Source organism: Haemaphysalis longicornis, unplaced genomic scaffold (assembly GCF_048455015.1).
Source record: "Haemaphysalis longicornis isolate Haplotype H1 unplaced genomic scaffold, Haemaphysalis longicornis Haplotype H1 scaffold_8, whole genome shotgun sequence".
Taxonomy (NCBI): domain Eukaryota; kingdom Metazoa; phylum Arthropoda; class Arachnida; order Ixodida; family Ixodidae; genus Haemaphysalis; species Haemaphysalis longicornis.
The window spans coordinates 53,838,948-53,968,973 of NW_027526445.1; the positions used below are offsets into that span (position 1 = coordinate 53,838,948).

General features: G+C 48.1%; 2 protein-coding genes and 1 pseudogene across 2 annotated transcripts; 1 reads left to right on the forward strand and 2 right to left on the reverse strand.

The window, feature by feature from the left end:
• Positions 1–69,583: 69,583 nt before the first annotated feature.
• On the reverse strand, positions 69,584–69,727 carry LOC144150386 (U1 spliceosomal RNA; annotated as a pseudogene).
• A 1,538-nt stretch (positions 69,728–71,265) lies between these two features.
• Mrpl4 (mitochondrial ribosomal protein L4) lies at positions 71,266–96,575 on the forward strand. The gene is made up of 10 exons (XM_077682031.1): positions 71,266–71,407; positions 71,588–71,684; positions 72,082–72,253; positions 75,047–75,098; positions 80,082–80,199; positions 83,502–83,608; positions 85,177–85,227; positions 86,439–86,497; positions 91,572–91,645; positions 96,368–96,575. Exons 1-10 carry the CDS (start codon positions 71,360–71,362, stop codon positions 96,514–96,516), a joined length of 927 nt encoding a protein of 308 aa, XP_077538157.1. The 5' UTR covers positions 71,266–71,359; the 3' UTR covers positions 96,517–96,575.
• A 4,885-nt stretch (positions 96,576–101,460) lies between these two features.
• LOC144148969 (uncharacterized) lies at positions 101,461–117,697 on the reverse strand. Its single transcript, XM_077680487.1, has 8 exons — positions 117,385–117,697; positions 117,196–117,287; positions 112,783–113,090; positions 110,200–110,258; positions 109,398–109,501; positions 106,924–106,978; positions 102,627–102,805; positions 101,461–101,913 (listed from the first exon to the last, which is right to left on the reverse strand). The coding sequence occupies exons 1-8, from the start codon at positions 117,524–117,526 to the stop codon at positions 101,854–101,856; spliced, it is 999 nt and encodes a 332-aa protein (XP_077536613.1). The 5' UTR covers positions 117,527–117,697; the 3' UTR covers positions 101,461–101,853.
• Between the last annotated feature and the right edge of the window lie 12,329 nt (positions 117,698–130,026).

A 130,026-nucleotide genomic window follows, 5' to 3' on the forward strand; every position in this document is an offset into this window, starting at 1 on the left:
GAACGACGTCATGCTTCACTGGCTTTGTCCAGTCTGGAGGGGCAGTCAGCCAAGGAAACTCGTTCAGCAATTCCCGGTACGGAGAAGGCAGGTCACAAAGAAGCGTAAATGCGAACGGATGGACTGGAGACGATTTGCCGATGACAGAAAGGCCGGTTTTGGCGTCCAGGATTCTTTTTCGGGCCATGTCAACCAGGAGGCCGAAGTGCGAAAGGAAATCGGCTCCTAGAATGGCGTGACTCACGTTGGCCACGAGGAAAATCCAGCGAAACGCACGGCGTAGGCCGATGTTTACCATCAGGGATTTTTTTCGGTACACGGGAATGCTGGACTTGTTAATAGCTTGGAGATGGCACAGTGGTGCTTGAGTGCGGTCACAGGAATTAGCGGGGAGCACACTCACTTCAGCACCAGTGTCAACTAGGAAACGTTGACCACTGGTTGCATCTGTGATGTAGAAGAGGCGACTGTCGCTGGCTTGGGAATCGGTCGCCGCCGCTAACGATCCCCCGTCCCGTTTCCCGGCCAGCCGCAAGGACGGGTGCAACGTCGCGCCGCTGCACTGAAGCGGCGATGGTACCAGCACAATGAATCAGGGGGCTGAGGTGGCTGGCGCGTTGTGCCTTCCTGGCGAAATACTTGCGGAGACGGGGTACGGCGAGAAGGGCAAAACCGGCGAGCTCGAGGGTTGCGAGGCGGCGGCGAGCTGTAACCAGCCGAGGCGACAAGCTCCTCCAAGTTTTGCATGCGCTCTCGGAGAGCGGCGAGGTCGTCGGATAGCGTTGAGGGCAAAGAAGTAGCAGGCGCCGCCACGGTGGTATGGTCGGAAGATTGAGCGGATGCCACCGTGGACAAAGGCGGATGCAACGTGGCGACTTCCATTATCTTGTCAGCATGCGCGGCCAACGCGGATAAGGGAAGGTCAGAAGCAGTCGCGAGGATCATCTGCACAGAAGAGGGGAGCCGTCGCAGAAAAAGTTCCTTCAACAAACGGGAGTCCGTGGCAGAAGGTGCGTCGCCGAGCAGGGTTTGCAGTTCGTGAAGGAGCTGCGAAGGTCGACGGTCACCCAACTCCTCTGCAGAAAGCAGCCCCTGGAAACGCTGCCGTTCCGAAGGGCTCGTGCGGCTCAAGATGGCAGCCTTCAACGTGCCGTAAGGGTTCGTGGTAGGCGGGTTGGCAAGGATGTCACGAACCTCGACCGCGATCTCAATAGGCAGTGACTGTAGTAGATAGTTGAAGCGGGTCTCTTGCGACGTGATGTGACTCACTCGGAAGCTTGCCTCGGCTTGAAGGAACCACACGTCGGGGTGCTTAGCGCTGAAGGGGGGCAAACGGCAAGCGACGGCGGAGATGCCAGGTGAAGAGGCAGCGGAGGACACAGAAGGACCGCTGGCGTCGCGGGGAGGGTCCATTCTGAGTACGTGGCTCCGCTGCAACGTCCGGGTCACCAATGTCGCGACGGCGACAGAGAGAAGCGAAGACACACGTCTGCACGCTACAGCGCCGTGGACCCAAACTGGGGTCCCCGCTTTATTCCACGCTCGTGCCCAGCGCGCACCGCAAGCGCGTGGTCAGCACTCGCCACTCGTGGCTCAGCCCCAGCGTCATCGTTCCTGGAGCGTGCCCGTTTGCGGCAGCAAACGACGCAAGCTGCTGGGGCGCCGCCACAATATAAAACACTGCTTTAACAGGTGACGTGCCCTTTGAAACCTGAGAAATTCTATTGCACACTCCAATCTAAAGTAGAGTAAATGGTGAATCTCATGTTTTGGAACGGCTCGCTTCCTTCGTCAAGGCCGACTGAGGACACGTGCAGCTAGCGGCATATTCTACTTCGTGAGTGCGGTCGTCTTCTCACAAAGCTATTCGCTAGGAAGCGCGGACCGGGCGTATATACAGACGGTAGGTAGCGATTAAGGATTTGTAGAATTCGCTGAATGTTCCACTAATCAAATAGAAGCCTCTTCCTCCAGATGGTCTCATTCTCGAGGATGGCCGTTCCGGCGGAGTCAATTATGAGGTGGGATGCCTGGCAGTGCTCGGCAATGGTGCTAAGCTCCCTGTTTTGTGGCCCGCGTACAGCGGGACCCAAGCCACCCCGAGAAGGGAACTGTGTTGGTTCCGAAAAGCCGTGTTTTTCCTTTATTGTATCTTGGTTGGAGTGCGAAAATATACTTTTTATTTCTGACTCCCCGACCAGACACACATCTGCCATATTGTTACCTTCAAGTCTGACACCTGCTTTGGCCTATAGCATATTCGCCACGCATTGAATAGCGGTTGGCACGTGAAGGCACCACAAAGTGTGCCAAAAAATCTTCCTTGACGCCCTGCGCATTCTCCTCCAGAATGAGGTAAACGCAACGACCCGTCTGTCCAACTTAGAACTCTCCACAGGTCAGGAGGATTTCATACAACTCCTGTCACGTAGCCCACAAAGCGTTTTGTACGCTTTTGTGGTATTTTTTCTTGGGTACGTTGCCCCCATTTATGCGAACCCATAGCCGAGACAACTCCTTTCGAAGGGCCTAGCAGAGCTCTTTTGCTCACACCACGAAGCCTTCTTTTACTATTGAATTGTCTTCTGGCCTCCCTCAAACTGTCTTGAAGGTGGAAGCCGAAACGCTTTTCCGAAAAATTCAAACGCTGCAAGAAGAGGCGTTCAGGGCGTGAGCGAAAGGGCTCGCGGCCAGGCCTAGTGTTGTGGCTCACATCTTGAAAGAAGTTTTAAATAGGTACAACATGGCCGTCGCATAGGGCCTTTGAAGCGTGTTGGCGATAAGCCCGTTAAAAATGAAAGCCCCTATTTTAAGAGAACCAAGGTTAAAACTCGCGGCTTTCCCCGAGTGACCTGAATCAAAGCGCAGATTTGAAACTGCTAAGCTAGTGTCTGAATGGCGCAGTAGGATAGACGTCTGCTACATGACGCGACCAAATCAGGTTTGATTCCTACCACTGGAAGCATTTTTTTCGTTCCTAAAAACGTTTCACGTTTCGTTATCGTCATTATCATCATAAACCCTCCCATTGTGTAAACTTGACTTTCCAACAGCGCGTTTTCGCGTTCAGCATCACCAGTGGGGCACAGAGAGCTTCGCTTTAATTATTCTCCCGAACTTGGACAATTCCCACTAGCGACCATTTCGTCCTCTAGGCACCATGAAGTGCTGTCCGATGTATACGGCAAGCCGTTTACACGTTCTCTGTATCTCTCTCTCTCTCTCTCTCTCTCTCTCCCTCGCATGCCTGCAGCTTCAGAAGCTGAAGCTTCATAGGGGCCTGCAAGTACACCATCGCGGGGAACCTGCGCAAGCTGCAGCCGCTGAAAATCGCCTGGTCTTCCGCTCTTTCAAGTTCAGCAGCGCCGCAATCAGGACACCGAAATCGCCACCGCTGCTGGAGACGCTCTTAGTAGCCGCTGGAGTGATGATCGTGACGGCATCGTTGTACCATCGTGACTTGTGCAATTAGGCGCTGGTGTTCGAGTTCGGTTTCAGGAGCTGGGCTTTTTCAAACCGGCTTTTTTTCAACGGTTGTGTCCTCAGGCCCCGTCCCTTCCAGGCAGGGGTAGTGCACTGCTACCGTTGCTTTCGCCGTGGCCACATGAGCTCTTCATGCCCGTGCCCAACACCGGATCCCAATCAGGTCGAAACTACTCCACCTCAACAGCCAAAGTTTAAGTGTGGTCTTTGTCGCTCTGACGACCATGAGATCACAGATAAAGGCTGCCCCACCAAGAGCAAGGCCACGCGTGCGAAGCGCCGTGCATGGCGTGCTCGTTCCCAGCCAGACCCAACCTCAACGTTCAACCGTTTCGACTGTTTGGCGGAAGAGGATGAGGATGCAGTGGAGGAGGAGGAAGCTACGGAGCCTCCCTCGCAGCCAACATATCGAGACGCTGTTCGTGGTTTGCGCCGTCGCCTGAAAGCTGTTTTTGAGACGCCCTTGTCTCCTGCGGAGGATGAGCTTGTGGCCGTAGACCAACAGCTGGCTTTGCTGCAAGTTGAACTGAAGAAACTCAACACGCGAAGGTCTCAATTAACACGCCGGCGGCCGAACTTGCATCAATCCGCTGGAGATCCACCACGTCCACCTCGTGCATTCTCCAAGGCTCATCAGCACGCCCCGTCTACGACTGACCTTCCCTCACAGCCTGCCCCCTCTACTCTGACCCACAAGGAGCTCCTCCAGTTTGTGGTGCACCAGCTACAGACACTGGTTTCCGTGCTCGCCGCCCAACTTCGCTAACCAGTCCGCTACCATGCCTGAATCACATCAATATGTCGTTCAGTGGAACTGTCGGGGTCTCTCTACAAAAATTGGAGAAATCCGTGAAAGGCTACGTCTGGGGAAACTTCATGCCTGGGCTTTCTTGCTTCAGGAGACGAACTCCCTCCCCCGCTTGCCTCAATTTACGGCGTATGCTGAGCCGTCCATTCCTGATCGGCGGTGCAGCTCAAGTTCTACTCCTCCGGGCAAGGCGGCCGTTTATGTCCTATCTCGGTTTCCTCAAAACCCCATCCCTCTAAACTCGTGGTGTACAGACTGGCAGGAAGTGGTGGCGGTAAAAGTGCAGCTCCCGCGTTGTGCGGTAATACTGGTGTCGTGCTACGTGCGCCCTTATAGTGGTCGTGCTCCCCGCTTGCGGCTAGGTTGGCTTACCCGACTACGGCGAGCTAACCCTGGGTGTCCCATTCTTGTGGCGGGGGACTTCAATGCTCCGCACTGCGACTGGGGATATCCGTCTTCAAGTGAGCGTGGTCGAGTGGTTTTGGAGCACTTCACCGATGCCAGCTTTACACTTTTGAATGACATTACTAGCCCAACACGCCGGTGTACCCACGTACGGATGCCCCCCTATTCACCTGACTTGTCGTGGTGGCTGGGTGCACAAACGGTATCCTGGCAACGTGAAGCTGACTGCTGGGGCAGCGACCATCACCCCATTCGCCTGGGCCTTATTCCAGAGTCGACGGGTCGCCTTCGTCGCCGTTGCACAGTGGTGAACTGGGACACCTTCCGTTCCACACTGAATGCATCCTTCTCGGAGCCCATCCCGGATCCCACCGCTCTTTTTCGGCGTGTCCTCATGGACTCCTCTCAACATACGTGGGTGGAGGAGTCCCGCCCAAAGCCTGATCTTCAGCTCCTGCAGCTTTGGGCTCAGCGCAAGCAAGCTGAATTAATTTCCGCACGGGATCCTTCGTCCCTACCAGCCAGGCTTCAGTATCAGCGCCTTACCGCTGCTGCCAGGCGGCACGAAAAAAGACTGTCGAGGCAGCGCTGGCTTGAGTGGTGCGCCTCTCTAGGCCCATCTTCCTCAACGGCGTCTGTCTGGCGCACGTTTCGCGCAATGGAATCGGGCAGTCGGCCTCCAGATGCAGCTGCCAGCGCTTGTATTGCGTCAAACAAGGACCCGGCACAATTCGCCCCCGACGTTGCTCGGGCCTTGTTTCCTGCATTTGACGTTGTGCCAGTTGCCATGCCGTCTCCGTTCCCCCTGCCTAACGGTGTTGGATTACGGCCTACTCATGAAGCCGTTTTGGGAATCCAGGCACCGTTCACATTTGCTGAATTCCTGGCAGCGATCGATCACGCTAAACAGCGGACTGCTCCGGGTCCCGACGGCATAACTTACGAGGTGTACAAGAACATCGACTACCCAGCCCTCGTGCCGCTTTTGGAATCGGTTAATCAGGTGTGGCTCTCCGGTCAACTACCTGACTCTTGGCTTCGGGCGGATATTGTTCCCATTCCAAAGCCCGGGAAACCACCACATGTACATCGGAACTTGCGCCCCATCGCCCTGACATCGACGCTGTGCAAGTTGTTAGAGCGAATGCTTGCAACACGGCTTCAGTGGTGGCTTGATACCTTTCAATGGTATCACCCGGCGCAAATTGGATTCAGGCCCTATCTCGGTACTGAGGATGGGTTGGAATACCTCTCATCTATGGTTTTAGTTGGAGGCCGATCACGCCGTGTGAGATCTGTGCTCGCCATGGACATATGCAAGGCGTATGACAATGTTAGTCACGCTGCCATCCTACAAGTTCTACATGGCCTCCACCTTCCAGACAAAGTCTGCGATTTCGTCCGATACTTCCTTCAACACCGTTCTTTTTCCATCCGCATCAACGGAGCAAGTTTCGGTCCCTTTACACCAGTCCGAGGCGTACCACAAGGGTCTGTTTTGTCTCCGCTTCTTTTCAACATCGTCATGTTGCCGCTAGCTTGGCACCTTGCTTCAATCCGAGATCTATATTTCCTCATGTACGCGGATGACATTACGGTGTGGTCAGTGCATCCAGACCTGTCACGACAAGCTGAGTGTCTCCAGCAAGCACTAACAGACTGCCAGAGATGGTGCGAGTATGCGGGCCTCTCTCTCTCGCAAGAGAAAACTGCTTTACTTCCCGTGGCCAACGCTTGGGGCCGCCGCCTCCTTGCAGTGTCTCCCGTTTCACTGCAACTGAATGGGAACGACATACCCGTGGTTGACCGTCTTCGGGTCCTAGGACTAGAAATATCGGCATCAGGGTCAGCAGCTCAGTGGCTCCGATCTGCTCGGCAGAAAGCCGGACAGATGCTCCACCTCGTTCGCCGCATCGCTCAGAAGTCTGGCGGGGCCTGCTGGACTGTTGCCCGTCTCCTAGTGCGCGCCGTACTACAGCCACGGCTTGTGTATCAGGCCCAGTTCCAGCACATGACGCAAGCGGACTGGGCTCGGCTTGAGGCCATCAAATGGGCCGCCATGCGCACCATTACTGGCCTCCCTCGCATAACACCAATCCCGCCGCTACAAGCCGAAGCCCAGCTAAACACCCTAGATGAGCTCATCCATCAGCGTCGTTCCGCTCGCCTGCTAAAGCGTGGATATGTACCGGAGGCAGCGGCTCTCGCTGCGTATATGGGCCACGTTCCTGATACGATGCCAGCCTTTTCTGCGGCTAGACCGCCCTGGCTCTACCATCAGGTGACGGACAACAAGCCTCTGGCAAGGCTACATGTCCGAACCTCTGGCCTTCATCAAGCTCCGGATGCAGCCCTCCTTCATGTCCGTCACTGGGCGCCTGCGACGCGGACACGAGTCATACAGGCTTTCGTAGACGCCGGGGCACATGACGGCCTCGTAACCACAGCCTTGGCTTGTCCCTCTCACCCAACCTTAAACCAGTGCTGCGCCTACGAGACCCTCCGACCTCTCCCAAGCCTGTTGGCAGAACTTACTGCAATTCGGGATGGTCTCCAAGCGCTCTCATCGACTGTAACTACCGGTGTGAAACTGGAAATTTACACGGACTCAACGACGGCGATACGTGATCTACGTCGCGTTGCGCGTAGCACCAGCATGTCGGCACGTATTCACGCGATCCTGGACACATACCCATGCCCTGTGCGTGTATTGTGGGTTCGCCGGGACATGCTTCCTGCCCACATAGCGGTGGATCGCGCCTGTCGCCGTATAGACCTACAAAGGCCGCTGCCACTTCTTCCGGTGTCCACCCGAGAAGAACTGCTGGTGGAAAAGGAGAACCTCCGCCGCGCCACGCGTGCTTTACTTCCACCGCGTGGAACCGACCTCCCCAGTGGGCTCGCTCGCTGGGAGGAGGTCCTGCTGCGGAGGCTTCGAGTTGGGGTGGCATTATCCCCAGCAGTGACCCACGCTTGGCCTGCCCGCTATCACGCACCGTTTGCGGACACCTGTCCCTTTTGTACGGTCCCTGCGTCTGAAGCCGACACGAGCCACCTTCTATGGACCTGCCCTGCCCTTCAAACCTCTCGCCTGCAACACCTCCGGGGCACAGGGCTCCATCCTGGGAGACCCCCTGATCTACAGCGGTGGATATGGGGGCCTCAGTACCGGTCTCTGTTGACGTTTCTGCGTGAAACCAATGTAATGTTGTATATATGACTGTTATGCCGTAAGGCAAACTCTCGCAAAAAAAAAAAAAAGGAGCTGGGATGTTGGTGGCTCAGTGACCTTACTTTTTTCATCTTTTCTGGGAAGACATTTGCGTAATACTTTCTTGGGGCTTATTTAACGCCCAAAATACATGTATTTAATTGTTATCGCAGTTGGCGTGTTCACACATTGCTGCAAAAGGATTTCGGAATTCAGGTGTTATCCAGGTAGCAAGAATGGGTTAATAATGTTGCGACTACACGACTGGTAGCCATGCGGTATATTCGAGAAGTTGCCATTTGTATTGAACATGTTTTTACTAGAGGTGCCTTTACCCGTACTGAATCTATCTGAAATATTTCCTGGTGTGGGGATCACGCGTATGCGGGAATTTCGAGCAAAAATTTGAGAGCTCAAACTCGCTTGTCAGTAGGGAGCCCTAACTAGGCACCCCTCTACATACAACACGAGAACTATTATCACCTGTCGGCAAAGGCTATTTAAAGCCGAAAGTTATGGCTTTCGGCTTTATAAGCAAATGGCCATGAAAACAAAATGCAAGTGGTGGGCATTCTATCTTTAATCTTTTCCATTAACATTTAGGAATAGAACAGAATAACGCGTCGTCGTTACTCCCACTGCTCTCGCACAGCACTGAACTGTCCTGCCGTGAGACCCTGCCCACAACGGGTTCGAGAGCGAGCCACGACTCTCGCCGCGTGTGTACGTTGTCAGTCACTTCACAGGGAAGCAATACCTTCCATAGTACAGGGGTTTATTACGCGCATAACCACGATACAAACGCTACACTGCACTACGCAACTAGCCCCTGGGGTATACACCCGTCAGCGAGTGCCCAGCCCGTAGTCGGGCAGCAGTTAGGGACCGCCGGCGTTGGCCGGCCGCAACGCTCACTGACGTAGGGGAAGGGGGCTCTCTGTGGCCGCTACACATTTCAAGCCACTGGACTCTACCGGGCGGCATCGGCGCACGTCCGCTGACCTTAGACAGCGCAACCGTTACAGCGCGGACGCTGGGGCAACCCACCAAGGAGTGGAATATGCCCACGGAGACTCGCCCGGCATCCTAGATAAACGCACTGACGCAAATCAAGGCATACGCAAATTGACACGTTGGGTGCCGTGACCCACGGAAGTGGGATACAACGACAAATGCAGGAAACGGCCAAAAGTGGCCCAAAGGCACTTACGTACCGTGCGATCGCTGCGCGTCCCAAGGGCGGTCTCCCTGGGAGTCTCCTGCGCGCATCCCCCGCCGCCTCGTAGGGAGAGGAGGGAGGCGCACGAGGATCGCCCTCGCCCCACCAATGAGGATGACGTCACAAGCGCCTCCTCGCCCCGATTGGGGCTCTGCCTCCACAATGTTTGGTTCAATCAAAATTGCCGACAGATAACAATGACACCAACTTTTATCAAACTCTCCAAACAAACAGTGGAGATAGAAAACAGATGAAGCAGGGGCGACATCTTAGCCACTTTTTCGGTTGTTTCTCTATGACGTCAAAATATTTTGTTTGTACGGTAAACGGTGCTCTGTGTTTTTAGTTGTGGCCCACATTACGTCACTCCAGCCCACGTTACGTTAGTGTTGAGCAAAATGTGAGTTTTTTTATGATTTTTTGCGTTTTTTATGGTTTTTACGTTTTTAATGATTTTGTGCGTTTTTCGCTTCAAAAATTTCCTTATAATTACGATACCCCCTGTCCGTAATGTACATCCTCATTCAATGCAAGGCACTTGACGCTACACGACGCAAACACTTCAGAGAACTCTACAGAGAACATGTTCCTCTAGATCCGTCACACTCTTTAGGAGACGATGCCATGTTTTCTGTTCAGCGCACCTTTAAGTTTCCGTCAGAAGTTCACTTCTTACAGATCATCTCATACCACCCATAGTTTTACCCGTGGTCCTATACACTAGCCACCGTATTTATCTTTTAGCCACTCTTGGTCTTCACCCTGCCGCTGTACACCAGCCGCACTCATAGTCTTAATTTGAGTTTATTTGTGATCTCTCTAACCAATTTTAGTTGCCCCCTATTCATCAAAACATTTTTTTGGTGCTCTAGGCTCTAGTTGGCGTTGCGGCATTAACATTCAAACATCATCATCTCGATAATCCCTAATGCGAAATTTGAGCACAGCGCGAAGTTCAGCCTTTAAGGGGACGGTGCATAGCTGCTGCGTCTCAAGAAGCGACTACGTCTCCAGCGATCGCACGCTCGACGGCACGCGCTACTCGGGCTATATCTCTCAACGCGCCGCCGCCGCCGAGCATGTCTCGTGCGGCACCGACATGATGCCCTCCGCCGTCACTTTCGCCGTACTTTCCCCCTCGGCTTGCTGCTCGCTCAATCTTGACTTTCTCTTTTGTCCCCTCCGTTCGCTCGTTTGCAACGAGGCCGACGGCGACGCACGACGTGAAACCACAGGAGCGGGCGCTTCGCTATAAAAAACGTATTGCGAAGCTGGAATGGAGTTTAGTAAATTGCCAAAGCCTACTTACTTCAAGTCGAACGGAGTTGCATTTTTATGGTCCTTTCAAAGGCCAACTGCACTCAAATTTCACCTCGGCTAATTCACTTAGAACATGAAGTACGTACAATCAAACCAACTTGGATATGATTGCTAGACGTGGGAAGTGCGTTATTAATTAGAAACGTTTAAAGTACCTCCGCCGCAGGCGACGGCACCCCTGGCAGCGGATAGCGCCAACAGCCATGAAGTGTTAGTGACATTGCGGCCAGCACGGAGCTTTCTCCTACGGCGAACCAGACGAACCGGTCGAGTACGGCTGGGTGCGCTTCTCCTAGGGCTGCGGTGAACTGGAGCGTTGCGCGCATACGTTGTATTCGTTGAAAACTTTAGCGGTCAATTTCTTCGCTTGGCAACGCTGGAAACGGCCACAGACATGGCCGATGCGTCACGGACACGGCGCGGCTTGGGCCACTGCGACCGCACGCCGAAAAAAAAAAACATCGGCTTGCGTCATCTGCTCCGTTCGAATCCGATTCTGAACGGTGGCTTTAACAGAGATGTTATTAGAACTCGAGGCAATACTTTGCGTTCGGTAGAGTTTGTAACGTGAAACACCGTCATGTGTTTCACAGTCGTGTTTAGCACATACAAGTACCGCCATCCCGCGGAGCCCGACGTAACGAGTGACGGCGCACTCGCACGGTTGCATGGAGGAAAAGAGGGGTGCTTCATCTGCGGGCCATGCGCACAACGTCGCTTAGCAACAGACGCTTGGCCACAGATATGGCGGCGCACTCTCAATGGTTGCCTGCATGCATTCCACGCCATTGAATACCGGCTATACGTTTTCCCCGGCTGACCGCCCGTGTTCCGCCTCACGCTCGTCGGTTTGGGAAGATAGTACGTCACTTCAGCGTGGCCGTAATAGCCACGCTCTTCTAAATTTCCCTTCCAAAATCTCCGTATTTTGGTGGTCGTTTGCGCCGCGCATTTCACCTGTCATATTTTGTACCTTTCAGTCTTTTTAGGCAGACTATACGGAAATAGCGTACTCGATAGGTTTAAATAGTGAGCTGTCAGCGGCTGTTGCTCAAAATATTGCGCTGCTGCTGCTGCTGTTGTCAGGCATAGAAAATGGCGGCGTTTGTAACGAGTAAAGACAAATTTGAGTATGTAAAGGAATCAAACCCTGCACCCGAGCCGAGTACTGTACCGGCACACTATATCAGCAAGCTGCCGGCGGCGGATCCCGGCAAAGCTAATGAGATGGATAACGAATGGCATGAAGTGTTAGATTAAATTTGGCAGTGAAATTTTAATGACATTCCACGGGAATGGCACTCCGTGATTGAGTTTGGTGAACACATTACCGCAAGCTTTGAAACGTAACAAAGAGACCCGTCAGCAACGACCCGTCACTAAGAGCTCTGTATCTAAAAGACTTAAGTAAATCCCTAGCCTTCTCTCTAAAATTTCTTTATAACGCAAGCGAAGAAAAACACCACCTTCGGAAATCTCCTCCGTGTTTGCTGCTATTTAGATATACTGATTTTCCACGTCTTGGTTAAGCTTTTGATGTCAACTGAAGTCACCTGCAACAGTGATGCACATTCTTAAACGAACAAATGTCGATTGGTTTTGTTTTGAAAACTCGTAAAAGGGACAAAAGAATTACTAACGCATTCACATCATTATCTCACAAGCATATCATCATCAACTGACATTGGTTTCACGGTTAGACTCGCATGGCCAAACAGAATTCTACTTAAAGCTAATTTCATTTGCTTTAAAGGACAATAAATTCGCTGTGTGATTGGGGTAAAGTCTTATCGCGTGACATGTGAACGTGAGCGCACGTGAGTAGAATAAGGGCGCCCCATCCACGAACAACTGGGCACTCGGCGGCTGCCTGGGCCAAGGCGGCTGATTAACGCCCACCACTCCGCGTTCAATAAAGTATCGGTCTTTCTGATTTCCCGTGCTGTTGCTGTTGCTGTGACTCTTTTTGGATCTTTCTTATGGCTCCAGTCCACGCGGCCTCAAGTGTCGCCAGTCTGCCTGTCCAAGTCACTCGCTCTGAAAGACGAAAAACGAAAGCGAAAAGCACGCAAACAATACGTAGCAGTAAACAGGTACGTGATAAGGTTTGCCAAGGAAGCCATATTTTCGCTTTCAAACCGCATGAACCTACTAGAGTGCAGCGAACATCTACCAAATATTTTACAGAACCGACAAACCGTAAGCTTTTATACTTTATGAAACATTAGTAACACCTAAATTTGAACATGCATCATCGATCTGGGATCCTCAAAATATTTAACTAGTTGACGGCATCGAGGCGATACAGAATCGTTCCGCTTATTTTACCTTGTCGATCTTTCTTCGTACATCCAGCGCTACCAAAATGAAAGCTAATCTTCACTTACCCGCTCTTAGCGATGTAAAATTTCTTGCCTTTGCATTCTTTATAAGATTTTTATTGTATTCCCTCCCTCAGCAACATTCCCTTGCAGCGCTCATCGTACATATTGACACGACTGGTACGGAGTTATGAAGTGATGTTATTGAAGGCAGACACCAAGTTCTTCTGCCTTCTCCCCTTCTCCTAGATGCGCCATAGCATGGCACTTGTCTTGCCAGGGCAAAATTGGCCAGTGGAACTGGCAGCTCACCGTGACAATTTCCTTCGGGGCAGAAGAAGCAACTCGAGCGAGTCACAGGCTACGAGTGTAGCACGGCTTAGGGCGAGCAACAGGAATTACTTGCGTTTTGCGGGAGCGGTGATCAAAGCTCGTTGCTTTTACTGTTGCGTGATTCACGTCACTTATCTGACTAACTCCTATGAATGGGCTAGATTACGTAGCCGAGAACAGCTGGTAGAGACCACGCTTCCACGCCGTAGTCCCCAGCCCCACAAAGTCGCCGGGAGCGCATACAACTGGTCGGTGGCGTCTGTAGTAACGTGTCTTGGCATGAGTTTGGGATGAGAACAAACGCTGGTGGGCGAGTTGGCGAGACTCTTCTCTTCGACAGAGAGTTGCAGCAATAAACGTATCGTCATGATTCGAAAAACGCAGCGTGGTGTCGAGAAAAATGTGAGGGGCACGTGAATACAGCAGAAATAATGGCGAATAGAATAGAATAGTATAGAATAGAATAGAATAGAATAAAATAGAAAAGAACAATGTTTCACATCATTTGCATGATGCAGGAGACCTGCTGAAAAAGCTGAAAGAAGTCAGCTTGACAAGGCCGCAGGCCCCCTTCATGGGCATGATACATAAAATTTTTGATTGCATGATATATAAAATTTTCATACATGGGCATGATACATAAAATTGCCATGACACACACTCAACAATAAAACAGCATTTTTTTCGAAACAGAAGAAAAAATACGGAAGATCACTGTACACATAGTGTTAGACACGCTTCCAAAAATAATCATTATGAGATTTCTTTTATTACATATCTGCTGCTGTTACCGCGCGAACCCAAAATTACCATATTGACAAGCATAAAACAAATTATTTATTACAATGAACAAATTAACACCTCTAATAGCCAAAAGTGATGAATTAGCCAATAACAAATTGAAAGATAGGCGAGAAAATGCATGTACTGCATTTTGAACTGGTCTCTTAATGCCATAAAACTGATGTTTTGAAGCTTGGCGTTTCTAGCATCTAAACTGTTTAATATCCAAGGTAGGCTGTTTTTTAACATTGCCGTATCCAGTAGTTTTGTGTTTGGTTATGTTATTGACGTACTTGATAAATGGTAGCACCGCACCCCCTTTTTTGTGAGAGCAGGCTACTTACATGGCGAGCATATTCGTCAACGTACGTTTTGTGCATTCGGTGAGACCGTTAGTGTAAGGGTGCTAGAGTTTACTGTGTCGGCACTTAGATCAACAAAGCCGGACCCGTTCTTCAACAATGTCAGCAGTGAATTGTCGTCCTCGGTCCGTAATAATCACGCGAGGAGGGCCGCGACACAATATGATTGAGTGCAGAAAGAACCGCGCAACATCATTGGCTGTTGCTGAAGGGAGAGCCGCCGTTTCAACATATCTGGTCAAGTAGTCGACACAGACTATGAGCCAGCGCTGGTTAGTCGATATATTAGGAATACGACCAAGCATGGCAATGCCAACTTCCTCAAACGGTACGCTAGGAACTTTCTCCGATTGTGGAAGGCCGGGCGAAGAAATTGTCGGATGTTTGCGGCGTTCGCAGTGCTGGGCGCTGGAGACATACTTCTGGGTCTCTTCCCATTCTTTCAGAAAATACAAACGTTGGCGAAGCCCGTAGAGAGAACGGGTGAATCCAAGGTGGCCTGACGTGACGTCGTCATGCATTGCGAAGCTTCCACGGCACATTGCGCCCAGGAAGATCTGAAGATCTCTCAAAGTCCGCGGTTTCTTCAAGTCGCGGAAAGCGGCAATCTTTTGCGGTTCCGGTCGTATTCCATGATTGCCCACAAGAAAGCGGAGCACGGAAGTTTGCCACTCCTCAAAGTCACACTTTTTTTAATTTAGAATAAGGTCAGCTTCTTTAATGCGGTTAAGCACTGTGTCGGGACGCTTGCTGTGCTCTTTGAATATCCTGCCATAGATAATCACGTCGTCTGAGCAACACATGCAAATGTCTTACTTCAAGCCGCGCACGACAGTGTCCATGGAGCGCTAAAACGTGGCTGGAGCATTACATAATCCGAACGGCATAACATTCAATTCAAACAGGCCACCTGGGGTTACAAAAGCTGTCCTCTCTCTGGCGTCGTGATGATCTGCCATAGCGAGACTGCCGGTTGAATGAGCAGACAAATGACGCAGAGTGGAGGCATTCGACAGCATCAACTGTTTGTGGGAAGGGATAAACGTCCTCCTTGGTGACAGCGTTGAGCTTGCGGTAAACGACGCGCAATCTCCGGGATTTGCGTTTTTTTCTCACCAGGGGATGATGGACTCCCAATAGCTGATGGACTCCTGAACTACAGCTTTCTCAAGCAGTCCCTGACTCTTCTAGTTGATTATTGCTCGCTCAGCGGGCGACACCCGGTAAGGCTTCTTGCGGATGGGCGTTGCGTGACCTGTGTCAATATTGTGGGACACTGTAGATTGGGGTGGAGCTGAGGACAGCTCTTCGTGCGCAAAGTCGAACTCAAGTGTACGCCGAGCAAGAAATTCTAGAAAGGCATGCCCCTCTGATGACTGGAGGAACTTTTTAATTTTGCTTAAGACCTGGGTACAACAGTCCCGTTTGATTTTGCTCGTCCTCGAAGACATGGAAATGGCCCCAGTTGGTATGGTAAAATGCCAAGCATGCCGCGCGAGCTTCACACCGCAGGAAAGGAGCCCTGATTCCGCCGAGGCGTTGGCAGTCCAAACGTGGGCGCAACCATATTATCCTTGTGAACTTGCGTATTATTAACCAAAGCATGCGGCAGTGTAGAGCTCGGGTTCAATTAAAACGTCGCTCCCGCACGTTGTTAAACCAGAAGACGTCACTGCAACGAATGCAGCTGACATAGCAAGCAAGTGTTTGTCCGTTGTAATGCAAAAGACACCGGTGAAAATGTGGTCACAACCATCCAAAGAACTAGGCAAGTCGAGTAGGCGCCAAGAGACGGGTGAAACGGGCTCGGCAGAAGCGATGGTGGCGACAACGAGTTGGAAACGGGTAGTAGTACTCTCGGACTTTCAGGCAGCTTCAAGGGCCCAGAAGGGAAGCCCCGCAGCAGCCGCGCTGCCTATCCTTGCGAATACCGAGGACACACAATAAATGTACCTCGTCTGGACACTGAGAGAAGATAGTCTCGGGGGGGGGGGGGGGGGAGTGCGCTGGTGAACGTTGTGCTGTGAGAACATGCTTTCCAGGCAAATTCGCCAGGCGACGGCTTCCTGATTACAATCTCCAGAAGATAGGATGACATCACCGCAGTTTCCAACTTTGAAGTAGCATATATCCGTCTCCGTCCGCAAACTGAGCTGACAAGACGGGCGTCTGCTCAGGCGATTGCAAACAACCGCCTACCCAAATGGTACCCTAATACATGAGGTACATCCAGCAAACAACGACTTCAGAGAAGTACTGTTCTCCCAATACTTTGTAGTTCATGGTTTGTGAGCTCGACGGCACTGACGTACCATGTTATTCAAGTCAACCAAAGAGCAGACCAACACCTATCTGACCCACGACAACACTGAAGAAACCCATGGCTGCTGAACAAAGCTAGGCTTATCGCCAGGTCCCATGGCATGCAGGAGTAAGCTTGCCACCCTACCGCGACGAGAAGGAAGTCGTATGCTCCCCGCAATAAACATTATTACTATCACTACCATACGTACCGCTTAGCGTATGCGTCCCTGACTCTCAGCGAAGAGAAGCTGCTGGGCTGTTGGTGCTGCCAAATACTGCACACACTGGTTGACGCGCAAAGAGCAATGACCGCACTCAAGCTTAGCATCATGCGAATAATGCCCTCAACACGACGTCGAACGCGGGTAACAAATAGGAACACACATACTAATGTAACTTCGCAGACTAACAGTACCATGCCTTATATAAGATACCAAGAATTACACAGCTCAGAAAATAGATAATGAGTAATTCACTGGGGTCTTACAGCAACCGGCATAAGTAGTCAGCTGTGTATGTCCTTGTTAGCCGGTACAGTAAGCGGCGCTGGCAGTAACAAAAGGATTTTGTCCATACAGCATGTGCACGCTGTGCATCCCCTTTGTGGCTCGAAATAAAGACAGCAGCGCGACTGGCCCCTTTTGTTATAAAGAAAAGCCTGTTGGATAGTCACATCCGGGAGACGGCTGTTGGTGCCATTAGGTTGCCTCAACAGCTTACGGTATACTGTCCCATGCAAGTTTTAAGCGCAAACTCGCGGATATATAGCTTTCCCTTATTTATAGTGCTCTACCGGCCTCAAAAAGAGACGTGTATAGGAGCGGGAGGGGTGCTGAGGATTGCTGTTTCTTTTTTTTTTACTTCAGCCTCTAGATGGTTAGATTCGTGTTCGGTATTCTATTTTCAGATTAACGTCAGTGGCATGGACACCACGGCACGGAAATCGGTCTCAGAAGCAGAGTCGGAAAAAGCCCCTTGAGATCAGGAGGAACTCAAAGTCTTTCAAGTGCAGGACCGCTTCTAAAGAATAAGCCAGTAAAAAAGTAATCTAAATTTGTTCCCTGAACCAAAAAAATGCATGTCGTTAAAGGAGCCATGAAGAGAAAACACAAGTTTGGTTCATTCGAAAGATTGCCTCGTTAGAACCATAACGACACCACTTATAACGCAAACTTCGCTCAAATAAGCTACATAATTAGGAAAAACGGGAATGGTCATGCGACCCACCAGCTCATTTCCCGCAACAGAACCTATGCCGTCACATGGGCTAAGCTCTGCGATTGGCGGAGGCCGGCAAGAGCAAACGCATGTTAGGCAGGGCTTACAGCTTGCATAGCGAGCTAAATGCCCGTGAAACATACTGCACATTCTTTTTATGACAAAGAACGGTGGAGTAAACGGTTGAAGGTCCGAACGAACTCGCAAGCGTGTGCGCCAATGCGTACGAAACCAGCGCGCCGGCCGAGCTCGACATCTCGCCGTCGCGCAGACGAATTTTCGGGTTCGAGGCTCTTCGGGGCCAACGAACCGTTCCAGCACGCACAGCCGCGACCTTGCTTCGTATCGTAATCCCTTCACAGGAGGTTGGCCGTCATATCGCCAACCAGCAAAGGTAAAAATAGAAACGAGGGGAGTAAGGAACAGCAAGAAGCGACGAGATAGTGCCAGTCGTCGCGTAAGTTTCGAATGGTGTTGGTTTGCTGCTGTCGTTACGAGCTCGTTTCCAGTTTACAACCACTGAAAACTTCAGTTTGTTCAGTTACGGCAGGGACCCTTACGTTAGCTCACTCCTGGAACATGCTGGCGCTCGTTGCCGACTTCGTCAAATCGCTCTGACCTTGGGGAAAAAATGCCGTAAACACCGCGCATTGACGCTCGTATCTTTCTGGTCGAAGCAGAGAGCTCGCGCGAACGGCTTTCCATACACGACACCGGCCAACTGGCATAAGTGATACTGCTACTGAAATTGAACTATTATTAACCGTAATCAAAATACGGCACATACGTACCAGTCTATATTCGTCCGTCGCGACGGGGCTGACGAGGCAGCGGTGCCGACGGCTGGGCGTTCGTCTGTTGTGGCTATCGCGGAATGGTCGCTTTCCCGTCCACCGCGTATCCCACAACTCTTGCCGCTCGTGCACTTAGAAGCATTGAGCGTTATTGTGGTGTGAGGTTGTTAAATGCAAGCCCGAGCTCCTCGGCGAGAGTTTTGTTCTCCGGATCAGGCGATTCCATGACTAGGGCTGCGGGTGCACTAGGTTTTACTAGTATTTTTAAAATGGCCGCCGTCTCGATCGACTCCCGCGTGTGGGTGCTATATGGAGTCGACATACTAAGTATCTGTTTCATGGACCGGCTCTATGACGCCATTGTACACGTCACGGAATGTTCAATTTTAGCGGGAGATTTAAAATTTTGGCTTAAATTGCCTTATTTATCAGTGAATAAAGCATCATTTGCTTCCGGGAAAGCGCTTGGGGTACTATAAAACACCTAATCTTTCGAATAAAACAAACTTTTGTTTTCTCTTCATGGCTCCTTTAAGCTGCAGAGAAATATTCCCCAAATGCATCAGTTTTTCTTCTTTTGAAGTGTCGCACCCTTGAGGTTCTAAGAAAGGGTTTTCTTCATGCCTGAATTGTTGTCCGTGCAGCATGGTGGCGGACCAAGTGGCAGCTCTCAACTCAAGGCTTCCACCTCTCCCCCGACCACTAAATCGCAACATCAAAGTATGATACCGAATGGGGACGCAGTTCAGAGGAGGTAGACATGCGGCAAGTAACGACAGAACAAGAAGGCGCTGAGAGAAATGCTAGGGGGCAACGCACCTGGTGAGGATCAGATAACAGCAGACCTCTTGAAGGATGCCGGGCTAATTGTAACAGAAAAAGTGCCGAACTTGTACACGCAATTCCTAATGACCGAGGGTGTACCGGAATCATGGAAGGACGCCAACATCAACCTAATCAATAAGAAAGGGGATATGAAGCACTTTAAAAATTACAGTCTGGTCAGCTTGCTGTCAGTCGTCAGCAAGGTACCTACCAAAGTAATTGCGAACGGAAACTTTGGCCTTCTTAGATATCAGTCAACCTAATGAAGAAGCCGGGTTTCGTAAAGGGTATTCAACAGTGAACCATATTCACACGATCAATCAGGTTATAGAGAAATGCGTGGAGTATACTCAACCGGTATGTATAGCCTTCATAGATTGTGAGAAAGCATCTGACTCAGTCAGAACCTCAGCAGTCTTACCGGCATTGCGGAATCATGGTGTGGATGAGCATTACGTAATAACACTAGGGGATATCTACAATGGGTCCGTGGCTACCATCGTCCTCCATAAGGAGAGCAGTAAAATATCTATAAGGAAAGGCATCAGACAAGGAGACATAAAATCCTCAATCTTATTCACAGCATGTTTACAAGAGGGATTCAGAACATGGATTGGGAACAGGTGGTCATAAGGGTTAATGAAGAATACCTCAGGAACCTCAGATTTGGTGATGATGTTGCCTTGATAAGTACCTCGGGGGACGAATTGCAAAGCATGATTACCGCACTTGCCAAGCAGAGTAAAACCGCAGGCATAAAAATTAATATGAATAGTACGTAGTCATGCTCAATAGCCTCGCGAGAGCACAGCGGTTTCAGATAGGTGGGGAGGCAGCGGAAGGGTTAAGCTAACATAAATAATTAAGCCACGTAGTGACCCCCGTCCCAACCATGACGCAGAGATAATTAGAAGGGTAAAAATGGCGGGGAGTTCACTGGAAAATCATTCTCAAATAATGAATGGCAGCGTATTATTGTCCCTGAAGAGGAAAGTGTAAAATAGCAGCACATTACCTGTACTCACCTATGAGGCAGAAACTTTGAGGCTCTCTAAAAGGGTCTAAATTAATTTGAGTATGACTCAGTGCGCAATGGAACGGAAGATGATAGGTGCAACGTTAACGGACAAGAAGAAAGCGGAGTGAGTCAGGGAAGAAACGCATGTTAGGGACATATTAGTAAGAATTAAGGACAAATGAGCGTGAGAAGGAAATGTATAGAGACGGCACGATAACCGTTGGTCATTAAGGGCAACAATGTGCAGCCCTAGAGGAGCCAAGCGTGGTAGAGGGCGGCAGAAACTTAGGTTGGTAGATGAGATCAAGACGTAATCCGGGACAAATTGGACGCAATAGAACAGGGCTCGAATAATTGGAGATCTATGGGAGAGGCATTTGCCATGCAGTAGGCGTAGACAGGCTGGCGATGATGATGATGGCAAAAAGTTTGCGCCGCTTGCTCTTCTGGTGCAAGGCCAAAGAAACAGCAGAGCTGGCGGCCCCTCGACATTTGCAGCTCACACGGCCGGACATTTTCAGCTCACGCGTATTCCCAAACTTGCCGCGGAGAGTTCTTCATGGCTTGCAGGCCCAGATCCTTTTGCCCGATGCCTTCTAGATATCTCCCAAAGTGGACCGCGTTAGCACGCGCTGGAACCGGCGGCAACCGGCTTCGCTAACTCGGCGTCTGTGATCCGCAACGGTGGCTCAGTGGCTAAGGCGTTGAGGTGCTGAGCACGAGGTCACGGTTTCGATTCCCCGCCGCGGCGGCCGCTTTTATGATGGAGGCGAAAAGCAAAAAACGCCCGTGCGTACGAGCTTTCGACGCACGGTAAAGATCCCCAGGGGGTCAAAATTAATCCGGAGCCCTCCACTAAGGTGCGCCTCATCGCCAGCATTGCGTCGGCGCGTTAACCCCTACAATCAATCAATCAAATTTTTGCTATTGTTCCCGCTACCAAAGTCTTATGTCTAGCTCTATTTCAGCTATGATGGCACACTGCTTGGTTTAGGCTAACATTTACTTCCAGCAAGAAAAGCGTATGGTAGCCGATCAACAGTTCTTGACGAGATAAGGGCGAAGAAACCACCACCCGTTACAATTTTTGAGCCGCACCACAAATGCTGCGCTGAACTGATCTACATCGGGCACGTTGGAGAGTTGCATATTCGGTAAACCACACAGAACACAAGGCACAAGGGTGTTGTTAATTATCCGAAGAACGCAACCCCTTCTGTCCTTCGTTCTCAAGTGGTTCGTTGAGCGGTGCCAAAAGCATCCGGGGACTCGGAGCAGCTTGGGCCACCACTCGCCTGTTTAGAATCAAATTCAGCGCAATTTCGCCTGTCGAGTTCCTTCACTACAACCGCTACGACACTCGAAAAAAAAAAGATTTGGACGCGATCCGGCGCGGTGCGAAGACGTCAGGTTGTACAAAGTGGGAAAAAAATCCGCGGAGTACATCAAAGAATGCGCTTCGCGAAGAACCAAAAATTAAGTAAGGTGTCTTCATTCCTCCCACCGCTTTGTTGTCCGGGAGCGGCGCTTGGTACTTTTGCAGTACCGGGAAAACAACCAGTTCCAGTACGGTTCTTGGTACGTCGTGAGCGCACATGCCCTCACGCGCACGACGCGATTTCGAGCGCCTGTGACCCCATGATCGGGCCGGTTGACTACAGAGTGCCGTACGGGAACGTTTCTCCGCGGTGGTTTTTCTGTCTAAAGACAGCTATATTTCCCCCGGCAAGTTTGTGTCGAGAACTTCCTTTATAATGCTTCTTATCGGGAAGGATATGCACAGAACATTTGTTCAAATTTTCTAGTTACCGGGAGCACAAAAGACGAACCTAATTAAACAAAATATCCGATTAATCAACTTAGACAAAAAAGCGCCAAAAAAAAAACGATACGACAGGGAGTATAGACAAGCACTGAGCTGAACTGCCAACTGGCGCTGTTTTTTCTAAGTAGCATCATGCACCAACTAGCCCGTCTCAGTGCACTTGTTCAATCCGATGAATGTAGGCAATTCCTCGATAAATACGCAATTATTTCCGAACCGGAAACTTACCATCCTTCATTCCAACACTCTAAAACGCATTTTTTTGTTTCGGAGAAATATCCTGGCGCCAAACCAGAGCCGCACCAGTACTTCTACACCACAAGTTTCTACGGCTCCATCTCGCGAGATCGATTCTGGCCCTTGGCGTTGAGTGCTGTGGCTAATGTAACAAGCAGTGCGTTCAGACGTGCCGCGATATCGAGGGAGAGGGCGTTGCTATTACGATGTCGACGAAGATAAAGATAGTTCAGTTGCATGAAAAATGTCGCACTGCCGCAACTCACCATACTTGTTGTACAGGGGTAGGTGAATCAGTGAATGTGAATCGCACATTTTGATTGCTGTTCAATCAATTCCCATGGCCCCTCGAAAGTTAAGCTGCTGTGGAGTGCCAATAAGACGGCGCGCAAGAGAGGGCAGTTTATGAGTTCACAACGAAAAAAATGACACACTCTTCCCGTAGGGGAACCCTCAGTAGTATGCAAAGCAGCCATGGGGTTGATTCAAATGCCCATTAGTTTTCAGTTCGTCGTTTCCGTTAGGTTGAGGTACGTAGCTGCTGTTATATTTACAGTTTGGTTTCCATGGTAACTACAACACTTTTCACTTACGGAACTACGAAATGGGAAATTGTGTTAAGCCCATGGCTGTTTCGCATACTACTCAGGGTTCCCCTTCGGGAAGATGGTGTATTTTTTATTAGATGCGACGGGGCTATGTCCCTCCCTTGTCCTTGTTGCGCCGTCCACACCCCCACTGCGCATGCTCGGCTTGCTGAATGCCTGTTGGTGTCTTACCCTTTAATGGCTCCTGGAGCGACAGTATTACCGGTGTCTTCCTGGGGCCGGCCCGAGATGAGCCGAGCATGCGCAGTGGGGGTGTGGACGGCGCCACAACAAGGGAGAGACATGGCCCCGACCATGAGATCCTGGAGCGGCAGTGTTGCCCGTGTCTTCCTGGGCCGGCACGAGACGAGCACGCTTCCCCTTTACGGGCTCCTGGAGCGGCAGTGTGGCCGGGGTCTTCCTGAGCCGGTGAATGGACGGAAGACGGACGACGGAGGCGAGAGCAAGAGATGATTTGCATCTAAAAATCCGGAAACTGACGGCAAGTTAGCAAGGTGTATCACCTTAAAAATGAGCCGGTAAGTAGATAGCGGCAAGTAAATTGTGTGAAAGACTTGCATGGAGCTTCGCAGCTCTTTGACCAGCGGTCTCAACACCGTTCTGTTGTTTATGTGTCCTACGGGACCATGCTATTCCCCAGGACCATGCTCCGACCATGAGGTGCTGGAGCGACAGTCTTGCCGGTTTCTTCCTGGGCCGGCACGAGACGACCACACCTCCCCTTAATTGGCTCTTGGAGCAGCAGTGTTGCTGGTGTCTTCCTGGGCTGGTGGATGGACGGGCGACGGATGACGAACGACGGACGACGGAGCCGAAAGCAAGAGATGCTTTTTGCACCTAATAATCCGAAACATTGACTGCAAGTTACCAAGGTGTCTGACCATAAAAATGAGCCGGTAAGTAGATAACGTCGAGTAAATTGTGTGAAAGATTTGCATGGAGCTTCGCAGCTCTTTGACCAGCGGTATCAATACCGTTCTGTTGTTTATGTGTCCTATGGGACCATTCTCTGCCCCAGGACCACTGCCGTACGCAGGGAAAGGGGATACAAGGTAGCCGTGGCCTCCCTCCATATTGCAAAACTCTGCAGTTAAAGGGGGCAGGAAGGAATGAACAACACCTCAAAGTCTGCCGATCCCCAAACACATACAGAACATATTTTTTTACTGCCGCAAGGTATAATTCAAGGTCGCGAAGCCACGAAGTGTGCTCCCACAACGGTTACCAGCGGTTCTTCATTATCCCTTAATGAAAATAAAGTGCTAAAAAGCAATATTATGCATTTTATGTGTGCACCCAAGCAACCCAAGTGGTCTTTTTTTTCTTATTATCACTAGCTGCTAGCTCATCTTTCCGTTTTTTTCGTCTCTTTTTTGTTAAAGGAGTACTGACACCATTTGTCGGCGTTAATATTATTGCACAGTTCACTTCCTTTACTCAACAGAATTCCCTGTCTGAAATACAACACGGAGAACATACTTTAATTGGGTCTCAGTTATCGGGCCGACGGAACAGCACGCGGAGCGGCACTCAGCAAATGGACATCAGCGTGACATCATCCCGTGGTAGCCAAAAGAAGTGCGCGGACAGCGCTCGTCAAAAAATTGTGACGTTCCTTAACGCGCGTGGCCCCGTGAGCGGCGAGCGGGCGCGTGCGCATTCACAAACGGGTGCACGTAGCATAACAGCTGCTACAGGCATAACCACTGCACAGAAAGGCACTGTTGGCAAAAATAAAGTTCCACACCCGAAAAAGGAAGCGATAATAGACCTTATGCAAAAGTGCCGCCATCTACCGGAAGAAAAACGAAACGAGCACGCGACGCCATGTTGGGGGTGGCGGTCGCGGGATTACTTGGTACGGAGCGTGTGAGGGGCTTTCTCGGCTTGGTGATCCTTTTATATTAAGATTTAAGCACAGCAAAATGAGCGACGAGTGATGGCCCTTCCTCTGTTGCCCTCATTTTCGGGCGAATTCGTAAATACGCATTATGCATCGAAAAAGCAGTCAGGGATGCACCGGCAGGGAAGCTGTTGAAGGCTGTCACGTTTCTTCTACTTTTTTTTTGCTTTGAGAACGCAAGCATTGAAAGTACATCCGTGTTGTTCGCATCCTGCGGGTTTCTCAGGAGGTCATTCCTGAAACGCTTCGAGCCGATGCGGGCTGCCTTGAAGTTGAAATTGGGAGGGGGGTGGGCACTCCGCGATATAGCTATACGCTAGGATCCTCTGGGACGCAGAGGAAACATGCAAAAAAAACACTTCATAAAATAATTTGCATACCTGGCATTTTTTAACAGCGGAGCTGTTTTAGCCGGCCGTAATGGGTAACGCGTAACGCGTGTGGCGTGTAACGCGTTAAACATTGCCAATAAATTACCAATAAATTGCCGAGCGCTGGTGAGCGCGTGCCTCGCTGCGACCGCCGAGCATCCCCAGCACACGCGAAGGCATTACCAAAAACAAAAAAAAAACTGCGAAACAAAATGCCGAACGCTCGTGAGCACGTGCCTAGCGGCGACCGCTGAGCGTCTCCTGCTCGCGCCCTGGACAACAAAACTGGGTGCACACTGCCGCTGAGAAATTCATCTCGAAAATTTTGATCTTGGAAAAATAGGCTACGGTCCAACAGCAGATTGGCGAGCGGTAAATGACCAATACATGGGTTACTACGTACGTTACTTGCGCTACTCATGGGGCTACGTGGAGGTTGCAACTCTCGCGGATCCCTTAATTTCTGTAACGTTTGGCAAATGAAATAATGCGTAGTACTTCCATAAAAGCCTACCGAACGTCCAGAATAAAAAGATAAAATTCCCCCGCATTTCCCCGAGGGGGAGAATGTGAAAGTGCGAATGCACGGTTGTCGGCCCGCTTGCGGCGCTTGCGCTCGGCCCCCGCAGCCCACCGCCTCGCCGCCTTCTCTTCCATCTCTTCCATCGGGTTTGTAGTATCACGTGTACACCACGCAGTTATCAAGCCGCTATAACGCCGCTGAGTCGCCAACGCACGCCGCTGACGACGTAGTTTGAATGCGTTAAAGATATAAGGCGCGTTACTCACTGATGTCACCGTGGCGTCCGTGGCTTAGTCGGTAGCGCGTCGCGCTGCGGCCGCAAAGTCCTCGGATCGAAACCTGGCGCCGGATGCTCTTTCTTTTTTAAATATAGAGGAGCACTGCGGACGCCAACGCCGCCGCCGCCGCCACCGGCGGTGGATGGTTTGGGGTCGCTTATAAAGTGCATTCCACTTAAAAGAAAGCACGGGCGCGCAAAGCACGAACGGAAGACTCAATCCTCATCCCACACGATAAAGTACGAGCTGACCGATGCAGTGCGCCTTAACTACCAGCAGGCAGGAGTGCTCGGCGGCAAATACAGGACTAGAAAATAGCTCACTTTAAGACCTTCTTAGTCCTGCACATATTATTCGTTTCGGAGTATGCATGCGATCTAGCTATAATATTACGGCGCAAAGGATAGTCGACACCCGCAAGCGACTTCACGGAGGGCTCGAATCATGCTTCCGTTGAGAAATAAAAAAAAAAAAGATGTGTACGCAATTTCCGTGATCGTCCTAGCATCATCTTTGTTCAAAGCAAGTTACACGGCACTATTTAAGCATCTTGGACAACGATAAATGCCGACGTACGAGTCGCTAACCCCGGGCTACCATGTGTGCTGCGGTGTCCGGAGATCAGGGAATCCCCCAACATGGCGGAAGCGCACGCCGTTCCCGAAAGAGGGCGCCAGTTTTTGCATAACGTCTATATAGCCAGGAATTGTAATAGAAGTCGCCATCAGAATTTTTACTGAAAGCGATCATCGAATTTCCGCCGCAATAGTAGGCGTATCACCTTCAGGCAGCTCAGCCGTTCAACTCCGGTGGTGGCGCTGTCGAAACAACGCCCCCACCGGACTCCGCAGTGTTTTGACGTCCGCACAAAGCGGTGAGGTCATGCCGTGATTCTGTCATATGCGGTTTTCGGAATGACAGCGCGGGAATTTGGAACAAACGATTTTCAGGCCGTCCAATGTAATTAATTATCGCGCGCTGAAGTATTTAAAGTGCATTTTCAGGCTCGCCAGACTATTAAGCATAGATAAAAGCAATAAAAGTGGAAAATAAAATTTTCGTGACAGTACTCCTTTAAGCTTTCATTTTTATTCTCCTCTTCTTTTCATGTACTACTTTTGATCCGTTCCTTTCGGGGTCTGCTCCTTCACGCCCCCTAATGAAATCCTGCGCACGTGAATGGCCGCGAAAATCTTACTTCCAGAATTAAGGAAATTAATGAAAAAACATTCGGACTACCTCTAATCCTTCTTTGCCCATTGTCTCCGATAATCAGCTTACAAAAGCTTTATATGCAGCGTTTACGCCAGCGCCGAAATTAAATTTCGCCTCTAGGTGGTCATTCCAGTTAGAAATTCGTACGTGTTTTCTACCACTTGCCTTGTTCTCTGCAGCCGCCGTTTCTTCGCAACTCCAGCTGCTGATATCTTCGGAGAAGCCCACATCTCAAGAGTGCGTCAGAGATAACGAGGGTGCGGCCATGCTCGTCATGCTGTTCAATGTGCGTCTGTGCGAAACGCTCGTTATATCTAGTACCACAGAGGGCTACCAGAAGGTACACTCGGATACCCGTGCCACAAGTACACGAAAATCGACACTGTTTAAGGCCTTAAGATACGCAACGACAATAATTCGCCAGGCCTTGCTACACGAGAAAACGCAAAGGAAACAAATGTGTTAGGTGTGGTGACGATCCTGACTAAAAAAGAAAAGTTTACTTACACCTCAAAAGTTTTGAACGTAAAGAAAGAGGTCTCGCATGATGACTTTGTGAATAAAGCATTGTAAAACTACCGTTTTTTTGTGTGTGTTTTAGCCATTTTAAAAGTGATTTCAGCAGCTGCAGCTCTAAAGAAGTAAGACTAACACTTACACTTTGTGACTGTAGATGTTTATTGGCTGCAGAACTTCTTGGCAAATGTGAACATAAATCGCCTAATTTTGAAGTTCAGCTACGTTACCGTGTAAACACTGTGGTGCTGAGAGTTTTGTTGGTGTTATTTGGTGTTCATCGCATACGAGAGTAGGCAGATTTAAGGTGTTCGTGAAAGTGAATGAGATTTGCGGAACTCATTAAACCAAAAATGACGTTGTAGCGAATCGCTTTACATTTTTACGTGTAGCAGCCAATCAATGGCATTAAAACTTAATGACTTAAGCACTTAATGTCATTTTTGTGTACTTGTGGCATGGTTATTAGTCGCGTCCCGGATAACACCACATTATAAGCCGTTCTTCATTGGTATTCATTAAAAGACATCGTGAGCAGGCACTATTGGAGCTGAGACTAGTGCAAATCTTTAAAAAAGATAAAGATTTAGTCAGAAAGCAAAGTTCCCGTGGAATCTTACGCTGGTATTGAACATGCCCACGGGAGCCAGACATGTTTATCACGAGCGAAACATTGTCGTTAAAGGGGACTCACCGGTTAACATTCCTACAACTGTATGACCCTCGGGCCTAAAAGCTATCGTGCACCTAACCGCAAAGTATTGGCTATCCTTCGAGATGCTCCAAAACGCCTAGTTTGCTTATATCGGAAATAGGTAACTTCTGTACTGAAATAAATAAATAAAACTCTAGCTTGCTTGACAGCTAGCGCCATCGTATACATATTAAATTTCAATATTATATATTTCTATATCTATGGATTCTATTCTATATATTTCTATTCCTATTATATGATTATATATTTCTAAACGAAGCAAACTGGACAACTAGGAACATTTTCATGTATAGGTAAAATTTTTGTATCGGTACACGATGCTTTTTGTGCCAGTAGGTCATGAATTTGTAAATCCAACAGGAATGTGATCAGGTGAGTCCCGTGAAACACTTACTGGGCACGGTGAGACAACACTTTTAGCGTCAAAAAAGCTCAAATGATTATGTAAAAAGAAAAAGAGGTGGACTCATCATCATCATCGTCATCTCCACCATTATTAGACTATCTACGCCCAGTAGAGGGCAAATGCCCCTCCCCTAGATCTCCAATTAGGCCAGTCCCGCGCTAACTGCGACCAATTTATACCCGCAAACTTCATCTCATCTGCCTACCTAACTTTCGGCCTCCCCCTCCAGCGCTCGCCTTCAAAAGGTATGCACTGTGTTTCCCTTAATAACCAACGAATATCTTGCCTTCGCATTACATGCCCTACCCCCGCCCATTCCTTCTTAATTTCTACTGATATTCTACCCAGTTTTACTTAAGCATATTCGTAGTAGGGTACGATGCCTTGCAGTGAATGCAAACAATACCAATTTGTTGTTATCAGTTCACACATATTAACAAAAAAATTGCCATTCAGTTAACTACAGTACGAAATTTTCTGCGTAAACACCAAAAATTCGCAAATCCAACAAGCTTTTAAGTGCCGAGCACTTTAGGGGTCCTGCTTTTGCTTCGTAGCTCGTTCGCCGCCACGCTATCAGCTTCCGTACTCACGCGGCATATCGGCGTAGCGGTCCCAAACAGATTCTTCAAAAAGATGCTCGCTTTTTTCTCGATTCAGCCCTTGAGTCAAGAGTTAAGGGCATACTTGAACAAGTGGTTTGTTCAGTAATAACCGTACAAAACTCCTAACTTGCTGGCACTTGCCTTACACCTCTATTTAGCGTAAATAAAGCTTCGGGTACATTTGAGGCAAAATCTGTGCAACTAACCGGCAACCTCCGCGTCCGTTTAGTTAGGAACGCACGTTGGCTTTGTTTTTACGATAGTAAGGGGGAAAAAAGTGGCCCCGGAAGTCAAAAACCGATGCGCCGAGAACTGCGCAGTAAGGCTCCGGCACGTGCGAGAGAAGCACAAAAGAAAAAAAACAAAAAAAAACAAAACTCCCGCTCTTGCTGTACCACGCTGAGGGCGTCCTAGCACTGCGAAGGCTGGAAATTTGGATTGCATTGGACAAAACCTCTGAGCGGATAACGGCCCCACTGCTCCTCAGGAGGATTTATATATGCTCTGAACTTCCGACCGCTGTCACGTTGAGGGGGACTGCTTTAATTTTTTTTTCTGGGGAGTAACTGGGCTTTTAATTAAGGACTGCGTTGATTGCAAAGCTTTTCAAAACAGGTGTTACGTTGACGAAGGTGATATCGGCGAGCGGATACCCCTTTCATGTTGACGGCGAAGTACCTTTGAGGAATGCTTCATGCCAGAAATTTATATCACTGACTAAATTAACATTTGTTTATCGGCCCTTATGCGCTGTTCTCCGCTGTTCCCCCAGCCTGCGCAAGTGACTTTGTTGACTGCTGTTTTGCCGCCTGTGTATTGTTTGAGTTGTTAGGGGAGCACAAGCTTTCTCCAATAAACTTGTTTTCCTTGACGACAACTTCGTCGTCTTTGGCTTCGTGACAATATTCAAGACTTGCTGATTGTCCATGTGTTGCTGCAAAGATGTCAACAATGAGTACACGTCTATAGGCGCAATGACCACACACCCACGTTAGCCCCGTCATACACCAAGCGCGTGAATGCTATGGTGAAACAGATCACCCACTATAACTCGACAGAATACCGCTATCGTACTCTCTGCTGCTTAGACTCGATCGGATTAGATCAGATTAGGTTACCCACCCCAGCTTACCTTTGCCCGGGGCTTTGTCTCTTGCGTTTTCGGAGATCGTGTGGCCAGCTCACATTTTAAGAGCGGTTGGCCCGAACTGAAAGGATCGCACTTCTTAAATTCGTGCTGTATTGACACGTGCTCATTAAATCCCAACCAAATCCATTCGTGTTTTGAACGCATGATGACACTTGAGATTTTTAATGCGTTGGGTGCAGATTGGCACATGTCGTGAAAGCTATTTTAATTAAAACAATAAAAAAGATAACCGAGTGGTAACTGTTCATCTTCAAGCTGTGGCGAGTGTTCTGCGTTCTCACACGGAAAATCGAAGCTGTTCTTCCAAAGCACGAGCGAGCAGTGAAGAAAATTCCGGAGCTTTAGCAATCTTATCCGCATGCTTTAAATTTGGCCCTGCGCTATTCTTAAGGCACCATTGTGACTTGAGCTGTAATGTAAAGTGTTCTTAAGAGCCAAGCTCCGAAGTTTTTCCCTGTCACTGTTTGGTTTCTACTTGCATTTGGGCTCAAGGGTTTTTCTTCAGGAGATTAACCCTCGAGACTGTACTGTATTTTTAGCCCTATCTATTCTCCTGTGGTTGGCAAATTCACCAAGTTCTCATCTTGCGATACATTTGAGTTTTTGCTGATGTCGCCGGCGATAACAAGTTAGTCAGCAAGGTATTTGAATCCTAATGAAAAGAAGGAAAGTATTTCCGCTGCCAATTCCTTTTTAATTTTTTCAAAGAGGCTGTCAGCACTGCATTTGGTGGTCCTCAAATTTCTCCTTGTGATAAATTTTAGTACCGAGAAATTGTAATTTTCATGTATGTTTAGTTGCGCGGAAGCTAACTCGGCTGGCCCACGGCTACCGAACGGCACTGTTTAAATTTCAAATACCGGACCCAGCTACACATGGGTCTGTCCTTTACATCGTCTGGCCCACGGCTACCGAACGGCACTGTTTAAATTTCAAATACCGCACCCAGCTACACATGGGCTTTCTGCGTTGATTTCGGTACCACTTCCATGTCGATATTGAAAACAGGGATCTGTGACTCGGTGAAAGAAATTCACCCACTTGCGTGAACCCATTGTAGCCGTGAGGCCCTGAGAAACTGCCTGCTGCTGGATGTTTCTGAAACATGGGCTGACCTGCCAACGGTTGGAAAATTGCTCTTTCCCCACACTTCTGGTAGATTCACCTTTTGACCGACCACATAACCCTCATGTGACGCTTTTTGCCACATCGGCTCACATTGGAACGTAGTTATTTTGGAGGTCCCCTTTGTAGTGTGTAGTTTGAGCGAGCGTTGCAAGTTGCAACAGCGTCTTTAAGATACCTACCACATCGTGTTTGCTTCCAGAGCATCCAAGGCTTGACTGCTTTCTTAGGCATGCCCGAAAGGAATTCTGCTGGAGCTGCTGAACTCATATAATCTGACTAGAGAACTGAAATGCAATCATGACGTTAAGCTGTGGTGAAGAACCAGAGAGTATGACAATTTCTGGTTCAATAGGCCCATGACTAAACAACGTGTGGGCCAAGCTAGTTGATAATCCATGATAAGACTTTGAGAGCACCAAATATTTAAACAGTGGACGGGAAGGACAGATACATGCACTTTACACTGTCCTTTACATCCCCTGCCTAAATATTTCGAGCTTGAAACTCTGCCCATGACAAGGCCGTCACGAATTGAATCTTCGCGCAGCTGGCCGTAGTCACAACCCTGTGCCTGTGCCCGCAGGGTTGCCGCAAAATTTTTGACATATTCTCCATTCAGTTAGTCTTGGATGTTTAATTTCATGCGTTTATGTTTTGTAAAAAAAAGATCTGCTGCGGCCTTTAGACCCCCCGTCAAAATTCTCATCATCATCAGCAGAAGCAGCCGGCTCAGGTCCAATGCAAAGCGACGGCCTCTCCTACGTATCTCCCACAGACCTCTACCCGCGCCTGTCCTGCGCTACTCGACACCGCAGCTTACTCCGAAGTCTCGTATTTCATCTCTCCATCGTGTTATTGGCCTTCCACTTCTTGTATACCTATCTAATAATATCCGCTCGGTTACCCTAATGATCCACCGGTTGTCGGTTCGTCGGACTACATGACCAGCCAAAGCCCATTTCTTTTTCTTTATTTCAACTATGATATCGTCAACTCTAGTTTGTTCTCTTATCCAGGTAGCTCGTTTCTTGTCCCTGAGTTTTATTCCTAATATTATTCGTTCCATGGCCCGTTGATCCGACCTATGTTTGCTTTCTAGTTGTGTAGTAAGGCGCCAAGTTTCAGTTCCGTATGTCATTACCGGCAGTATGCACTCATTGTAGATTTTTCTTTTGAGTGACAGAGGTAGCTTACATATTATTTGGGAGTGCGTCCTGAGTGCTGCGCATCCGATACCTATTTTGCGCCGGATTTCTCTCCCGTATTTGGGGTAAGCACTAACCATCTGTCCGAGCTCGGTAGCTATAATATTTTACCTCTTCTAGAGTTTCGTTTCCCAAGATAAAGAAGACGTTCTTGCCATGCTTACTCCTCATTCCTTTAGCTTTCTTCGTATTTACTTTTAGCCCCAAGGCCGAGCTTTATAATTGTAGTTTCTCAAGCATTGTTTGCATGTGTTCTGCAGTTTCACTCAGCAAGAATATGTCGTCCGCAAACCTCAAATGGCTCACGTATTCCCCATTTATCCTCAATCCTCTGTTTTCAATTAAGCTTTTCAAGTACCCCCACCAGTCATGCTGTAAATTGTTTTGCAGACATGGTATCGCCCAGTCTCACTTCCTTTCGTATCGGAAATTTACCGCTTTTCTTGTGCACGGTTACCTTGGCCATGCATTCCTTGCATATGTCTTATTTAACGAATGTATACTATTCCCTGGTCTTTTAGTGCTTCTAAAATGGCTGCGGTGAGTACGGAATCAAACGTTTTGTCGTAATCTATAAATGCCATGTAAAGGGTTTTAGTGTCTTCGTCAGATTTTTCAATCACTTGGCTGACTACATGGAGGTGATCCATGGTTGAGTACCCTTTCCAAAACCCAGCCTGCTCTCTCAGTTTATGGAAATCCAGGGCAGTCACCTGTGCGGCTAAAGATAACTTTCGTAAACAGCGTGTAAACAACTGATAGTAAGTACGCTGATGGGTCTCTAATTCTTGAAGTCTTTGGGATCTCCCATTTCAATCAGAATAATGTTCTCGTTTTTCCAGGCTATGGGAAGTTTTTGAGTCTTCAAGCGCTCTGAAAATACTACAGCAGACATTTCCAGTACAATACCTCCTCCATTCTTCCAAAGACCTATGGTTATGCCGTCCTCATCTGCAGCTCTTCCAATGTCCTTGCCTTTCACTGCCTTTCCAACTTCGTCTTCAGTGGGACATCGCAAGTAGAGCTTCTACTCTTAATAGTTTCTTCTAGTCAAACGTTGCTGGTACACAACCTAGTGTAGAATCACTTTGCTACCTTAATTATATCGCTTAAGTTGTGCGTATTGTTTCCCCGATCCGCTTAGAGTGCATACGCTCTGCCTTTGCAGATGGCTTTCTCTTAGTTGCTTTTAATCTTCCCCCTTTTTGCAGCGTTTCCTCGATCACTGGCATGTTATATGCACGAATGTTTCTTGTTTTATTTCTGTTAATCAGTTCCGACAGCTCCGCCAATTCGATCCGATCTCCCGTACGTGAAACTTTCATGTCCTTACGTTTCGGAATTGGTACCTTCGTTTTCTTATGTAGTTTTGCAGTTTTTTTCTTTACACGTTGCTTCTCCCACAGCTTCTGCTGATTTACTGAGTGCCAATGTTAGGTTCCCATTTAGCCTACCTACACTAATTTCTTTCTGCTCGTTCAAAAGCAAACGCTTCTTTAAAGTCCTGCGATCTGGCTCAGACTGATTCCATGCGGGTCTACTTACTTTTCACGACTTTCGTTCTTTCTCTTCTCAGATTCACCCTTAGCTTGCATCTAACCGTTCTGTAATTGTGGCTCCAAATCTTACTTAGCAGCACCTCTACGTCTTCCACGATACCCGGGTGTCACTTTAAATGAAGACAATTTCGTTTTTGGTTGTACCAACGTAAAGTTTTCATGTAGATTTTCTATTCTTTCATTTGTAGAAGAATGTGTCATTAAGCTCAGGTTATTTCTCCAGTCAAATCTAACCAGTGTATCTCCTCGACTGTTGCGATTGTCGATTCCGAAGATTCCCATGGAACTTTCTCTCATCTGCTTCTTACCGACGTTTCCGTTAGTCTCCCATCACAATCGTGAACTGCGTTGTTGCCTTTCTCAATGCCGGCTTAACGTTCTCGCAGAAGCTATCTACGACTTCACCATGATGGCTAGTTGTTGGCGCATTAGCCTGTACTATCTTTACCCTGTATCGCTTGTTTAACTTGATTACAACAGCCGCGATTCTCTCGCTAATGCTGAAAAACTCCTCTACGTTTCCTGCTACGTCTCTGTGGATTAAGAACCCCACACCGTGTTCTTTCTTCGATTGGGGTGCGCTGTAGCACAGACTATTCCCGCTAGTGAGCTCCCTGAACCCTTGTTCTGCCCTTCTCACTTCGCTTAACTTATAACATCCCACTTAGTGTCAGACAGCTCCTGTAATAGTACAGCTAAGCTTCCCTCGCTAGACAGAGTGCGTGCGGTGAACGTTGCCAGGGTCAAGTTCCAAAAGTCAGTTAGTTCTGTTAGTTCCGAAATTCTGTCAGGTTTCAAATTCCGCTAGTCAGAAAAGATATTAAGACGTCTTCTGCCAGCGTGCAATAACACATACCAAAACGTCAACCTGACATTTTGAGCAGCTGCTGGACCCCGAAGCTGCGTAGCTCAGAAACCTTATCTTACGTTGGGACCCTTCTGAAGGAAGGAAGGAAGGAAGTAAACTTTATTTTCCTGAGCACCCTTAGTCCAGGGCGCCGTCTTGGGAAGTCGTGGTCATGGCTTCCTCCGCTCTGGACGTCAGCAGGAGCTGTGTCGCAGCGCTGGGGTCAGCCAGACTTGCCTCCCAGGATGCTAGAGTTGGATTCGGGATGGGAGTCAACGGCGGATGTCGATCACAGGCCCATATTGTGTGGAATATGTTTGGGTGACCTCCGCAGAACGAGCAAGTAGGGGTGCCGGGTAAATTTCGAAAGCGATGTGTGAGATGTTCAGTGGGTAATGTGTTTGTCTGAATCTGTTGGAGGAGGACGGACTGCCGCCTTGTGAGTGTACGATGGGGGGAGGGATGTACTTTGCGCTGCGCGCGAAAAGACTCGAGGTATTCGCGCGGGCTAAAATACGGCTGTGCATCACTTGAGGACGGCTGTGTACCACTTAAAGTTAATGAGAGCTGGTCAGGTGCCCGGTAAATAGTTGCTCGGGCGAGCGTATGTGCCCGCTCATTTCCTGCCAAACCCTCGTGCCCAGGAGTCCAAATAATGTGGAACGTGTACGGCTTGTAGTCGAGCGCGTCTTTGATGAGGCGGGCTGTGCGGTGGTGCAGATCATTTCTGATCAACTGTCTGCAGGCGGCTTGCGAATCGGTGACGATGATGATGGGTGTTTGCGGACAAACTATATGGGTGGTAGCGGCGTATATGGCTCGTGCAATAGATCGAGTTTCTAGGTCGTCTATATCATGTACATCTGGTTCAAGCGTGACTAGTTTGTAGTTGAGGGGTCCGACGACAGCCGTGATGCCTCCCTCATCTTCCCCAGGATGTGCGTCAACGTAGTAAACGTGCTTGACGGGGCCGAGGCGTTGCAGCGTTTTCGAGAGGACGTTGGTCCTGATGTGGCGCCGTTCAGCATGCCGGTCGGGGTCCATGTTCTTTGGCAGGGGAGCGATGGTGATGCGTGCTCGGTGTTCAAGGGAGAGGCATCTTTTTTCCTGCGATGCGGATGATGGTGGGTCCGCAGAGTAGCCAAGATCCTGCAGGATGGCCATGCCTTGGTCGGTGCTATGAAGTCGGTGGAACTGTCCTAGGCGCTGCGCACTTAGGAGCTCCTCCAGTGTGTTGGTGACTCCGGTGGCCTGGAGCGCTTGCGTCGATGTATATCGCGGCACTCCTAGTGCTTGTTTTAAGGCCTTCCTTCGAACTACATTTATGCGTTCGAGCTCCGTCTTCGTGGGATTTTGATATGGGAGGTGATACAATATACGGGAGTCGATGAGCGCTGCGCTGAGTCGCACAAGGTCGGCCTCTCGCATTCCCCTGTGCCGACTGCTATGCGGCGTAGCATATGTATCACCTGTGTCCCTTGATCTAGCAACTTCCGTATGGTCATAGTTGCTTTGGCATTACTCTGGACTGTGAGACCCAGAACCGTGATGTGAGAGCATTGGGGAATTGGTCTTCTGAAGGTGATATTGCACCAAGTGCCGTGGTACCGATGAACCAAGCACTCCCGTTATTGTTGGCACCCAAGAATGAGTCGTTGTCGATGTTCGCGGGCATGGTGTGGAGCCTATGTTCTCTGAACCAATGGGTAGGAGCATAGCTGCAGTTTAAGGACGAATGTCGTTTGGGTATGCCGTCTTTTAAGTGGATAGCCAGCACATACCGCTGCTGACGGTATGTTGAAAAAGATGTTATCCAAGCGTTATGCGCATGTCGTAAAGTGCATGGCACGAAGCGCGGCGCAGGACAGTTTTATTGTCTTCTATCCCTCACCGCGCATGTACCCGTGCGGGCGGAACCGAGTGTGCCATTGTTCTAGTTCGGGTAAGATCTTCGCTTCGACTCTCCAATACCCATCATCAAATTGAAATCTGGTGGGATTGACAGCAAAACCACCTTCTGACAGAAACCAACCCGTGCGATTGCTGGCGCTTGGTTAAGAAAACGGCGTTCACGTCACTGGTTTCACTTCTCAACAATTTGCCCACACTTCTGAGTCCGAACCAACACAATCTGCTAAAGCCACAGTCACATCGGAACACTGAAAAATTATCCAATAAACTGATGAATCTGCCTCAAGGAGCTCGATCATGTAACAATTACTATAAGTCATCTGTAAATTTTCCGGTGTATCCGTAGCGTTTACCGTAAGCAACCCAGGCGGCACAGAAAGTGTGCCCCAAGACCGGCCCGTCTATGGCCGCTTTCTGGCATGTCCGGCCAGCATCCAGGTTCTGGCAGCCACTGATCATGCGTTGAACGGCCAACATTCGGCAACCAGCGCTTCGGCATTTTTCCGTCCGCCCGTGTCCGGACGCACAACGGCAGCTAACCGGCTGCCAGATATTCAGTTCTCTTACGGCTGCCGATGTTGAGAAAGAGAACGGCCGAAGAACGGCCTCAGGGCATCCGCTTTTTCTTCGGGAAGCGGTAATCGGCCGAAGCACGGCAAGCGGCCGGCCACAGAATATGCGTATTCTTGCGGCAGTTGGTATTCGAAAGGAAACCGGCCGGAGCGCGGCTGCCGTGCATCCGTTATTTCAACGGTGAACCGCGCGTCCGGCGGACGTACGGCCCCAGAATATACGTTTTTCATTCGGTTAGCTGTCCTCGGCCGAATTAAGGCAAGCGAATGGCCACAGAATATTTGGCAACCGGTGTTCAAGAGGAGACCGGCCTACGTAAGGTATCTGGTTATACGTCATTTTTTCGGCAAACGGCATACAGCCGAACAACGGCTCGCGCCTGGGCGCCGAGAATTCATGCACAGACGTGTTTGGAAGGAGGCCGAGCGGTTTTTTACAATGGGGAGAAAAAGCCGTTAGGGAGACGAACGACGGGGACGCGTTTTTCATCCGCTCCGTGTTTCTACGTTTTAAATGAACGAACATCGTTTGTCAAACAGTAATGAGTGTTCTCGGTGAACGGGCAAGGTGCAAGGACCCACTGGACATTAGCAGGGAACCTTTGAGGCCATCGAAATGTCATTTATTGCCACAAGAAGACTGTGCCACACCGACGGGTGAGCTAAGCCTCGCGAGTCATCGCCGCTACCACGCCTCTGCCGCCGGCTTCGTCGACGCATCAGCTCTAGGCTATTCGCCCGCTCAAGAAATGGAGAGCATTGGAGACATCGACCCGCCAGAGATGTCCGATCCGAGATGGAGATGGTTCACCAAAATAACTGGCCTTCAAAGGCGTCGAGCAAGCGGCCACCACGCAGGAGCTAAACCGCCACCATGTCAAGGACTCCCCACCAAAAAAGGCAAGCGTGAGCAAAAGCGCAAGTTATTCTGCTTACAATTAAACTGCGACAAGCAATGTTGCACTATGTTGTTGGTGATAAACGTAGAAGAGACTCGCTCGTGCATTGGTAGGATCAACTTCATGCTCTGTACTATGTTACTTCAGGGGATTTTACGACTGCCTATTTAGAAAAAAAAATATTTTAAATTTACGATAACAACAGAGCCTTGTCACTGACGAAGCCTAGCTGTTAATTTAGTTCCGATGTTTGAAGGTGAGCTTAGCTACTCTTTGGATATGACTCATTTGGTTAAACATAATCGCCAGCATCCTAGCAAACACGGATTTTGTCAGGATTTTCTTGCTCAACGCAGATTGTTGAGTTCACCCACGATTTGGCTCTTGCAATAGATAAGCTTAAAGTGGTTGACTGTATATTCTTGGACTGCAAAAAAGCAAATGATGGTGTTCTATACCACCTTCTGCGTAGTACATTTCATCCTATGAACTGAATGAATCGGTTTTTGCATTGTTATTACTATTGGCCCTACAGCTTTGTTCAAAAGTACTGTGTAGTTTACCGGACTACAGCGAATGAACGTGATTCCGTATACCTGCAGCTTTATTCGAATTTAATAACATCCTGGTGTGCTGATTCAAAAACGTTTTCGGATGTTAAACAGTGTGTTAACGGCACCTTTACAAGAAAACCTTCATTCCAATTGGATACGTATACCGTAAATTATGCTGCTGTGACAACGGCCGAGGAATATAAATACCTAGGAGTTTATTTAGGGAGTGGTTAGAGGTTAAATAGGCAGGTTCACACCATAAAAGTTACGGCTGCATATGTTTTTGGCTTTCTGAGACGAAATTTTAGTGAACCTCCATCTAACTGAAAAGAACAACCGTATTTCACTCATGTGCGCTCAATCTTGGAGTACGCATGTGTTTTCGTGGATCCCTACACCAAAGAGCTCGTTGATACGCTCGAAAACATACAGAATATGTCAGTGCGATTCGTATTAGGTAATTGGCACGTTCAACTTAGCATGAACCCGCCGCGGAGGCTCAGTGGCTAAGGCGTTGCGCTGCTGAGCACGAGGTCGCGGGTTCGTTCCCCGGCCGCGGCGGCCGCTTTTCTGATGGAGGCGAAAAGCAAAAACGCCCGTGTGTACGAGATTTCGGCGCACGATAAAGATCCCCAGGTGGTCAAAATTAATCCGGAGCCCTCCACTACGGCGCGCCTCATCGCCTGCGTTGCGTCGGCGCGTTAAACCCCACAATCATCATCAACTTAGCATGAGAGAAAGTAAAAGTAAACAAAAATGGCAGGACGTGAAACATCACAGACGACTCCACAGGTTGAACTTTTTTCGTAATATCTATCACTCGAAAACTGTTGTAGAAGGGGACAAGTATGTCCAAGCGCCATACTACATATCGCAAAGTGGGACCGCTAGCTTAAAGCAAATTATTAACTTTCCTTTAAAGGTGACGCCTTGCGCGATTCATTTTATTTTACATCAATACTGCAGTGTAATTATCTTCCACATATGATTGCATTAACTGTTTATATTGACGATTTTCAGCGCGCTTTGTAGAATTATTTTGTTTTTTTGTCTCATATTTAATGCTTAGTGTTATGTATCTCCCTTCTGTAATGCATGCAAAGGCAAGCAGGCATCAAATAAATAAATAAATAAATAAATAAATAAATAAATAAATAAATAAATAAATAAATAAATAAATAAATAAATAAATAAATAAATAAACTTCCAGAGGCGCAAGTTTGCCTCCGACGGGTTGAGAACCCTACGCATTCAACCTTGACCAATAAAATATTTATTGCCCTATTCGTTGCAGTATGCAAGGTTTCCTGTATGCATGCTACCATTGCTATGTTATTGGTTTGAAACAAATTATGTAACTCTAATTTTACGCCTTTCCTTGCGTGAACACAAAGGGATACAACTGCAGCCACCTGAAGCAGGGCGTCATTCGCGACGCGTCTAGAATTTTTTGAACGTAGTATGACATTAGAAGAAAATTAAGCTCTTTTGGACTATTAAGTGGTGTGGACGTATACTCATGAAAACAACATTAAAATAGATTGAAAATGAAAGTACCTGTTCGCTCCTTCTTAGGATCAGCCCTGCGCAAGATCATCAGAAAAGTTGATCGAGTAGAAAATGTCTTTGCAAGAAAAATGGGCAAAAACCGGACATACTTTTTTGTGAAGGAGTTATATTAAATGCTTCTGAGTGTTTTGTTGAGAACCAAAACGCTTCGTAAAGGCATTCACGCCGATTTTATATACATCAAAATTGGTCAAGCAACTGTTATAAAAATAGTTTACGTAGTCATAGCATGAACGTGTTCCGGAATATTGCCCTAAAAGAAATTGGCTAAAAGCGGCGCAATTTAGCGCTCTGAAATTCAACCCACTAAAGTATGCGCCCTTCGTTGCCCCCCCCCCCCCTCCGCTTCCTCTTTCCCCGTTTATTACAGGTAAGCCGCCCCACAGAGGATATCAGGACCTGGACAATACATCTATTCAAGCTCTACAAAGAACTGAATATTTTCTGTGTTCGGCAGTAAATGAGGCACAGCAATTAAAGGAACGACAATTTGTGAGCACTGTTTAATAAAGGAATTTCGCTATCAACTGAGGCTGGTAATTAAGCAAGGCTGCGCTGAAAGCTTGACGGCTGGTGGTTGCGCGCGAGCTCACTTTGACGTGGCTGCATTGGACCCAAAATGCTGGGTTTGTGCTGCTTCTGCACTGCGGGAATGAGTCATCTGCTTGCGCGACATGCAGTGACCGGCCTCAGTACAGCTAGCGTACTGTGGCTGAACTCCAATGCCCGTAACACGGCCGTATTTCCGGTAGCTGTAGTCCGGCTGGAGTCCGACGACCGCATCTCGGCTGTCCTCCGGCGGACGTACTTCGGCCGTACACGGGTGGCTTTGGAATGGCCGGAGCCCTACGGCTGGAATCTGGCCGTATGACCGTAAGCCGGTCGACTGGCCGACGGACACTGGCCGTTGGACAGCCATGGGAGTACGGCCGTATACGGCCAAAAGGCCCACATTTGGACATGGGCCGAACATGGCTGCCGGAAAACGGCCGGACAGAAAGTCACCGGCCAAAGTACACCGGCCTGTTTTAGGCCGAACAGTCCTGTGCTACCTGGGAAGGGGGTATTTACATAACTTCTATTTGAATAACAATTCAGTGGAGTAATAAACCCGCATTTAAAATTCCAAGCACTGTATTCTTTTTAGTGGTTATTTTAAAGTTCTAAAAGGGGAATACTTAGTTTTCCCAAAAAACTAAGGCCGAGATTTGCCCGTCCGGCGTCCGGCGTCCGGCGTCTGTGCGCACGGCACAGCACCGTATAAAACGAAACGTCTGTGAACAAAAGGCACAAGGTTCACAAAAGGTTAACAAGAACGAATTAAAGGTACACAAAAGGTTAACAAGAACAAATTAAAGGTACACAAAAGGTTGGAGAGAAAGAGAGACGCACAGTACCGTGTAAATCCAAATATCTGTGGACAAAAGGTTCACCAAAGTAAACAAGAAAAAAGAAAAGGTTCATAAAAGGAGAGAGAGAGGGGGGGGGGAGAGAGAGGGAGACAGTGCTCCTGGAGAGCCGTGCTGCACATGTGCGAGGAGCATTGAGTTGGATTGGATTGAATAGGAGTTGGATTTTATTGGATTGGAAATCGTTTTAGCAGCAGCAAGCACTCTGACGGGTGATTTACGGTAACAACGATCCCCAGTGCATCGCCCACTCGTCATGATTCACTTCGTGGAGATGCGGGAATTCTTCCTGTCTTCCCTGCAGAAGCGGCACGAGTCGAACATGCTGCTAGAGCTGTTAATCAACGCAACGGGTCACATCACCTCGCGAGGCAACTTCAGCGAGATGATCATGCCACTGTCCAACTCTCTGCCGAACACGACGCTCGACTACTACGGTTACCTGGCCTCGCCGTCCTTCCCCCCTTGCACCAACAACATTCTGGTCGTGGTCTTCAGCAACCCCGTCGACGTCAGCGCGCAGCAGGCAAGCACGCTTTAACAACCCCCTCTATCTTTGCACCGCGCAGGCGAATCACACGAAACACTTATTGATTGGGGGGTTGGACGCGTGGAGGGCTTCGGAATAATTACCACCAACTTGGTATCATTAACCTTCGCCAAAATCTCCGCCCATGGCCGTTTTCGCTTTTTGTCTCCATCAGAAAAGCAGTCACTGCAGCAGGGATCAAACCCGTGTCGTCGGACTTAGCAGCACGAAGCATTGGCCACTGAGCCACCATGGCGGGCACATGGCAACCGCCCAGCCGAGTTTTAAGCTTTGCGCGCGCATAGCCTGGTGCGCTGTCGAGGTGAACACCCGCTGTTTCGTTCCAAGGCGTAGGAAAATAACAAAGGACAGGATAGCTTGCCGGAGGTCCCTCAGTAAGGTTTATGTATCAATGCTAATCAGTTACTAGTGGTGAGTGTGGGTTCCATCATGGAGCACAAACAAGGTGAAGGTATACGAAGACAAAGAAAGAACACGGGATGACCGCTGGATGTCAATTCTTTTATATGATTGGATAACACATGTACACATTTTTTGCAAATACGCACAACGCAAAAGGGAAAAGAGCTACAAATAGCCATCTCGCATACTCTACCCCACTACGTAAGTGCGTGAAAAACACACATAAAACAAACAAACGAAAGATGCGCACGACAAACACATGAAACAGAGTACCAAAGAAAGACCGCTCTGCGTCGTTCAGTTTAAAAGTGTTGGTCTGGCACTCCGTCGTTACCTTTTTTTACGTAAAGCACTGCTCTAACAGGTCACGTGCTGTTTGAAACCCGAGAAATCAAATTACACAATCCAATCAAAAGTATAATAAATGGAGAACCCGTTGTTTTGGAGCAGCTCACTTCCTTCCTCAAGGGCGACTGCGGACACGCGCAGCGGCATCTTCTAGTTCTTCAGTGCGGTCGGCCTCTCACAAAGCTATTCGCTACGAAGCGCGGACCGGGCATATATACAGGCAGGAAGTAGCGATTAAGGATTTGTGGAATTCGCTGAATCTTCAACTAATCAAATAGAAGCCTCCTCCGCCTGATGGTCCCATTCTCGGGGATGGCCATTCCGGAAGAGTCAATTATGAGGTGGAATGCCTGGATGTGCTCGGCGATGGCGCTACGCTATCTGTACTGTGGCCCGCGTACAGCGGTGCCCAAGTCACCCCGAGAAGGAAACTGTGTTGGTTCCGAGAAGCTGAGTTTGCCGTTTATTGTATCTTTGGTTGGAGTGTGAAAATATAGCATTTTTGCTGGCTCCCCGACCAGACACACATCTGTCGATTTGTTTTTTTCATGTGCGACACCTGCTTAGGTCTATAGCATATTTGCCCCGAATTGAATAGCGTTTGACACGTCAAGGCACCACAATGCACGGGCAAGTGTACCGAAAAATCTTCCTTGACGCTCTGCGCATTCTCCTCCAGAAATACGTAGACGCAACATCTCGCCTGTCTAACGTAGACCTCCCCACAGGTTAAGGGGACTTCATACACAACTCCTGTCACGTAGCCCACAAGGGGTTTTGTATGTTTTTTCGCTTTATCGGTACGTTGCCATCATTTATGTGGAGCCATAGCCGAGACAACGCCTTTGAGGAGGATGTCAGGCACAACCCTGGGCCCGCCAGAGCTCTTATGCTCACAACACGAAGCCTTCTTTCACTATAAAATTGTCTTCCGGCTACCCTCAAACTGTCCTGAGGGCGGCAGCCGAAACGCTTCCCAAAAAATCCACACGCTGCAAGAAGGAGCGTTCAGGGCGTGAACGAAAGGGCTGGCTGCCAGGCCTAGAGTAGTGGCTCTATAAGGAGCCACACATCTTGAAAGAAGTTGCATACGTGCAACATGGCCGTCGTGTAGGGCCTTTGAAGCGTGTCAGCTATAAGCCGGTTAAAAAACCAAAGCCCCTATTTTAAGAGAACCAAGGTTAAAACTCGCGGCTTTCCCCAAGCGACATGAATCAAAGTGCGGAACTGAAACTGCTTCGCCAGTGTCGGAAAGGCGTAAAAGGATAGACGCCTGCTCCATGACGCGACCAAATCAGGTTCGATTCCGACCACGGGAAGCGTTTTCTTCCTTTCCTAAGAAAATTTTTACCTTTTATTATCATCATTATCATCATAAACCCTCCCACTGTGTAAGCTTGGCTTTCCCACAGTGAGAGTTTGCGTTCAGCATCACCTGTGAGGCACCGAGAGCTTCGCTTTAAATATTCTCCCGAACTGAGACAATTCCCACTCACGACAATTTCGTCACCTAGACACCATGAAGTGCTGTCTGATGTATACCGCAAGCCGTTTACACGTTCTCTGTCTCTCTCTGTCTCTCCCTCTCGCATGCGTGCAGCTTCAGAAGCTGAGGAATAACTTGTACAGCTTCATAGGGGCCTGCAAGTATACCATCGCGGGAAACCTGCGCAAGCTGCAGCCGCTGGAAAATCGCCTGGTCTTCCGGTCGTTCAAGTTCAGCAGCCCCGCAATCAGGACACCGCAATCGCCACCGCTGCTGGAGACGCTCTTAGTAGCCGCTGGAGCGATGATCGTGACGGCATCGTTGCGCCGTGGTGACTTTTGCAATTAGGCGCTGGTGTTCGAGTTTGGTTTCAGTAGCTGGGATGTTGGTGGCTCAGTGACCTTACTTTTACAGTCTTCTCTGAGAAGACATTTGCGTAATAATTTCTTGGTGCTTATTTAACGCCCAAAATACGTGTATTTTGATTGTCATCGTAGTTTGCGTGTTCTCGCATTGCTGCAAAGGGATTTCGGAATTCAGCTGATATCGAGGTAGCAAGAATGGGTAATAATGTTGCGACTACACGACTGGTGACTGCGGTATTTTCGAGAAGCTGCAGCCTGTATTGAACGTTTTTTTACCAGAGGTGCCTTTACGAGTACTGAATAAAGGTTGCAGTTTGTATTGAACATGTTTTTATAAGAGGTGCCTTTACCAGTACTGAATTAAGTTGCAGTTTGTATTGAACATGTTTTTACAAGAGGTGCATTTACCAGTACTGAATTAATTGCAGTTTGTATTGAACATGTTTTTACAAGAGGTGCCTTTACCAGTACAGAATCTATCTGAAATATTTCCTTGTGTGGGGATCACGCGTATGCGGGAACTTCTAGCAAAAATTTGAGAGCTCAAACTCGCTTGTCAGTACGGGAGCCCTAACCATGCACCCCTCTGTATACAACACGAGAACTATTATAACCTGTCTGCAATCGCTTTTTACAGCCGAAAGTTATGGCCTTCGGCTTTATAACCAAATGGCCATGAAAACAAAATGCAAGTTGTGGGCATCCTATCCTTAATCTTTGCATTAACATTTAGGAATAGAATAGAATAACGCGTCGTCGTTACTCCCACTGCTCTCGCGCAGCGCTGAACTGTCCTGCCGTGAGACCCTGCCCACAACGGGTTCGAGAGCGAGCCATGACTCTCGCCGCGCGTGTATGTTGTCAGTCACTTCACAGGGAAGCAATACCTTCCGTAGTACAGGGGTTTATTACGCGCATAACCACGATACAAACGCTACACTGCACTACGCAACTAGCCCCTGGGGCATACACCCGTCAGCGAGTGCCCAGCCCGTAGTCGGGCAGCAGTTAGCGTCCGCCGGCGTTGGCCGTCCGCAACGCTCGCTGACATAGGTAGAAGGGGGCTCTGTGTGGCCGCTACACATTTCAAGCCACTTTACTCGACCGGGCGGCATCGGCGCTCGTCCGCTGATCTTAGACGGGGCAACCGTTACAGCGCGGACGCTGGGGCAACCCACCAAGGAGTGGAATATGCCAACGGAGACTCGCCGGACATCCTAGATAAACGCACTGACGCAAATCAAGGCATAGGCAAATCGACACGGTGGGTGCCGTGACCCACGGAAGTTGGATACAACGGCCAATGCAGAAAACGGCCAAAAGTGGCCGGAAGGCCTTTACGTACCGTGCAATTGATGCGCGTCCCAAGGGCGGTCTCCCGGGGAGTCTTCTGCGCGCATCCCCCGTCGCCGCGTAGGGAGAGGAGGGAGGCACGCGAGGATCGCCCTCACCCCACCAATGACGTCACAAGCGCCTCCTCGCCCCGATTGGTGCTTGGCCTCCACAAAGTTTGGTTCAATAAAAATTGTTGTCAGATAACAATGCCACCAACTTTTATAAAACTCTCCAAACAAATAGTGGAAATGGAAAACACATCAAGCAGGGGTGACACATCTTAGCCACTTTTTCGGCTTTTTCTATATGACGTCAAATAATATTTTTTTGCACGATAAACGGCGCTCACCTTAGCCACCGCCTTAAAACATGCATCACTGGGCGATTGTAGTGTGGCCTTTAGTTGCGTTTGATTGTATCGGTTGAGTGACAGCGTGAAGATAACAAATGTTGTGTTTTTAGTTCTGGCCCTTATTACGTCACTCCAGCCCACGTTAAGTTACTGTTGCGCAAAATTTGAGTTTTGCATGATTTTTTGCGTTTTTCGCTTTAAAAATTTCCTGACGATTACTATACTCCCTATCCGTGATGCACATGCTCATTCAATGCAAGGCACTCGACATTACACGACGCAAACACTCAGAGAACTCTACAGACAACATATTCCATTACATCCGTCATACTTTTTGGGAAACGATGCCATGTTTTCTGTTCAGCGCTCCATTAAGTTTCCGTCAGAAGTTCACTTCTTACAGCTCATCTCATACCACCCATAGTTTTACCCCTGGTCCTATACACTAGTCACCTTATTTATCTTTTAGCCACTCTTGGTCTTCACCCTGGCACTGTACACCAGCCGCACTCATAGTCTTTAATTGATTTTATTTGTGTTCCCTCTAACCAATTTTAGTTGCCACCTATTCATGAAAACACTTTTCTAGCGCTCTTTGCCCTAATTGGCCTTGCGCCATTAACATTCAAACATCATCATCAGGATACTCCCTAATGCAAAATTTGAGCGCAGCGCGAACTTCAGTCTGGTAACGGTGCGTAGATGCTGCGTCTCAAGAAGTGACTACGTCTCCAGAGATCGTACGCACAACGGCACGCGCTACTTGGCGTTATATATGACAACCGTATTTCTGATGAAGTAATGAACGGAGAAACCCCTGTCACAAATAAAAACGAAATAGCAAATGCCTTTAATTCTTACTTTTTGAGCGTTTTTTTTTAACCGCAAAACCAGAGTATCATGACGGTGCCAGGTCATTCAAAATTAATAAATGTATCCTTGGAAGGGATGACAGAACTATTATTGCGGTTAGACGTAAAAAAATCCACCGGCCCTGACGGTATCCCAGGTGTTTTTCTAAAGAGGTATGCGGAAATTCTAGCTAGATTTCTAGTAAAATTATTTGATGTTTCGATTAAAACTAGTACAGTTCCCGACGATTGGCTGCTAGCACGTGTAATTCCGGCATTTAAGAAAGGTAACAGATTATTAGTTAGCAATTATCGACCAATCTCCCTTACTTGTATTTGTTGCAAAATACTTGAACACATTATAGCGAAATATTTAAATACTTTTCTTGGACAAACTAATGCAATTCACAGCACACAACATGGCTTCCCACGGGGATTATCTACCACCACGCAATTATTAGCAACTGTTAACAAGTTGATTGATTGTGGGGGTTTAACGCGCCGACGCAACGCAGGCGATGAGGCGCGCCGTAGTGGAGGGCTCCGGATTAATTTTGACCACCTGGGGATCTTTAACGTGCGCCGAAATCTCGCACACACGGGCGTTTTTGCTTTTCGCCTCCATCAGAAAAGCGGCCGCCGCGGCCGGGAATCGAACCCGCGACCTCGTGCTCAGCAGCGCAACGCCTTAGCCACTGAGCCACCGCGGCGGGTAACTGTTAACAAGTTCTCCCAGGTCCTGGACAAGGCTGGACAGGTTGATGTCATCTTTATGGACTTTTCAAAGGCCTTTGACAAGGTCCCGAATATCAAGCTAATAGACAAAATGAAAGATATTGGAATTCCTCCGGAAATAATTAAATTGGTCATAGCATAATTAACGAACAGAAAACAGCACGTAGATATACACTGTTTCAGCTCTGGCTATTTGGAGGTGTTATCTGGAGTCCCGCAAGGGTCAGTTCTCTAGCCAATACTATTTAATATTAATATTAACAATTTAGTTCAAGCCATCCAACCTGGCGTGTCTGTTATTTGCCGACGATTGCATAATTTTTAATATCATAAATTCTATCTCTGACCAGCGTGCCTTGTGTGAGAACTTAAACTGCATAAAAGAATGGTGTACCAAGTGGGAAGTGGTAATTAATTTTGAGAAAACCGCATATTTATGTCAGAGTAACAAAATCCGCACATTCGAGTTTACTTATAATGTAGGCGGATTCACTACCAGGCAAGTAGAAGAATACAAGTTCATGGGCATAACGATTACATCGAAGCTTAGCTGGACAGCACATATTGATGGTGTATGTTCTGCTGCCCGGAGAAAGTTAGGCTTTATAAATATATAAATTGGGTCGTTCTCCTAGTTCAGTAAAACTTAGAGCCTATAAAGTCACAGCTCGTCCCTCTCTTGAATATGCGAGCATTGTGTGGGACCCCCATACAGCTGGTAATATCCAAAAAATAAAAAATACAACGATTAGCTGCTCGATTTTTATGCAATCGGTATAGACGTCGCGATTCGCCGTCATCCATGTTGCAAGATACGAACCTCCAACTTTTGGCCGACCGAAGGAAAATTGCATGGCTTAACTTTTTCCTCCTCTTATACTTTTCCAGATCAGGATTGCATGCGCCAGATTACATAACAAAGGACACAACCAGGGCTTCACGTCATAAACATAGTCTTAGCATTACACCTATTCTTGCACGTACTAACGTGTACAAGTATTCATTTTCCCCGAGAACAGTGTCTAATTGGAATGCTCTGCCCCATGATTCCCCTATGCTCGACTCGCCGAGATGAAATGGTATAACTTTTTTTTGTCGCTGAAGCCTGCTTCTTTGCCTGTATTTGTCCCTTGTTTTTCACGAATTTCTACTATAACGTGAATTTTGTTCTGCAGTGTATGTATACTGCAGCAGAAGTGTATGTATGCAGAAGAATTTTGAGCTCTATCGCCCTCTCCTGCATGGACCATACTTGGCCCGCAGTATGTGATAAATAAATAATAAATAAATAAAATCTCAACGCGTCGCCACCACCGAGCATGTCTCGCGCGGCATCGGCATTCTGCCCTCCCCCCCTCACTTGCGCCATACTTTCCTCCTCGGCTTGCTGCTCGCTCCATCTCGACTTGCTTTTTTGTCCCCTCGGTTCGCTTGTTTCCCACGAGGGCGGCACCGACGCACGTCGTGAAACCACAGGAGTGGGTGCTTCGCTATAAAAAAAGTATTTCGAAGCTGGAATGGAGTTTATTAAATTACCAAAGGCTACTTACTTCAAGTCGAATAAAGTTGCATTTTTTTCATGGTCCTTTTAAAAGCACACTGCACTCAAATTTCACCTCGGCCAATTTACTTGGAACATAAAGTATGTACAATCAAAGCAACTTGGATATGATTGGCAGAGGTGCGTTCTTAATTAGAAACGTTTAAAATAGATCCGTCGCAGGCGACGGCGCCCCTGGCAGCGGATAGCGCAAACCGCCATGAAGCGTAAGTGACATTGCGGCCAGCACTGAGCTTTCTCCTACGGCGACCCAGACGAACCGGTCGATTTCGGCGGGGTGCGCTTCTCCTAGGGCTGCGGTGAACTGAAGCGTTGCGCGTATCCGTTTTCCCCGGCTGTCCGGCCGGGTTCCGCGCCACGCTCGCAAGTTTGAAAAGATAGTACGTCACTTCAGCCTGGCCGTAATTGCCACGGTCTTCTAAATTTCACTTCCAGAATCTCCGATTATTGGTGGTCGTCTGCGCCGCGCGTTTCACCTGTCACATTTTGTACCTTTCAGTCTTTTTAGACAGACTATACGGAAATAGCGTTCTCGAGAGGTTGAAATTGTGAGCGCAGTTGACGTGTAAGCGCCTGTTGCTCAAAATACTTGCGCTGCTGATGCTGCTGTTGTCAGGTATAGAAAATGGCGGCGTTTCAAACGAGTAAAGACAAATTTTGAGTTTGTAAAGGCATCGAACCCTGCACCGGAGCCGAGTACTGTACCGGCACACTATATCAGCACGCTGCCGGCGGCGGATCCCGAGAAAGCTAATGAGATATAGAATGAAGGGCATGAAGTGTTAGATTATATTTGGCAGGGAAATTATTTTTAATGACATTCCACGTGAATGGCACTCCGTGATTGAGTTTGGTGAACACATTCCCATAAGCTTTGAAACATAACAAAGAGTTTCGACAGCAATGACCCATCACTAAGAGCGCTGTGTCTAAAAGACGTAACCAATTCCCTAGCTTTCTCTCTAAATGTTTTTTATAAAGCAAGCGAAGAAAAAGACCGCCTTCGGAAAGCTCCGCCGTGTTTACTGATATATGGTTATACTGATTTTCCCCTTCTTGTTTAACCTTGTAATGTCAACTTAAGTCACCTACAACAGTGATGCTCATTCTTAAAACAAAAAAAAATGTCGATTGTTTTTGTTTTGAAAACTCGTAAAAGGGACGAAAGCATTACTGACGCATTTGCATCATTAACTTTCAAATATATATCATCAACTGCACATTGCTTTCAAGGTTAGACTCGCACGGCCAAACAGAATTCCATTTAGAGCTAGTGTCATTTGCTCATTAAAAGACAATACATTCGCTGTGTGATCGGGGTATTATTATTTTTTTTGTGGGGTTTAACGCGCCGACGCAACACAGGCGATGAGGCGCGCTGTAGTGGAGGGCTCCGGATTAATTTTGACCACCTGGGGATCTTCATCGTGCGCCGAAATCTCGTACACACGGGCGTTTTTGCTTTTCGCCTCCATCAGAAAAGCGGCTGCCGCGGCCGGGAATCGAACCCGCGACCTCGTGCTCAGCAGCGAAACGCCTTAGCCACTGAGCCACCACGGTGATCGGGGTACTAGACTAGTGCCTATGGCGTTGACGTCTTATCGCGTGACATGTGAACGTGGCAGCACGTGAGTAGAACAAGGGCACCGCATCCACGGACAGCTTGGCACTGGGCAGTTGCCTGGGCCAAGGCGACTGATTCACGCCCACCATTCCGCGTTCAATAAAGTCTCCGTCTTTCTGATCTCCCGTGTTGTTGCTGTTGCTGCAACTTTTATTGGCTCTTAAGGCTCCAGTCCCTGTGGCCTCAAGTGTCGCCAGTCTGCCGGTCCAAGTCACTCGCTCCGAAAGAGGAAGATACGAAAGCGAAGAAAAGCACGCAAACAAGACGTAGCAGTAAACAGGTGCGTGATACGTTTTGCCAAGGAAGCCATATTTTCGCTTTCAAACCGCATGAACGGACTACCGTGCACAGGACATTTACCAAATATTTTACAGAATCGCGACTAACCTTAAGCTTTTATACTTTATGAAACATTAGTAACACCTAAATTTGTATATGCATCATCTATCTGGGATCCTCATAATATTTGACTAATTGACAAAATCGAGGCGATACAGAATCGTTCCGCTTATTTTACCTTGTCCATCTTTTTTCTACATCCAGCGCTACCACAATGAAAGCTAATCTTCACTTACCCGCTCTTTCCTTGCACCGTAAAATTCCTCGCCTTTGCTTTTTTTCTCAGATATTTTATTGTATTCCTCCCTCAGCAGCATTTCCTTGCAGCGCCCAGCGCCCATCCCTTGCAGCGCCCTTGCAGTGCGTATGTTGTTCTGTAAAAAAATGAATAAAACTTCAATCAATTAATCAATCAATACATATTGACACGACTGATACAGAGTTACGAAGTTATGTTATTTACACAATGAGGGCGATAAGAGGAAAGAGCCAGTCCGAGTCAGTCGGGCAGCTAGACACCAAGTTCGTCTACCTCCTCCCATTCCCGAGATGCGCCACAGCATGGCAGTTGTCCGCCAGGGCAAAATTGGCCAGTCGAACTTGCAGCTCACCGTGACAATTTCCTTCGATGCAGAAGAACCAACTCGAGCAAGCCACGGGCTACGAGTGTAGCACGGTTTAAGGCGGGCAACAGGAACCACTTGCGTTTTGCTGGAGCGGCGATCAAGGCTCGTTGCTTTTGTTGCAGCGTGATTCACGTCGCTTAGCTGACTAACTGCGATGAATGGGCCAGAGTACTTGGCCAAGAACGGCTGGTAGAGTCCACGCTTCGACACCGTAGTCCGGTCGGGGGCGTTTGTCGTAACGTGCCTTGGCACGAGTTTGGGATGAGAACAAACGCAGGCGGGCGAGTCGGCGAGACTGTTCTGTGCGACACAGAGGTGCAGCAATAGACGGATCCTCATGATCCGGAAAATGCAGCATGTTGTCGAGAAAACTGCGAGAGGCAGGTGCATACAGCAGAATGAACGACGAATATCCCGTAGTTTCGTGTTTGGTCATGTTATTGGCGTACGTGATAAATGGGAGCACAGCACCCCATTTTTTGGGATCGCAGGCTACAAGGCAAGCATATTCGTCAATGTACGGTCTGTGCATTCAGTCAGGCCGTTAGTGTGAGGGTGGTAGAGTGTACTGTGTCGGCATTTAGATCAACGAAGCCGGAGCAGTTCTTCAACAATGTCAGCAGTAAATTGTCGTCCTGGGTCCGTAATAATCACGCGAGGAGAGCCGTGAACGAATATGATGAAGTGCAGAAAGAACTGCGCTACGTCATTAGCTGTAGCTGAAGGGAGAGCCGCTGTTTCAACATACCTGGTCAAGTAGTCGACACAGACTATAACCCAGCGGAGGTTAGCCGATGTTTTAGGAAAAGGACCAAGCAAGTCAACGCCAACTTTCTCAAACGGTACGCTAGGAACTTTCACCGCTTGTTGAAGGCCGGGCGAAGAAATTGTCGGATATTTGCGGCGTTGGCAGTGCTGTCCGCTGGAGACATATTTCTGGGTCTCTTCCCCTTCTTTCGTAAAATAGAAACGTTGGCGAAGCCCGTAGAGAGAACGGGTGAATCCAAGGTGACCTGACGTGACGTCGTCATGCATTGCGGAGCTTCCAGGGCGCATTGTGCCCAGGAACCTCTGAAGATCTCTCAAAGTTCGCGGTTTCTTCAAGTCGCGGACAGCGGCAATCTTTTGCGGCTCTGGCCGTACTCCATCCTTGTCCACAAGAAAGCCGAGCACGAGAGTTTGCCGCTCCCCAAAGTCACACTTTTTTAAAGTTTAAGATAAGGCCACATTCTTGAATACGGTTAGGCACTATGTCGAGACGCTCGCTGTGCTCTTTGAATGTCCTGCTGTCGATAATCACGTCATCTAAGCAGCACATGCAAACGTCCCGTTTCAAGCCACGCAAGCCAGTGTCGATGAAGCGCTCAAACGTGGCTGGAGCATTACATAATCCGGATGGCATAACTTTCAATTCAAACAGGCAACCTGGGGTTACAAAAGCCGTCCTCCATCTGTCGTCATGATGATCTGCAATAGCGAGAGCGCAGGTTGATTGAGCAGAAGAATGGCGCAGAGTGGAGGCATTCGACAGCACCAACTATTTGTGGGAAGGGATAAACGTCCTTCTTGGTGACAGCGTTGAGCTTGTAAACGACGCACAGTCTCCGGGAATTATTTTTTTTTCTCACCAGGGGATGATGGACTACCAATAGCTGATGGACTCCCGAATTACAGCTTTCTGGAGCATTTCGTGGGTCTTCTGGTTGATTACTGCTCGCTCAGCGGGCGACACCCGTTAAGGCTTCTGACAGATCGGCGTTGCGTCACCTGTGTCAATATTGTGGGACAATGTAGACTGGGGTGGAGGTGAGGACAGCTCTTCGTGCGCAAAGTCGAACACAGCTGTATGCCGAGCAAGAAATTCTTGGAAGGCATGCCGCTCTTATGACTGGAGGGACTTTTTAATCATGCCTAAGAGATGGGTACAATATAGTCCCGCTCGACTTTGCTCGGCCTCGAAGACATGGAAATGGCCCCAACTGGTATTGTAAAATGCCCACCATGCCGCGCGATCTTCACACCGCAGGAAAGGAGCACTGGTTGCCGCCGATGCGTTGGCAGTCCAAACTTGGGCACAACTATTCTCCTCGTGAACCAAAGCATGGGGCACCAAAACATGCTTTTTTAGAGCAGTGTAGAGCTCAGGTTCGATTAAAACGTCGGTTCCGCACGTTGTTAAACCAGAAGACGTCACTGGAACGAATACAGCTGATATGGCAGGTAAGTGTTTGTCCGTTGTAACGCAAAAGACACCGCTGAAAATGTCGTCACAACCATCCAAAGAACTAGGCGAAACTCCATTCTAAAAATAAACCTCCCCAGTTCCACAGCCCACAGTTGCTCCACACTCCTGGAGAATATCTATGCCTAGATTACGTCATGCGTTGTTCGCTCTAGCATAGTTAATTCGGTCCGTAACATTCTCCCTCCAATCGAAACGGTCACTGCAAAAATTCTCCTGCAACACCGCGGAGTTAAACGGACAGACAACCTATTTTTGTCGAGTATATATTCTCTATCCCGAATGAAAGGGCATCACTTAAAGCACCTTGACGGGAAACGGTTTTGCTGATAACGCCCTAGAACTTTTTAAATAGAAATTTTTAGACCTACGAGCCGTATGTGTCCCTCCCAAAAATAATGCTGGCCACCACAACATAGAGTAGCTCGGCAACATACTTTTGTCTGTATGCGAATGAAAAACGATATTTAAAAACTTGTCCCCAGCTAAAAAAGTTTGAATCGCAGACTTTCCTGTTCCTTTATGTGCTTTTTTTTTAATGCAACCGTCTATTTTGCACGAATGCGCCATCTGTTGGGATAGACGACAGGTAGAATCTGGATTCACGTTGTGGAGGTGGGAAGTTCGATTCTACCCGGGCGGGACGCTTTTTTTTTTTTAAGCTGCCGTTGGCGTATTCGGAAACTGAAATCAAATATTTTGGCAGAACAAACGCCCCTGACTCAGGCAGAATCGTCAAAGCTCCTTCACGGCGTCTGTTTACTGAACGCTGCCGTTGATTCTGGGCATGGGGGCTCAGTTAGCCGCACTGAGAGCAACCCTGCGGCGGTGGGCGGCTTGTGTTTAAAGTTGTCAAAATAATGTTTAGAAATACATATACAATTTAACCTTGCACAAATACTTGTGTTAAAAGATTTTCAATACGTAAATAAACGTTTCAGCAGTTACCGTAGCTGCTAGGTTTGCAGGTCACGTGACAGGGACACATATTGTAGTGTCAATTTTCGACACTTAGAACCGCCACGCTTCCGATTTCAGGAAGTTTGCTGCCAAATTAAAATTATTTCCGCCAATTTATTTAGAAATTACTTGTGGTTACCGGGCTAAATTAAACGCTGGCTTTCACATGAGCTAGAGAACATATACGCGACGAAAATCGGTTGTCTGTCCCTTTAAGCACTGCGATCGCAAGAAAACAACTTTTGTAGCGTAAGCTACACTAGCCGAGGTTGAGCAGTTTCGAGTGGACCGTGAAGGGCCGTGCTGTGCAAGCGCGAGAAGCATTGGTTTGGATTGGATGGAATTTGAATTGGATCTGGATTGGATTGGATTAAATTAGATTGCATTGGATTGCATTACCCTAGCACGAGCAGTGGCTCTAGGCCGCCTCCTCTATATAGCACCTGTATATACTTTCTCAAATAGTCACAAGAAGCAATTATCAGTACTGCACAGGACTACGCTCCGAACAATAACTGGATTGCCGCGACATACCCGTATCGACGCCTTCGGAAAGGCGGCTCCTCTGCCTCGTATGGCAGCCCTGCTTTCTGAAACTGCCCTTCAGCACGAACAACGCCGACCTCTTACGTGTCAGGGAGCGGCGCTCGCTGCGAGGGATGTTGCCACCACCACTGAGTCAGGCACCGCCTGTCCCCTTGGAAAGGCCAATTCTGACATCGCCACATCACCTACCTGGCCTTTCCAAAGCAAGGATGTGTCGCCGCCAAAAATCCCTTCGTCGCATCCTGGACCAGAAGCTCCCAGATGAAATTGACATCTTTACCGATGCCAGCCTGGACCAACACCGTATGGGCCTCGCGTGGCATTGTCCAGCACGGCCCGATTTGGACGGTTCCATTACGAAACATATACTTTATCCGTCTCCCACTGATGCCGAACTGCGTGGCATTCTCCATTCACTGGACCGTCTTGCCTACAACGTCTCCGCTCCACTACCTGCCCGCATTCGTTCTTCGGCGACTCCAAAACTGCTATTGAGGAGTTCAACAAAGCTTTTTCTGACCATCCTACAGTCCACCAGATTCAAGCTATGGTCAACATACTCGCTAAGAACGGCACTAAAACTCGCCTGGCATGGATACCGGGACACATGAAGCAGGGAATGGCAACCAGACCGCGCACTCCGCGGTTATGGAGAGCCTCCTCGTAACCCCTCCGCTGGATGTCCAGTCCCTTGCTGCTGTCTCGCCCACCTCCTTTCGCCTGCAACTGGACCACGCTCGCCACGCGCGCCGATGCCGCCTAGCACCAAGCACTCCGCTTGGCTACCTACACGGTGTCCCACCTCTACCACGCCCAGCCGAAATTTTCATTAATAAGACTCTTGCAAATGCTGCTCTCACTCCTTACATCATAGCCAAATGGATTCACCCTGGGAAGTCACCACTCCCACGTTGTCCACACTGTTCAGCAACTTCTATCGTGGACCTAAACCATTTAATCTAGCACTGTGCTGCATTCTCAGACCATCTATATATTCTCGAACGTGCACTGTCAAATGGTTCTCCACCAGATAATCCCCAATACCATGACCCCCAATTCCTCGCCGCGCTAGGCACCTTTCCCTTGAGAGTGGTCTGGCTCGAGTAGTGTGAGCCGGGGCCTACAACCCACTCGGCCGCTCAAACTGGACAATAAGTGCCTCACTTGGAAGCTGCCTGCACGACCCTTGAGGATTCAAGAAATCTTATTCCTCCCTCCCTGATATTCCCATTTCCCCCCTCTGGCCAACCGGCCTTCCCTTCCCAATAAAGGACTTTACTACTACTACTACTCTTGGGTCCGTCTGGCAGGAGACCAAACTCGGGTGGAAGACTTTGCAGTCGACGGCTGGCTCTAGTTGAACTGGCTTGGCAGTTTCCAGAGGTCGTTGGGAGCATGAAGGGTGCGTACCCCGCACTTTACCAGATGTCACGAAGCCAATTACGACGCAGTTGTCTTGAAGGAAAAGAAGTTTACTGGAGCGAACTTGTGCTCCCCTAACAACTCAAGAATACACAGGCGGCGGAGCAGCAGTCAACAAAGTGACGTGTGCAGGCGAGTGTCGGTGATTCCAATTCCGCGGCGTCTGCTCTGCGGTCACTTATCTCTCGGCACTAGGGCTTTTCGAACAGTCGAATTGCGTCCAGAACACTGTAGATCAAAGAAGATTATTCTAGGCTGTTCACGTTAGTTCGTAACGCGCTCCCTATAAGAAGAGATAACACATGCGGCATAGAAAGAAAGAATGGAACACGCGCTTTCCTTGGCACACAGATAACACAGACCGGTAAAGCCAGGCGGTAAAAGCAAAGCATAAACAAACCCAATGTATGGTTCGCGGCAATATACATGAACAATCAAGAAAATGAGATTAAACGACTTTCATATCATTCCTCGGCAGTAACTGCACTGCAGCTCCAAAGGTTTTCTAGTGTGCCGCAGCACGTCAGAACAGTGTTGCTGTCTTCTTATCCTTTGGAGTTCCATGTGGCTGGGGAGGCAGAAATTTGACGTGGGATAGAAATAGAAATTTTGCCATTTGAATTTGTGAATGGTCACTTTTGTTGTTTCATCTACATGACCTTTACATTTCGTGATTGCTGAAACATTTCACCTGCTTCAGATGGAAATGAAACAGTTTTACTAATTTTAAGTCAATAAAATGCAGGTTTTAGATTTCGAACTGCCTCTTACAATCACGCTTGTTGGCACGACGCATCACACACACGCAAGCTACTGCAGCCATTTACCATTAAAAGTTTGTCAAATGCACCATTACATTAGTCTTCGCAAGGATCTAAGGGTGCAAAGCACAATGAAACATAACGGAGTAACAATAACAAGGATGACACTAGACACGGGAGTCGCAGTTCTCCGGTCATGCCCATCGGGTTTCATGCTGCCTGTAAAAACTGCTAACTGCACCTCTGAGTCTCTGCTTGCCGACAAGAGACTACAAGAAACTGGCAGAAAAGAAAAATCGAGGAAATTTTAATACTACTGTTACTACTAATACTAATCTAATGATTAACGAAAGCTAGGACGAAAGAGGGTTTGAAGCGTATTTGTAGCGAAGTTTTGATGTTTCCTGAATCCAAAGCGATCCAATCTAATCCAAAGTAAACACCGTTGCGAGCCGTTGCGCATTTGTTCAAATTTGCAAATGTTGCTGTGTTAGATGCTTAGGGTCCTATCTAATATTATGTTTGCTTACAAGCTACGCTGATGTCGAGCCCAGCCAAAAAACCAAGCATCCAGGAATTTTTAAATAAAAGAACACTCTATACGCCTCGAGCTTCGCGATCGCTGCGCCGCCTGCCGCTGTTTCTCCGCGGCGTTGACGGGATTTGCGCTGCGTGGCTGATAGGGGCTCGTGCACTGTTTTGGTTCTGTTTCGCTTCTTTTCGCCTTTCTGCGTCCTAAAAAAAACTTGTTATGGTGACGTCTTTAGGCAAAGAGTACGTTTAGGTCACTTAAAAAAAGTGAGACTAAGAAACAGCTGGCTGGCGCCGCATCTTTTCAAAGTGCTACGAGTTGTGCCGCGCCTCCGCCAGATGGCGCCACGGGTCCCACGACCGAGAGAAGACGCAGTGAAACATCCCCCTCGCGAGGGGCACGATCAAATGCAGAGCATTTCCGGGGGCGCACGACGTTAAGTAGTTTGCGTTACGTTAATGTTGTTGCACTTGGGGCAACTGCTGACGACAGAGCGCTCGTCAGCAGTAATTTGAACGAGTCAACGATATAAGGCGCGTTCGTAGCGTCCCATTCTGTGTCGGCTTTGTGGCGCAGTGGGTAGAGCACCATGTACATTGCGTTCCGCCCGCAGGGTCGAGGAATCGAAACCGGGCGCCGGATAGTATTTTTTTATATATAGTAGGGAGGGGTGCGGGCAACGACGGTGTGGACTACGGACGTCAACGCGGGTGACATCGTGAGTTACTGAAATGCTCTGCATTTAAAAGAGCTGCGTGGAAGTTCAAGACTGACTCCATTACCTATAGGCGGTATTCGTTGAAAAGTTTCGCGGTCAATTTCTTCGCTTGGCAACGCTGGTAACGGCCACAGACATGGCCGATGCGCCACATACACGGTATAGTGTACTAGAATTGGGCCAATTCTAGTACACTATATACACGGGGTGGCTTGGGCCACTGCGGCCGCACGCTGAATTAAAAAAAACACCGGCTTGCGTCATCTGCTCCGTTCCAATTCGATTCTAAACGGTTGCGTCAACAGAGATGTTATTAATAGCACTCACATTGAACTCGAGGCAATACTTTGCGTTCGCAGAGGTAGAGTTTGTAACGTGAAACAGTCATGTGTTTCACTGTCGTGCTTAGCATGGACAAGTACCACCATCCCGCGGAGCCCGACGTAACAAGTGAGGGCGCACTCGCACGGTTGCATCAGTTGCATGGAGGAGAAGAGGGGTGCCTGATCTGTGGGCCGTGCTCACAACGTCGCCTAGCGACAGAAGCTTAGCCACAGGTATGGTCCCTAGAAATTGTGCACATATTTCTAGGGACCATACCACAGGTATGGCGGTGCGCACTTGGTTGCCTGCATGCATTCCACGCCATTGAATACCGGCTATATTCAGAGCATATCGCGCAATTTGAGAAAGATTACAAACAAAATAAGTGAAAGGTTGTTTTTACTGCTCATGACAGATTGATAAGGCTCCTTAAGAGTAACTGCACTGTGAAGCCAGTCTTCGCAGCCCTTTAAACATAATGTACAACTACCCTAACAGTGCCCGATTATTTAAAACGGTCGTCAAATAGGTGAGGGGAAACGAGTGCGGAAAACAGACCATTCAAAGCGGCCCAGATCGCGTTGCCATTTGTTGCATAGTTTGCCGGAATTCTCTTTGCTGTGGAGGTTGTGTAGTCGCCAACATGCCCATCCACAAACGGCCGCAAAGTTGCGGCAGCTAGCCACATTTAGACTGCAGCACAGTCATTAGCACATACAAGGGCAGGCGATCACGCGAGATGAGTAAATTGAGCACATCACACACTGACATGCTACTCAGCGAAAAATGATAAAAGCGTAAATTATAACTCATAATGCCTGCGCTGTGCCACTCAACCATAACTAAAAAAACCATCAGTATCAGGACTGTCACTGGGCTATTGTACGTATTGACAAAACCTGAGACAGGGTTTCATCTAACACAAGCGAGGAATGAGTGATTTCGTTCCGGGTAACCCGGGACTGGTAATTGAGGCCTAGAACCAAGACCTAAGCTACGCTAAAAGCTTTAGTTAGTGACAGTATTGGCGGTGAGATGTTTGAGTGGCGCCCCCTGGCTCTGACGTCAGCTTAGGGACTCGCGCCGCTGTCATCCGCTACTCTAGAGCCGCTGTCGCCCGTTTCTGACGGGCACCAGTGCCTGCGCAATAAATCGCCCACTTTGATGCTTTAGTGCATCAAAACGCGTATTTCCAGTAATTCAGTTACTTTGACAGCGTATGACCCCTCTGAATAATTGCAGGCTGTATCTCGGACAAGTTTGCAACACACGAGGAGTGAGAGATATTTCTTCGGAGCATTGGGGAGATGATCGTGTGTTCACTAGGGTTCGAATGTCATTTGACTCAAATGGGGTTCGTCGAATGCCATTCAGAATCCGCCGTGCTACACTACAATTTCAATGGCACTTGAAAGCTTTAGCATTCGCTCGCCGTGCTGCATGGCGCTGCGGAATCGAGTTCTGTTTTTACGCAATAATGCAAAAATCAAATTTATCTGCACTCTTTCGTATTAAAATAATATGAAATCACCAATAACGTAAACGTTGACACGGTTTTTGCTTAATTCTGAATCCCAATCGAGGTTTTGTGTGCTATCTGGCCACACTGATTCGTTGCTTGCTCGCACTGGTGCTGAGAGTACATCTTGATATCAAGATTTAAGTGAACGAGAAGTAAACAAAGTCCCACAATTAAGATTATTTTGCTCGTTTTAAGTACGCCAGTAATGTATTTGTTATGCTGACTTGGAACGCTGTGCGCGAGAGTGCTAGAAATGGCATTTGAAATCCCAAATGTCTCCCTCGGTGCTCATTTGGCTCGAATGTCATTTGAGCCGAATGGCATTTCGAAACCTAGTGTAGCAGCACAACTTGGCATTTGAGTCAAATGGTATTTGAGTCAAATGACATTTGGTTCAAATGACATTCGGACGCTAGTGTAGCAGGAGTTAGTCAATTATAGCTTATTTGCGAGGTTCAGTGGTCAGAGCTCCTGACAAGTATTCAAATGGCGTAGGGTAGGCTTCCCTCAAATATTTTTGAGATGTTCTCGTGAAGACTAACAGTCTAAGGCTACGCACTGAGCACCGGGTCTGTATACGCGCATTGCACAGCATGAAATAAAACGGCTGTCTTCAATTTCTTTCGCTGTAGGCTTGTATCAGATTAATGTTTTTTTTCTGTGCCCAACGCATTAATGTTTCTGCACCGTCACAAACGTCTTAGGAGGTTCAGGGATGTTTGGGAGGCTCACAAAATTCGTGTGGGTATTTAATACCCCTGTCACACGGGCCCTTTCAATCGCAATTGAGTCGATCCGGATCAGGCGCTGCTACACGGCAGTTTCAACCGCGATCGAGCTCGATTCCGCTCGATCTCAGTTCTCAAGCGCGATAGAGGCTGCCAAGCGCGATCGAACGAAAGCGGCGATACTCTCGTCTTCGCTCAGTAATGGCACAGTAGGCGACAACTTCAACTAATGACAGAAATTGTGTCAAATAACTTGACCCAAATAAGCCTGCTGTAACATTTACATAGTGACGTATACCTACGACCGCACGAAGTTACCAGACACCGGCCGCAAGTTAGAGTTCCTGTATATAGCTCCCGCAGGGAGCTAAGAGTTGCGCGACCGACCGCCATCTTTGTTATCCGGATTGCTGCGGGAAAGCCGCCCGTCGCGAGTGAAGGAGCCTCGCCGCCACGCTTCCGACGGCGGCCGACGCGCGGTGGGGGCGCTTCGGTGGGCGGCGCCTTACGGCGGCTACGCTGGATTCCTGCGGTGCCGCCCGCGTCGGCGGCTGCGGCGCAGCCGTAGTGGGGGCTTCTCTGCGCGGCATGGATAACCGGAGTGTCGCAATCACGGCGGCGCGTGGAAAAGGGTCGCGCAACTCTTAGCTCCCTGCGGGAGCTATATACAGGAACTCTAGCAAGTACAATGTTAGCGCCATCTAGCGAACACGAGTGCAACCGGTGCAACTTTTCGATCGCGATTGAAACGGGCCGTGTAGCAGCGGCAGTGCGCCGAGCGCGCTCGAACACTCGATCGCGATTCACTTCAACCGCAATTGAAAGTGCCCGTGTGACAGGGGTATTAGGCATACAGTGCGTTCTTCATAAATTCGCTTTCGTTATTTAAGCTGCATGCAAGACGGTGCATATTTGCAGCGTGCTTTGTTCATTCACAAGCAAGTACAATGAGAAGGCCTGTGCTAGGTCACTGCGAAACGTTTAAAAACAACGTTCTCCGGAGTACTCGAAGGCGGCTTTTGTGGCCCGAATTTCTATCGTAACCATCGTTATCGTAATGAAAATTTCCATTACAATTCAGTTAACTGAATCTCAACCGGCACAGTTATGACATGATTACGGTGTAGAAGGTTTGATATACTCGTTAACGAAGGCGGTAAATAGTATACGTGCCTGTTTCCAGTATGACAAGAATCAAAACCGATATACACGTCCAAGCAGGTTTTTATTGTTTTACAACCCCTTCAGGCGTAAATAACCAAATCTGGCCTATTCGGGATGGCGTCAAATGAATTGAAGAAAATTATTCTTATTCTCTTGTCTAGACTGCGGAGGCCACCCACTAATCAGCTCAATTTTACTTGTAAATTAAGAACTTTCCTCCTCCCACTCCTTCTCCTCTTCAGTGCAGTTTACTATAACGCATATCCGAATATTTGGAAGATATGGCTGTAGGAAATGTCCCGAAATATTCCTCGGGGTCTGAACAAACATTATGTTACTGTAGTTTTACCGTACACGCGACTCGTTTTGCGCAATAAGCATCCATACTGGTTAGAAGTCTGGTATAAAACCAGCACGCGCCTATACACACAATAGGTTATTTGGAACTCAACCTACATTTCTTGCGTCCCTTGAGGCATGCCGGCATACTTTCATACCATGACAACGTAAATGGATGTGATAGAATACTTTCGAGCATTCGGCAAGGTTGCAAAAACTGTTTTACCTTACATACGAATACCGGGAATCGTAATGCTTTCCGCCAAAGCTGACTGCCCCGAAGTCCTGAAATTCGTTTTGGTCTTAAACTTTCGACGTTGTCGGTTATTATACTCTGGCTGTTTGTTCCCTTTGTTCGAAATATTGCTGAATATAGAAGGTGACACCTAGCGTCGACTCTTCGCGCTTGCCACAAAACCGGCTTCGCAGGAATGGCGCGACTCCGGCAATGTTTCTTACGGAGCGGTATCAAGAACTACACTTTAAATTACGCCTTCAGCTAGCATATGCGATTTTAAGTATTTTATTTTGCTGAAAAGTCGCGCATGTCCATAATCTGATGCGGGCAAGAAGCATCAAAGGTCAACCGAGCGCAAAGATCGGGCTCGCTCGGGCCAATGCAGTTGCATGGGAAAGCGAGCCCGAGTGAAGTGAATCCCTAATAGCATCCTCGATAGACACGCCCCGGGGTTGCCCCCAAAAGCGGCGCGGTGCACAGCCCCACGACGGTGCTGCGCACGGGCACGGAGCGTTGATCGAGGACAAACTGAGCGGTTCTATATCCTAGCGCCATTTTTTAGGCTGTAAAAGGAACTCATTGAAACGTTCACAAATGGCTAAAAAGCAGCGTAATTTGACACGGCGCCGCTACAAAGTGATATTTATTGAAAGCCAATGATTATATGCACACACAAGCCATATCCGTCACACATGCGCGACAACGTACTTCACCACTTCCACAAAACAGCTACCTACAAGCTGCTTCTCGTCTCCGTTCTGAGAGACATAACGCGAGTGCCTGTTATGTTCCGCCCTTCCGCTACAGCAAAGCATGCAGGTTTTCGTAGTCTAGGCACTCCAGTAACGGTTCGTGTAATTCAATCGAACGATACAAACGCCAAGCTCTAACTTGATGGCCATGCATTCAGCCTTCTTTGCAGTGCACGAAGTTCATTTCCTCATTTCCAATCCCCGACCCTTATTAACGCCCGTTATGAGCCCGTCGCATCGTTTTCTGATGAATTCGCAAGCAATTCATGCTTGTCAGTAAGTTCCGCCTTAACACGAGTGCGCCGATGCTACGTACAGGTTCACTGTACCGATGTGCCGTCGCTGCAGCAGACGGCGGGGGAAACCACTTCGCCGGCGTCGTCCGCGATGCATCTCGGGATTGCATTCCGTCGCACCGTCGACTCTCACGGTGGGCGATGAGGTAACGAAAAACTCCCAAGCATTTCCCCGAGGGTGAACATGGTTAAGTGCAAATGCACGGGGTGATGCTATGAGGGGGAGTAAAGTTAAAATCCGTTGGCATTCGCCCGTGAGCGCGCGCGAGCCGACCCACGGAGGTCTGGCAGTTTATTGCATATATAGGGGGGTACGCCGCGCCGAGCGCGCCGAGCCAGGTGGCTGAGAGAGGAGGCGAGCGCAAGGGGAGAGGGACAGCGGCGCACGGCAGCTGCAGCCGAGCGAGGGGGAGAGGAGAGAGTGTGACGTCACGGTGGAGAGAGAGGCGCGCGGCAGCTGCTGGGGAGAGGAGGCGCGCTGTGACGTCATACCATGACGTCACGGCGCGATGAGCGGTGCGGGGAGCGGAGCGCACCCCCGCAGCCACGGCGAGGAGGCGGAGCGAGCGCGGTCACGTGGTGAAGTGACGTCACCGCGCCGTTGCTACCGACGCTCCTCTCCGCTCCACGCCGTTGCTAGGGAGAGGAGGACTGCAGACGCCGCCGCCGCCGGCGGTGGAAGGTTTGGGGTCGCTTATAAAGTGCATTCGCACTTAAAATTGCCCCGCGACGGTGCGCCCCACTTTATCGAGGACAGATGGTGCACACCGGTGCGGTTTATCGAGGATGAAAAGGCGCACCGGTGCGCCCCGGTTTGCACCGGTGCGGTTTATCGAGGGTGCTATAGCAGAGAAAAATTGGGCCCATCTCCCCGCGAGGGGGACTCGAGTAAATGCGTCGCATAGGGGGTGGGTGTATTGCGTTAACGTTTAGTGTTTGGGGAGTGAATGCGTTGTATCAGCAGCTTCTTGACGTAGTTTGAATGAGTCAAGGATATAAGGCGCGTTCGTTGCCTCCCGTTCTGTGTCGGCTTTGTGGCGCAGTGGGTAGAGCACCATGTACATTGCGTTCCGCCCGCAGGGTAGAGGGATCGAAATCAGGCGCCGGATAGTATTTTTTTATATATAGTGTAGGGGGAGGGGTGCGGACTACGACTATGGACGTCAACGCGGGTGACATCGTGAGTTACTGCAATGCTCTGCATTTAAAAACGTCACGGAGACGCGCTCCGCAGCGCCGCCCGTGGTCGCGCTCACCACCAATAGCTGACCCACACGAGGGAGAGAGAAACAGGCGTATAAAAATATAGGCCTGGCTACACCCGGGAAACCTATTAATTCATAATGGGGTGTCTAATCAAACGGTACGCAATGAACACGTGATTTTACCGCCGCCGTATTGAGCAAACATTCAGTGCCCTTCCATTGTGTGCAGATGGTTACCAGCGAAGCTGGGCGCAGTCCAAGGAGTGTATACGAAACAAAACACGTTTGTTTGCAGTTTACGATGGAGCATACTTACTTGAATGAAACTTGGAAAAAGGACGCGAGCTTTATCCCAGCGGAAAATTAAACTTTGCTTCCCTAGCTTGCAGCAGGGAAAAAAATTATAAGTATTCGTGATATTATGCATACACGCATGTTATGTAAACAACACACCACTAAAACCGTCACCAAAAATTGGCGCAGCTCCCACTATAGTGGTGCAAGGCTGGCGAAACAGCAGAGCTGGGAGTCGACTTAGCTTCTTCCAACACTGCCAGCGGATCCCGAGAGCAGCCGGACCAAAGCAGCGCAAAGCCGTTTTGGACGGCACTGTAAAGCAAAGACCTTCAACGTATGTACAGTACGTGTTTTATTCAGTAACAGTCACCGTCATCCCTTTGCGTCGTCGTTTTCCGACGGGCACAGCCGCGTAGGGCAAATCCTCTTGTAGCGTGTCCTCGCCACGGTAGACCTCCATTTCTTCGTCAGCTGGTCCGGTGGCCGTCTCTAGTGTGGATGATGATGATGATGATGATGATTTTCTTTAAAGGAATGGCTTGACAGATTCGTTGTCATCGTTTTCGGCGCGGCGGACCCTTGGCGCTCCGGTCGCTACCCAGCGACGGCGATGTATTGACGGCGAAGGCGGGAGCTCCTTATGTGGCGTAAGCCCACGCGCAAGCCTGGACGACGCCGGGCGGTCACCGCGAGGCACGCGCTCACGTGCGCTCGAGTTTTCTGTCTACGCCAGACAAATTAATGTCGGCCTAAACAGCTCTGCTGCCAATAAAAAAAACTAAAGGTATGACAGAAACCTGCTGAGAGAGAGAGAGAGAGAGAGAGAGAGAGAGAGAGAGAGAGAAAAAAACTTTATTTTGTACATTCTGGGTTACTGAGGTTTGGTGACCGACAGCTGCATCTTTGCCGGTGACCTCGGCCGCTCGTTCCGTTAGATTCTTCTGAAGCTGCAGGTCTGAGCTGCCCAGCGCCTCCTCCCAGTGCTCGCCAGTGGGTATTAAGGGAAAAGGGACTTTGGGGCAATTCCACATAAGATGAGTGATGGTGTCGTGTGCACTACATGCAGGGCATTTAGGTGAGGGTTACAAACTTGGCAACTTATCCCACGTGCTAATCTTCGTTTGGTTAAAATTCTCGCCTCTTGATTCGTACGTTCAGTATTGATGCTAATAGCATGCTACTTCTTCACGGCTGCTAATATTCCTTCTTTTTTGCCTCGGACATCATAAGCATGGCCTCTGTTAACAACGTCGACAACTCAACCAATTCTATTTGCTTCTTCGAGCTTGTCCTCCTCAAATTCCGGCGTTTCTGAGTCCGCCTCCTTTTGCAATAAAATGGCCTGTGGGAACGGCAATAGAACTTCATAGTGACGGCCGTTGTGGTTTTTATTTTTCTTTTCTTGTTCTTCACTTTTCATATCGTTTTTTAGCCTTCCTACTTTATTCATCTCCCTTCTCTTTCCTCTGCCTGGTCTATTTCCACGAGGAGGGTAGTTGACTTAAAGGAGCCATGAAGACAAACCACAAGTTGCAAGTTTATAAAAGACGGCTTAGTCCGGATAACAATGATACCAATATCATCGCAATCTTCGAACAAATAACGTAGATATTAAAGAAAACGTGTGAAGCAGTCGCGACCCCTAGCCAATTTCCCGCAACTTTTCTATGACGTCACGGAACCTTTTTTGTGCGATTGGCGGCCGCCTAACTCCCCTGTCGCGACGACACATGACTGGACGTCTGTAATGGGGCTTCTAGTTCCATTTGACCGCATCACTTGAATGCAAACGTGCAGTTAACGCACTGAAAATTGTGTTTTATCGTTGGCCCGTATGACGTCATTCTTGCTCATAACACGTCACTGTGGCGCAAAATTTGAAAGTTTTTAAATATTTCTTGCTTTTTTTTCGTTAAAAAAACACCTTTTGTGGCTGTAATGGAGCTGAGTGAGATACTGAATACTATAGTTCATATCACAAGCTAGCTGCAGCACTGCGGAGGCTACATTGTTGTCCCCCTCAGGGCGCCTAACTCACCGCGAAGGGAGCGACAAAAGGCGCCGGGACCTTGCGGGGCCACTTGCCGAGAGGGGAGAAGGGAGTGTCCTTTCAGGACCCCCTTCACGGCGAGTTAGACGCCCTCTGTGGGCGTATTATTGATAACAACGTAGCCTCCACAGTGCTGCAGCTAGCTTGTGATACGAACTATAGTTCTTTCAAATTACACGAAGTTGTATTTTCTCTTCATGGCTCCTTTAAGGCGTTTATCAGCAATGATGTCCAATCTTCGAACATGCATCTCTAAAATTCGTTTTCCTTTGCTCCTTTTCCTCTTGTATCCGTTACTGTGACGAAGAGTGCTAATTACGCACTTCCATTCATGCGGGGTTGCAGTTATGTTAAGCCTAACACGGCGTGCTCAGACTCGGCGCCAGACACGCTACGGCATGCTGACGCGGACGCAATTTTTTCCGCATTGTTCCAGCATGACAAGGTGGCTACACCAGTTGTGCATGTCAAGCTTGTCAAGTCTGATTTTGGAAATTCATTGGGAAGGGGCCGGCGCGAACGCCTAACCCCACTACCAAAAATTGCATGCCCCATCTGCCCCAGTTTGGGGTAGTGGCAAGTTTCAACCGACCGCAGTGCAATGATCGGTCTCCACTTGGGGCGCCGGCCATCACTTCAAGAAAATTTATTAATCGCCGATACAAAGACCCGCTGTGCTAAATACTACACGGGTCGCCTAAACCATACACACTGCATCTATCACTTCACTTACTACACTACTCATGACCACCGAACAGCCCAGCACCAGGTAAGTATGCATGATAGCGCGTTGCGGGAAGAGCCCACTTGCCACGTGCACACATGGAGCGCCGGTGGTGTCTGTAAGAAAAGGTAAACATTTTCATAAACAAGGCATGAACTGAAAAAAAAGCGCTAACGATAGACGTAATTTAGGAGCGCGCAAATATCTGCTAGTCAATGCATTTAGTAGACTTAGTCTTTGTGGCGCGGGCTTTAAGTGGTTTAGCAGCAATACGGTGCGTGCTTACGTTTAGTCAATGAAACGTGGCAGCGCCATACGCATGTTGCGGACCTTTGGTAAGTGAGAGTTCATCACACCTTCACTGCCTTCACCACCATTTGTTGTAGCAAGTCGGGCGCCCTGACTGACTGACCTCACTTTCCCATTACAGATATTCCTCTCTCCCTCTCTCTATCTCTCTCTCTTTGGTTGAACTGCAAAGCAAACAATTCTGTTCTAAATTACCACAAAACGTTTTAGCAGTGCATGCGATACACCTGCTTATAATCCCTCTCAGTCTTGATTACGGCGATCGACATTCGGCGGCATGCAGCTCCGGCGCGAAAAAGACGCCTCTAATCAAAAACCTGTATTTTGCAGGAGCAATTTACCGGGACGTTTGTGTCGCCAAAGTTGCGTGCGCCAGCTAACACGCTACATACAGGTTGGAAAAGATAACGATAATGAGATTAAGACTGATCCCCGCTCGGACCAGTACGGCCAACTGGAATTTCGGAGGCGTCTGCTCGTTGCCCGGACTCCAGAGGCGAAAGCCCCTAGCTTGGCTCTTTCCAGCAGTTCTCGCTGACACCTCATTCACTTCAAACATGGGAGGCAACTCTGGCCGCAGGCGAAGCATGGCGAGTCCTTAGAATACCAGCGCCAGCTGATCGACAGGGCCTAGCTGGGCCAAAGCAGAAGCTTTTAGAGCCTTGGATATAACACTCAACGCAATTTTTTCCCTTTAACCCCCCCTCCAACCACGATAAAGTTTTACTGAACTAGACGCTGTAAGACATTTTACAATGTATTGGCTTCACTGGAGTAAATTACCAGGGTGTGTTACATCGATAAATGGAACACTAAATTTTTCCCTGTGAGAGCCCGCTCCGTTCGCGCTTAAACTTTGCGCGAAGGTGGCACTTTGGTCTATTTTTTTCTTGACGCCGGCAGCAACGACGACCCCTGCCTATTTAATCATAAAATAAATATAACTATTTTTTCCTATGGGAAAATCTCCTCTTTTACCCTTTGTTGTGAATAACGTTTACTACTGCCAGAGCCAGAGTAACTATGACTACTACTACTACTACTAATGTGCCATATAACTGGGCAGTTTCACACGGTGTGTAAAGGGGTGGCTTTTGCGTTTTACTGACAGCAGTATTTACTAAAGCTGTGAGGGAACAAAAGCGCCAGCCTTGATTAAAATGGTGTAACCGTGCAAATAAAGAAACTGGGTCTCTAAACACCGCAGACGACATGAAGACAATCCGAGACGATCCACAAGGTGTGTCATGGCCGCTACCATGCGGTCAGCACTGGGATTTCTCCGGTTGTTTAAGGCAAGTTTACCTTTTAACGACGGGCGCTACGTCGCCGCTAATACTCCAGTATACCTTGCAAACATACGTTTATTTATTACCACATTATCTACCACCTTATTTTTCTGTGTTGCCGCCAGTCCTGACTTCGGGGCGGCCAAGAACTCCCTTGAACTTCGCCTCGCTCGTCTCGCCTTTCAGGTTTCTGGCAGCCCGGTTGTCACTTGCCAAAGACTATGCAGCCAGAGCATTGTGTCCGGACCAGGGGTCGACCCGCCTCCGGTAGCCGACACTACAGGTAAGATATCCGGCGGCGCCAAAGCGCGTCAATTGCCTCTGGAGTGCTCGCTTTCGCCGAAATCAGCTTTACTTTCACGAAAGTCACGCCCAGAAGTCATCTTTCACAGTGGCTGTGGCGGTAAGCGGAAACAGTTCGGTTGGTTCGGTAAAAAGCAAGATTAGCTCAAACCAACCTAATCTAAAAACGTTGGCTCAAACCCACGGGATCATCTCCCTTCGGCAGTTGCGAAGCTGACGAGAGCATGTGGACGTAACGTTAGCGTCGACTTTCACCGCATTTGAGGCCAGTGATCTGTTAAGATACGACTCGCAGCAATGTTTTCGGTCGTGAGTGTTGTTTCAAAGAGCCTGTGGACGCGCCGGTGCCTGTCAACTCGGTGTCGACCCTGTTTCAGCCCCCCTCGTTCCGGTGAGGCCACCGCTGCCGCTGATCACGACGCGGGAGCTCCCGTATCCGTCCAAGTTCACGCCGAACCGCGAGGCCTGGGTTGAGAACTTGGACACGGTCGAGTCGGAGAAGCTGGGCCTCATGCCGCTGCACCCGAAGGTCTTCGGCGTGTTTCCCAGGTGGGACCGTTTTTCCCGCCTGTGTTATTCTATTCTTAATGCACTTTATGTGCAAGCGCAGTAAATGATTACGACGTCGACTTACGCTGCCAATTGCAATTAGTTGCATCGAGTTGAAACTAGGGGTCAGTTGCAATAAAGTCCTCATGACGGAAGAGCCACCGCTAAGCTTGCAAAATCAGTGTAGCCCGAAGCCTGATGCTTACGATGCAACACTGAAGTGCTCAGGAGCTTGTTAGTACTTATAAAAAGTGAAACAAGCCCTGTGAATTTTCCATGCCTGGCTGTAAAGGAAACATTAATCGTGCGCTGCAGGTGCGAGTGTGCACTGAGGTGCTTTGCAGTGAACCCTGCAGTGACTGACTAAACAGTTTGCTGTCTGTTACCCACTAGAGAATGTGCGAGAATGGCCAAATAAAAAAAAATAGCGCTGAAATTCTGTAAGTAGTCTCCTTTGCTGTCCATTTTGAGGTATGCTGAAGGTGAATCGCTTTTTGGTTTGAGTGAAAGAATTCTGTCCTTTTCGCAGATTTCTGTGGCATTCGTTGTGCAGTAAAAGTTGCTTTCTCTTCGCTTGGCGGCTGCTTTTCTGGTGGAGTCGAAGGGCAAAAACGCCTGTGTGTTCCAAGATTCAAAATCCCCAGGTGCTCGAAATTAATCTGAAGCCCTTCACCACGACGTGCCTCATAGCCTGCGTAGTTTTGGTGTGCTAAACCCCACAATCAATTATTCGCTGATACTGACAACCAAGCGAGGAAGATTTTGTGCTTGGATGAAACAATGTTGCAACACAGGCACACAGCAACATAGATGAGCTCAAGAGTTCTCTGTTATTTACTTGTTACACAGCATGTGTTACCTCCCTTGCAGAAGCATCTTCTACAGGTGGCTGTAAAGTAAGCATGATGCATTGTGGTTGTCTCGTCGTTTGATGAGGGACGGAGAATGCGTGCATACCCATCAGTTACTGGGATCCAACTGTTTATTAAGTGGAGCGAAATGGCAAAACCCTTGTTCCCCAATGGCTCATTAGTGCGCGCTTGGAACCCAACAAGTCATGCTACATCCCGCGCCCTGGTAATCTGAACCGTCCAAGCGCTGCGTGGAATAGGCGTCTTACATCCGCTACAGCTCTGAAGCGTGGCTCTGTAGAACACGATTAGTAATTCACGTAGCTGAGGTAATTATGCTCCATGTTTCATGTGAATTTCAATTGTAAACTTGTGACTACCTCTGGAGCACTATATAAATTGTTTCCCTTATCCTTTGCCCAATTAATGAAGCTGCTAGTGATTGGATAGAATGAGGCATTTCTTAAATGGGTACTGATACCGATTTTAGGGGTTGGTTTTACTTTGAAGTTCGCTTCTTTTGCTCGCAAAAGTGCCCTGCTTGAACTACAAACAGTCGTGCATCGCGTGGAGCGTATCTTAATTTTATCCCCTTTATCGCTTCAATGGAGCAGCTCAGGAAGCAACATGCGAAAAATGGGTATCGGCAGGAAGAGAAAGATGGCTGCATGGCCGAGTGTCTCCGTTGTTTGGAAGGAACTCGTAACATCACTTCACCTGTGTGGCTTGGCGAGTGGTGACATGACACTGGCAGCTATGACGAACAGATGCAGGTAGCCACAGTTGTGGGCGCCACCACTTGTGATAATCCGAAGACAGACCAAGTGCCTACCACATCACAAATGACAAATTTAGCAGTCGTGTCGGGCGAGTTTCTGCCTCCTTGGCCTTACATTCTAATAAAAAAATTTAGCCCTGCTGTAAGTTTGGCAGTGGCCACACGATCATCATTGCACTACGAATTAAGAGGGCATGTTAAAGTTCCTGGAACATTTGCTACGTCTTGCACAAACAGCCGCTCGAGTACCGTATTTACTCGTGTAATGATTGCAGGGTTTTTTTTTTTTTTTTTCAAAAATGTGATGCAAATTTAGTGGCGCGTTCATTACGTGAGGTAAACTTTTCGCGAAAAAAGTTTCAGCCCAGAAAACGCAAGCAAGTTGCAGGTCAGAATTTTTACGACAGGTTTTATGACCATAATAAGCATGATAAATAAAAACATAAAAACTCTAAGGACCACCGCCAGCCGCGCTGCAAAGTGATGCAAAATACAGTGTTTTCATGAATTACGGAACGCGCTGGAACGAGTTTGCTGCAAGGTGAGAACAGGTCTACCAATAAGTGGCTGCTGCTGTCGCAGTGCGGGATATCAGGCACTCTTAAACTTTCTCTAAGACTTTCTCTAAGACGCTCTAAGACACTTTTTTTTTTTGTCGTGAGTGCATTATGTGCATTTAGTGAGAGTTTCCTCCCCACCAATAATGAACTCATGCTTGCCGATATCGCTAATATCAGAAAGTTTGTGGCAATAACATAGCCATGTTCGCTTTGAAAGAGGACTAAACATAGGTAAGCACAGCTATCGGCAGCTAGACTTAACACACATACGACATATGGCTGCGGCAAGTTCAGGGTGCGAACATTGCGCGGGAAATAAAAAAAAAGTTGTATTTTGGCGACGAACTTCGGGGGTGCGATCATTATGCGAGTAAATACGGTAAAAAGAGAACAGCTGGTTCATTCTTGTCTGCCTTCGTTTGAGCTGTTCTTCAAAGGATATTCCAATTGCCCTCTTGGGTTCAGTGATTGTGTTTTGTGGTCGCTTTGTGGCTCACCTGGTTCCAGTTTAAAGCAAAGTGGCACTGACATTGTGCTTTTCAGAGGGGCCTTAAGACCTCCCTTTGTGTTGCCGAGATTTCACCTCTGATCTCTTACATTGCAGGATTGACACCCTCCACTGGAATGTAAACTGGCAGCTGAACTACCAGAAAGTGGTACGTCTCTTTCTCTCACTCCCTATATAATATATACCCTAGAAACAATGGAAACTCGCAAAGAGCGCATAAAAAATGGATCAGTAAAATGAGACACGTGAAAAAAATGATGCACCCCTCCACCTAACGACGACGATGGTTGAACGGGAAGCTTTCTCGTGATGGATTCTCTGGTTGGCCAATCCCACACGGCGAGTATGTGCTGCCCTGGAGGTTCGCACCACTTTTCTGGAACACCGACAGCACTATTCGGGTGTGCACTCTATAGGCATAATGTTTGGGTTTCGGGTGTATGCGCAAATCGGTACCTGCTGCTTGGCGTGCAGTGAGCAATTTTTTGATTGGTTGCCAGTTTGAGGTGTTAGGCCTAGCGATGTGACGTTAGGCCTAACTTCGTAAACCTCAAGGGCATGCAGAGCAACGCCATTCTTCTCGTGACGGATTCTTTTGTTGTCGTCTGAGTTTTCCGAACCACTGCGACCATGTCGAAAGGGAGCAGTTGGACAGAATACGGTTTCATAATGTGGGGGACTCGGGTTCGATTCTGGCCACAGGAAGCGTTTTTTCCTTTCAATTCACCCACAATCATTCATCGTTCATCATTCATCATTCCTGCAGGGCGTATTGGCGTACAATGGCATCAGTGAGGACACTTAAAGGAGCCATGAAGAGAAAACACAAGTTTGGTTCATTCGAAAGATTGCCTCGTTAGAACCATAACGACACCACTTATAACGCAAACTTCGCTCAAATAAGCTACATAATTAGGAAAAACGGGAATGGTCATGCGACCCACCAGCTCATTTCCCGCAACAGAACCTATGCCGTCACATGGGCTAAGCTCTGCGATTGGCGGAGGCCGGCAAAAGCAAACGCATGTTAGGCAGGGCTTACAGCTTGCATAGCGAGCTAAATGCCCGTGAAACATACTGCACATTCTTTTTATGACAAAGAACGGTGGAGTAAACGGTTGAAGGTCCGAACGAACTCGCAAGCGTGTGCGCCAATGCGTACGAAACTAGCGCGCCGGCCGAGCTCGACATCTCGCCGTCGCGCAGACGAATTTTCGGGTTCGAGGCTCTTCGGGGCCAACGAACCGTTCCAGCACGCACAGCCGCGACCTTGCTTCGTATCGTAATCCCTTCACAGGAGGTTGGCCGTCATATCGCCAACCAGCAAAGGTAAAAATAGAAACGAGGGGAGTAAGGAACAGCAAGAAGCGACGAGATAGTGCCAGTCGTCGCGTAAGTTTCGTATGGTGTTGGTTTGCTGCTGTCGTTACGAGCTCGTTTCCAGTTTACAACCACTGAAAACTTCAGTTTGTTCAGTTACGGCAGGGACCCTTACGTTAGCTCACTCCTGGAACATGCTGGCGCTCGTTGCCGACTTCGTCAAATCGCTCTGACCTTGGGGAAAAAAATGCCGTAAACACCGCGCATTGACGCTCGTATCTTTCTGGTCGAAGCAGAGAGCTCGCGCGAACGGCTTTCCATACACGACACCGGCCAACTGGCATAAGTGATACTGCTACTGAAATTGAACTATTATTAACCGTAATCAAAATACGGCACATACGTACCAGTCTATATTCGTCCGTCGCGACGGGGCTGACGAGGCAGCGGTGCCGACGGCTGGGCGTTCGTCTGTTGTGGCTATCGCGGAATGGTCGCTTTCCCGTCCACCGCGTATCCCACAACTCTTGCCGCTCGTGCACTTAGAAGCATTGAGCGTTATTGTGGTGTGAGGTTGTTAAATGCAAGCCCGAGCTCCTCGGCGAGAGTTTTGTTCTCCGGATCAGGCGATTCCATGACTAGGGCTGCGGGTGCACTAGGTTTTACTAGTATTTTTAAAATGGCCGCCGTCTCGATCGACTCCCGCGTGTGGGTGCTATATGGAGTCGACATACTGAGTATCTGTTTCATGGACCGGCTCTATGACGCCATTGTACACGTCACGGAATGTTCAATTTTAGCGGGAGATTTAAAATTTTGGCTTAAATTGCCTTATTTATCAGTGAATAAAGCATCATTTGCTTCCGGGAAAGCGCTCGGGGTACTATGAAACACCTAATCTTTCGAATAAAACAAACTTTTGTTTTCTCTTCATGGCTCCTTTAAAGCTTCGCCTTAGAAACTATAAAAATGGGGTTTACCACTTACGATCGTTTCGGAAAGTGAACTTCCCTTCATCTGAAAAATGAATTTTCCTCTCCGATTTTGTCACAGTGATTCAAGCATGCAAACACCTAACGCTGTTTCCATTGGGTAATCTAGAAGCAAGAAAGGCACCAGGTTGGTACAGAGGCATAGTGGACTCTGAGTGCAATCACGTACCAAGTAGTCTTGTCAGCTTAGAGGCACGTTCTCGCTTGGGACTCGGACACATCGCATGACGGTGCGCAATGCATGTTGCGCAATGAGGCAGTGTTCACAGTTGCAACGAGGGATGATGCGACTGCATTTAGCAAAGCTGTTACCCAACCCATGCGTCCTCCTTGGTGCTTCTACTATTTGAACTCAAAGAAAAATATGTTACACTAGCGCGACAAGAACAGTTAAGAATCACTCTAGAGCATATGCTACTAACCTGGAACGCTGCATTGTGTGTTGCGGGAGGAGCCGACGATAGCTAACTCAAGCAGGCTCTGTCCTACATAATATTGCAGGAAGAAACAGACAGGTTTGCTCTCGCGCCACAAGACTCGCATTCCCGTCCGCAAGCTTCATTTCTTTTCGGAGACGCACAAGTTGTGATGCCTCTGAACTTGCCAACAGAGGTATGAAACGGATGCAAGTGAACCTACTGCCCCTCTATGCATCTAGCTAACCCAAAGATTACTTGCTTTTACAATTCAAACATGTTTCTCCGCACTGATGAGTCCCGTGGTGTTTGTTGATTCGTACATGTGTGCGCTGAAGGCGCTGACAAAAGAACTGAAGTGCACAGGAAGTTGCATGCTGGCCCTGCAACCCAAGCACTGGCTTGTCCCCATCACGGTACCGCTGCTGGGTGTAAACAAACGTTTCGTTTCCGGCTACATCAGCCCACTCTGCAGCCATGGTTTGCCATCTTGTTTTGTGATGTCGTCGCGTGACCAGAGAAAATTTGGTCCGAGAGCAGGCGACTCCACTGTCGCAAAGCAAGGAAAAGTGATGGCCGGCTCATCGCTTTACGACGCTGCGCGATGTGCTGAGTCACAAGTGGGAATGTGCCTGAAGTACTGACACGAAATTTTTATGTTGCGTTTCCTTTGCTGCTATTTGTGCCTACCAGGTCAGTAATTATAGAATGGCTCATTGAATGGTTGATTGGAGCGTAAATAGTTACCGTAATTACCTGATTCTAACGCGCACCTTTTTTCCGGAAAAATAGGCCGAAAAATCGCATGCGCGTTAGAATCGGATACGAAACCGAAACTGCCGAAACAGCGAAAATTTCGTCCCACCTATCGCCATCCCCATCTCAAGATGGCGCCAAAGCGTTGAGCAACAATTTTTCGAACGCAGGAAGCATAAGCGCCTAGTCTTTTCTATCGGCGTTCACACAAATCGTCATATCATTTCACTTGCGTACTTGATAACAGCAATGGCAGCAGCGGCTCTCACGCGTTCAAAACGAGCGGTCGGCTGAAGCGTACGCCTCTGGAGAAGCTCGCGGGATGGGCGTGCGAGGCGTGGGCCACGACCCCATCGACCATGGTTCGTTCAGAAGTGTGGCATCGCGAACGCTCTTGACGGCACCAAGGACGAGATGTTGTGGTCAGTGGAAAGCGACCAGGAGTGAGATGAGTGAGATTACTTCGGGAAATAAATCGTCTAATTGCTCCCACATTCATTTGTCTGGGTCACAAAGTTTCGTGCGCGTTACAATCGGAGGTGCAAAATTTTTTGGTCTTTTGCCAGGAAAATCGGGTGCGCGTTAGAATCGGGTAAGTACGGTACTTACAGCCTCGTTTATTTGTGTCAGTTTCGGCTTCGACAAACTGAACACTGAGGCGGCCGCCATGGCAGGACAACTGTCATAAAAAAAAAAAAAAAAAGAAATCCCGCGTTTTTGCAGCCGCCCCTTTCCATAGGGGCGATTTCTCGTGCAAGCCGGGTAACTTCCCGAGCGTTGTAGTCCCACACCAGGGCCGAACGCCAGGCCGGGGAGTCGCTTGTACCTTTTTAACCGGAAGGTGCATGCTTGGCGCCACCAAGGCACGCGAATGCACGTGGTGCCTTCCACAGCCACGATGGACACTCAACTTGCAACCGCCTGTGGCAGGACATGCCGCCAGACTCTTTCACCCCCTCCAATGGCGCAACGCCGCATGATGGCCGGGGGCCCCGCCAGATGGACAAGGGTCAGGGGCCCCTTTGCAAGAGTAAAGGCTGTACAGATTGAGTACTCCTGAGTACTCAATCTGTACTCATGAGTACAGATTGAGTATGAATACTCGTGAGTACAGATGATTCATCGTAAGGAGCGCTTAAAACGGGACACAGAAGAGAAGACACACACGACGACGACACACACAGCACCGTCGTGTGTGTCTTGTCTTCTTACGATGAATCAAAACCAACTAGCCCAACTATCAATTTTACTGGAGTACAGATGAGTTGAGTACTCATGAGTACGATTACAAATGAGTATGTGATGAGTGAGTACGAGTGATGTCGAGAACAGACGAGCTTTTTGAGTCGGAGTTTGAGTACGTGTAGATGAAAAAAAAAATTGTGATTGGGTTTGAGTGAGTTCTTTCTGTTTTGCCGACCTATGGTAATAAGCGATTTATTTTGCCATAGAAAGCATAGAAAAATGGACAGTACCATACTGTAGCTGTTCACCGTTATGTCCAGTATATTGTTATTAACGATATTGTTATAAGTTGACTCGACTGTAATATGAAGCTTAACTTTAAAACCTTGGGTGATGTGAGATATTGGACCAAAAAACTAGCTTCCCCGTCGCTTTGGTGAGTTTGCGCTTCTTCTGTCGCAGGACTGGACGACCACGGAGACACGTGCGGAGCGCAGCGGTGGCGGTCGCAAGCCCTGGCCGCAGAAGGGCACTGGCCGGGCAAGGCACGGCAGCATCCGGTCGCCGCTCTGGAAAGGGGGTGGGTCTACCCGGCCACTGGGGGCCTTTCGGCCATAGAGTTTCATGCTAATATTCACTAGAGGGAAATCTGGTGCCACTGTCTAGGGGAGCCGCGCTTCAGCGAGCATTCCATCATGTATCGGGCAGGCACGTTCCGCTTGTCCTTGGCATGGCTCACGAACAGGCTGAAAAGTCGACCCTGGCTACAAAAAGCAACAATAGTACTGCGGAATGTTCATCAAATTTGTTTTGTTACCATAAAATTGAACCTCCAAAAAAATTAATTCGTCAGTGATTATGTAGAAGCTTCAGGAACGATGAACAAGAAAAAAAACGTTACCTTGTTTCGTTGATTTTGGCTTCGAGACAAAAAGAAGCCATATGGCTAGCTAAGCCAAGTAGGCGAGGAACGTCGCTAGCGCCAATGGCGCCGCCCACGGCGGCCCGCGACTGCAGCGACAGATTTCCCTCTAGTATATTTTAGTATGAAGCTCTATGCTCCCGGCCAATGCTGGGGGCTTGGCTCGGCTATGGCTTCCCTCCGGATTGAAAAAAGCGCTGCTAGTCTTGAAAGGGGGCTGTGATGACGAAGTAGTACAAGTGTGGTTCATTCAGGTGGCTGCTTCGTCCCGATAACAATGACACCAGCTTCATCGCAAATTTCGCACAAATAATCGAGATATGAAAGAAAACAGATCACCCGCTTTCTTGTCGGGTCCTTGTGATGTCATCGAAGCTTGTTTGTGTAATTGGTGGCTGCTGACCATAGCTACCGCCCAGAAACAGAACTGTGCAAATTTTGGTGGGGTCCTAGTCCCGTTTGTTTGTGCAACTTGAATGCTGGTCTGCAACAAGCACATTAATAATTGTTCCCTCTATTGCATGATTGCTGATATTATGTGGCATGAAACTTCATGTTTTTTACCCCAAATTTCTTTCGTTTTTCACTTGCAACATGTCTTTTATGACTGCGGTGAAGCTGAGTGGGTTATTGAAGCCTAGTTCTTTCAAAATTGATCCAGGTTGTATTGTGTCTTTATCGTCCCTATAAGATCTCTCGTTTTTTGAGTCAGTGCAATGTTGCCTATCGGGAGCCACACCCCATTTCAACTCGATTTTGCAACTAAGGAACCCAGTTGGCCCGGATAACCCAAGTTAAATACCGTTTCATGGGCACTTCAACGGCCATTAAATAAAATGGCAGTGACCCTTAGCAGACATTAGGCAGAGTTAGGTGGCAGGGCGAGGGCTGTTGGAAACCTGACGGCAATCAATGCTAGCTGAAATCGCTGGTCTCTGTTCCACCGCTGTTTCCGCAAGTTGCGTCGTTGGATTAGCAGGATGGCTGCCCCCACAACAAAGTGTCTTTGCTGCGGACGAGTGCACTGCCGCATGAATGCTGCGTGTTGACAGCGTCGCTGAAGCGCACGAAGTCGCAGGTTCGATTCCCGGTCGCGGTGGCCACTTTTCTGATGGAGGCTAAAAGCAAAAACGCCATGTGCATGAGATTTCGGTGCACGTGAAAGATCCCCAGGTGGTCAAAATGAATCCGGAGCCCTCCACTACGGCGCGCCTCATCGCCTGCGTTGCGTCGGCGCGTTAATCCCCACAATCAATCAATCAGCGTCGCTGAAGCATTTGCTGATTACCTTGCGGCAGGACAGTGGTGCTGTGGTTGGTACAAGCGATGAATCGTGAAATGGGACGCTTCAGCACGCCAAAACCACCACAAATGCAGGCATTTGTAACGCCACAGATGGGATTGGATCGGCTAAATGAGGTTCCCCGTTACGGTTACAAAACATTGTTGCGAACAGTAAAAGAAGTGCGCTGTGCAGCATGCAGCGTGGAAAATAATTAGAGAACAAATTTTTGGAGTTTGCAAGGTAAAATTTCAACAGTCACGTGATAAATCATCCAACAGAGCTGAACATGGGAAGGGCCGTGTGAGCACAGCCACCACCGTTCAGTTCCCACGGTTGTTACCGGCACTCAGCTGCTGTTTGCGTTAACGGCTGTTGCAAGTGCCTGTCTAACAGGGACGTTAGCCTGCCAAGGCTGAACCACCGCAGCCTAACCCACTTAGCCTGCAGTGTCGGCTGTAAAGTTCGGGACTTCTGCATTCCAGTTGTGCGCTGTTCTCGTAGGTCAAGTTCAGCTGACTGAGCACGACATGTGTGTGATTACATGATTACATGGACTGGCACATAAACTAGGATGGGCAGCAATCAAGATTTGGTGGAACGGCTGACCAAATAAGCACATAACAGCGAGGCCTAGACAAACTGCTGTTTTGAGATGCACCGTGTGGAGTATTGCCGTTGGAGAGCCATTCCTCATACATCGCCGTAGGTCAAGAGCTGTTCCTTGATGCCATAAACGCTTAGGATAATGGTGTGGGGAATTTGTTTCTTCGACTTCATTATTGCTGGAACAGCTTATACCCCTGTCACATGGCAAATCTAATGCCATTCAAAGTGAATGACATTAGCTGTTGGTGACATTCGGTTTGGCCGTGCGGGTCTACATGGCGAAACAAATGTCATTGGCTGCGTCCATTTGGTAGTGATTGCGGTGTTGATTAGCAAGCTCGCAAAACCACAAAATTATATTTCGAGTGTATCTGGAATGTTTTCATACGTAATATTTTTTAAAGTATAACAAATGAAAATTTTTAAAAAATAAAAATAAAGATAACCGGTTTAGTTGACATCAGTAGACATCACAAGCCGAGACAAGTCCGGAAAAAATGTGTATTAGGGTCGCCCGTGTATTGGGGGGGCGAGATTTTCGTTTTTGTTGGTACTTGTTAGTCTTTCTTTATTCGAAAAACAACATTAAGGGGAAAATATAAGTTTGCTAACAGTTTTCACAACAGTATTCTTTGGTTTGTTACTGCACTTTCTTCTCTATTAACGCGTCCCTGCTGTCGAGGCTACTCATTCGGCTGCTGAATGAGCTCCTGAACCTCAGTTAGCCACTAAATGTCATTCGGTATTCTCGTGTAGCACCGAATTAATGACATTTAGAGCGAATGACATTTGCTCTAAACGTCGTTAGATCTGTTGTGTGACAGGGGTATTACTGTGGTGTTGCGTGAAAGATGCCAACACCTTCATCATTTCTTGACAAGAGTACAAGAGTAGTAACATCAGCGTCTTTTTAAAAAAATTGGCCCTTTAGTGTGATTGGCTTACTGGTGCTTCACAGTGAGTCTTCAAGCAGGTGGACAAATGAGCAAAGGGGAAAGTGTGATCGACGCTCAGCGCTTGAGAGTTGTTTTGAAGGAAGATTAAACTTGCGGGCCTTCTGCGCTCGCAGGCGGCGTTGCCCATGGGCCCCGTGGACCCCGCACATTCTACTACATGCTGCCCTTCTTCAGGCGCGTTCAGGGACTCACCACTGCGCTGTCCATCAAGTTCGCACAGGTAAGCAGTTGTCTTCTCCGTGCAGTGATGGGCTTTGTCGGCGTACTCTTAATTCTCTGCTCCTGTGAGAACTTCCTCTAACTGGGCGAGTCGATTTAATTTGTGACATAAAAAAAGTCAGAGCCCTTCCACCCTGCCACTCCGGTTGGATTTGCTGTCTTCTACTGGGTTTAGCTATGTGGAGCAGAAACGGTGTAAGCTCTGCTTGGGCTTGGGTGGATCCTGGTGTGTGCGGTGCCGGCACTAATCCGAGACAGCCGTTTTTCTGTTTGACCCACACTCCCTATGCCTACAGTTTTGTGGGAAGCAGGGGGTGTGTTAGTGCAGTTTCAGCTGTTCTTTCTCCTTTTTTTTTCTTGTTTAGTGTGGTCTGGAAAACTCAAGGGAACACATGGATCTTTTATCAAGAACTTTATTTTTACAGTTGTTATGATGAAAGTTGGAGGACATATGTATTTTTTAATTGTGATTGTAGATATAAAATTTGTTTTTGCGTAAAATGAATACATTCAAGTTTATTTGGATTTTTATGTTTGATTTTTTGACAGCTTTTGTAAAAAAAAACAACTGCTGGAGTGATGCAGCTGACCAAGGTAGCAGCGAACTGTGCGCTAATCAAGGAGTGCAATAAGACTAACACTATCGTTCTATCTGGTCTGCAACAGAAGTTACAACCGTTTGAAGTCCGGGCTTGTAATGTGGGAAACAGGAAAACCGGTTTTGCCTTCCAGTCCCAAACTTCAAACATTCGTAACTTCCGCTGCAGACCAAAACGCGCCATACAGTTCACGCCTTGATTTTTGCGGCGTGTAGGAGCTTGGGCACTGCGAGTGAGGAGACTAAGTCCAGAAACGACTGCTCGGCGACATAGAGGTTATTAAAGGCAGAGAAACATCGCGAAATTCTTCATGTGAAAGCAGTAAACGAAAGAAATGAAAATGTTTTTTAGTGCTGAATTTTCTGGTCTGCGTTGGTTCATACAAATTTCTGATGATTTGAATATTTTTCGTGGTCCCGCGGGATTTGTATAATCGAGATTCTACTGTACCTCGCGTTTTCTTTCTTTCTTTTCTTCTTTTTTTTTTTTTTGAATTTCCACACTCCCGAAAACTGAAAAGAAACGTGCACATCATTTTTTTTTTTAGGTTCAAATGATTTGTGTGGAACCCACGTTGCCAGAACTCTGGCAGCTTTTGATTCCCCCTCTCAAGCTCTCTTTTGGGAGGCTAAACGTGAAGAGTTGGAGAATGTAGTTCAACACTTTGTCTTCCCTTTAGTACGCCGCAATGGAACCAGACCTCTCCAGAAAAGCCCATTGGCAAGAGAGCGTTTCAAAAGCTCTTCATTGAGCTCAGATATGGTGACCACAGATAGCCACAGCAAACGGAACAACCGATGCATTACTTCCTAACCAAATATCATGATGTCGAAGTGGATATCACCCAATCCTTTTATTATTGCCACGGCTGCCTCAAATGGCGCTTGTACCTTCACACCACCGCATTCGCCTGACCGTGGAATTTTCGTGCGATGTGCTCCTCTTGAAACGTACCTGCCCACTTTTCCAGGATGACCTGAAGATCGTCGACAGCCTGGACCTCCCCACACACGACTCCAAGGTGAGCAGTGCCGCAGTTTGAACCTTCTTTTTTTTTTTTTTCATGTATCTTGGCTTGGAGATATTTCTTTTTGGGGGAAGGTGGAAAGAATGGGGAGCTGCTGGAAGCTAGGGGAGGCTTTTTTGAAGGGTAACCACAATCGCATCGCATAGTTGCCTCGTTTTCTTGTTGTTAGTTAGTAGCCTTCTTCTTAACTGCGTTCTACCAGCCAAGCTCAGCTGAGTAAAGAAGTCTGAAACCGTTAGCGATGTGCATAGCTCAATTGGCTTTGTGCTTTGTTTCAATTAGGCGGCTCGCGATTGTTTGTGGCCTGGATCATAAAGGTTTCGTGGGGCCTTGCTTTGTTGAAGCAGATGGGCTTCTCTAACTGCATTTAGCATGTGTTTGGCAGGAAGCGCAGCTGTCCATTCTAAGTGGGGGTGTGAAAATGCCCATAACTTTCGAACATTCAAAGAAACCTTACAACTGCTGATTTGCAACCGAGTTGACTCATGGCATTTAAAAACTGTGGATAATTTCCAAGTGTAGACCATTTTTACCGTAACCGCTTATGGTGCGGGACCGGTTGTAACGTGGATTTTCCTGGCCACCGGTAGGCCTCCCATAGAGCTGAATGTATCGGCAGACTGGACATTTGTCTTAAAACAATTTCCTTTAATTTCTAAGGAAACTCTGTGAAACTTGTCAGTCTTGTCGCTTTTCCCGCCGTTTTCAAATATGGCATTATTTTTTGAGTAAGTCAGTGAGTGTCCAGGATAATTAGAAATAATTAGCCATTTCCAGAGGAAGAGCTGTTTTCGATGCTGACGCCGGCGTTTTCACTGAATGGGTCTTTCATCGCTCTCGCATTAAAAGCGGTCGGGATAGCGAAAGGCGTTCCACATTTTCGTGACATCTTTTGCGGCAGAAAACCGGAAGCCCTACGGGAAAGGGCCCCGACACCGCTTGTTTGTCATTTGTAAGTGGACTGGGTTGCTGCAAATAGTGCAAGAAAAAGAGAAAAAAAGGTACGGCACAGTTGGGTGCTCCCAGAGACTGCCGTGTAATCCAAGCAGTGCGAGTAATGGGTCAGTTTGTTTTGGGGGGCCCCAGCCCGTGGAGTGCCCTTGGTTTTAAGAGCAGCAGAATATTTTTCGTAGAGACCAGAGCTCTGGCGCACGAAAGCTTTCGGCGGTTGAACGTTTTCTGTGCCTCGTGTTTCTATTTTTCAGTTCCTGGAGAAACTGGTCGACGAAAGGTTGTGGGGGCCTTCGGTGCTTTTCGTAGACAAGTGAGTCTCTCTGTTGTTTCTCTCTCTCTCTCTCGCTCTGTACCCACCTTGTGAAGCGGACGTGCATCGCCATTGTACCGTTTATCCGGCTATTTGCACGTCTATGCCTCTGCAAGACACTGCAGAGGGAATGGGTCCATAAATGGAAAACCAGAGAGCGAAGTGAAAATAAGCGATGCCGATGGAGGTTGGCTTTGCTGCAAGCTCCACACACTATGCGCACACTATGTGCACACTATGTGCACACTATTAGTAGTTGTGGCAGAACGCAGGTATTGGTGTGTTAGCTTTTCGTTAGGACAACGGAAGTGTACAAGAAAATGAAAAACAAGTGTACTGTTACCTGAGCAGAGGGGTTAATTTGACGATGAACACCTTTCTTCGTAAGTACAAATGACATTGAAATGAACCAATGACTCAGACCTGATAAAAATGTGCCATGCAGTTGAGAATGGACCTCTCCCTGTATGTAAACACCGTGACGTCACGAAGCGCACGTGCGCGACGGGTGGCGCCTGCTGGCGGCGGCGAAATGCGGCTTCGGTTGGCAGAACGCGCCTGCGCCGCCGGCCCGGCCTAGCCGCGCGGTGCCCGAAAAGAACGATGTGCCGATGGTTCGGGCCGTCGCTGGCCGCCTACATTACAGGCTGGGGTCTAGCTATCCTAGCTGCGGACGTCGCACCTCCATGTAGCTTTCTGCACCAACAACCTCCGCAACACTTTCGTATATGACGAGTGACGCTTTCGGATAATCAATGCGTGACAGCATTAACGAGTTATTCTGAAGATTGGTGCGTTTGCGACGCGTTCCAAGAATGTTTTGTTATGATGCTTTATGTTAGGACACATACCAAGGAAAGCTCATTCATGATGCTTTATGTTAGGACACATACCAAGGAAAGCTCATTCATTGCTGTTTTCGAGGTCCGCTTAAGCTGAGCGCGGTGCCTCAGGCAGCGTATACGCTCCCTGTTCTTGGTATCTCTGCGTCGCCCGGATACAGTGGCTTACGAACGATTTCATGTCGAGGGGGGAAAGGAAAGGTAAAGCATGAAAAGATTAAAAAGAAGGCAAAACATGAAAAGATTAAGAAGTAAAATTAGCAGCAACAAAACAAAAATATAAAGAGCAAAAACCAAAAATTATTCAAATAAAATTATCGCGATGATGTCGTGCTCTACGTAGGTGACCGATTGCTTTGTTACATTTTTCCCCAGTAAAATCGCGAAACGGCTCATCGCCATTGTGAGAGTAACATAGCAGCCACATATTGTTAGTGCGTATAGCTTGCGACAGCGGCACTGAAATAATTATCCGTACTCGTTATTTCATGATAGTTAAAGTTAGTGTCCGTGTACACCCGCTGAATTCGCCGGCGTCGGGAGGCCGCAACAAAAGAATACATTCACTGAGTCCGTTCGCTTAGGGCCAACAGATATCGAGTTTTTTCGAGACGCGTGAGCGGCCCATCTCACGCCGAAGGCATGATGCTACATGCATGTGAGCACGGCAAGCATGTCAGTTTTGCCGCGTCCTCAAGGCATAATATTATTGATCAAGGTAAAACTTTATTGCATTTACAAGCAATGAATTTCGTTCGTCTTGAACAGATCTCCCCATACAACCAAACTTGTCGTGGTCGATTTGGCGGCAGGCGGGTATCGCGGATACTTCTTCGAAACATTTATTTCGCGTAGCTATAGCAGGTCAGGCATTCATTGTATTTTTAATACAGTACTCTATCTCATCAAAACATGACAATATTTCCCAGCAAGAAAGTTTCCATCTGACCCCAACCCCCGGTACTATTTCTGCTGGTACTACATGATAGCAGATGGTTAATAAACAGCATCATTTCATGGCAGTAATCAGCGCGGACTGCTAATGTAGACGATATGACTGCGCTTTGAAGAACAGCAGAAGTTCGAGAATGAGAAACGTTGCTATGAGCAAGAGCGGACGATGTCGCTGCTTGGGCTGCTAGCCTCTTCGGCGCATTGCGCGCATCCACAATACCTGCCGAATTTACCTGTTTGGGGACGCGGCAAAGCCTGTTGCCGCTGATTTTGCTCGCACGATTTGCTTAGCCGAGAGCACAGCAACCCACCGGCATCAGAAAACCGAACACATAAACACAAACTCCACTTTTGCGCGCGTCTAATGCAGCCTCACTGCATACGCGCCGCGCGCGGGTCCGAATGTTTTGCCAACCACCCTCCCGGCCACACCCAGCACGTGCGCTCGCCGTGACGTCACGGCCGCCGCGTGACGTACCCCGGGAGAGGTCCATTCAGTTCCATTAATTCTGTGAACCCCTGTTGAGGTAGGCACTGAAGATTCCTATTTGATTTGGTAATGTGATTGTTTGGCCCGGTTGTTGTTCCACGGTTCGTACGGTTGAGCACAACAAATAGACAAAAACCTTGAAAGGACTCGACGCAAGTGCTCTTTCTGTCAAGTTTAGCACACTTGTGTCGTGTCCTTACGCGGTCCCAGTCTAGTTTTTGCGCCCATTTGTACGAACCATGGAATACCATCGTTATTCCAACACCGACAGCCTTCTTCAATATCAGCAGTGTTTACTTCTCCAGGCGGAGACACCACAGTTCATGGCACGTTTATAGACATAAAAGGGAATTCTTGTTGGCTGCAGTATGAGCTCGATGCCAAACATTACTACTTGGTAGGGATGGGCGAATATAGATTTCGAGGTTCGAAGCGAATTCGAAGCGAATAGTGATTTGGTCGAATAATTTCGAATCGAATAGTTCGAATAGTACACATTGCAAATCACAAAGACAATTGAGCAACTTGTGACCTGACTAATGTACACATTTTTTTCTAATAATTAGAACTCACGTAGGCACAGCATTGTGTAAAACTATTACCAGTTGAACATTTATTGCAAAATCTTACACACAGCTTTCCTTTGCTGTATTCACAAGTTTTCATGAAGAAATGCCTGTTGCGCCACATGCTCTAGGTGCAGCAGTTTCCGCCGGCTGCTCATTCACAAGTTTAAGCGCCGCCTAGAAACTCGCAGAGTTAAGCGCCGCCTAGAAGCTCCGCTAAAAAAAGAAGTATTGTAGCCACTAGTATCCTCGGCCGTAGCCAAGCAAAGCGCAAGTGGCTGGCCGCCATTTTGAATAGGCTCGCTTAGTGCGGCGTACTGCCGCGCTGTGCGAGCCTATTCAAAATGGCGGCATGCCTATTCAAAATGGCGGCCTGTACAAGTCTAGCTCCATTCGATTCAGACGCGATTCCCTGCAACGCCTGCAACGGTGCAGGATGCGCTGCACCAAAGCGCTTGATTCACCGCTGCACGAGTGGTTCCCTGCACCGCGTCGCTCGATTGCTCATGGTGCGGCAGCGGTGCCGCCGCGGTGCAGAGAATCGCTGCACCTGCTACGGAGGAGGTGCAGCGATTCGGTGCCGTGAGCGTTGGGGCGTTGCGGGTTGGCAGGCGGCTACCGGCAGTTGCGGCGACCGCGTGAAAATGTCCGTCGAGCTCGAAGATACGCGGGACGAACTTAGCGTCGCCGCTGATGCGTACGACGCAACCCAGATGGCCGTAAACATCCAGTTGTAGAGGACGACAGGCGATGATGATTAGCAGACGACTATGCCTGCACCTCGCTCGATTGTGAACACGCAGGGGGCGCTGCTGACGGTGCAGCCGTGATGCACGGCACCGCGGAACCACGCTGCTGCACTGCACCGGCACCACAGAACTTTCTCTGCAACGTTGCCGTGCACCCCTTCTGAATCGAATGGAGCTTCTGCTGGCTTGGTGCCGCTATGTTCGGAGCGGTGTCGTTTCAGTGCCGCCTTTTTTTTTTAACTTAAGTGTGCTGGCGGCCGAGAGCTTCGTCGGACCTCTAGGCAAGGCAGCAACTCGGCAGTGCCGGCACTGATAATAGAAATGTCCGCTTCGGTGGGTCTTGAGCCAAGCCTGGGGTAACTCTGGGAAAGCTTGACCGAAAAGCTTGGCTTTTAGCTGCCGATTCGGGAGCATCGAATAATTCGAAAATATCGAATACCCGCATTCGGATCGAAGCGAATAACGAATAGAGAGCTATTCGATCGAATATTCGACAATACCGAATATTCGCCCATCCCTACTACTTGGCAGCCATGGCAGCATGCAAAGCTTTATGTCTTGCGATTTCTTGGGGGAATTTGAATGCAAAAGGTCTCTCTGCATTCAAAAAAGGTTGTGCAACTCGGATGTTTGTTTTTTTGCAAGGTTCAATTAGTTTCTCTGTCTTGCTTGCCGTTTGCCATGTGTGTTATGACTTCAGAGGTAAGCCACCATAGAGTGAGGGTTCTTCGGACAGCAACAACAAAAAACCCTCGAAAACAGTGAACAGTTTACTAGTTTTTTTTTTGGTTGGTGAATTCCTTTTAAGTTTACACAAGATGTTATGCCACTCTCTTGTATAAATTCTCTATTTTAATTTTATTGCTGTCATCGTCATTTGTTGCTCCCTTATGAATTGTGAGTGGGGTACTGCATATCTGCCGGCAAAGAAATAAAGTAAGAGTTTGCTTTGGTCACAGAACGAGCGTACGAAACCGCACTCTTTAACAAGAAACGAGGCAATGGTTGTTCCTAGGATTGCTAACGCACATAACTTTGCCAGTATATTTAACTCTAATTTGACGCAAGCCGAACTTTCGCTACTTCCAAAGTTCTGTATTCTCGCTGGACAGTAAAGGTGTCCCCAAAGACCTGTGGAAAGCCTTTGTGAATTTGCAGTATTTTAGGTATATAAAAAAGCAAGTGCTTCAGAGAAGTCCTGTTTTTTTTAATCTCTAATCTGGTGCCCTCTAAGACCTCTAACACCTGTAAGACACGCTTCAGCTATAAGACACTCCAGAAATATATATAGTCAGCACTACGGAGATGCCCTTTCTTTTTTTTTTTACAGCTCTAATGTGGTGCTCTTTTTACAGCTCTAATGAGAGTCAAATGATTTCACCTTGTGCGTTTTGGAGCTTCCCGCCCCCCACTTGGTGCTTTGGAGGAGGAGGAGACTGCCATGCTAAGTGGTTGATGCGTTGTCTCTTGCAGCACGGACTACGTGTCAGAGAACATTGCCATCATCTGCGACGAGGTTAAACACTTCAACATAATGCCCGTCTACGGTGAGTGCTCATCTTTTTGTGGTCCGTTGGAAGCATGCACGCATGGCCACGACTGTTGTGGCAGCGTCGTAAGTCTGGTGCTAGTCGCAAGTCTTCAGGAGTGCTGCAAGCTGGGCTACTTGGTACTGTTCTGTGGCGGGGAACAGCGCGAAAACTTGAAGTCTTAAAGGGTCCGTGAAGAGAACGCACAAGTTTGCTTAATTGAAGAGACTGCTCCTTTGCTTAATTGAAGAGACTGCTCCATCGCGACAACTTAGACGGCACGTTAATAGTGAACTCTCAGCTGATATTCTAGCTGTTAAGGAGAACAGATGAAGCAATGGGGACTCCCTAGCCCCTGTCCGTTGAGCTCTCTACGACATCGCAGAAGCTTGTTTGTGGAATTGGCGGCTGTTGACTGAGCCACTGCCAAGAAAAATGACTGGGTGATTGTAGAGGGGCCTCTGGTTTCTGTTCAATTGTGTCACTCTAATGCTAATGTCCAGTTAAACCACTGACAGCAGTGTTTTTGTGCTGGCCCACATGACGACCTTCTTGCCGATGTTACGTAACTGTAGCACAAAATTTTGGAAGCCTTTCAATGTTTCTTGTATTTTTTGCTTGTTCAAGAAACTGTCTTTTGTAGCTGGCATGAAGCTGGGGTTCTTACCAAGGTCTAGTTCTCCTCAATGCCACCTTCGTGGCCCTTGTAAGAAACCCTTGCTTTTCTCCCTATCTCTTGCACAGCATGAAAAGTGTGTCCTTTGTGTGCAAACCATTGCCGTGCGCGGCCGGCTTTCTCCGATTTCTGCAACAGAGCTAAAGGGACCCTGCAACACTCGTTGAGCAGTGCAAGTAAACCTGTGCGACGTTTAGATTACACTGCCAGGAATGCCTGAGCCAAATATTGCATGTCCATGTGAAGCGGTGAGCGCGCAAATCGCCGGGAAAGATGCGGAACAACCAACCGCGCTCTCTTCAGTTCTCCTCATTATGCACCCATGGCATGGCCTAAACGACGTCATTTGGTCTATGGCTGTCCTATTGGCTGTCATTGGTCAACTTTGCGGCTTATTTCTCGCATTTCCTGTGACTATTAGCCATCTTCGGCGCTGTGTACCAACCGCTTCTATGCCTGAACCTGTACGCGCAGTTATGGCATTTCTGTTGTGTTTTGAGTGTGCACGGAAGTTTGAGTGATGAGCCTAATACCTCCCTTTCAAACAGACCACTCGACAACAAACGTTTATTGCTTCAAAATCGCCCTCCCAGCCTGAGCAGACACTTGCGAGCAGGCACCCGTGCCTGCTTTTTTGTGGCACCAGACTGGAAATGGACCCCTCCACATTGCGGAGAAAGGGAGAAAACTCTCCGGCCTATGATATATGAAAGGCAACCGAAGAGAACGCCGCGAGCCGCCCCCCCTTCTCTGGGAGAGAGCGCACAGTTTTTGTCTCGTCCGCAGTTGAGTTGAGAGGGAACAATTATGGGAGATTGCTTACTGCGCGTAGTTTCGGTGATAGTGAACGGATTTTCATAATTCTTGCGGAAGGAGATTCCTGGGACAGTTGACTTTACCCTAGAATACATTCCAAGTAGTCGATGGTAAGGGCTGCAGGGCCCCTTTAAATTCAGATCATCAGGTTTCCGTATCTTCAGCAGGCATGCGTAAAACCTTCATTCCGAAGCACTGAGGTGTACTGTTTTGAATCGTTAAATGGAAGTGGGTTCCTTTCCAAGCTGAACTGGGCCTGCCTGTTGGCCAGGCTCGATGCATTTCAAGACACCTGAGTGGGTGTTTGCAGTTCTGGTCAGCGTCAGTGCACATCGGCAGTCAGTGCGGTCACAAAATTGAACCGTAGCGAAGCATCCGCAACACCTTGCAGCATTGAGAGTGCTGCACAGCTTGCAAGACAGCCTACAAAATGCCCGTTAGCTGAGGCGAAAGGCTTAGCTGCCTCATTGAGCACGAATACTGACCGTAGTAGCCGTCGGCGACAGCACAAATGCTGCCTGAATTGCCGTCAGAGTAAAGGGAAAAAAGATTGGGCTTTTGGGCATTTGAACCCCGGTCGCCAGAGAGGCAGCCAATTGCTCTAACCGCAGCGCTCAACCCAACACCCGGACAGAATGGAATGAGAATGAGGCTGATGCGTGTGCCACGAGTTGCACGTCCGTCGAAATGGGTGCACGTACTCGCCGCGGTAAGGCATTGCACTGCTCAGCATGAGGTCGCAGGCTCGATTCCCGGCCGCGGCGGCTGCTTCAAACATGGCACTACTTTTTGAGTCAGTCAACTAGTTCCCAAGATAACTAGAGATAATTAGTCATTTTTGGAGGAACAGTAGACGAAACAGTGTTAGTCTCAGAATTGTAATATTGATCTTTTTCCAATACTATGAGCCCTGGTGAGCGCAATAAGAGAAGTGGCATTTTGATCCACTGCTTAGAACTAATTTTACAGCTCATTAAACCTTGGTGGCACCAGTGGCGAGGAGCCATTTCAAATGCCCATTTTGAACACCAAAGCTTAATCAGCTGTAAAATGAATTCCAAGCAGCGCATCAAAAAAAGATTCTGTTATTGCACTCACCAGGGTTCATAGTGTTGGAAAATATAAAGATTACAGTTGTATGGCTAACACTGTTTTGCCTATTGTTCCTCCAAAAATGGCTAATTGTCTTTAGTTATCCTGGACGCGCACCGCACCGACTTACTCAAAAAATAATGCCATATTTCAAATCAGTGTGAAAAAAGCAGCAGGGCTGACAAGTTCCACAAAGTTACTTAACAATTAAAGGAAGCTGTTTTAAGAGCAGTGTCTTCCCTTAACTACATGTTAGCATTCAAGTGACATGACCAAACGGAATTAGAGGCCCTACTGCTGCCAACTGCCCGAACAAGATTCTGTGATGTTATAGAAAAAGTGCCAGAAAGTGTCAGTGGAGTCTTGACCACTGCATCTGTCTTTCTTGGAGGGGCCATGCTGACAAAATGCAACTTTGGTTCAGCCGAAAGATTGCCTCGTTCGAGTAACACTGACACCCCTGTTTTAAGGGGGCAGACTGGTTTTAGAGCTATTTTATTTATTTGCTAACCAATTTTAATGAAACTGAACAGTATTATGGAGTTTTCTGTGCTGATTTCCAATCAGCAATTAGATTTCTTGCAAGTTAGTTATTTTTTGAGATAATGATTAATTGCTATTAGTTTAGGTCACAATTACGAAATAACCACGCCATGCAGAATGGCGATTACCCTGTGGCTAGGCAGATAGATGACTAAAGAATGCAACATAGGAAGAACTTTTTTGGTTGTTATTTTTGGTCATTTTACAACACAGTGAACTTCCCTACTTCCGCGCTCTGCCATAAATGGCTTACAGGTGGTGTCACTTGAACACAGGTCATTTTACAACACAGTGAACTTCCCTACTTCCGCGCTCTGCCATAAATGGCTTACAGGTGGTGTCACTTGAACACAATTGTCATTTTCTAAAGCCTCTGTTTGAAAATTGTTTCCAAACATTGTATTCTCCACATATCTAGGTATCAAAAGCAAAAAAAAAAAAAAGACAGTTGTACCTGCCCTGGGTGCCGAGATATCAGAGGGCGAAGTGTGAGCTTTGCATGGCAAGAAAAGCGCCGTTTCACCATCGAATTCTGCGTGATCGAGCTGTAGAGTGCACTTTAAAATGCTATTTACAACAAAATGTGTTGCCTTTTGCCGTGGAAATTTGCAGACTGATAGAAAAATGGCGGTGGATGCTGAAATTGCCGTTTTTCAGGAAACGATTTTTTAACCGTTTTTCGGCCCGAAAGACCCATCTGCCCCCACTCACTTCACTCAGACAATATTGGCAGTTTGTTGCGATTGACCGAGGCCAACAAAATGCAACGCAAATTAAACATGTTGAACAGGTATTATGAGCTTGCAGAATGACCATGTTGGCACGTGAATTTTGTGCACATTCCTTTTTTTAAGAGTGAGATTGTCGGTCTAAGCAATGGGATTTACGAATGAACACGCGAACACAGAAGCACTAGTTCCTACAGTGCGCACTATGTTGGCAGTGGCTGCACAGCCGTCAACGACGTTGGCTTGTCCAACACAGTGCTGGCCAAGTGACATAAATAGGCGACACTGCCACTTACATGACCCTTCCTGCCGAGTCATACACATTATCTCATGGGGCATGGTTGCTATCAGGCGTAACGAGACAGCTACAAGCATGGTCAGAAAACGAAACCATGTGCAGACAGTGGTAACCATGCCAGAAAATGTTTTCGCTGTGGGTGGCAGCCTCAGTCACAATACTAACGTTTGTTTTATAAACCCACCCTTGATATGTCACTGCTGAGATCTCGAAACCCGCGGTGCATTGGTAGAATTGACATTTTGGCCCAACTTGTTTGATTTCTCGGCGAATAAAGCATCGTTTGCTGCCGGAGAAGTGCTGAGGGCACTACAAATCACCAAATGTTTTGCATTAAACGAACTTGTATTTTGTCTGCAGGGCCCCTTGACGATCTCCATTGTTTGCTCGAATCTTGCTGTAAAATTGGTTGGCGTCGTTATCCGGACAGAGCAGTCTCTCCAATGAACCAAACGTATCTTGTCTTCGTGGCACCTTTAAAAGTGCTCGAGGAATTCTTTTACCACTGATCTTTAGCTAGGCCCAGTTGCTGGCGTTGTGGTGGTGGTAACCAGTGCACCTGGTTTGTCGTGCCTCACTCTTTGCAGGGCTGAACGTGTACAGCATGCTGAAGCACGACACGCTGGTGCTGACGATGTCGGCCGTGGAGGAGATTGAGCGGAAGCTGCTGTACCAGCTGAACCGCACCGACGGCAAGGAGGTCGCCAAGAGGGACCACCGGAGGCCCTACCTCTGAATGCTGTTATATATATAGGCTTAGCGTGAATAAATGTGCGAAATAGTGTTAATTTTATCCTTCTGGGTCGAAGCTCTTTTCATTTTGCCCGCCTTATCGGTAGCAAGTTTGTGTCCGGCTGTTCTGTTACTGCTGCACAAATATTGTCAATCCTAAGGTTATCCATCCTGTGAGTGCTCTCAAAGTGCCCCAGCACTTCTATGCGAGCTCAGTGGGGGGAACTCTACCTGTCCGTCTGCAACGCTTGATGTGTTGCGCTCCTGCCGCATGCGAAAATGCTATTTATGAAATCCAGTAGGGGGAAGCGCCTCCATGGAACAGTCAGCTCAGGAAAAGAGTCGTCAATGCAGGGCCCCTTGAGGCCGTGCGGCTTCTTGGGCTCTCTCTTTCCAAAGCTGGTAGTCAGGGTCCAAGCTGGGCAGTGCTTGGGGGAGGGGAGGGGAAGGGTTCCTGTCACAGTCCCACATGATATGGTAGAGGGTGCCCCGAGCCTTGCAGAAGTGGCACTGCGTGGGGGCCAGGATGTGGGCACTAGTGGGGCAGGTGGATGCCTCGAAGGTGGCCTTCTGGTTCTTTTTCAAAGGTTTAGTTCTGCGTGATTTCTTTGAAGGACAACACGGGACAGACACACCTCTGCTCACCCAACTCATGGCTCGGCCGGCATCTCGCCTCTCGGGCATTGGTGGGCAGCTTCATTGCCAGACACAGTGAAATGGGATGGAGCTCGGCTGCAGAAGAGTTTTTGTGCATCTTGATACTACGATACCAGAATCCTTATATCGCCTCTGGAAGAATGCCTTTCTAGCGATGAACGTACATGTAGTAGTGAAGCTGACCTTAAAGGACTTGCGTATGTAAAGCTTCATAGGATAATGAGAGGCCTCCTAGAGGTGTCACATGAAAAGCCCTGGGGCCTCCCTGTTTCACATCAGAATGCTTGTATGGTGCCTGGAAGAATGTCTTTTCTGCACTGCATGTGTGCTGTAGTGAAGCGTATTTTAATTGAAGGGCAGAGCAATGTTTATGTAATAAATTCCACTTTCGAGTTCCTAATTTGTGCTCACGTTTGACACATTATGTGCACTTCGCAGCATGTTCTTTGCCTCAGCAGCAAGGTTAGCGATATTTGCTTAATTTTGTCACAAGAAAACAACGCTCTTCATTAAAAAGATGGCACAGAAACAATTTGATTCGTATTGGACATGTTTTAGCTTTTGGTGTGGTGCAAAGCTGACATTATTACAATGTATCCTGGTAGTTGCACTTGTTTGAAACTTCCAGGCTGTTATGGCAGGAGCTTAGCTGTCTTCGTATCCTTGCAAAAATATCGTGGCTGAACAATGAAAAATCTAATTAACGCAGCAATTTTTGAACAAAGTTTCTCATGATTGCCACGTCCTCGGCAAAGTGCATACCTGCTACGCAAACTATCAGAATAAAGGCACCACTTAGCATCGCAGGTTGCCTGTTTAAATCAAGAACCACGGAGCAGCCATAGAGTTTCGTACAATAACAACTAGAGAGGAATCTGGCGCTGCGATCGTCCGCCGCAATGGGAGTGATGGGTAGTTCTAGATTCGGATTGGCACTCGATGGCTTGTCAAAGTTGCTATGGATTGATTCGTGCAGGCAGTTTCATTTTCGTTTTGGACTTACATGAACGGATTTGCTTGCTTACGTGGGGTGCTGGAAGAAGCGTTCAAAAATACATTTCTCCTTGAACTGCATGTCGTGCGCACTGACGGCGCCCAGAGTGGAATGTTTTACAACCAGAGTTGCGAATTGGGTTTGCACAGTGAGCACGCAAACACAAATGACCGCTCTGTGTGCGTTAAAGTTGCCTGCGAATTAGGAGTTGCAGCGCTGCTCATTCGGCAGAGCAATGTATTTTCGAAGCTGACGACGGTTCCGAATTGCTTGGAACAGCCACACCTCTCGTGCGAACGCCGGCTCCTACGGCGTAGACCAGCAGTACCGGCGGCTGATAGGAACGCAGCTCGATGAATGTCACTAATTCAGGCAAGAATAACTTCTCCAAAGGTAATCGGTTTCTTTTTTTTATGAGCACAAAACTTTTCTTAGTATTACAAGCTACAAGCGCTGAAACTTTTACAAATAGTTTTTAAAGAAGTCAGAGTCCTGCTGTAGTTGGCGGCAAATGGCAAACGTACTCCGCAAACCTCATCGACTCCGCGTTCGCTATTTAAACGTGTCGTTTTATTTCGCACGAAACCTGTTTTTGGCAACTAACTTTTTTGCTTGCCATGTAATTTGTAAACAGCAAACCATGCGAAAAGTTTCGCTGAAAAAAAAAAAAAAAAAAACAATTTGTGCAGCCTCAGGCTCATTTCGATCTTACACAATCCGGTTCCAGAACTACCCATCATTCCCATCGAAGTGTAAGCGCCGTTTCGGGGGTTTGCTTTGACACCAGCGCCAGTTTCCCCTCTAGTTATTATTGTGAGACACTCTATGGGAGCAGCAACTCCAATTTCACTGTATGAACCTGAGCTCTATTGTGCTCTGGTCATAGTGCGCGAGCATTCTGCAGTACGATTTTCCCCATTCCAGCCTCCTACAGTCGTGCTTAACTAAAACTTTGTGAGGATAAAGTGTTCATGTCTACTGCCTTTACCTAAAGCAGGCCCCGAAGAATGTTGCACAGTAGAGACGAATGTGTTTGCATTGCTATCGAACTCCCTAAAAGTGTTTGATTACTTTACCAGCCAGAGTGCAGTTTTTCCGTCAATATTAGAACCATTATCACGTTGTGCTAGCTATGGTATTTTTTAGGGATGGGCGAATATGGATTTTGAGGTTCGAAGCGAATTCGAAGCGAATAGTGATTTGGTCGAATAATTTCGAATCGAATAGTTCGAATAGTACACATTGCAAATCGCAAAGACAAATGAGCAACTTGTGACCTGACTAATGTACACAATTTTTTCTAATAATTAGAACACACGTAGGCACAGCATTGTGCAAAACTATTACCAGTTGAACATTTATTGCAAAATCTTACACACAGCTTTCCTTTGCTGTATTCACAAGTTTTCATGAAGAAATGCCTGTTGCGCCACATGCTCTAGGTGCAGCAGTTTCCGCCGGCTGCTCATTCATAGAGTTCCTGTATATAGCTCCCGCAGGGAGCTAAGAGTTGCGCGACCGACCGCCATCTTTGTTATCCGGATTGCTGCGGGAAAGCCGCCCGTCGCGGGTGAAGGAGCCTCGCCGCCACGCTTCCGACGGCGGCCGACGCGCGGTGGGGGCGCTTCGGTCGGCGGCGCCTCACGCTTCTGCTGCTGCTGTTCCTGGGCGGGGCGTGGTGCCGCCCGCGTCGGCGGCTGCGGCGCAGCCGTAGTGGGAGCTTCTCTGCGCGGCATGGATAACCGGAGTGTCGCAATCACAGCGGCGCGTGGAAAAGGGTCGCGAAACTCTTAGCTCCCTGCGGGAGCTATATACAGGAACTCTACTCATTCACAAGTTTAAGCGCCGCCTAGGAGCTCCGCTAAAAAAAGAAGTATTGTAGCCACTAGTATCCTCGGCCGTAGCCAAGCAAAGCGCAAGTGGCTGGCCGCCATTTTGAATAGGCTCGCTTAGTGCGGCGTACCCATAGGCGTACTGCCGCACTGAGCGAGCCTATTCAAAATGGCGGCATGCCTATTCAAAATGGCGGCTTGTACAAGTCTGCTGGCTTGGTGCCGCTATGTTCGGAGCGGTGTCGTTTCAGTGCCGCCTTTTTTTTTAACCTAAAGTGTGCTGGCGGCCGAGAGCTTCGTCGAACCTCTAGGCAAGGCAGCAACTCGGCAGTGCCGGCACTGATAATAGAAATGTCCGCGTTGGTGGGTCTTGAGTCAAGCCTGGGGTAACTCTCGGAAAGCTTGACCGAAAAGCTTGGCTTTTAGCTGCCTATTCGGGAGCATCGAATAATTCGAAAATATCGAATACCTGCATTCGGATCGAAGCGAATAACGAATAGAGAGCTATTCGATCGAATATTCGACAATACCGAATATTCGCCCATCCCTAGTATTTTTAGCGGGTTGCAGTGAATGCACTGGAGTGGCACACCATTGGCGACAAAAATAAAAAAAAAGGAAAGAAAAAGAAAGCAGGGGGATTTCTTGTGGCAACGGCTATTGTGGTTGGTCCATCGTCTTTACAGCGACAATTGACGAAGCATTTCTTTGTTTGTGAAGTGAGATATCGGCTTTCTAGTCCACTCTTATGTGCTCACTATTTTCCTTGCTTTCTTGCGAAGTGACGAGTATGCTGTCTTCAAGGCTATACTCAGGTGCAACTTTGAACTGCAGTGAGAGTCTCCTCTGCACCTTATCACTGCAGACGGCTGTTCCTCCGCACTGCGGAAAGATTCCATTTATGCAAGTAACGTTTCGAACAAGACGGGAGCCGTTTTCGTGATTTTTCAGACCTAACCCTACTCGGACTTAAGTCACTGCCACGACGACAAACAAACTTACCTAGGGGACAACACGCCTACGATATCGTGCATTAGGCTCCAGAACCTTTCAAAACTGGCACATTGACATCATGGGTACGTCGTTTCGGCAGAGTGGAACTCTGCATTAGGTAGGGCCATTCTTACCCAGGTCATCTTTCGGTTCAGTACTTAATTCTTGCTTAGTTCTTAATTAAGCCTTATGCAGCATCAACAAACAAAAGTTAAACTGCAAAATGAGTTGCCAATGGGTGTGCCAGACGGTGCTAGTTGTCCGCAAGGCGCTGGTTTCAGTTACAGCAGGTGGTTCTAAGTCATTGAAACTACGTGTTCGATGGCCTACGGTGGCGTATGGAAACGGCTAACACAATCTTCCCTTGTTGCACAGATAACAAACTCTTTCTGGTAGTGCATCGACACCTTTATTCGCTGCAGTAAAAACAGTGGGCATCACGTTCACCTAGACGGTGCAAGTGAGGTTTTGTGCAGACTTCCAGGCAGCATCTGTGGTACAGTATTCCATAATTGAGCAACCAAGAAAAATTTTTTTTGCAGCCTTTAGAGACAAAGCTAAGCTAAATTCAAAGCTAAGCATGCTTTCGGGCCAAACTGTTCATTTTCAGAACAGAGCAGAGGATTCAAGCAATTCACACGAGTACAACGGACGACCAGCTTCAACCACAGTAGGAAATGGCTGCTTCCACTGCTCCAGACCGAGTCCTCTCCTCAATGATCTCCCCAAACAGCTGGGCTGACAGCCAGGCAGTGACAGTATACTCTCGGCGTGAAAGGCAGTATGTTCCCCGCCGAGCACACGAGGTGTGATGATGTCCTTCTATGTACACTGAGTTGATGGCTGCTAGGCTAGAGCGTAGTTGTCACTTTGGTTTCGGTGGGGGGGCGGGCGGCCCTTTCCCGACAACCGGTCTCCAGGAGCCCTGCAAGAACACAAAAACCGCTGTTACAGGCGCAGTGCTCGCTGCGTTTAGCGAACAAAGACTTCGTGATTACTAGTGCACATCCCAACGGCAATGAATAAGAAATACTGCCACATTTATTCGACCATAACTAGCAACTCGCTGTAACGTGCCATCTGCAGGGATTCCCACCTCACGGCAAGCCTCCAGGAATAGCGCTGAACGAGCGCTTTTTTTAGTGCAAAAGTGTTGCTTAACTGCCTAGGTAAATTAAAATTCTGGTGTGCTTGGCATGCACACAAAACGGCTCATGGCTCAAGGAATAAAAAACAGGACAGGGAATGCTCAGGTTGACACCAAATTTCCTCTGTATGCTCCTTTACATAAGTTGAGACTCTCAGTTAATTAAATGAAAAATTTCATCTACTAGGTTGGATTGAAACGGTAGGTCTCTGGAATATGCTCTGACTCTAGCAAAGAAAAGGTGGACCTAGTAAATGCGGTGTGACCTTAACACTTGAAAAGTGTGTTGAAAACAAGTACTGAGGCGTACACGAGTAATTTGAGCATGTTAATTACAGTAGTAGCAATTACATTGCCATAAAGTGTCCTGTTTGCTTGGCGATGCAAATACAGTTAGCGTGTTTATTCAAATACAAGGCACGGTTTAATTAAAGCAAAGCTTTCTAGCTCTACCAGCCAACGGTTCTTTTGTGGCGGTCATCGGGACTCACCGCAACCGGGTCATCCCGTCGCAGCATCTGTGCGCGCACGTTCCAGCGCAGCTGCTTGTGGGCCTTCTCTCCCGGTGCCTTGTGCCGGTCCCAGAAGGCCCGGTACTCGTGGTACCGCGCCACCGGGTCACACTTGCCCCCCTTGCTCCAGGCCACCTTGGCTCCCGACGCCCGCAGCACTGCTCGGCCAGCCAGAAACAGCGCGCAATGTACACGCGTCAGACTCCAAAGCAGATTCGTGCAAGTACATATGCCCGACACTGCCTCTCCATCCCCACTCTAGTGAGCGGCACTGTTTTTGTTATTTTCTGCCTGAAAAAACCCAGAGGACAATCACACGAGGTAATGAAACATTCGGCTGAATGCTGCGTTACTTTCGTGCAATACACAGTGTGATGCAGAGTGCCAACACATGTTACCTCCAGAGCTTACGATACCGCCAATGACTTAGCGCTGGCTGAAACATTTCAAATCATGGGTACTACTGTATTTACTTGCATAATGATCGCACTCGCGTAATGATCGCACCCCTGAAGTTTGTCATGCAAATACGCCTTTTTCTTATTTCCGGCACTATGATCGCACCCTGAACTTGCCGCAGCCATATGTCGTATGTGTGCCAAGTCTAGCTGCTGACGGTCGTGCTTACCTACGTTTACTCCTTTTTAAAGCGGACATGGCTACATTATTGCCGCAGACTTGCCGATATTACCGATATCGGCAAGCATGAGGTCATTATTGGTGCAGAATAAACTCTCACTAAATGCACATGATGTACTCACAAGACAAAGAAAAAAACGCGCTCAGCTTGCTGCATCGGCAGCCGTGTCTGTTTTGATGTCCCGCACTGTGCCAGCAGGAGCCACTTATTGTTCGACCTGCTCTGGCCTAGCAGCCACGGCCGCTCGATGGAAACCGTTTCATCGAGCGGCCATGTTGCAGGAAATTCTGGTGCGTTCTGTAATTGATGAAACACTGCATTTTGCGTCACTTCGCAACACGGCTGGTGGTGGTCCATGAAGTTTTTATTATGTTTTTATTTATGTTCATGAGACCTATCGTAAAAGTTCTGACCTGCGACTTAACTTGCGTTTTCTGCGCTGAAACTTTTTTCGCGAAAAATTTACCTTGCATAATGAACGCACCCCTAACATTGCATCATATACAGTTAAACCTCGATGTAACGAACTTCCATGTAACAAAACCCTCGATGTAACGAACCACGGAATTTTTTGTAACTTCAAGTGTATGCACACCATGTATTTTCACCCTCTGTGTAACGAAGTCCCGTTTGCCGGAATTCCAATGTAACGAAGTTTCATGGAGAACGAGGCACGATATTGAAGTTGTAGAAGTAGATTTTGGGAGACGCAAGCGCCAAAATGGGGTCCCAATAAAACGCGAACGGCGACACGGGTCGCCCAATGCCGCGGATGCAGCCAGCCACGGAGTCTTTGATTAAGTCCCTTGCCTACAAACTGCGTGGCGTGCATACACGGCTGGCGCACTGTTTCTGTCGGAGCTTAATCGTCTACGGCTTAATCGGCATCAGCGTGAACTGCACACAGCGTTTTCTCCCTGCAAAAACGCAAAACGCGCCTCGCAAGCCACAGGCGCGCTGACGCAGCCGCGGAGACCACCCACGCGATGCGGGTAGCTCCAGCGACCGCTTCTAACCTCTCGCTGAAACGCAACTCGAGGGGCATGCGAGAAAAAAAGCAGATAACGTGGGCGAAATTTTCATTGTAAAACGTGACACGCGCCGCTTACGAAAGCGCCCATCAAATATCCTCCGCGGTGGTAATACAGTTGAACCCCTTTATAAGAGACACGTACCGGGGAGCAGTTTCTGTCTCTTATATGAGATGTCTCTTATAAGCAGGGAACCATGTTTTTCACTTACTAATCAGACCCTAGTTCAATGTGGGCACCGTATGACTAAAATAAGCTCTAAAGAATGCTACAGCATTTTTCAAATGATTCAATCTAATTTATGTTTGGCCCCCAGAATTTATGAAACAGTTCTGAATCTTTGTTTGCTTCATGACTGTATTTATACTGTTTTTTACAACCGATTCTACAAGCTTTTTTTCCTTTCCTTGTTTATGGAAGATGAATTGTAGATGTTGAGTTCCCAAGCCTAATGAGTAGCCAGAGCGCGCAGCTTCTTCCACTGTGTGCTCAGGCTATTCATTACGCTTGCAGGACTCAAAATCTGCGATGCTTATTGATTGGGAGCTACACAAGTAGGACAGCCCGCATGTGCGGTCGCACTCCATCCAATGGATGGCAGTAAGCTCCAACCACTTCTGTAAGTTGCATTTCCATTGGCAGGGCTTCTCATCATCATTTCATAGCTACCTGAACTACTTTGTGTTTGCTGAAGTTATAATAAATAGCGACTGCAGGCATCTGTCGTCCACCTGTGTTCACAGAATGGAAGCAACTGCAATTAGTGACTGGTGGCACTGCATCTGAAGTTAAAATGTCTGTTACAAGCGAGATTATTGATTAAAGTTCAAGAATGACTTGTCCCTTATAACCAATATTCTACATCCGATGTCTGTTATAAAGGAGGTCAATTTAATGGGAAAGATAGGGCAGCCAACCATGTGGGTGAATAGTGTCTCTTATACCCATTTGTCTCTTACATCCATGTCTCTTATAACGAGGTTCAACTGTAAGCCTAATCGCCTCTGGCGTTGCCGCCGCCGCCGCAAGCCGCCGCTTTGCACTTCGTTCGAGTTCGCTCATGCTTGTTGGGTTTCGTCGTCCCAGCAAGCATTTGTGAATCTTTATGAGCCTTGCACGCACGTTTTTTTTTTTTTTTTTTTTTTTTTTCACACCGGCGTCCGCGATTGCGTGCCGGCGGCGGGAAGTGACTCGCGTTGCGCGCGGCAGTGGGAGGAGCCTGACCAGTTTCGCCAATGGGGAGGCGCGCACCCTATGGCGGGAGCTTCGAAGCGCTCGGGGATGCCGGCTGGCTAGACGATAAGGCCGCCGCGAAGGATTGATGGGCGCTCTCGTAAGCGGCGCGTATGACGTTTTATAGTGAAAATTTCGCCCACTTTATCTGCCCTTTTTTCTCGCATACCCCTCTCGTTTGCCCCTTGAGTTGCGTTTCAGCGAGCGGTTAGAATCGGTCACTGGAGCTACCCGCATCGCGCGGGTGGTCTCCGCGGCTGCGTCAGCGCGCCTGTGGCTTGCGCGGCGCGTTTTTGCGGGAAGAAAACGCTCCATGCGGATCACGCTGATGCCCGCGTAGACTATTAAGCACCGATAGAAACACAAACAGTGCGCCGGCCGTGTATGCGCGCCATGTTTTCTTTTTCAGGAAATGCTTCACGGGATGAACTTTTCATTATAACCGCGAATTTCAATGTAGCGAAATTTCAATGTAACGAAGTAAATTACGAATTTTACCGACTTCGTTACATCGAGGTTTAACTGTACTTGGATAAAAAAGTGCAATCATTTTGCGAGTAAATACGGTATTGCACCCAACAGCTCAGTGGGACGATCTTGTTGGACCACACCCTGCTACACACACACCACAGGTAGCACGAAACAGGCTGCCTGAAATCGCCACACAAGCAGCGATTCAGTGACTTGTTCTTTCCCTCGGTGTAATTTGCAGTCGCTCGCTAGACTACAGCTCTGTACAGGGTGGCATGGTGTGGCTTTAGACAGGCCACGTGAACAACGTCTGTGTGGGGCTGCGCAGGAGAAGATGCACGATCCCTTGAAATGGCGGTAATCACAAAATTTCTTCTGGTGGGCCTGAGAGAATAGGAGACGTGTTTGAGCGATACGACAGACAAGATCGACTAAGGAAACCTGTGGCAGGTGGGATCAGTGGATTTAACGGGTTCCTCACCAAATGGCACGTACAAGGGACAGTTACAGGCTTTGTGTCATATCACGCGAAGGTGGCAAGCGGCAGAGCAGCATCCCAGTCGCAGTGGCCGGCAGAGAAGATGCCCTTTGAAAGCACGCAGATTAGCGGGCAGTACAGCACTACGGTAAGCCCATTCATAGGATAGGCAATTACGGCTTGGCCTTTCAAGTCTGGCCTGAACAGGCCCTATAACAACCGGCTCTCTTGTGAACACAAGTAGTGGCTGGCGTGGCGGCTAAAGGCGACAAACTTATGCCAACCAGGTGCACGAAAAGAACTTCCGATCGCTGTCCTGTGTACAGTCGGGTGCTTTTGGCAGGCCGTTCCTTGCAATGTTGCGGTGTGGCCATTTGCGCAGTGTGAAAGTGGCAGCCGTACTTTGAAAGGATTTCAACTCACGCGAAAGCATGGAAGTCCTTTCTGGAATGACGACATCCTTCTGGATGGGTACGCCCTACAAGACAGAAGAAGACACACAAAAGGAAGTTCACATCACTCCACAAAAACAGCCTTGTCGAGCACATCAAACCGCTTCGAAGGGAAGCAACAATTCAAACTAGCTTGTACACACAGTTTGTTCACTAGAAAAGCAGAGACATGATGAATAAATTAAAACAAGAAAGCATGCTCAGTCAGTGGCTGAGAGTCTACCTTCTGCCAGGCCAGCCACAGCAGTCACTCTGCATCTGGCAGTTTCTTGCAAACATCAAGAAACTTGCACCAACTTTCAGCTTAGAAAAAACTTTGGGGTTTCGCGTGCTGCCCAACACTGCATGCACAGTTGATAAGAGTACGGAATTCAAACACTTCAACTGCGCAGTGTTTCCCAGCCGATAATGAAATTTTCCAGGCTCACCCTAAATTCAAGCTGAAAAAGTAGTCAGCGAGCAGAAATTTCGTACCATGCGCATAAATTCGTCCCCGATATCTATTATCCAACCCGGTATCCAAACCATTACTAGACTTTGCGTGTGCACGCGTAAAGTGGTAGGGGCGTGCAAATACTCGAATATTTGAATACGAATCAAATAATGCCTCCGCGAATAATTCGATTCGCAAGCACAAAACATACTCCGCACTCTTTCCTTGCCCATGCCTGTTCCTGCCGGTTGAGGCGGCCTGCGAACAAAGCACTAAACGTATTCCGCACTCCACTGCTCTTCCTTCGTGGTATTACTGTTCAGCTGTGTTCAAACCTTTTCTTGTGCTCCTGGTGCGTGGCGTGTGATGGGCCAGTACATGAGCCACACGCCTGGTTTTAAACTGAAGGTGGTGGAGCATGCCTTGATGCACGTGGAAACTGTGCGACTGGCGGCAATTCAGTGTTGGCCCACTGCGTGTACGCTACGGGCGAAAACGACGTTTTTTGGCAGTGAACAGCGATCGCTGAGTGTTTCATGGGCTCAAAGAAGGGAAGTTTCCCGGTGTCAAGAAAGACATTTCGGGGTGCCTTGATGGCACGGAAGACGGTGCGCTGTGGGCCAACAACAAATGTGATTCCGCAAGCGAACTCAGCGAGGAGGACAGCCCCATGGGGAGTAGGGGGCCACTAGCATGTTAGGAATAAAAAAAAAAATTTGATCACATAATTAGCTGCATGTTTTTACGCAAATGGTAAAGCTCTGACAGCGCTTCTCTTAGCAACCTTCCTGTATGAAATTTAAACTTTTAAGAATCTGTTGCAATTTTTTCCCGCATAATGGATGTTCCCCCCATATTCATGCCCTGAATTTCCTGGAGAAAAAAGTTGGTTCATTACGCGAGTGAATACGGTATGTGACGCCACCACTCCTGCAGCTGTTCACCGGTTGCACAGGGTACAACAAGAGAACGGCTGTACAATGCATGGTAATGCAAATATCCGAAAAACACTTCACGGTGCACCCGTTAGTAAAATGGTAAACCGAGCAGCTTTCATTGCATTAATTACCTCAAAAGCATGATAAGTTGAGATTTTAAAACAATCGTATGTTGGTATTCCCGCTTATTTGGAACGCACCTCGTCTAGCGCATGTTTCACAAAGGTGTTACACCTCTTGATACCATTTTTCACAAATGGAGGGCAAGGAAAGAGTGCATGAATTTTATTAAATCCAAAATAATAAATGCAGTTTCCGTTTTCTAACAGAAAATTGTACTCAGATGACGTGTTTATGGAACCCGTCAGCTTCATCCGCTTCCTGCCACATTTCTCTTGCTGCTTACGCTCGCCTGTCATCCATCAGCTCATTGCACTTGACGTAACACAGGGTGGCCATCAAGCAGCAAAAGCCAGCAGGTGCGAAGGCGGCACAAAACTGCAGGTAAGGAACCTCAGTTATGCTAGTTAACCTAAACTGGCAGCGCCTCTTGTGATGCGGCAAGTGGCCTGCCATCAAAACACGTGTGACGCTTTAAAAGCCATTTTCGGTTGACACTGCAATTAAAATAAAACTGCCAAAGTAAGGTTTTTCCTTGCATAGGAAAATGTGTTTGTTGTGGAGCTGACACGATTAAAGGTTTAAAAATCAGTACGCTTTTCTCGAGCCTTTCAGAATGCCTGCTCAGCAATCCCAAGTGCACGAAAAAAGGCACAGAACACCCTCAAGGCACCTCCAAGCACAACTAGGGAGAGCAAACGTGCATTCCCTTTGCTCATTTGTGCTTGTCTGTTTGATTTCTCACACATGGCACAAATATTTTTTCAGCTAGCTCGAAACATTCATGTAATTCAGATTCTACCGTATTCGCATGCCAAACCACATTAGTATCTACCATGAAATCAATTCTCCTTCATTCGGCACACACTTGCAGCAAAACAGTCTTCACAGTAAGATTTCAGATCGGACATTGTAGAACTGTTATGGCATGTCGTTTCATCGATTGAACCGTACCGGAAGCGGAGGAGGCAGCGTGGCCGACTTGGACTTTTGCCGAAGACTGTAGTCCGGCCTGGTTGAGTTCTCCTTGAAGCTCTCGAAAGCACCGACAGTGCCATCTTGTGGGAGGGGGAGATGCAAAATGTAAAGGGACATTTTAACCACTGTAGTGGTCACATGCCACTTGTCATCCCGGCAACACTGACCGGATCAAATGCGATACACTGGACTGGTACTGAAAACGGCCCTCATGAAGACTTCCACCCTAGTCCGTAGGGCAAAAGGTAGTGAAGTTAAATCAGTTATGACGTGTTGGTGCCTTGCTGTTCATGATACATGCGTGTAGGAATAAAAGACAAAAAAAAAAACTTCAATAAACGAATTGAACAAAAAGACATTGATGGACGACAAGTCAGTTGTACATAGTGCTGACTCATTGATCAGGCTTACAATGATTGATGTGAAATTGTTAGTTTTTTTTTTTCCTTCTTGCGTCACAGCTAACACAAGATTACAGACCAAGTCTCAAAAGGTCACTCTGTTGACTGCTTTGTTGATGCTTGTGTATTCGTATTCTTTGAGCTCATTGTGGAGCACAAGTTCGCTCCAGTAAACTTTGCTCCTCAAAGAAACCAGAGCCCTCCTTGGATGAGTGACAGTACAATACACCCTGGCCTCCAGAAATCCTGCGAGCCTCTATCCACGAAATATGCTGTTTTAGTGAACAGAAAAAGACCCCCCCCCCCCCCTTCCATGCTGATGAACACCTGCAAAAGATTGCCCAAAACTGAAACGGAGATTGAAAGGTGCTACACACCATGCGAGTCGCCGCTGAGGGTTGATCGCTCAGAGATGTAGGCGTTCCCGTCAGCACACCTGCGTTCGAGTGGCATGCGCAGGGAGAAGGAGAGGTGCACGAGAAGGTGTCAAACAGAACGCGTAAGAAGACGGCTCCTGACGTAGTTCAACAGACATAGACAGCTGACTTAAGGTACACCCTCACTTGCGGCGCCGCGCGTGCAATAACACCGTCACTTTTTGAAGACCGTACTACTGGTAGCGCGCGCACGCAAAAGCGGCGGCGGCAGTTGAGAGAACCAGTCCTAAGCCCTCTCCGACAGGGGAGCAGGGGAGAAACGGGTCTGCGTGCTCCGCGTCAGCAAGCTTCCCGGGGAGAGCACTGACCTCGCAGCACACGTGAACTGGGCGCTGATTGGCTCGTTGAGTTTGGCGCAAAGCGTCTTGCCGCAAAAATGGATCGCAGAGCCATCCTTGCGCGGCAGAGGAATCTTGCCGCGAAAGGGCGTTTTGCGGCGCGCGCTTTTGCGCGCGCGCGGCGCTGCAAGTGAAGACGTACCTATATACAATCAGCATCCCAAGTAAGGACACTTCACCCTGAAGTGCCAAAAAAATAACATCTCCTCAACAGCACTTCTCCAAAAAACAAACAGCAAGACCACTCAAACAACCAATGTAAATGTTGCTGCAATTTTTTCTGTTTGCCCGGGGAGATATTCAATAGCCAAGTCAATACATATTGTGCTTTTGTGTTCTGTGCCCAATCACTTATCGCTTTTTTCTAGTGACTTTTCTTTTTCAAGTTTTTTAGAGTTTTACACACCTAATACCCCTGTCACACGAGCACTTTCAATCGCGATTGAAGTGAATCGCGATTAAGTTTTCGAGCGCGCTCGATGCACTGCCGCTGCTACATGGCACGTTGCAATCCCGATCGAGAAGTTGCACCGGTTGCACTCGTGTACGCCAGATGGCGCTAACAATGTACTTGCAGCTGGCGTCTAGTAACCTGGTGACGTCGTAGGTATACGTAACTATGTAAATGTTACCACACGCTCATTTGGGTCAAGTTATTTTGTGGCATTAGTTGAAGTTGTCACCTTCTGTGCCATTACTGAGCGGGGACGAGAATATCACCGCTTTCGTTCGATTGCGCTTGGAAGCCTCGACCGCGCTTGAGAAACCAGGATTGAGTTCGAGCGGGATCGACTCAATCGTGATTGAAAGTGCCCGTGTGACGGGTATAAGCTACACCTGAGCTGTGAGGCATGCTGTAGAAGAGGGCTCCGGATTAATTTTGATGCCCTGGAGCTTTTTACGAAAAGCTGAAACTCTCGACAGGCAGGCATTTTCATTTTTCACCCCCGTTAGAGAAACAGCCACCGCAGCTGAGATTGACCCACATTCTTGGGCTCACCAGAACAACAGCTTAGGCACGGAGCCACCACGGTGGGTCACTAGAGAGCTTTGCACAGTGGCTTCATATTTCAGCTAGATGACAAGATACAGTAATCTCTCGTTAACTCGAAGTAGTAAAAACCGGGACAAATTTCGAGATAAGCGGTACTTCGAGTTAAGCAAAACGCCGAAAACGTTTGCCCAGGTCACTGTAAAAGAGAAGCCAGTGCTGCCAGGAAAAGCTCCACTGCACGAGAGAGCTACCGTAGTAAAGGCACAAGAATTCGCAGGGAAAAAAAATTCCTTGATTAACGCGACTCTTCTCTCCAACGTCGGAGATTTGCACTGCTTTGGGCGGGACATCTTGGTCGATATTCGGAAGTGTCCGTTGCACAGACCCCTCACTACTCAGCAAACCTGAACTCAAGATGCATCGCGCGCAGATCGCGGGGAAAACAAAGAATACCAGCTCGCACATGCAAGGGCTAGGTTGCGAACTGACGGGCGCACGCTGCACACGCCGCCCCCACCGCGCATAAGTCGCGCGCAGGTGCGCACGCGTGATCACTCCCACAGTTGCTTGACAAGGCGGATAGGAAATGGCTGCGTCCGCGGGAATTTCAAATTCGCCCTTCGTGACCGCATTCGGCATTATAGTAAGAGCTAAGCGTTCGCACGGAGCCCTCGTTTCCTGTTGGGAGTGGACTTTGCCTTCTGTCCTCCCGGTCAAGATTTCGAGATATCCGCTGTCTCCTCCGAAAAACGTTTCGAGATAAGAGGAGGCAAATACGTAGCACCTATGGGAGGTTAATGCACGGCGAAAAAAAGTTTCGACTTAACCGGGATTTCGAGATATGCGAGTTCGAGTTAACGAGGGTTTACTGTACTTCCAACTTCCTGCTGTTGCTTTTGGAGCGCGCAAAGCCGCTTAGTTATTCTGTTGGTTTGAACATTGTGTTGCTCAGCGTACTGTAATTCTTGGTAAAAACTGGGAAAAAGCAGCGCGCTATTTCTGCCTCAAAACTGGAGCACGAGCTTGCGAATTATTCGCAACACACATCACTGAGATGGCAGCAAATACTGGGCGGAAGCTAAAGCCATACTCTTGTGTTGCTTGCGGTACCAAACAAACAAACGTCTCATCAACAAGACCTTAGAGCGATTGAGCACATACGTGGCTAACCAACTGCCATCGACTACTCACCTCAAAATTTTCCGGTGCAGTATCCGAGGGGCGGAATCGTCGGTAGACTGGTTGCCGGTCGTCTCACGGTCAGAACACGAGGAACTGGCCGGCGTGGAATAGCACAACGAACTCAGCTCAAATTTCACACGATTCCGAGGCGCCGTTTTTCTGGGGGGCTGCTCTGGTGCGCTCGCTTTGTTTGGCTGTCTGGTGCTGCTGCTCAGGCTTTCGTTGTAAGGTGTGGAGTAGCATGAAGAATAGGTGGCGTCTTGGAGCTTGGAGGACGAATCCATGTGGTCACTGCCGCTGAAGCCTCCAGTTTGAGCCTGTAAGTATGTGACAATGACTGAGTGGTGGGCTACACAAACAAATATTGGTCGTGTATGTGCTCACTCCGCTGCGAACGTCGTCGAAAGACGACAGCCTTCCGACGCCCCTGCCACGTAAATTCCCCCCCTCTATCCCCTGTCCACCTTTCACCCTCTTCCCCCCTTCTTGCTCCGCCAACGATAAACGCGGTGGAGGTTTGCTTAGGTCAATTCAATTTTCCCGCATTCTACTGCTTGCGTGCCGTCAATTGAAAGCTTTCGTTATTGTTCAACTTCTTGGAATGCTGCCACGAGCTCTGGGCTCAGGTGCAAGTGCCTGCATTTCTGGATCAAGATATTGTTTTCACCGCGTAATGTTTTAACTTTCCATCGCAAATGCCAAACACACATTTATTTTCCATTGAAAGAACACTCAGAGTACCAGCTGTGCATTGCCTCAAATGTGCCTCCTAACATTTTCCTTTCGCTCCCGTTTTCCTTCTGATGTTGGCGAGTACGAGGTGTGGTAGCAGATTTAGTGGTTTTGAAAGGTTTTCCCCGTTTAATTAAACTTCTCGAGTGAGAAATCTTCTACATTTTGGTCGGGCGGCTGAACTGAGGCGCAGACACACAGGCAGACAGACCAACATTTTCAGGTTTAAGTACCCCAAGAAAAACAACCATCTTTAATAACCCTATGGCCTTTTGTGCCTCGGATTAAATGTAGGTAATGCAGCGTCACTTCTGTGACAGAGTTAGGGAAATTTCTAGGCTAGCTTTTTCCCTGCTTCGCGCAAAAACACTGAATACTTTTGTCAAGAATTTTTACATCTTTTGGGCTGCGCGAACATGCCTGCCAGCAAATGATTCTTATCTACACAAGTAAAAAAATCAATTACAAGTGGGCGTGTAATGTGTTAAAGCTGCACTTGGCCTATGAGGCGTTCTCAAGATTCATTTTGGCCTACTGGGGATCTTTAATAAAAAAGGACAACAGTGCACTCAAGCCAGTTCGCATGCACCGCACAGCATGGGAGGGTGACATCTCGAACACATGGGCATTTTTGCTTTTCGCCTGCACCAGAGAAGCTGCCGGCACGGCCGGGAATCGAACCCGCGTCCTTGGCCTCAGCGGCACACCACCTTAGCCACTGTGGCTACGTCTACACACGTAGAATGTGTTCGACAAATAATCCGGACAACTGTTATACATGCAAGTCCACATTGTGCATGGTTTTCAGCAATCTCATGTAACAGAAAAAGAAGACACCAGAAGTTCAGAATTCTTCAGCAGGTGAAAGCAGAGGAAACCATTATGCATTCTCTCTGTGTATTTTTCCGAGTTGAAAAAGAGAAAAATATGCCGTGCTAAAAAGACAAGAAAAACAAAAAACAAGAGATACCTGTCACTTCATGTTTTCATGTGGACTTCATGTTTTATTGCCGCACGTTTTTTTCTTTCAGTATGAACCAGCTAGCTCAGCAACAAGTTCTGCTTGTTTAGTTTGCTTTTGACGACACAAATATTTGTCACTACACCGACAGATTCACATCATCAAGATTCTACTGAAACATGAAAGACTGTCGCATATCCATATCGCACACTTTTAATACCAATATTAACGAAAGCAGCAACCATACAGTCCCAAAATACGTAGAACTGATTAATGCCCACTTCAAATGCTGCATAGAGGATGTAGAGACTGAGCCCATCAACGTACAGTCGATCCCGGATATGTCGAACTCCAAGGGGATCGCAAATAAGTTCAATGTATCGATAATTCAATATATAAAACATTTGCTTTCACATAGTATTTTTAAGGGGATTTTGGACTGTTCAATATATGCAATTATTCGATATATCCAGGATCTACTGTATACCTTATGGCCTTTAAATGCAGACCCTTGAAGAGACACTTTTTGCCTGTCAGTGACTACGGCTTATGGCATCACGCCCAAGCCAGAGGCAGCCATGATGGCAACTTCAGATTAGATTGAGTCCCTGAAATGCCATCTTGAACATCTGGAACACATTCCCAACGTAGCAAAAAAACACATCCACACGTTACACCAGCTGGGCACGCAGCCCCTTGGCCAATTACCACTGTTCCAGAATGTCAGGTAACTTTAGAAAAAACCACCTCAGAAGTCTTTTTTTTTTTTTGTGGCTCCCAAGCAAGCACATCTTCAAAAACTGGTCAGCTGCACTGTTTTGTGAGCATTCACAGACAGTGCAGCTGCTACTTCCCCAAGGTCCTTCCGGAATTCAGCGATGTGCATATTAAGCCACACAATTCAAGGTGCAGCACAGAACAGCAGCTGCAAAAGATTCGATGAACTGCCTAACTACAAAAATACTACACTGGTGATGGCAAAGGTTTGACAAGTGTTTCAAGAACCAAAAGTACGAAAGAGAGAATGCATTTTCTCAGCTTTGTTCTGAGGGTATGCATTCAAGCAGCATAGGCTCCCTTATCCTCCACTAAACATCGATGTCACTACACAACCACTGGAAGCTGCTTAAACATGCCTCTCTGACAGATACACTGAGGCTCTTTTGATTTACGGTCTCGGACTCACCAAGGAGTCCCAGAGGAACAGTCCGGCACTCAATTTTCCCACACCTCCCAACGGCTTCAGGGAATCCTAGGACTGTTTGCGGACTATTCGCGGCAAGTGTGATGCTGTAAATCGATGAGCCCCACTGCCAGTGCACACCACAAGCTATGTCGTAATCACCGTCTGGCCAACAAAGGCGGTGGAAAGACGGCCGACTGAAAGCCCTGTGAGGTGTTAATTACACTCGAATACAACGTACGGAAAGATGTTGAGCACAAATTTTTGTCTTAAAAGGGCCACAAAGACAAAATACAAATTTGGCTCATTAAATACTGAAAAAACAACGAAACGCCCGTGCACTGTGACTCAGTGGCTGAGGAGTAGTGCTGTTGAGCCCAAGCATGTGGGCTGGATTCTGGTTCCAGGCGGGCGCTTTTTCCGATAGAGGCGAAAAGCAACCCCCCCCCTCCCCTTTGTGTGTTCAACATTTCGGAGCACGTTAAAGATCCACAGCTGGTCAAAACTGATCTGAAGTCTCATCACCATGCACACCTCATTACCAGCGTAGTTTCTGTGCTTTAACCCCGTAGTCAGTCAATAACAGTAACACCCATTTTATCGAAACTTCAAAATGAATAACAAAGGAACCATACAACGCACTCCTTCCCAGTCGCTGGTGCATTCTTCATATCACATCTTGTCTGTGCGATTAATGACCGCCAACTAAAGCCACCACCAAGAAGGACAGCTGGGTGATCGTAGTGGGGTGTCTCTCGGGGTTTCGTCATATCAATTGAATGCTATTCTGCAATTTGCACAATGATAACTGCATTTTTTTCTGTGCTAAGACGCCACTGTAGCAAAAATTTCAAAGTTTTGCAACATTTCTTCCATTTTCTCGGTTAAAAAAACATCTCTTCTGGCTAGAATGCAGCCCAGTGAGCTACCAAAGGCCAACAATTTTTTTGTAAAATTTATATTGAAAGAAGTTGTCTGTTGACTTCACAGCCCCTCTATACGAAAAAACAACCTCAAGGGCTTGATTTATAAACAGAACCCATCAGCAGTAGCTTCTACCGAGCGCAATAAATACAGTTCGCAGCTGCCTCTGAAAATTGTTACGAGGCCAACGCGTAAATAAAACTGGCCTCCACAAGTGGTACCATTCGTTCAGTGCTGGCCCCGTCCTCTTCTCTCTCGTCCCGTAGCTTGAAACCATGTAGTTACGAAAAGATGACATCCTTGCGAAGTGTCGCGATGACCAGGCCAGCGTTTGGAGCGAGACAGTTTTCAATCTTCCTTTGTGTAAATCCCGCTTTTTATTACACTCCTATTACAAGGCTGGCGTCTCGTAAGCACCGCCAAATCTCCCCGTACGCCGCAAACCAATTCGCAACTCACGGTGAAAGCCAGAGTCACCGGTATTGATGATAACAGATGCTCGGACGAAACTTCAGCGATGACTGCAGGTACGTCGCCGGCTTTTGGCTGGCGTTAAGTGGAGCTTTGGCGATGCTTACGAGGCGTAAAGCTATTACGGTGAAAGTTACTGACGTTGTCTTACGTTGGCCTGATGATCATGGCTGACGAGAGGCGTCGATGTGTTGTTCACAGCGATCCTCTTGTTGACTTCATCGCGTACGCGCCTCTCCAAATCTGAAGCAAACAAAGGAAGGCGATCAAACGCAACCAGTGACGACTGACAAGAGCACAAGTCGGGAAAAATGATGGGAACACGGGTGCCGAGTCGTACCGCGCTTGAACTGTTGCACCACCGCGTACGGAGGTTCGCCGTAGCCCTGCCTTCGCAGTTCGTCCCGGACTTCGTCGTCCGAGATGTGGACCGTGTTCTTGGGCGCCGCGGCCTGTTCGCGAAGACGAGAGCGCGCAGACATTTTGTCTGACCGTCGTATTACCTCCGGCAGCCTGTAATGGCACAACAGATGTTCGCACCAGGCATTTTTAGTGCGAAATGCGTACGTTTGAAAAGCCAGCGAGAGCTTGTCCAAAAGCTTAGCGACAAGCGTCCATTTTTAAATATTGCGCTCCTTGTTGCCAGCTTGCTTAGAGAAAACGACCAAGCGGAAGTTATTGTTAGTTTGCTTCTACAAAAAAACTGTAGGCTCAGAAACTACCAAATAGATTTATTTTGATCATTATTGTTAAATTACAATTTAAAGATAGACTTTTTATTTAAAAAATGTCTTATTCAGACATCTTGGAGCAGCTTCACAAACCTGCCCTTCAGGGGAGGAATTAACCGACTGTTTCGGCGGGTGAGGATGAGCGCTAGGCGGATGTGACGTCACGTTTGTTCCCAGCGCCAGCGCTCTCGCGCGGTATGTTTACATTTTTCCGAGTGCTGCCTACACGGCGTGCGCGCCGTAGAGATTCAAGTAGCCGCGTCTGTGGCCGCGTCGCCGCGTTGGACTTTAGCTGTCAACGCAAGTGTGAATGGTTGTCGCCCTGTCAATCGTCGTTCAACAGCTCCAGCGTCTTCTGGCTCTACGGCTTTGCAATCAGCCGTGGGCGTTGAACTGTCCACCATCGGCCGACTCAGGTGAGCGCTCCTTTTTGGCGGGTTTGCAATCAGTTCGCATATCACCCACTGAAAAGCTCAATTGATTTCTGCTCGCTGCAGTTATCGTTTACGAAATTCTTAACGGCGCATTCTCACCGTCTTGCGTTATTGTCACTGTTTATGCTGCTCTGTTCGCGTCTGTCGGCGATCGCGAGCTGTTGACGGTTTGTTGCACGGCGCGGGAACGCATGCAAACCCGTCTCGCCCATGGCGTTTCTTTGTCTCTTCTTTAATGCGGCCTCATTAAAATCACTTGTTATCCTCGACGCTTTTTCTAGACAACGTGCCTTGTGCTAACCGTGTTGTAACGAAAATGAACTTGCAGTACGATCTATTGGTGAAGTTAGGAGCGTGACAGGACGCTGTTGGCAAGGTTTTCGTGTGTGCGTGTGGTTCGTGAGGGCGTTGCAACACACTTCTTTAGCTTGTTGCCCTCGTTACTGCATCCAGCACTTTTGCTTGCCAGGAGTGCCTGCCAAGGGATGCTTACTTCGTTATGTGTTTTCATCTTTAATAGTGAGGCCAGTCGGCGTTCAATAACCGATGGAAATTCAGCGGGAACGACCCGGATAACGCAGGGCGGGCAAGAGCACTGCTGTGTGGTCTTCTCTGTCGTTTGACCTTTTTTTACTCATCCTAGACTGTTTATTTACTGCTGCCTCAATGGTGTTTCATTCCTCATGTTCCGTTTCTTTCTCTTGCAGCATCTCTTGACTGCAGTCACGGTGCCCCTAGCCTGCCTGCAGCACTCCTCCTGCCATTCCAGTGGGAACTGATGTTCGCAGGCTACTTGTCACAACCTAACGGGTTCCCGCACTTGCCTGGCTTGTAATTGATGGTATACTTTAGATCCATCATCGCGTTCTCACTCTGTGCGTACATTTAAAGCGAGGGTTTACACTAACGTGGCAGTAGATAGCCATGAAGACAGCAGCGCGTGTACTGGGAATGCCAGTGAAAACAAAATCAAACGATTTACGGATCTATGCCAGCTTGACCGTTACAAGTCTTTCAGCGAGTATTAAAGCAATGAACAGCTGGGGATATCTCGTGTGCAGAATTGTGTTCTTCCTTCTATTTGTTATCTATTTGCTGGTATAAATTTAAGAATTGATAGTATGAGTAAGGTAGACAGAGAACAAAGTGATTGTGTTGCTCTTGGAAATACTTCACACGAAATAAAACTGCTTCCTGCGAGTTCGCACTGCTTAGTGCGGTAAAAAAGGTTCTGTATAACAAATAATTGATGCACCCAAACCCATCTGTGATGAACATACGTTGTGCATGGATTATTTAAGGGCAAGTTATTAACTCTGGCAAAGCAAGAAAGTGACCTCTTTGTTGTGCAGAAAACTAGTTTAGTAGTAATTTTGGCTTTTGTCTGGACAGTGTCAACAGGAATAGTAGCCTTGGCGCACAACTTTGTGGACACTTTCCTGTCACCTTCCTTCAATGCCAATACAGCGGCGGTGAAGACGCCTCGGCAATCGAAATCGCATGATGTCAGGCAGTTACTGCTTAATCATTCATTCTACCATGAGGAGCATCCTCTACAAGCCGTGAGGCCTTGCTCTGTTTTCTGCTGGGGCTCTTTTCGTTGCCAAGTGCCACGATCTTTTTGGGTAAAGCTCCTCAAAACAAAGTGGTCTTGTCCCTGTTGGAATTGTCATGTTGATCATACTTTTCACCCACAGCTTTCCAGTTCATTCCACTTGTCTAACCACCATGTTCGTATAGGGAAATCTGGTGTCGAGCAGCTTGCATTTCAAAGGGAATAGATGCAGTAACTACATCAAGCACTAGCTGATTCTGTTGCTTAGTGCACTTTTCTGTGAGCTGTCCAAAGCACCACGAGGGAAAGCAGTGCTGGTCTTATGTGGTGTACTACTTGGGAGCTGCAAAATTACAATGCACCTTTTGATAATCATGGTTTAGGTTTATGGCGCAAGGCCGACATGGGCAAAGAGCACCAAACACCAAGTTATTTGGTGAGGAGGGAAACCGAATAAAATCAGTTAATGACTATGAGCACGGCTGGTGTAAAGGGCCAGGGTGAAGAACATGAGTGGTTAAAAGATAAATAAGGTGGCTGGTGTATAGGACCAGGGGTAAAACTATGGGTGGTACGAGATGAGTTGTAAGAAATGAACTTCTGATAGGAACTTAAAGGTGTGCTGAACAGAAAACATGGCATCGTCTCCTAAGAAGTATGACGGGTGTGGTGGAATATGTCTCGTGTGTAGTTGTGGGAAGTGTTTGCGTCATGTAATGTCGAGTGCTTTACATTGTATGAGGATGCGGATCACGGATAGGGCCTCTCCGCACCTGCTGCACAGAGATCTGTGAGATCCAGTGAGCAGGTGCGAGTGCGTTGCATGTGTGTGCCCTATCCGTAATCTAGCTAAGGCGACTGCAGTGTATCTATTCGTGTGTCGGTGGTGTATGGTCCTAAGTGTGGTTTTATTACGTGTAACTTGTTTTCTGTTTGTTCGCTCCAGTGTGTTTGCCATGTTTTGCGATGTTGTTGTCTGATGTGTGGTTTCACGTTGGTGTCGGGTAATGTGGTTATGTCTACTGTATTCAAGAGTGTAGCAGCAGCAGCCATTCGATCTGCTGCTTCATTCCCGGCTATACCACAGTGGCCAGGGACCCAGCAAAGGACGAGTTCAATGTTGTGGACATACACAGACATAATACCCTTGATGATAAGATTTACAACGTGATTTTTTGAAGACTTTGTTGACGACAATGCCCGCACAACACTGAGGGAATCTGTATAGATGATGGATTGTGGGATGTGGCTTTGAAGTATATGATTAACAACAAGAAGTAGACTGTTTCATGCGCGGCATGCGCGCTGAAATAGAGCGACCACACCCTTGGTTTGCAAGTGGGAAAACTGTTTATTAGCCGCTACCGCGCGCGCTCGTCTCCCCCGCCCGCCAGGAGGGGCAGATCGCCGCGCTGTGTCTGGTGGAGGTACATCCTTTCTCTTTAGGTCACGTAGTCTGTGAAGCGTGCCGGTGCCCTGCGTGTCCTCGTGGTTCTTCGAGGAAGTGGGTTGGCTTCTTGTGGTGCATGGTGTGGTGAAACCTGCGGCTGGTCAGTCACCACACACGGGTCCTTCGGTGGGCGATGCACCATAGGTGAGACTGGTGCCGCTGGACTGCCTGGTGCTGCGTCTGGTGCAGGGTGCGGACTCGCTGGTGTACGTCCTGTAGGTGGCAGAGTTGTTGGTGGGGCTTCGTAGCCCTCGTTCGCTGTGAAGGCACATGGCTCGAAGGGTTTGGAAGTCTTCATGAGATGCTGGCGGTTCCTTCGGTAGCGCTGACCTTCTTCGGTGTAGACGATGTATGACCGAGGGCCAATGCAGCGCTCAACTCTGGCCTTAGGGTCCCATACTTTGTCGTTTCATATTCTTACAATGTCTCCTTGGGCGAGTGGTGTGAGGGACTGACCCTTGCCGAGGCTTTGTGTGTGCTTCTTGACCAACTGTGCTGGATTTGCTGAGAAGTCGGGGAGCCTTCCCCTGAGGGACCGTCCCATGAGGAGTTGGCTAGGGGAGCGTCCATCCACCAGGGGCGACACTTGGTAATTTAGGCGAGCCACTTAAAAGTCCTCGTCAGCGTGCTCCATTTTTTTCAGCAAGCGTTTCACGACTTGAACACCTTTTTCCGCTAGCCCATTTGTCCTGAGAAATTTCGGGCTAGAGATGGTATGAGTGAAGTCACATTTAGCGCCAAACTGTTTGAATTTGCGAGATGTGAACTGGGGCCCTCCATCTGTGCAGACTCCATGGGTATTCCGTGGCGGGAAAACATCATTGCTAACTTGTCCACTACCACTTGACTGGTCGTCTGAGGCAAACGTTCCACTTCTAGGTAGTTAGAGTATGCGCAGTCGGCGACCAAGTAACACTTGCCCCCATACTCAAACAGGTCGACTCCAATTCGCTGCAACGGCTGAGCTGGCACCTGCCTCGGCAACAAAGGCTCCGGAGGTTGACGATAGGCGAACTGACGGCATGTAGCACATTGGCCAACAAGTGACGCTATATCGGAGTTCATTCCAGGCCAATACATTAGGAGGCGTGCTCTAGCCTTACATTTGTTGAGTCCTAAATGGTCTTCATGTAGGCGCCGTAGCATGTCTTTTCGAAGACTCTTTGGAATGACCACCCTGCTGCCTCGTAGAAGCACACCGTCAACATATGATAGTTCCGATGAGAAGGGTGCAAGTTCTCCCGAGACCGGTTGCCCTTCCTGGAGGGACTCCGCTACTTGGCTGAGGTATGGATCATCTAAGGTGGCAGAAGCCAGTTCAGTCTTTGTGTTCTCGCTTACTATGCTGGCCAGCACGCTGGTCGCATGGATGGACACGTCTTGTTCACACTCTGGGCTGCACGTTTGAGTCCCCTGAATCCTTGACAGTGTGTCTGCCAAGAGCAGCTGCCTCCCAGGAACATACTGTAACGTAATATCAAAGGGCATTAGTCTGAAAAAGTATCGTTGCAAGCGTGGGGGCATTTCACTCAAGTTCTTCTGCGAAATGGCAAGCAAAGGTCGGTGGTCCGTTTCGACAATCACAGGGAACCCCAATCACAACGAATTCTCTAAAGCACTCGCATGCAAAAGTCGCAGCGAGAACCTCCTTTTCGATTTGTGCATACCTTGTTTCAGCACTTGAGAGCACCCTGGATGCGTAAGCCACGGGCGCCAATCTTGATCGTGAAGCTGAAACAGTGCAGCACCTACAGCAAAGCTTGACACATCAGCTGACAGTTTCGTTTGCCTCGACGGGTCGAAAATTGCAAGCAATGGAGCTGACGTCAAAGCCCGAATAAGCTCCTTCCATTCCTTGTCATGATGAGCCTCCCATACAAACGCAACATCATTCTTTATTAACGACCTTAGGGCCTCAGTTCTCCTTGAAAGATGGGGTATGAATTTGCCGAAGTAGTTCGCGACACCCAAGAACTTGTGGACTTCCTGCTTGCACGATGGCCGTGGCATGTCAGCTACGCATTTGATTAGACCTTCATCGGGCTTTATCCCGTCTTTGCTGATTCGGTCCCCCAAGAATTTTACTTCAGTTGTGGCGAAAATGCATTTTTCTTTGTTTAGTGTCAGTCCTGCTTTTCTCGCTGCAGTCAACGCTGCACGTAGGCGTTCATCGTGCTCTTTCTTCAATGAGCCCCAGACCAGAATATCGTCCACGTAGACACGCGTGCCTGGCAGGCCTTCGAAGACCTTATTCATCGCCTTCTGAAAGACTTCGGTTGCTGACGCGATCCCGAATGGAAGGCGCAAAAATCGGTACCTCCCGAACGGTGTGCTGAAGGTGCACATCTTGGATGTTTTTCCGTCTAGCGGGATCTGGTAAAAACCACAATTTGCGTCAAGCTTGCTGAACACCGCAGCCCCTGCAAGTTCTGCCTCTATTTCTTCACGACACGGTAGTTGGTAGTGCTCTCGTTTGAGGCTTCGGTTAATGTACCGAGGGTCCATGCATATTCGCAGACGACCATCTTTTTTTTGAACAATTACAAGAGGGCTCACCCAATCTGAAGCCTCTTCCATCCTGCATATGATTCCTTCGGTGTTTATCCGGGCCAGCTCCTCCCGAAGTGGGCGCCGAAGTGCATGCGGCACTTTTCTCGGTGGCATAACGGTGGGCGGGGCGTCGTCCTTCATTGCAAGACTGTACGGTTTCCGTAGGCAACCTAGTCCCTTGAACAGTTCTGGGAACTCTGCCACAAAGTCAGTGTCGCCAGTTGAGACCGCCGACGAGGCCACGTCGTGTACTCGTGCAATCAACCCGAAGCGCTCGGACGAAGGCTTGCTTGCCTTTCTTCACTACAGAAAACAGTACGTCGTGTTGCTTTTTTTCTATTCGCAGTGGCAAGGTAATGGTGCCGAGATGGAGTATCTTACTCCCTTCGTAGCTCGTGAGTACTGTACTCGACGGCTGCAAGCGGCTTTGGATGCGCATCCTGCGAAAATACGAGTACGGCAGGACATTCGCCTGTGCCCCTGTGTCGACTTTCATTTCTGTTGCGTGCCCGGCTAGATCGCAGCTCACGGTCCAGTCCTTCCCTCTTGAAACGTTGCTGATTTGCTTGGCTAGGATTTGGAAATCCGAAGCGTCGGAGGTCTGGTCCGATGCCTCTGCCTTTGTAGCGGTGCCTATCTCATGTACGCCCCTCTTGCTCCTGCAGCAAGACGGAAAGTGGTTCCTCTTATTGCGGGGGCGTGCATGTTTTCCCCCAAGCTGGGCAGTGTCTCTTTTCGTGACTCCTGCCACAGTAGCCGCAGTGTCGACGGTGGCCTCCCGCGTGAGATTGTCCAGCAGCGCTTGTCGTTTTTTCAACCCTCTGCACGTTAGCTTCGCTTTCTAGGGAGCGGTTCTGTGCGGCCGCCACTTCCGCTGCTTTGCAGAACCCGACTGCCGTTTCCAAAGTTAAGTCCTTCTCGCGCAGTAGTTGTGCGCGTAACTTTTTGTCGGCAATTCCACACACTATTTGATCTCTGACCATAGAGTCCCTTAGTTCGCCGAAATTACACGACTGTGCTTTCGATTGTATGTCGCGCAAAACCTGTTCGAATGGTTCGCCATCTTGTTGCCTAGAGCGCAGTACGTACCGCTCGAAGGTCTCGTTGCACCGTGGCGTGCAGTACTCTTCGAAAGCCTTGACGATAGCATCGTAGTCCTCTCGTTGCTCTGCCGTTAATGGGGATGTGTTAAAAACGTCAATTGCTTCTTGCCCGGCGACGTGAAGAAAAATGGCAGCCTTCTGTGCTGACGTTCGTTCTTTGTCCGGCGCGGTAGCTCTGAAGTAGAGTTCAATACGCTGGCGGAACTTCTTCCAGTTCTCCGCTGCTCCTTCCGACAATACAAGCCACTCGGGGGGAAGGCAGAAGGTCCATCCTGTACGCTTAGTCCGACAGGCTGTGCACTTCTGACACCATGTTTCTGACACCATAAGCCTCTGCCGTAAAGATACTTGTATTACTGTTAAGAGTTCTAGTGACACTAAGGCCGGGCCCATGCGCCGCGCAGGACACCGAGGGGTAGGTTTTAGAGGCATCGAAACAAAATTCAGAACACTGATACTTCTGCTGCAAATACAAGAAGTGCTGCAGATTTGCATATGTGGGAGCTCGGTTTTTATCTACATGTGTGAAAGATGTGTCGCATGATACAGGGCGGAGATGCCATGGTGCTATAAAATCAGTTAGAGAACTTTGGATTGTATCTAAAAAGGAGACAGCAAGCTCTGACGCTTCCTCTCTAACTCTGTAAGAGAAGGGCGCAGAGAACGATGGTCGATTTAAAAGGAGTTCAGTCATCGATGTATCATGAAAAACTGATTTAAAAGGATGGCGAGGCATGGATGAAATTTTAAAAGCATAAAGGAAATCTGTATGCTCGCTGACATTGTATGTTCCATTTGTTGCACTCTACATACATGCTTTCAACTGGACTAGTCCGGAAAGCACCACACGCCAAATGGAGCCCTAGATGAAGCACAGGGTCCAGCATTCTGAGGAATGTTTTAGTGGCTGACCCATAGACAACGCTACCGTAGTCCAATCGTACAATGCACCTTTTATGTCGTCATATAGGGAGCCTCAATTTTTATGCTGCAGTGCAAATCATGCGAATGCATGTTTGTAAATATCCATTCCACCAACAAATTCACGGCATGCCTTGACAGTAAGCGCAGTTTTATGCATCTAGATAATCACCTGTACCCATTTATCACAGGCCTGCAATGTGCACATGGTCAGATTTAAGCACCCTAAATGTAGCAACTGTAACCGACCGTAACACACAATCTTGAAAACGCTACCTTATCAACGCGAAAGCAATATGTGGCCCATTGACTAAGCAGCCACTATCCGCTGTCTGTGCTAGCACAACAGCTCCTAAATTGGCCGGCAGTGCAAAGAGTGAATCGAGTTCAAAACAACTTTGGGAAGAGTTGGAACCGCATGGGAACCAAACCCAGGACGTCCCTAGTGCAAGTCCAGCATTACATCCTTGACACCACTATAGCTCAGTGGCTCTAGCTGACTAAAGGTGGACCCAGGGAGCGCATTGTGACCTTAAACTGAAAAAACGCCCACAGGTACAAGCAACCCGAGATACAATGAGTTTGAAATTTCTTGGCGATTCATTAGGCCACACGCTCAAGCTACAACACATAGCCATAACATCCCCACTCAGGTGAATTGGCCAGTCACGATGATAGCTGCTGTCAGAAGCTCACGGCTGTTTCACCAATCCCCGTTTGTCTTAAAACAATGCTGCTTAAATTACACACTGGCCAACTGCACCTCGTCGAGTATATTTTACGCTCCTGGCATTCTAAATTGCCTTGTTTAGTGTTAAAGAACTACGTATTTTATCACATGTGAAGACTGCCATTTCTGTTCGAGCATTTCGTGCTTTCAACCTGAATGGGTTGACTCTCATCAATTTAACACTGGCTGCGCACTTTGATTGTGGTGAAATAAACAGAAAACCTGGGTAGAGCCAAAATACTGAAGAGTAAATTATACTTGGCTTATACATTGCACGGCGTAGCTGTAAACGTCAAAATTCGACTTTTTAGGTTTCATGTGGCAAAGCTCGGCATAGCTTGGGCCAGCTATGAGGTGTACTGCAGTGGAGGGCTATAGGTTAAGTCAGGCCACCTATGAATCTTTTGACATGCTTCGAAAACTTGGCACACGGGCATTTTTTTGTTCTACCTCAACCAATGCTTTGGACTTAGGCCAAAACGTTTTGTACAGGTGAAACTGCACTATGCAACTACAAATAAGAATTGAACCAACTTACTGTTGTGTCCCTTTGAGAATCCAGTGCTTGCCTAATATCGAAAATTGCATCCAGGATTCCAGCAATTGATTAAAGAAATGTACTTGTATGTCCAAGGGACGAGCTCGAATAAAAAGTTACCCTTCTTCATCTGCATTACTTGCATATTTATTTTTGAAAATTTTTAGCACGAAAACAACAAAACAGTACGAACAGGCAGTGCTGTCACTTTTCGTGCTCTCTCCCGTGCTTTGTTGTTTTTGCACTGTTTATTATTTTAAAAAATACGCCAAATTTGCCATTTTAGTTGGTTTTGGTTGTTTTTATGTTATGCTGTGTTGCCACTGTAAATGTCACCTCCAAGAAAAAAAAAAAAGAATACCTAGCATTTGTAAGTGTACGCTTCTTGGTGGATATGAACTCTCACTATGTGAAAGTGAAGCCAAGAAAACACCAAAGTCGTCACAAACACTGAAGAATGTTTATTGACATGGCATCACATCACTTGCTGGACATGCAACAAGGCCCCATAACGCTGCTCACACAAGAGTGCAAAGCATGCTTTGTGGCTAAAACCACTTGATAAAAATACACACAGGCACTTATCTGCCCCAAGGTGACCCTGAATGCAAATGTGATGTGCGCAACTGGAAATCAACAAAGGAGTTCGGGTCAGTTTGTGGGATAAGTGAAAATTGTGGACAAAAGTCGAGGGCACTGTCATGTGTTAGATGATGAGACTGCTTGCACAAGACAGGAAGGACCAAAGGGTGCTTGCTCAGTATTGTATGGCTCTAAATAGGTGCAGATTGCTCCTCACTGGACCAAAAGTGCTGGAAGACCCCTGATTTTAAAGCAAAACTTTTTGTCTCACCAGTGGAATATGCCATGCCAAAAAGGCATTGCAGAAAAGCCAACTTTCTCTGACAATGATAATGATCGTGGGTGAAGAAGTGCAGAAAATGAAACGCTTCCTGTAGTCAGAAACGAATCAGGACCCTCGCGGTGTCAAACCAACATCTATTCCGTGACACCATTACAACATGGTCGAAGCAGTTTGAATTTGGATAGCGGTGCATCAACATGCAAAATTAGACAAAAATAGTGTACCTCGCAATCTAACGACGATGACAGTTGAACACGAAGCTTTCGTCACGCAAAATCAAGCGGCGAAGTTTCAAAGCCACTGCGAACAAAAGTCCAAACTGCGTGCAAGTCAAAGTGATAGCTCAACGAGTCAATGTTTAAGCTCAGATGACAATAAAGCAAGGAATCCCTCACGAGAAAACTGAGTTAACCATTGTTGCCGTAAGACAAAGGGGTGCTACTTGTAATTATGGCAATTAACGAACACATGAAAGAACAAGTAACAGAGAGCAATGATGAAACTGACAACAGCCACAGATTTGCACATGCCTATTGCAGAGAAGGAAATCTGGAGAGGCACTGTCTGGACAGGAACGGGAGCAGTAGAGGAGCACAGCAGTTGCTTCTGAACCTTCCCACGCAGCCGAACAGGGGCGGAGAATAAGGCAAATGGACGAAATTAAGGGTTGGGAGTCTTAGTAGCCACTGTACTTTCCTGTCAACCAGGTGTGTGGCTGGATGGTATAGATGAACAGCAACGTGGGAGCTAGAGGACTGCTTGCTGGCGACACCACTACCACCCAGTAGTCTGTACTCCACAGTGCACAGTAGGAGGAACCAAACTGGAAGTGGGACTGCAAATTGCCATCATTTTACAAATGAAAAAAGTGCTGCGTGGCTGTCACAAGTCAATGTCAATCACCCTTAGAGGGAAGGTGCCAAAACCCCTTAGAGAGAAGATGAAGACACGACATTTGGATCTTGTGGCTAAAAATGAACCATTCATGTAGCGCCCCACCGTAAAAGGGGATTGACCTTCACTCATTTCCTGAAATAAAGTTTAAAAGAGGTTCATCCCGGGCAGTTGCCACCCGCACCCTTGAGTAGTATGGTGGAAACACACCTCAATCTTTGCTTTAAGGAGGTCTTTTACCGAGCTGTCTACCAAAAAAGTCAAATTCTTTTTTTAAGGGGGCACACTGGTCTTAAACCAAAAAAAAAACACGGTTTTTACAGTTAGGACGATAAAAATCGAGAAATGGGTGTGATTTTTCATTGAAACAGTAGATATGAAATTTGTTTCTGTGTAAAACAACTATATTCGAATTTATTTGGATTTTTATGTTTGATTTTTTGACAGCCTTTGTAAGGAAGGAAGGAAGGAATAAAAGTAAAGGAAAGGCAGGAATGTCAACCAGGCTGTGGCCTAGTTTGCTATCCTACACGTGGGGAAGGGGAACAATGGGAAAAAAGATGAAAAGCAGTAAAAGAAGGGGAAGGTAAAGAGAGAGCATGTAAAAAAACTGCTGGAGGGATGCAGCTGAACAACGTACCGGTGAACTGTGCACAAATCAAGGACTGACTGCCATAAGACTAACATTATCATAATATATGGTCTGTAGCAGAAGTAACAGCTGTTAGGAGTTTGGGCCTGGACGGCAACACCAGTTTTTCTGGTTCCCACCTTCTAGGCCCAAACTTCAAATGGTTGTAATCTCTGCAACAGAATGATAATGTTAGTATTATTGCACTCCTTGACTTGTGCACAGTTCACTGGTACTTTGTTCAGCAGCGTCCCTCCAGCAGTTTTTTTTATAAAGGCTGTCGTAAAATCAAACATAAAAATCCAAATAAATTTGAATATAGTCGCATTACACAGAAACAAATTTGATAGCTATATTCAGAATGAAAAACTACATGTCCCCCAAATTTATCGTCATAACTGTAAAAATAATGTTTTTGATCAAAGACCGATGTGCCCCCTTAACTCGAAGCTTTCACTCTTGCAATTTGAGTCAAAATCCAAACTGCTTCGACCGTGTCAGAATGGCGCAGTCTGACAGACAATGGTTTCATAACGCAAGGGACGCTGGTTCCATTATGACCACGGGAAACGTTTTTTAT

Excerpts from the sequence above, each read along its gene's own strand:
- Mrpl4 (XM_077682031.1), top strand. The coding sequence starts at position 71,360 with ATGGCCGCTACCATGCGGTCAGCACTGGGATTTCTCCGGTTGTTTAAG. Across the intron at positions 80,200-83,501 it reads GTCGCCGCTCTGGAAAGGGG|GCGGCGTTGCCCATGGGCCC; the intron begins GTGGGTCTACCC and ends CTGCGCTCGCAG. Across the intron at positions 85,228-86,438 it reads TCCCCACACACGACTCCAAG|TTCCTGGAGAAACTGGTCGA; the intron begins GTGAGCAGTGCC and ends TCTATTTTTCAG.
- LOC144148969 (XM_077680487.1), bottom strand. The coding sequence starts at position 117,526 with ATGTCTGCGCGCTCTCGTCTTCGCGAACAGGCCGCGGCGCCCAAGAAC. Across the intron at positions 110,259-112,782 it reads CTGCACCGGAAAATTTTGAG|GTGTGCTGACGGGAACGCCT; the intron begins GTGAGTAGTCGA and ends ACTCGAACGCAG. Across the intron at positions 106,979-109,397 it reads CGCTGCCTCCTCCGCTTCCG|GGCGTACCCATCCAGAAGGA; the intron begins GTACGGTTCAAT and ends TCTGTCTTGTAG.